The sequence below is a fragment of the Gossypium hirsutum genome, chromosome D08 (genome assembly GCF_007990345.1).
Source record: "Gossypium hirsutum isolate 1008001.06 chromosome D08, Gossypium_hirsutum_v2.1, whole genome shotgun sequence".
Lineage (NCBI taxonomy): Eukaryota > Viridiplantae > Streptophyta > Magnoliopsida > Malvales > Malvaceae > Gossypium > Gossypium hirsutum.
Window position 1 is genome coordinate 58975070 of NC_053444.1, and position 114931 is coordinate 59090000.

Here is a 114931-nt window from a genome sequence, read left to right on the forward strand (position 1 = left end):
ACCAAAGTTACAATATTTACTGACCATGCAGCCATTAAATACTTGCTCACGAAGAAAGATGCGAAACTGAGGCTAATTCGTTGGATACTTTTACTCTAAGAATTTGACCTTGACATCTAAGACAGAAAAGGTGTCGAAAATCAAGTAGCTGATCATCTGTCGAGGTTGGAGCAAGATGAGGTAACTTAGTTATGTGTACCTATCAACAGGAATTTCGCAAATGAACATTTATTTGAGGTAAGTTGAATTCATGAAATACCCTAGTTTGTTGATTTTGCCAATTATCTTGCATGTGGAATAATTCCTTGAGAAATGACATACCAACAAAGGAAATTTTTCCTTCATGATAGTCGGTATTATCTTTGGGAGGATCTATTTTTTTAAACAATCTGCAAATAATATAATCCGAAAGTGTGTAGCTGAAAGCAAGATTACTGAGACCTTGTATCATTGCCATTCATCTCCAAATGGGGGACACTTTGGTGGTTCATGTACTGCAGCAAAGATTTTGCAAGCAGGTTTCTTTTGGCCTACACTATTTAAAGATGCTTATGCTAAGAACTGTGATAAATTCCAAAGGACTAGAAATATATCAAGGAGGAATGAGCTGCCCTTAACAAACATTTTGGAGATTTAATTGTTCGACGTATAGGTCATTGACTTCTTAGGCCCGTTTCCTTCTTCGTATGGGAACAAATACATTTTAGTTGATGAAGACTATGTATCCAAGTGGGTTGAAACTGCAGCATACCCTACAAACGATGCTAAGGTAGTCATGTGATTCCTACATAAGCATGTGTTTACACGATTTGGGACACCAAGAGCTATTATTAGTGATGAAGGTTCTCACTTTGTGAACAAATGACCTAAGTGGTTGCTTGACAAATATGATGTGAAGCACAAGATTGCTACAGTTTATCACCCCCAGTCTAATGGACAAGTTGAAAGAGTGAACCGTGAAATCAAAGGTATCATTGAAAAGGTAGTACGCCCTAACAGAAAAGATTGGTCTCGAAGGCTCGATGATGCGTTATGGGCCTATCAAACAGCATTTAAGACATCGTTAAGAATGACTCCTTACCGATTAGTTTTTTGGAAGGCATGTCATTTGCCATTAGAATTGGAGAATAAAGCTCACTAGGCTTTGAAACAGTTGAACTTTGATCTTAAGCAAGCCGGTGAGAGAAGGATGTTACAACTAGATGAGTTGAAAGAGCTGAGGTTGTTTTCCTATGAGAATGCCAAAATGTGCAAAGAAATATCAAAGAGATGGCATGATACTCATGTACAACCTTGCGAGTTTAAAGAAGGCCAGAAGGTGTTGTTGTTTAATTCAAGGCTGAAGTTATTTCCTGGAAAGCTGAAATCTTGATGGAAAGGACCCTATACCATCTACCGAGTTTATCCTTATGGAGCTATTGAATTATACAACAATGACAGAGGTACGTTTAAAGTTAATGGTCAACGTCTCCAACATTATTGAGATGGTGAAGTTGAGCAAGTTGAATCATCGTTCAAATTAACAGACCCTTGATTTTTCATGAACTCTTCTTGTAAATAAATAAATAGTTAGAATTTATTTTTTTAATTAATTATGTCTAAGGAGATTAGAACTTAAACGGGACTACTGTGACCCCTCTAACCTTTCCTAGGAATTAATTTAATGTAATTTGTTAAGAAGAAATTTTCTAATTAGGTTTTAAAATGTTTTTTTTCTTTCTAGTTTAATTTATTTTGTTTAATTTTATATCTTTATATTAATAGAGGGGGTCAAATTTGGCCCAAGTACTAATCAGTTTTTTTTAGTAAGATATAGTCTGAGTTTGAGACCCAAGACAGCAAAAAGGAAGAAAAAATTCATGCCTTGCCGTCATACCCATTGCTTGCCACCCAAGTAAACCTTAATGTAGCTAAATTTTTGCTACATGTTGCCCTAATTTTTCCCTATATAAACCTCTCTCCATTATACTAATTTTCATATATCTCAAAGGAATTTGCTTAGCCCTAAAAATCCCAAACCTTCTTCTTGTGTTGCTAGCATAAAATCTTGAAAGAAACCCCTAGTCCTTTTCTTTTATTTTTCTGAGATCACCTAGTGCCGTCGCAAGAGAGTCGCCAGAGCATTGATGTCACCGTCGCACGTAGCCGTTATCGCTGCTGCACAACACCATTGTTGTTACACATTACAATCACTGCCGTAACTCCTTCGCCATTGCAAGGTTTACCGAAGCAAGTTCTACCCTCTTTTTTCGATTTCTCTTCTACCCCTGTAAGTAGAAACTTTGCTGAATTTTGGGGAAAATACCATGTCTCGCAAAAGAACTAGATTGTCAAAGGCTACCCCTGAAAACATGATTGTGATTGATGAAGAAGTGAAAGAGCGATTTGATTCAATTTTCAAGCATCAACCTATGATGTCGGAAAAAGGTTTTAACCTGAATAGCAATGATGTGATGGTTGTTCATGTGCTGCTTAGAAAGATAACCAATGCTCTCAAGTGGGAACAATTCTGTGATGCTCGTTCACTCTTCGATAATGAACTAGTTCGAGAATTCTATGCTAGTTTGACTACGCAAGATGCTACTGAAGTAATCGTTTGAAAGAAAAAGGTACCTCTTACTTCTAAGTCCATCAATGATTTCTTTAATTTACCTAATGTTGAAGAAGATGAGTTCTACCCTATGATGAACAATATCAATTGGGATTTTCTTTAACAAGTTCTTGATGTTGTGACAGATCCAATCTCCCAATGGATTATAAGAAATTATGGGAGCCATTCTTGTCGAAGAGAATACTTAAAACCAGTAGCAAAGGTATGGTTTTATTTTGTTCGCTACAGTTTTATGCCTATCTCACATAGTTCCACCATCTCGATGGAACGGATGTTCTTGTTATATGCAATCTTGACAGAAAAATCTATTAATGTTGGGAAAATTATTCTCAAGGAGATTTATGACTGTGCTAAAAAGAAGACAGGAAGTGCTTATTTCCCATCATTAATCACTTCACTTTTCTTAAGGGCCTGTGTTAAAACACAAGCACATTTGAAGGGGCAGTATGTCCAAGGGTGCATTACAAGTCATGATCTTAAAAGGTTAGTAGATAGAGTGCATGAGCTAAACCAAGGCGAGCAAGAGGAACCAACGGAGCCAAAATCTGAAGAGTCAATAGATGGAACTGAAACTGAAGCTAATTCAGTGACAGACACTGAAGAAAAAGAATCTAATAAGGAACCAAATAGTCCTCAACTAGCTGAAGGACTAAAGACCCTGAACCTAGGGTTGAGCTAGAAGAAGAACCAGTCAAGCTAAGTGTTGAACCTGAATATACAACTCCTATGCCGACTTCTGCAAGTACTTAAAGGAAATTAGAGTTGTCAATTTTGATGGATATGTGCAAGTTCATGCACAATCAACAACAAACTTATTGGAAATATGAAAAAAATTATAGATGATTCAATTCAAAATATTTTTAAGAATATCTCTAATACTTTTGTTCTTGAGTTCCCAGATGCTATCTTTGAGACATGGATAGAAAATAATGATGATGCAAGCAGAGATGGAGCTAAAGAAGATAAAAGGAATGAGTCAGAAAAATAAAAGGGGGGATTCTTGCCTTGTTATTTATTTAATTGTTTTTAGGTCTTTAGGAATTTATTTCTTTAGTAATTAGGATTTAATTTCTGCAAAATAAAACATAGCAAGCATGAATAAATACTTCTTTAGAAAGAAAAAGACTAAGTGATGTGTCAATGGGAATGAACATGTATAGGATTGGGCTATAAGGAAAGACTTGGTATTTAAGCAGTCTTATTGACTCACCTCTCTTTCTTTACAAACCTACCTGGTGTTCATTTTTCATTCATTACTTTTTTTCTTACAATGAGGACATTGCTTCTTTTTAAAAGAGGGGTAAGGCAAATAATTGCTTAAATTTTTAAAGTTTTCAAGTATGTTTCAAATCATTTCTTTCATAAGTATGTTCTAATAAATGAATGCTTAGAGAAATTCTTTTTAATAAGATAGCTTGGATGCAAGCATTAATGATGATTTTATCTTAGTGATTGTATGTTTTCATGAAAAATGGAATGTTTTTATGATCTTAGTCTTAGGTAATGTTTGCCATGAAAGCTTAGTTTTTCTTGAGATTAGACATGCATAAAGGTTTATATCTTTAGAATTAACTTAGTAACTTTCTTGAGGCGAAATCCTAGGAGACATAAAAATCTAAAATGATATAGGCACTATTTTTCTTTGGATCATTTGACCCTTTTCAAGCCCACCTTATGATATTAGACCCTTGAAACTATAATTTTGAGCTTAAAGGCTTGTTCATTGTAACAAATCTACATTGCAAGCCATATCTCTATTTTTTGAAGCTATCCTAATTTTGTGCACCGTCTTAACTAAAGATGTCTTGGTAATTAACATTTGAGGGAAATTTTCAGAAGATGTATGTTCTCATGCTTATAAAAAAAAGACAAAGAAAGAGTGAAGAAAAATTTGCTCAGTCTCCAAAAAGAAAATGTATGATTATGAGTTCAAAATAAGTTTGGGAGTTCTACAAGTTCACTTGAAGAAAAAGGTTGAATTTTGAGAAATCCAAGACAAGTTAAAGGTTCAGATTTTGAAACCGAAATGTCTCATCTCTTAAAATCCCCACCTTTAACCGAGCCCCATTACAACCTTATATAAGACCTATTGATTTGATGATTATGTCACCTACATTAGTGGAGAGGGAGTATTAAGTTCAACATATGAAGATCATAAATAAGCCTTATGATTGTTTTGCTTGATTGATGAGGAATTGTGTTGAATGAAGAATATTATCTATGGCTGTGACATACATACAAACTATGATTCATGTTGGCATATCTTGAAACTTATAATAAAATTTTCCAAATGTTTGTATATGAGTTACTTGTTAATAAAGAAGATCTATAAGCATGAATTTATTGATGCATGATTATGAGACGAAGAATTGATGCTACTTACACTCTTAGCAAAATTTGTCTTAGCAAGACTTTGTGTTGTGCATGAACATTACTCAGGACGAGCAATGATTTAAGTTTGGGGGTGTGTAAACTGAAAAATATATAGGATTTTTCTTATATAATTCATCATCTTTTTACTTAAATTTATTGTTAAAACCAAGTAATTGTTTAATAAATTAATGAAATATGTGAAAATATAAAATTAGGACATAGAAATTATTAAAATGTGATTTTATACTTTATTATATAGTTTTCATGCATAAAATGGCTTATTTTATATTAATTTGAGCATATTATATTTTTAAGATATAAAATGGGCCATTCATGATTAAATTAAATAATAAAATATAAAGTTATATTTAATAATTCATTTTAAATATTTCATTAATAAATTGGGTTTAAATTAATTAAGTAAATTGATTACTTAAAGTGGTTAAATTATATTATTTGGTCTTCTAAACTATCTACTATTTTTAGGCAAGTTTAAGAGTTTTCTTCTAATTACAAAATCGTCCAAATTGGGGACCAAGTCAACCCAATTTTCGGCTGCACATGGATGACCATAAATTAATTTTTGGTTTAATTACACAAGGTCCTTGAAGAGTTAAAGAAATCAGAGATTTTCCCCAAGATTTGCTGGTAACCGAGTCTTAGTCCTGAGTTATGGTGGCACTCAAATTGACCAAAAAATCAAGGAAAAATCAGCCACATTTCCTCAATTCATGGCCGGCCACCCTTGGAAGAAGTTTCAAAAGATGGACACTCCTATTTTTAGCAAACTAGCTCACTTGCCTCACCTATAAATAAGTGCTCATTCCTCACTTTTTCAATCATCCCTCATCTCTCAACTTTCTTGGCTATCTTTCCCCTTCACACCTATCATCATCATTGCATAAGGATTTTTAGCAAATTAGCCTCTTAAAGAACCCTTGGTCGGCCACCTTGGAGAGTCATCAGCAAAAGAGCAAAGCAAAGGAACGAAAGAGCCTCGTAAATCAGAGTCTTCGGTGACAGCCACTCTGAATTGGGTTTAATATTTCTTTTCTTTAATCTAATATAAAGATGTTTGCTATGTGTTCTTTGTTCTTTTTCACAGCAATGATAGCTTAATTTTATTTAAGCTAGGATGATTATTTTGATTAAATAATATTTATTTGATTCATCCTTATAATGTTTGTGCCTCAATCGATCATGTTTTCAATTAAAATCAAGTACGTATTTCGTTCATACATGATTGAAATGCACCTGAATTAGCTGAGTGATGCTAACCGGACGACGGCTAATGGACGCATAATTGAAATTTGCATGCTCAATTTAGATCCTAACCCGATTAAATTGTGGGTTGCATTACAACTCTAACCAAGCTCTGTTATCTGCATAGTTTTTATATTTGTGTGATTAAATTGTTTCAAACCTAACACGTCCCTGTTACCTCACACAAATGCTAAGAAACCCTTAGTAAATAAGGATCAATAAAATGCGTATTTACTAAGTAAAGGATTCTGAAAGGACCTAATGTGGTTTCCAAACTCATGAAAGATCGAGTTGCCATGGAATGTTTTTCCAAATGTTATTAAGCATGTTGATAATAAATTGAGTTTAATTAAAGTAATTGTCCTAGTTTATTTATGTTATAATTATTGCAAATTGTATTTAATTTTACTAAAATCTATTTCATTCATATATTTTGCATACTTAGGATAATTTGCATTAGGGATCATTGCATTTAGTTTAATATATTTTAATCACCACTTCTCAACTATATAGTGTTTTTATTTACCAAATTATTATTATAATTTTACAAGTTAAGTGACTTAGCATAAATACAATCCCTGTGGAGATGATAACTCGATACTTACTTATTACTTAATAACGACTGTGTACACTTGCAAAAATCAACGCGTTACAGGTACACACTTGGTTTTGTTTGCTGCTAATACCGTCCCCGAGAACTCTAAAGCCACCAACGATAACCCTCCGTTTAACTATTGTTAAGATGAGAACACTGAATTCACCAGTCTGAGCCTTCCCCGCATGCAAAAATGAAGGAAAATAAATGAATTAGGGAAAAATCAAGAAAAAGAAAAAGAAGAGAAAGACGGAAAAACACAGAAAATTTCGGCAAGAGGAGAGGGAGAATAATAGACAGCAAATTTTTTTTGGAAAAGAGAGTAAAAATTCGGTTATGGGAAGAAATAATATAAAATAAAACAAAATCCTGATAGCCCCCAAAATCCCTTAATTTTCTCCCCTAATTCCCACTACACATCCACTACTAAGAATCCCCCTATTACACAACTCTATCCCGAAATCAGAGCAAAAAAATAATACCCTTGCCTGCATAGGGATTCAAACACAAAACCTCCACCATAATAACAAACCATTTAACCACCAGACCAGCAGGCCCATTCTAATTTAATTTACCCAACAATCAAATAAAAGCCTATTGAACAACAGTAAGGCCTAATTCATTCAAAATACCAAAATTTTCCCAAGCGAAGGCTCGAACTTGGGACCTTTCAAACACTCCCAGAACACATAACCACTAAAGCTGATACATATTTGTGTCATATTTTCATAATAACAAAATTAGAAATTTTGGGGCGTTACATAATGAATAAGGTTAATTTGGCAAATGAATAAGACAACATAAATTAAAGTAAGGAAAAGAAAGATATCATCTTTCTTTCTTTCTTCATTGCTGAAATTCACCTAAAGAAGCCATTAACAAAGTTTCAACATTCAACCAACCTTTATTCACTTGCATGTAAGTAATTTTCATCCCGTTCTTAATGATTTCTATGTTTTTGAAGTCATTGTAGCTTAATCTAGCTAGCTTGGGGGATAATTTAAAAATTTGTTAAAAGTCTAGGGTTTTACCATGAACGTATATTAGTTTTTTTATGTTTGATGGATGAAAATAAATGTTTGATGATAGTTGAACAACTTTTGTAAAGAGAATTTTAATGAATTTGTCAATTAGGGATTAAATTGAAAAATAACTGCATGGTGAAATTGTGAAATAAATGAAATATAGCACTTGCTAGGGGCCTAAGTAAAATTCGGCTATAGTGGGTTGATAAAAAATTGCATGAATTTCATTTTATAAGTTTAGGGACTAAATTGTGATGAATTCAATATTTTAGGGGCAAAAATGTAATTTTTGCCAAAATATGATTTTGTGGATTGAATTGAATAGAATGATGTTTGAATGAATTAAATTCGATTATTTAGATTAAGAAAAGCACCGTACAATTTTAGATCGGGGAAAGGAAAAAGCGTTGGTTTAGCCTGTCGTATTTCTTCGTTTGTGATTGAGGTAAGTTCATACATTTTAATTAGCATTTTAATATGTTCGTTTTAAATTCTTTTATGTTGTATTATGATATTACATCCCTACGGAAATATCCAACAAAGTTTCGGTGACTTTCAGATCCCGTTTGAACCTTAGGAATATATAGGATACAAATGACGTGTCATTCGGGGTTACCATGTTTTGGGTGCTGGTCCTGAACGTCTTACTGGTGGTTGAGTTTTTGGCATGTGTTGAGGTTACTTGAGGGCTTGTGTGAGCAGCACTGTGTAGCTACATTCTGAGCAATAGCTTGTGTGAGCAGACCCACTTATGGCTCGATAAAGAGCATTCATATGAGAAAAGAGAAAGAAATGGTTTCGACCATATGTTAGCACACAGTGTGTGAGATTCTTGTGTATCCGATATTATTCTAGTAGTTCAACGGGTATACAAAAGGGAAGGAACGGTAGATGCTTCAATAATAATGCCATGAAAGAATGAAAAAGATATGAGATGTTGGTGATTAAAGATTACTAGTTATGTTCATAATAGTATGAATGCTTGTATGATAGGTACATGAAAGCTCTTTGTTATGTGATGAATTTGGCTAAGTTATGTGTTAATCACTAATGTGAATTGTTGTTGGTGCTTAGGCTTGTGCCAAGCTATGTTGGATATGTTCATTAAATTTTTTTAAGCTTATATATTGAAATGGTAAGCATCGTTTATGATTTACGAACTTACTAAGCATTATATGCTTATTTTGTGTTATTTCTCTCATATTTCTAGATAATCAAAAGCTCATTCGAGTTGGAAGCTTATCGGAGATCCATCACACTATCCATTGGCTATATTAGTAGGTTTTGATGATATTCACTCATGGTTATAATGGCATGTATAGGTATCTTTCTTTGATGAAATTAACCGTTAAATGTGGCTTATAAATATGCTATTTTGGTTAATGAAATAGTTGGTATGATATAATGTATATATGGTACTTTAAATGGTTGTTATTTTGGTGTTGTGGTGATTAAAATTATAGTAATGAAATGGCGATTATAATGGTATGCTGTGAAATGTTGGTTGGTATGGAATAAGGTAGTACTTGAAGTTGTTAATGGGTAGTTTTGGTAGCTTTGAATGTAGTTGGTTTTTGGTCAATTTGGTAAGGTACATGATCGTTGTGGAAATGGTCATAATGGTATTTTTTGTGCATGATAATGACATGTAAACATTATGGTAATTGTATCATTTCAGTTGTTCAAATGGTTGATCTAAATATGGATGAATTTAGAAAGTATTTAATCATGTTTGATTGATGAGATTGAGGTGTCATTTTGGCATATTGGTTGAATGGTTAGTTACTATTATGTTTAAACTTGTATATGCATATGACAGGTGTGTTTTCAATGCATGATTATAGGTACATTTGGGTTGTGTAAAGGGCCAGACTTTGGGTGAGAAAAATGGCCTGGAAATGGCCTATTTTTTGTCCACACGGCCAGAGACACGGGCGTGTGTCTCAGTTGTGTGAGATACACGGCCATGCAACACGGTTGTGTGTCCCCTATAACTTACAAAGGGGTTACAAGTCAGGCAGCACACGGCCTAACACATGGGCGTTGGAGGCCATTTTGAAGGGTACACGGCCTGAAACACGGGCGTGTGGCTTGGCCGTGTGACCCAAGTCAGTGAGTTACACAGGCACGGACACGGGAAAGAACATGACTGTATGTTCCTATTTCAAATGTCCACACGGCCTAAGACATAGGCGTGTCTCTCAGCTGTTTGAGTCGCACGGCCTAGCCACACGGCCGTGTGACCCCTACAGTTTGAAAACTTTCATTGTTTCCTTAAAAATTCTAAATGCTTTTGTAACACCCCTAACACATATCTATCGTTGGACTAGGGTTACGAAGTATTACCGGAGTTTTTAATTCAAATGAACAAAAAATTTCAATCAATTCAAATCATATCAATAATCATAGCACAAACAATTTAAATCATACACATTGTCTCTTATACGAGCCCCCAAAGCCCTAAAAACACGTTATAAAAAAGTCGAGACTAAACCGAAAACTCATAAATTATTTTAGAAAACATTGAAAAGTTTCAACACTACAGGGGTCATACGGCCATGTGGCCAGGCTATGTGGGCATTGAAAGTAGGGACACATGGTCGTGTCCTACCCTATGTTCGTGCTCATGTAACTCACTGACTTGGGTCTCACGGCCAAGCCACACGCCCGTGTGCCAAGCAATGTGGTAGGCCTTGAAACCTTCGAAGTATCCCCACACGCCCGTGTCCCAAGCCGTGTGATAGGCCATGTAACAGCCTGACTTGAATCCCTTTGAAAGCTACAAGGGACACATGGCCGTGTGTCGCACACAGCTGAGACACACGCCCATGTTTTTGACCATGTGGACGAAAATACACTAATTTAGAAGCCATTTTTCTCACCCAAACTAGCATTTACCTAGAAATACTTTTGCACATATTTACAATACATAACAAGACATCAAAATCATGCATATTCTAGCTACATACATATGATATATTAAAATACAACCAATATGCCCAAAGGCACCTCAAATGACAACATTAAAACATGTATAACCATGTATCCAATTTGGCCAAAATGATCATCTAACTTCTAACTAAGATTTTATCAATACATACCATTGAATTTTACTTACCAAAACATACCAAATGATACCAATCATACCATTCAATCACTAGTATCAATAGTCATATAAATCATTCAACAATTAACACAAGTTAGCCACTTATAGATCATACAATATCAAAGTATCAATTCACCACATTCTCAACAAAACACAACATATATATTATGCATATACAACTTTCATTCCATCTTCCATCATTCAACCATATCAAGCCTATCATCAACCATTTTAAGGATACTTGTATACATGTCAAATTATGCCATTATACCAACAGAATGCCAAAACACAAACCAACTCAATTGGTCATTTCAACAACCAAAACACATGGCCAACATTAGCCAAAATACCTATACATGCCATTATAACCAAAATTAAACACTCGAAAGTACCGATAGAGCCAATGGATAGTGTGATATAGCTCCGACAAGCTTCCAACCTGAACGAGCTTTTGATACATTAAAAGACACAAAAAATAACACAAAGTAAGCATTTAAGCTTAGTAAGTTTGTATAACATAAAACATAACTTACTATTTCATTACATAATAGGTAAGCTAACATAGCATATTCCAACCATAATTTGGTCAATGCATATGCATATACATCAAGCAAGTTAGCCATGTAAACATATACATAAGCCAAACAAACATGGATGAGCACAACATATAAATTATATTTCATATACATGTATCATCAAATTTAATTTTCCATATATCATGTAACAACATTTCTATGTAATTCATATGTGTCCCTGTAATAGTCTATATTGAACCTTTACCATATCGTTTCAGAATAATGCCCATTAAACCATTTAGAATACCGTTGGATACCCGGGATAGCTCACACATAGTGTGCTAAATCATAATTGTAATCCGTCAAATCCTGTACATGTATGCTCACACTAGCTATGAATCAGAATGCTCACATGAGCTATGAACATGGGCCTGCTCACACGAGCTGTGGGTTGAAACATAGCTACACGATGCTGCTCACATGAGCTGTGGAGCATCTGCAATACATGTCGGATCTCAGCCGTCAGTAGGATGTTCAGGACCAACACTCGAATCATGTAAACCCTAATGACATGTCATTTGTATCCTACGAATTCCTAAGGTTCAAACAGGGCTCGATAACCATTGTACATCGTTGGATATAAATTCGTATATAAATATGGCAATTCCCAATTCATGTATAATTCAATATAAAACATATATACACACACTTTAATTACGTGAACTTACCTCGACGACAATATATAGATACGGAGGCAATTAATTCGAGACTTTCTCTTTGCCCCGATCTAAAGCCGTATAAGGTATGTCTTGATCTATACAGATAAATTAAACTCAATTCAATATATAATTTATTCAATTTAAAATAAAACCATATTTTGGAAAAATTACCATTTTGTACCTATACTTTTAATTTCTTTACAATTTAGTCCCTAGGTCATAAAAATGGAAATTTGCCTAATTTCACCACAACCTACTATAGATGAATATCAATTAGGTCCCTAGCAAGCCCTATATTTCATTTATTTCACAATTTCACCACGTAAAATTTTTTATTTTTAATTTAATCCCTATTTAACATCTTCATAAAAAATCACTTAACAAAAGTTGTTTAACTAACAAAAACTATCCATTTTCTTCCATAACTCATTAAAAATCATGCATATTAATTAATGGAAAACCCTAATAGTTTAACAGTTTCACAAATTAGTCCCCGTGCTAGCTAGATTAAACTACAATGATCCCGAAAATAGAGAAATCATTAAAAATGGGACAAAAATCAATTACCAAGCAAGGAAAATAGCCTAGCCAAAACGTCAAGCTTCCATGGCTATTCTTTTCTTTTCATATTCAGCTGATGATGATGAATAAAGATGATAGTTTTATCTTTTGTTTTATTTAATTTTAATTTTATTTTCTAATTACCAAAATAACCTTTAAAACATTAAAATTTACACAAACGCGAAGCCATGTACATCCACATCATTATTTCTGGTCTAATTACCATTTAAGGACTCATACTTTAAGGTTCTACAGCTATTTAATACTTTTAACTACTAGAACTCAACTTTTGCACTTTATGCGATTTAATCCTTTTTATCAAATTGAGCATGTAAACGGTAAAATTTCTTAATGATATTTTTATACAATACTATTATCATGCTATAGGAAATAAAATAATAATAAAATAAAATTTTTACTTCAAATTTGTGATCTCAAAACCACTATCCTGATTTCACTAAAAACAGACTATTACAGCTTCTGATTTAGTCTTGACTCATTTCTAATGTTTTTTTAGTGCCTCGAGGGCTCGTAAAAGGTACTCTATGTATGACTTTGAATAACATTTCTATGTTTTATGTTATGTTTCATATTGGTTGAATAAATGTTCGTTGAATGTTGTCAACTTCCGGTAATGCTCCATAGTCTTAATTCAGCGATGGATACGGGCTAGGGGTGTTTCATTTATTGGTATCAAAGCCAGGTTTAGCTGATTCTCTAACTGAACGTAGTGTATGTGTGTCTAGAAATACATGTCATTATATTACTTGTGATAGTGTGATAACTCCTAACATGTTTTGAATTATATTTTCATATATTAATAAATTTCAACCGAGACGACTCTGATGAAGTAGAAACTAACGTACAGGCCTCCATTCACGAGGTACCGTCGTGTGGTTCTAGGCCCGTATCTGAGGGCCAAGGAGGAGAGGCTAAGGAAGCCTTCTTCCAGATGATGAGTGAGTGGTTCAATGAGTTTGTTTGAACGAATCCAGCTGCTTAACGACCTTCACCTCCACTGTTCCCCAACTGGTCCCCGTTATTCCTCAAGGTTTGGAACCTTTACGTGTGAATAAGCCACCTGTTGATAAAATTTACAAATATAAATTCAGGGCTACAGTTGAAGATGATCTTGAACGAGAAAAATTTTAGTTATAGAATACAATATGAGTTTTTGATGAGCTATCCTATTCACGTGTCGAATATGTCAAATGTGCAGTATCTTTATTGAAAGATTCAGCCTATTAATGGTGGAGTACGTTGGCTTCTGTTGTTCCTAGAGAACATGTAGATTGAGAATTCTTCCAAACTGAGTTTAGAAAGAAATATATAAGCCAGATGTTTCTTGATAAAAAAAGAAAAGAATCCCTTAAGCTTAAACAGGATCGTACGACAGTATCCGAATATGAAAGATATTTGTCAAGTTGAGCAAGTATACCCAAGAATGTATTCCAATCGTGGTTGTTATGTGTAAGAGGTTTGAAGATGGGTTAAATAAGGATATAAAGCTTCCAGTCGAGATTCTCGAGCTGAAAGAATTTTTTGTGTTAGTTGATAGAGAACATAAAGCCAATGAGCTAAGCAAATAGAAAATAAAAGTTGATTTTGAAGCTAGTGACTCAAGAAAAATATCACCTGGGAAGTCGTATCAACCATCATTGAAGAGATCTAAAGAACACCACAATCGTTTGACTGCTTCACTGGGATATCCTAGCAGAGATTGGGGTAAACAACATGTGAGTTCTAAAGCTCAAGCTACGTTAGTGGCAAGTGTTGGTAGTGTTAAAGCCAACAAGCCCGATTGTCATCGATGTCGACAACGACACTTTGGTTAGTGTCGGATGAAAGATGGAGCATGTTTCAGATATGGTTCGCATGAAAACTTTATTCGGGATTGTCCTAAGTTACCTGAAAAAGACAAGATTCAAACTTCTGACCAAGTAATACAGTTGCGAGAGGGAGACCGCCAAGGAACCCTAGAAATGTGGATAATAGCTGTAGTACGACTATGGACTTTATTGTGAGGTTCAGGGTATGAGCACCAGCTAGAGCCTATGCGATCCGTGTGCGAGAAAAAGTTTCTATTTCAGATTTTATTACTGGTACTTTTCCTATCTTTGACACTAAAGTTAACTTTAATTGATCTTGGATCAACTCATTCGTATGTATGCAAGAATCTAATGTCAAGTAAAAGTTTACCAATTGAGTCCACTGAATTTGTGGTTAAAGTATTGAACCCCCCAGGTCAATATGTGTTAATTGATAAAGTCTGCAAGAACTGCCTTTTGATGACTCGGGGTCATAACTTTTCGATCGATTTGATAATATTGCCATTTGATGAGTTTGATATAATTTTGGGTATGGATTGGTTGACTCTGCATAATGCTATTATGAATTGTAGATGAAAGCTTACTATATTAAAATATCAGAACGATGAAAAGCTTCAAATTTAATCGAATAGTTTGAGTGTGTTGCCTATGGTTATTTCAGCTGTGTCAGCATAGAGATAAGTGAGAAAAGGTTGCGATGCATACCTTGCATATGTATTGGATTCTAGAGTTTCTGAGTTGAAGCAAGAATCATTTCCAGTGGTTTTTGAATATCCATACGTGTTTCGAGAAGAGTTACCCGTATTACCACTAATTAGAGAGGTCGAATTTGCCATTGAGTTTGTACCAAGAACATCACTAATACTAGTAGCACCATATAGAATGGCTTCTACAGAGTTAAAAGAGTTGACAGTGCAGTGCAAGAGTTGACAGATAGGGGTTTTCCTCAACCTAGTTTTTCACCATGGGGTGCACTTATTCTGTTCGTTAGGAAAAAAGATGGATCAATGAGATTGTGTATTGACTACTGTCAGCTCAACAAAGTTATGATCAAGAATAAGTATCCATTTTTGCGAATTGATGATTTATTTGATCGTTTGAAAGATGCAACGGTATTCTCGAAGATTGATTTATGTTCTGGTTATTATCAGCATTCAGAACCAGGTACGGACACTATGAATTTCTTGTGATGCCATTTGGTTTAACTAATGCACCTGTAGTATTTATGGATTTGATTAACATAATTTTTAGACCGTATCTAGGTCGATTTGTTGTGGTATTCATAGATGATATTTTGATTTACTCTATAGATGAGTCTGAGCATTCCGAGCATCTAAGAATTGTGTTGCAGACCCTGCGTGAATAGCATTTGTTTGCCAAATTTAGTAAATGTGAATTTTGGCTTCAAGAAGTTGATTTTCTAGGACATATTGTGTCAGCTAAAGGCATCAGAGTTGATCCAAGTAAAATTTTAGCAGTTGTTTACTAGAAACCTCAGAGAAACGTATCTGAAGTTAGAAGTTTTCTAGGATTAGCCAGTTATTACTGAAGATTTGTCAACGAATTCTCTATGATTTCTACACCAATGAAGAGACTATTATAAAAAGATGTGAATTTTGAGTGGTCCGAGAAATGTCAGCAAAGTTTTAATTAGTTGGAAGCACTGTTGACTGAGGCACGAGTTCTAGTTTAGCCTGAAAGAGGTAAAGAATTTGTGAATTTCAGCGATGCATCTTTGAATGGTTTAGGCTATGTTTTGATGTAGGAAGGTAAAGCGATAGCTTATGCTTCCAGGCAATTAAATTCACACGAAAAGAATTACCCGACACATGATTTAAAGTTGGCAGCTATTGTGTTTACATTGAAGATTTGGTGACACCATTTGTATGGCCAAAAGTGTCATATATATACCAATCATAAGAGTTTGAAGTATCTAATGTTGTAGAAAGATTTGATTTTAAGACAGAACAGATGGCTCGAGCTATTGAAGTCTCTATTTGCTTTGCGAGTGTTGAATACGCGATTGTCAATGTCTGATGATGGCTCAATTTTAGCTGAATTAAAAGCTAGACTGATGTTTTTCCAATAGATTTGCGAGGGTCATAAATGCCATGATGCGTCAATAGCTAAACAAAAATTGTGTGAGTCGACTCCAGATTCAAATTTTCAGATTGGGTTCGATGATTGTTTACTTTTTAAACGTAAAGTTTATGTGTCGAGGAATCCTGAGTTAATTCAAAAAAATTTGCATGAAGCTCCTAGTGGTAGTTTGTCTATTCATCCTGGTAGCACTAAAATGTACAATGATGTAAAACAGAGGTATTGGTGGCCAGGTATGAAGCAAGAGATATCTGACTTCATATCGAGATGTTTAGTATATCAACAAGTTAAAGCTAAACACCAGATACAATCCTAATAGAGATTGTGGTAAGCAGCACGCAAGTTCTAAAGCTTAAGCAACATCGATCGCAAGTGTTGGTAGTGTTAAAGCCAACATGCCTGATTGCCAATGATGTGGGCGACGACACTTTGGTGAGTGTAGGATAAAAGACAAAGCCTGTTTCAGATGTGGTTCGTAGGAACATTTTATTCAGGATTGGCTTAAGTTACCTGATAAAGACAAGATTCAGACTATTCAGTTGAGTAATATAGTTGCGAGAGGGAGACCGTCGAGGAATCCTAGAAATATGGATAATAACCGAAGTGTGACTAGGGACTCAGTTGTAAGGTCCGAGGCAGGTGCACTAGCTAGAGCCTATGCGATCTGTACGAGAGAGGAAGCTTCTGTTGTAGATGTTATTACTGTTACTTTATCTATCTTTGACACTAAAGTTAGTGCTTTGATTGATCTTGGATCAACTCATTTGCATGTATGCACGAATCTAGAGTCAAGTAATTTTACCTGTTGAGTCCACTGAATTTGTGGTTAGTGTATCGAACCCCCTAGGTCAGTATGTGTTTGTGGATAAAGTCTACAAGGATTGTCCTTTGATGACTCGAGGTTATAGCTTTCTGGCCAGTTTGATGCTATTACCATTTGATGAGTTTGATGTGATTCTGGGTATAGATTGGCTAACTCTGCATGATGCTGTAGTGAATTGTAGATGAAAGCTTATTGTACTAAAATATCAGAATGGTAAGACACTTCGGATTGAATCAGATGAGACGAGTGAGTGGCCTATAGTTATTTCAGCTATGACAGTGCAGAAATATGTGGGAAAATGTTATAATACATACCTTGCTTATTTTTGGATTCTAAAGTGTCTGAGTTGAAGCTTGAATCAATGCTTGTGGTTTGTGAATATCCAGATGTGTTTCCAAAAGAGTTACCCGGGTTACCACTGATCAGGGAGGTCGAATTTGATATTGAGTTAGTACCAGGAACATCACTAACACTGATAGCTCCGTACAGAATGACTCCTACAGAGTTGAAAGAATTGAAAGCTCAGTTACAAGAGTTAACAGATAGAGATTTTGCATGACCTAGTTTCTTGCCTTGGGGTGCACCAGTTTTGTTCGTTAAGAAAAAGGATGTGTCAACGAGAATGTGTATCGATTATCCACAGCTCAATAAAGTTAAGATTAAGAATAAGTATCCATTACTGCAAATTGATGGTTTGTTTGAGCAGTTGAAAGGTGCAAAGGTATTCTCGAAGATTGATCTACATTCTAGTTATTATCAGTTGCAGTTTAAAGATTCTGATGTGCCGAAAACTGCATTTAGGACCAGGTACAGACATTATGAATTTCTTGTGATGTTGTTTGGTTTAACTAACGCACTTGAAGTATTTATGGATTTGATGAATACAATTTTTCGACCATAGTTAGACCGATTCATCGTGACTTTTATTGATGATATTTTGATCTATTCCTGAGACGAGATGGAGCATGCTGAACATTTGAGAGTTGTGTTGCAAACCCTGCGTGATAAACAACTTTTTGCCAAATTTAGAAAATGTGTGTTTTGGCTTCAAGAAGTCGATTTTCTGGGACATATAGTATCAGCTAAATGCATTAAGGTTGATCCGAGTAAAATTTTAGCAGTTGTTGAATGGAAACCTCTAGAAACATATAAAAAATTACAAGTTTTCTAGGTTTAGCTGGTTATTACAGAAGATTTGTTAAACGATTCTCGATGATAGCTACTTCGATGACGTGACTTTTACAGAAAGATGTGAAGTTCGAATGGTCAGAAAAATTTCAGCAAAGTTTGAATCAGTTGAAAGCACTTTTGACTACACACCAACTTTAGTTCAGCCTGAATCGGGTAAAGAATTTTTAATTTTTAGTGATGCATCTTTGAATGGTTTTGGTTGTGTTTTGATGCAGGAAAGTAAATTGATAGCTTAGTGATAGCTTATGCTTCCAGACAGTTAAAGGCGTATGAAAAGAATTACCCGACACATGATTTAGAGTTGGCAGCAATTGTGTTTATGTTAAATATTTAGTGACACCATTTATATGGTGAAAAATGTCACATTTATACTAATTACAAGAGTTTGAAGTATTTAATGTTGCAGAAAAAATTGAATCTGAGACAACGCAGATGACTCGAGTTGTTGAAAGACTATGATTTGATTATTAATTATCATCCAGGTAAAGCAAATGTAGTGGTTGATGCTCTGAGTAGAAAATCTTCGTTTGCCTTGCGAGCGTTGAATACACAGTTGTCATTGTCTGTTGATGGTTTGATTTTAGCTGAGTTAAAAGCTAAACCATTGTTCTTACAACATTTTTGTGAGGCTTAGAAAGTCAATGATGCATTGATAGCTAAACAAAAATTTTGTGAGTCGACTCCTGATTCATATTTTCAAATTAGGTCCGATGATTCTTACTTTTTAGAGGTAGAGTTTGTGTACCGAGGGATTCAAAGTTTAGTCGGAAGATTTTGTGTCAAGCTCATTGTGGTTGATTGTTTGTTCATCCTGGTAGCACTAAAATGTACAATGATTTGAAACAGATGTATTGGTGGCCGGGAATGAAACGAGAGATCTCTAATTTTGTATCGAGATGTTTGGTATGTCAGCAAGTAAAAGATAAACATCAAGTACCTTCTAGTTTATTACAACCAGTGATGACACCAGTGTTGAAATGGGAACGAGTTACTATAGACTTTGTATCGGGTTTACCCCTATCTCCGAGTAAGAAAGATTTCACTTAGGTTGTTGTTAATCGTTTGACGAAGTCAACACATTTTATTCCGATACGTATAGATTACTCACTTGAGAGACTAGCTGAGTTATACATCTTTGAGATTATCAAATTGCAAAGGGTGTGATGCGGTCATTGAAAGCACCAAAAATATCCTATCCCTAATAAATAATGAAAAAGAATAGTAAAAGGGAAGTAAGGTTAAATCCTCAGAGACTGGATTTGCACAATATCTTGTTCCGTCAAATCCCAAGTAGAATCTTGCCCAAGAAAACCTGCGTTCCTTGAAAAAAATAAGAAAATAACAGAATTAAAGGTTTGGATCTAGAAACGACAAATAAAATAAAAACAGAATTAAGAATATTGAATTGAAAATTCGAGAAATTAAAAATAGAGTTGAAAGAAAGGAAATTCTTATGGGAGGTTCCAGCCTTCAGTTGTCTCGTTCCGCTTTGGGTTCAATCCTCGGCTTTAGATGATCCTTCCCAAACTGAATAAGCCACTTATAGTGGAAGAGGACGCCTACGACCACCAGCTCCAAGGATTTAGACTTACGATTTAGTGGAACCTGACTCTAGCCAACAATCGCTTCTGTGGGATTGTCTTATGCTAGATCAACTCTTTTCAATGGTGAATCCCGCGCCATTTTGTCTCTTTGGCTCGCCAACCTCTGACGCAGTAAGCTAACGAACCGGCTGTGCAACCTTCCCAAAACATACAAAGCGGTTGCCTTTGCATACGTTGAAAAGCTTACTTCTTAAGGGACATAGACGGAAGCGTCAGCCCCGTAGTACGGAGAAATGATGAATACTCGGCGAGGAGGCTAAATACGGACTCTAAGCCTCAAGAACCCTTTTTGGGGAATATCGACAACCTTCGGCTAGATGGGTTTAGTGGCTCATGGTTGTGGTGGAAAAGAAAATAAATAAAATAAAAATGGAGATTTTATTGAAAGGAAATATGAGAAGAACAGAAGCCTAGACTTTTGGGGAGAGAGTGTTTACTGAAAAAGATGGATGCCTTTTGAGTCACTTCACCCCCTATTTATAGTGTTAGGGGTGATAGTCTAACCCTACTTAAACTCCCAAAAGATAAATACATTTAATTGAAGATAAATAAAGATAAATTAAATAAAATCCTAAAATTAAATAATCATTAATAATTATCTTAATATTAATTATCCTAATATAATTAAAATAGAGTCTGATAGAATAAAATCTCTTCTTTTTGCATTTCAACCCTTGTTTCCTCCATGCTTTCACTTTTGGCACCAAATTTTCCTTGTGTCGCATATTGGCCCATTTTATCTCTAAATTCATGCTTTTGGCCCTTAATTTTGCTTTTGCCTCAAATTTAGTCCCTATGAGATAAAAGATCATAAATAACTCAAATTAGCAGGATCATACTCAAAATAAATACATAATTAATACATAAAAATACGTTATTCTAGAGTGTTATCAATGTGCCAGTTTCTATTATTTCATATAGAGATCCTCGGTTTACGTCATGATTTTGGAGTAAGTTGCAACAAGCTCTAGGTACGTGGTTACATTTTAGTACTGCATCTCATCCCCAGATAGATGGTTAGTCTGAACAAGTAATTCAGATACTCGAAGATATGCTTCATTGTTGTGTATTAGAGTTTGAAGGCAACTAGGAGAAATATTTCCTGTTTGTTAACTTCATGTATAATAACAGTTACCAGTCAAGTATAAAGATGGTGTCGTACAAAGATTTGTATGGTTGAAAATGCTAAACTCCTTTGAATTGGACGAAGCTCAGTGAGAAAAATATTCATGAAGTTGATTTGATTCGAGAGACTGAAGAAAAAGTGAAAGTAATATGGGATAGTTTGAAAGTAGCTTCTGATCGACAAAAATCAAACGCAGATTTGAAACGTAAAGATATTGAATTTCATATTGGCGACAGAGTATTTCTAAAAGTATTGCCTTGGAAAAGAGTTCTTTGTTTCGGTCGCAAAAGAAAGCTTAGTGTGCGACATATCAGACCATATGAAATTATTGAAAGAATAGGGCCAGTGGCGTATCGCCTAGCTTTACCATCAGAATTAGAAAAGATTCATAATGTGTGTCATCTATTCACGTTACGACGGTATCGATCAAACCCTTCACATATCATTTCTCCTATAGATATTGAGATTAAACCTGAAATGTCGTATAACGAAAAATCGATCAGAATTTTAGCACAAGAGGTTCAAGAGTTAAGAAATAAAAGCATAGCTTTAGTAAAGGTTCTTTGGCAATGTCATGGGATAGAGGAAGCCACCTAGAAGCCTGAGGAAGCTATGATAAAGCAATACCCCAATCTATTTTTTGGTAAGATTTTTAGGGACGAAAAGTTCTTAGGGGGAGAGTTGTAACAGCTCATTTTCAGTGAAATCAAAATAGTGGTTTCAAGAACACAAATTTGACATCAAAAACTTTATTTTAATATTATTTTAATGTTTACAGCATGATAGTAGTTTCGTATAAAAAATTCGTGAAGAAATTTTATCGTTTGCATGCTTAATATGATAAAAAGGACTAAATTGCGTAAAGTTCAAAACTTGTGTTCTATTAGTAAAAGGTGTTAAATTGCTATGGAATCTAAATATGAGTGGTTGTTTAAGTGGTCAAATATGGGTATTTAATTAAGTGTTATGCATGTTAGTTATAAAGGTTAAAAATGTAAATTAATAAATTAAATTAAGAAATAGAAAGACATCATCTTTCTTCTTCATTATTCAACCAAAAATTAGAAAAATGAAGCCATTGAAGACCGTTTAAGGTTCAGCCAACATTCCATAGTGCATGTAAGTGTATTTTTGCTCGGTTTTTAATGATTTCTATGCTTTTAGACTCGTTGCAACTTAATTTAGCTAGCCCGATGACTATGTTGCAAAACTATTAAAAGTATAGGGTTTTCATGAATAAATGTTAGTTTTTTATGTTTGATGGATGAAAATGAATATTTGATGATAGTTGAGCAACTTTTGTAAAGGAATTTTTGATGAATTGGTCATAAAAGGATTAAATTGAAAAATAGAAAAATTTCCATGGTGAAAATCTGAACTAATAAAAATGTAGGGCTTGCTAAGGGCTTAGATGATATTTGGCTATAGTGGGTTAGGACTAAATTGCATGAATTTTCATTTTTATGAGCTAATGACTATATTGCAAAGAATTCAAATTTTTAGGGGAAAAAGCGTAATTTTACCAAAATATGATTTTTGGATTATTAATAGAATGAAATTTGAATGAGCTAAATTTGAAATAGATCCAGAAAAGCAACATATGGATTTAGATCGGGGAAAAGATAAAGTATTGGATTAATCGATCGTATTTCTCCGTTCGTGTTTTGTGGTAAGTTTGTTAATTTAAATAGCATTGAATTATGTTTGGTTTAAATGTTTCATGTTATATATATTGAAATTACGACTCTACGAAAATATCTAACGAAGTTTCAGTGAATTTCGAATCCTGTTTATATCTTAGGAATATATAGGATACAAATGACATGTCATTAGGGGTTACCGTGTTTTGGGTGCTGGTCCTGTACATCCTATCAGTGCCTGAGTTTTTAGCATGTGTTGCGATTACTTGACAGCTTGTGTGAACAACACCGAGTAGGTACGTCTTGACTAACAGCTTGTGTAAGTAGACCCATTTCTGGCACGAGAGGGAGCATTGATATGAGATAGTAGTGGTTTTGACCACATGTGGGCACTTAGTGTGCAAGATTTCTCGTGTATCTGATATTATTTTCGTGGTTCAATGGGTATGAAAAAGGGAAGGTTCGATAAATGCTTCAATAAGTGATGCTATAAAAGTATGAAAATATACGAATTGATGATGTTGAATTATGCTTAGCCATTTGTTTGGAAGTATGAATGCTTATAAGTAGTGTGTATTAAAGATATGTTGTTTTGAGTTGAACTGCTAAGCTATGTGATTAACTAACTTGAAAGGTTGTTGTTGCTTAGACTAATGCCAAGCCATGTTGGATTGTTTCAAATTGTTTTTATACTTATAAGAGAATGGTAAGCTTTGTTTGTGAATTACGACCTTACTAAGCATTGTATGCTTACTTCGTGTTATTTTTCCTTTTTGTTTCTAGATAATCGGAAGCTCACTCAAATTGGAAGTTTGTTGGAGATCCATCACACTATCAATCAGCTAAATTGGTAGACCTTAATGATTTTGAGTCATGGTTATAATGGCATGTATAGATGTTTTGTTTTAATGAATTTAGCCATCATGTGTGGCTTGTATATGTATTATTTTGATTGATGATCTAGTTGGTATAATATTGTATTAGATGGTATTTTGTTGTGGTTGCTCTTTTGATATTGTGATAGTTAAAATGATGGTATGGAATGATATGGTAATGGTATTTTATGAAGTGGTGAATGGTATGAAATGAGATTGTCCCTAATTTTTCTTATGGCTTAATTTTGTGGTTTAGAGATGATCATCTTTGGTCAAGATTGATGTGGTATATTTTTAGTTGTGAAATGGTGATTTGGTTTATGTTGTGTATGAGTTTTTGGTATATGATCTTTATGGCAATTGTGATATTGAAAATTTTCAATTAGTAATTTGAATGACGAATGAATTGGAAAGTTTTTTAGGTAAGTTTGAATGTTGGAGTTGAGGTGCCATTTTAGCATATTGGTTGAATGGATAGTTTACATGTTGTGTAAGCTTGGAATTGCTTATGTTAAGTGAGTTTTTAATCCTTGATTTTAGGCACAATTGGCTTCGGCATAAGGTGGAAGTTTGGGTGAGAAAAATGGGTTATTTTTCGTCCACACGGGCAGAGACACGAGCGTGTGACTCAGCCATTGTGACACACTGCTAGGCAACACAGCTGTGTGTCCCCTATAGCTTTCAAAGGGTTGCAAGTCAGCCTGTTACACGGCCTAGCACAAAGCCTTGGCACGTGGCTGTGTGGCTTGGCCGTGTGGCCCAAGTCAGTGAGTTACATAGGTGTGGACACAGGTTGGGACACAACCGTGTGTCCCTATTTTGAATGCCCACACGGCCTAAGACATAGGCCTGTCACTTGGCCGTGTAAGTCACACGGCCGTGTGACCCTACAATTTGAAAAATTTTGCTTTTCTTTGAAAATTTTCATATGTTTCCTATTTAGTCCTGAATCATTTTTAATCTCTTTTTAGGGCCTCGAAAGCTCGTATAAGGGACAGTGTGTATGTTTTTTATTGATATTTCTATGATTTACTTTAAGTTTTGTTTATGATAATAAAATTATTTGTTGTATGACGTTATTCTTTGGTAATGCTCTGTAGCCTAATTCGGCAAAGGATACGAGCTAAGGGTGTTACAAACTTGTTGTAAGACCACACTGAGCTTTATAACTCACACCCTTTATTTTTTTTATTTTACACAGAACCACAAGGTTAGGATGCGATGATGGGATTTGGAGGAGTTTCTCAAATTCTTTTTAAATTAAAGTAATTAAATTTTAGTTTCATATTTTGAGTTTGTAATAAGTTTGATTATGGACTGTGGCATGGGATTTTACATTTGGGATTTTTCATTCTGATTTGCATGAATTGCTTGCATGATATTAAGTTTTAAAAACTGCATAAATTAATATTTGATTAAGATTATGCATAAAACTTGGTTTTTATTAAAACTTGACAAAATCACTCTTTTTCGCTACGCCAATCAAAACGAGTTTTAGAAAAATATGACTTAGTTTTTTTTTTGAGGTTTTAAATTGTCTATTGATATTTTATCGAACTTATACGAAATATTGATTTTTAGCAAAATATGGGTTTAGCAAAATGGTTCGTTGCAATTTTTGTAAAAATATACCAATATTACATTTTTCCGCTGTAAATCTCAGAAATAAGTTCTTAATAAAATTAGACTTAGTTTTAAAATTTATAATGTTTACAAATGAGGTTTCTAAATACATTTGATTTTATGGATTTAACATGTTTTTTAATAGTGACGAATAGTCAAAGTTCTTTAGTTTGGAATAAATGATTATGAAATATGATTGAAATTACGAAAGTTTTTAACAACAATCAAACTTTTACAAAAAAAATGCCGAAGTCATCGATTTCTAAAATTTCTTGATTTTCTTAGTTTGAGATGATTTACACAAATGGTTTAAAAAGTACATTTAAAAACTATGAAAGATTTTTTGGGCCATTTCAGTGGCCAATGTAGCTTTTCGAATTTGGCCATAACGTCTAGGCCGGGTTTTTGGAGTTACATGAGATCCATGAGGAACTAATCCTCTTATGGGGGATTAGCAAGTTAAGGTGTGATTGACTCATTTCTATGCAAGGTTTTCTTAACGAATCAACTGTTTGGGTAGGGATGAACTTAAACCCTAGACATGACGACCCTAGAAAGTCATTTAGGTGGGAATTAACCCAAAATTGGTATGGCCTATCCGTGAACACCTTAGCCCCAAATCAGTCTGGACTCATTAGTTTAGTGGAAGATCGAGAGATCCTACTAGGTTAATGACTAGTTGATTGAATAAAAAGCCAAAATAGGAATTACTTATAACCACCAAAGCGAGGTAATCACCCATAGCTAAATTTGATAAAGTTTATCAATTAGTTTTCTTAAGTTCATTTTATTTACGTTATTTTTATTTATTTCTTTATAAAACACCAAAAAGTTTTATTTATATTTTATCGTAATATGATTTATTTAAAGTACTAATTAGATCTATTTGAATTTATGTTAGAATTAATTTAGTACTTGCCTCCCTTGGGTACGATTCTCAAAGTACTTACCTAATTCGTTTTAAATATATTACAACATGACCCGTATACTTGCGGACATGGATTCAAATCTCTATCTTTAGTTGCAATATTCACACTATGAACGTTGGTACGTCCGGAGGTAGAAACTTTCCAATCTTCTCTCTCCTCTAATCCAGGTATTTCTCCTCTCACACTAATGGCGGACTCCTCCCAAACTCTATCCATAGAATATAATCTTTGGAGTGGTTTCCTTCAAGAATTCGATGACCTCTATAAGGTAAAGATTGTTGTAACATGGCAAACCCGATCCTTTAGAAGGATCCAAGTATGTCATGTCACTACTTTGAAACCATTATCTTTAAAACTGTTTTGGCGTAAACGTAATAAAACTATAGTTTGAATTATTTTTGATACGATGAAAGAAATAAAGTTTAAGCCATTTGGTTTTCAAAACTTAATAAAAACATGTTTATTAAATAAAGCATAACACTTGAAAATCATTCCAACATTAATGAAACTTCAATAGAAACATAGTTTATCAAATGTAAGTTCTCTATAAAAATTCCATATAAAAGTAAACTTCTAAACATCACCCCCACATGTCATGTATAGTACGTAATAACAGAAGTCTTATAGCAAAAGATGTCCTCCAACGTAGTCTAACAAAAATTCATTTTCTTCAACAACAAACTTGAGAAGAAAAGGTAACTATGTAAGTTCAAAAGAACTTAGTGAGTTTCAGAAAAAAAACATTTCAATAATTACTAATACTTCAAGCAGATCCTTTCAAAGATTCAAACTCAAATCACATAATTTTCTAGATAGCAAGTACCATACATAGACAGAAAATACGCCGGTTTACTTTTCCTTTGGTGAATACAATACACCCATATGACCATAAAGGCAAACCTTCTTCATGTTAGCCATATACCAGATCCATAGTTAGATTCTTATCATTCATTTCTTTCATATTTGACCGCCTCTAAACGTACCAACGTCCAGAGTAGAAATCTTGCACAAAAGATGTGAAAAGCAATATCTGCAAGTATATGAGTTAGGTTGTAATATAGTTACAACAGAGTAGGTAAGTACTCTAAGGATCGTACCCAAAAGAGGCGAACACTAATTTAATTCTAATCTAAACATTAATAGATCTAATTAATATTTTAATGGAAGCATGGCTGAACCTTTGTTCTTCTTGCCATGGTGTTTCGGTGATGAACATAACAATTAAAAAATAAAACCTTTTGTTTTCTTATTTTATTAACCATTTTTTCTTTATTTATCTTTATGTTTTAATAATAATATTATAACATATAAAACACATAAAATATAACAACCCATTTTTTAGTGGTGTCGGAAGCAGTGGTTTCGGGGCCACCAAATCCAACAAGTAAGTTTCTAAATATTATTATTTAATATTTACAAGTCAAATACAGTTTTAAAAAGATTTTCAGTTTGATAATTTATATTATATAAGCGGTTTATTAAGTTCAAATGGTAAGACCTTAAGGTCAACTGGTTTTAGAAAATGAGGTATTGAGACCTCGTTTCTATAAATCGAGTCGTAAATATTTTTATAATTATTTACGAAACATCATTAAGGTGGTACTAAATTTTCATTTAAAAAATTTAACGTTTCAATAGTTAATTAAGCGAAAGGACTAAATCGTAAAAGTTGAAAAATTCAATCGCTATTAGTTTAAATGTGTTAATTGATTAAAGAATCATAATTGGATGGCTTTAATGGGTAAATTACCACTCTTAAGATGGTGGACGGTTTAAGTTTTAATTTATAAATTATTTTAAATATTAAAATAATATTATAATGTTAAAATAAGAAAACATAAGGTTTTCTTCTTCATTTTGGCTTTGTTCACCACTAAATCCACCATGAAAATGCTTCAAGGTTCGACTATGGGTATACCTTTGCATGATAAGCCATTTTTCACCCATTTCTTTTAATTTTTATATTTTTGAGATCGCTGTAATTAGGTTCAGCTAGCTTGTACCTTCGATTTTGAAACTGTTAAAGATTTTCAATGTTGTCATTGATGAATCTAGTGATTTTTTATGTTAAATGATGAATTTGAGATATTGGTTGTTATTTAAAAGTGTTTTGCTAACTGATTTTTGATGAATTTATCGATCAGGGGCTAAATTGTTGAAATAGTAAAAATGTAACACCTCGATTTTGGGGTTAGAATTTTTGATAATTGTAGGTAGGGTCAGTGTCTAGATTAGGCATTTGAGTTTGTTTCCGCGTTTTAGTGCCTGAATGGGCCCGGTTGTCTAGTGGTTGGTTGTGTGTTAGTTTAGCTGGGGTTTTTGGTTCGAGTCCTCAGGTGTGCTTTGAGGGAATTATTTCGATTTAGCATTATTTTGTTTTAAAAGGGTTAGATATTTACATTTATTTATTTTATTTTATTTATTTTTATTTTGGTTAAAAAAGGAAAAAAGTTTTTGACGTTCCTTCTCTTCATATCTTTTCTCTTCCTACTCTCTCAATTTTTTTTGCACAATTAATTTATTTGCTTAACCTCTTGGATTTTCCTGTGGCATTGGTTTGTTTATATTTTTCGTCAACTAGAGCTTCGAGTTCATATTCAGGTCATCGACGTGTGTCGATTGAGTTCTAGGTGTTTTGATCGCAAATCAGGTGTGGGTTCTGAACTCTTCCTTTTTGTTATTGAAATAATGGTGTGTTTCAGAAATTCTTGGAATGGGGGTCGATTTAGTAATCGAAAAGCTTATTTTTCAAGCTGATTTTGGGTGGCCACACGAGCGTGTGGCCGCACACGGGCGGTCCACACGGCTGTGTACGATCTAGAACTAGGGCTTTCGGCCAAATTTTGGTGTCACACAGTCGTGTGGCCAATTTGGGGATTTTAGTCAATTTCTACACGGTTGTGTCTTGTGGGCACATGGGCGTATGAGTTTGGGATTTAGGGTTTATGTAATGTGGTGCCATACGGTAGTGTGGCTAATTTGGGGATTTAGGGACACCATACGAGCATGTGTTTTGGGACACACGGTCGTGTGCGCCCTGAACCTTATTTTAGCACAAACGAACAGAAAGTTACACGGCCTGTTCACACGACCATGTCCTTAGGTCACACAGGCGTGCGCCTTAGTCACACGGCCCGTGTACGTTCTCTCACACGGGCATGTGCTTACTCACACGAGCGTGTGCCTCCTCCACATGGGCGTGTTTACCCCACACGACCTAGGCATTTCTACATGGCCGAAGCACACGACCGTGTGGCCCTATCTCGTCAAATTTTGTACTGTGTCGATTTAAGGCTCGATTATGTTTTTGTGTGTTCCAACCCTTAGCTAAGTCTTAGTAAGGGTGGTCGAGACTTTGTAGGCCTAAATTTGTATGTTGTTCGTAGCCACCACTTTAATTGATTGATTCCAATTCTGTCTAACTATATGTATGATGTACTCATTATTCTGTGAGACTGTTTGTGTACATGTGCATTTCTGATTCTGTTTAACTAGTGTATGACTGACTGGAAACTGTGTAAATCGATTTTGTATTTGAATGATTGATTACAAGCTTATGCTTCTGTGCGACTAATGGTGTTGGGTGTGCATTCTTGCATTTGCATTATGATTTTGGGTTCGAGATATGAAGAGAAGGAAATCTATTCTGATCTGGCAGTTTAAACTACAACATATCTGTACAGCGGTTTACCACATTACACTGTACTAAATATACGTCAGCTTTACTACGTATTTTTATCTGAGTGGCTTAGTCCACATATGTGGTGTGTAGGGTTGGATGGGCCTTTTCGAGGTCCTGTGTGGTGTGTTGGGTTGGATGAGCTTGCACAGCTTTTTTGTGGTGTGATCGGGGGACGGAGAGGTGTTTTGGCTGGATGGGTGGGTTTCCACTACTTGACTAGTTTCATAAGCATCTGATTAAGTGGCTGGGTGTAAGTTTGTTTGTCTATATTCTATATGTTTGACTTAACATTTGTGGTTGATTTTGCATGCAATGACTTTTTGGAACACTGTGCTTGTAATGATAATTACTTTCATTGATTACGTTCGTTTGGGATGTTGGCTTTGTTTGTACCTTCTAGTTCTGTATATCTTTGTAACTACATTTCACTATTGAACTATTATCTAGAATTCCAACCCATAATTCTGTTATTAGTCATGTCTCCAACTTACACTGAGCTCGTGTAGGTCACCCCCTTAGTGTTTCCCCTATCAGGTACACTTTCGTCTTTTGTAGCTAGACTAGGCTCGCTGGAGGCCTTGGGAGTGTCACGTTTTTAAAATCGGTTAATAAAGTGTTTTCTATAAATTTGAGTTTTATGTAAACGATTTTGGACTATAAGTTTTATTTTAAATACTGTGGTATGAAATTTTGTGTTAAATGCAAGTAGACGTTATTTGGATTGAACAAGTTTTTTGAAATATCGGGATTTGATATTTGAAAATTTTTACGTAACCTAAATAATGTTTTTTTTCTCACTTGCTAAACCAAAATTTTTCTACGATCACTTCTGTGATTAATGTAACCTCCGAGATTAGGTCTAAAATTCTAGGTCGGGTTTTGAGGCGTTACATCTATTGGTATCAAAGCCAGGTTTGCAAAAACTCGACCTCTATTTTTACATAATCGTGTGTAACACCTCAAAATTTGGGCCCAGAAGTATTGGGCCTTGATCAAGGGAATGTTTAGGAAACTGTGCATAAAAGTATGTCTGCTTTAGTGGTTAAGGGTCCTAAGAGGAGTCGGAAAAGTCCTGGGTTCAAACCTGGGCTTTAGCAAAAATTTTGGTTTAAGTGGATAAAACCCTAGATGCTTGGATGTTGGCCTTTTAAATTTTTGTGTTAAAAAAATGTCATAAGGAAGCATCTGGTCTAGTGGTTTTGGCGTCATTAAGGTTACAAGGGAGCTTGGGTTCAAGTCTTGGCTCTTGTAATTTATTTTGTTCTTTTAAAGGAACCTAGACTTTGGCCTTTAGACCTTTTTATTAATTCAAGATAAAATGTGACCCAAAAAAGCTTGTGGTAAGGAGGAAAGTGACGTGTTGAACTATTGAGGGGGGCTTGAGTTCGAATCCTATTGCAAACAAAAAGGATATTTATTTTGCTAGTATGAGGCGGTAGGAGTTTGAGGTGGAATTCAGCTAGGGGGAAATAGGGAGCATTTTCGGCACTAGGCATTTCTTTGTTCGATTTTGTGGGGCTTTAGAAGAGAGTGCTGAATTTTCTTTAGGTTTTTACCATTCAGGGATTTCTTTCGGGTTTTGGGTTTTAGTTATTAAGGTGACCAAATTTGCTGTTATTTCCTTCCTTTCTACATTTTTCGAATAGGTAACTTTCTTTTTGTGTTTTCTTTTTCTTTCTTTGCTTTGCCGAAATTTCTTTCCTCTCTCACTCTCACTCTTGGTTCGACAAAAGCTAAAAAACCGTGAACACGATGTTTGAGACCACACGGGCATGCGATCACTTGAGTGGTAAGCCTAACATGCGATTCGTGGGAAAATTACTGAAATACCCTCGAAGGGTACAATTATTGAAATACCCTCAAAGGGTAAAATTACCGAAATACCTTCGAAGGGTAAAATTATTGAAATACCCTCAAAGAGTAAAATTATCGAAATACCCCCGAAAGGTAAAATTATTGAAATACCCTCGAAGGGTAAAATGACCAAATTACCCTCGAAGGGTAAAATAACTGAATTACCCTCGAAGGGTAAAATGACAGAGATACCCCTTTAGGGTAAAATGACCAAAATACCCCTATAAGGTAAAATGACAATAATGCCCCTAGAGGGTAAATGACTATTTTGCCCCTCGACGTTAAATGATTGATTTGTCCGTGATGACAATGACTGATTTGTCTGTGATTTAAATGATTGTTTTGCCTATGAATTGTATGACTGATTTTGAGCATGGCATTCCGCATACACGACATATTGTATGGGGTTGGGATACTGTTATGGAGGAAGTATTATACTAGTGGCTTTGCCACAATCACTGTTATTGGTGGCTTGGCCATATATTTTTATTATTGGCAGCTTTGTTGTGATACTGTTGCTGGCAGTTTTGCTGCGATGCTGCTAATGGCTTTGTGTAGATCATATTACCGTTACTGATGGCTTTGTACAGGTCATACCACTGCTACTGATGGCTTTGTGTCGGTCATATTACTGTTACTGATGGTTGTGTGCCAATCATATCACTTCTACTGATGGCTTTATGTCGATCATATTACCGTTACTGATGGCTGTGTGTCGATCACATCACTGCTACTGATGGCTTTGTGCCAATCATATTACTGTATTTATGGCTTGTAACCATTCTGTTTATAGCTTATAGCTATCTTGTTTACGGCTTTTAGCCATTCTGATTACTGTCAGCTTTGCTGCGGTACTGATTAGTGCCGCAACTGGTGCTGATATTGGTGTGATGGCTAGGTGGGTCGATTTTATACCTACATGGCGTGTTGGTTGGTACGGGTGGTGCATTGGCTAGATTGGGATGGGTTGCATTATTACATTGTACCGATACTGTATTGCGCTAAGGCCCACTCTGTTGCTGCATGTTGTATGCTGACTATTTGATAGGGGATTACACACTGAGTTTTCGTAAACTCACCCTTCTGTCTAACTGTACAGGTAATCCCCAGCCTTAGGCGATTTGGAGCCGCGGGAGACACGAAGGTGGCCACACACCGCTGACGCTCTGCTATAGACTTTTCATTTGAATTTTATATTTTGGGTTTTAATTTTGTTGTAAGGCCTTTGAGGGATTAGTTTTTTTAAAAGGGCTTTAGATTTCCTTACTTAAAACTACTAAACACGAATTTTCAAAATTAACAACTATTTTCTAAAACACTTAAAAACAGACGTTTTTACATTTCAAACTTTAGTAGCTTCCGTGATTGGAATAACCTAAATTATCAATGCCAAACATTAAGTAAACGTTTTTGACGAGATGATTTGTTAAACTCGAGCAAAAGGATTTAAACATATAAATGAACCTTTAATGAAAAACTCAATTTTTGATCGACGCTTTAATGTGGCACTCCAGATTTGGCCATAACGTTTGGGTCGGGTTTGGGGTGTTACATCGTGTGTTCATTTTAAAAAAATTAGGAAATTATACCACAGTTTTTGAAATGACTTATGTTTAGAAAAAGTTATGAAAATGAGATGCCTGAGACTCTGGTGTCGGTCCGTGTGAAACTTAGGAAATTGTAATACTAGTTCTGTAATTTTAGAAATGTAGCAACTAAATACTTCGGTTTGTATTTGGTTTTGGGTTCGAAGACTCGTAAATGTAAGTAATGGATCTGGTCAGTGGGTGTGTGCGATAAGATAAATATGTATATGCTTCAGTGGTTGTGTTCTGATTGTGTGTTTAATGTCTTGGGATTAAGTCTTATTCTTGGAATGTGTGTGAGAGATTTTAAAGTTTAGTGCGATAGTGCTCCGAGATCAGAGTGCGCAACAGGAGCGTAGTGGTGTAGCTTGTGTTGTACCACTGTTCTGTTAGTTGGAAATTTCAAAGACGAAATTTCTTTAAGGAGAGGTGAGTTGTAACACCTCTATTTTTCAGGTTAGAAGTTTTGATATTTTCATGCAGGGTCAATGGCTAGATCAAGCATTTGAGTTTGTTTCAGCGTTTTAGTGTCAGAATGGGCCTGCTGGTTTGGTGGTTGGTTGTCTATTAGTTTAGCTTAGGGTCTTGGGTTTGAGTCCTCAAGTGTGCTTTGAAGGAATTATTTTGATTTAGCATTGTTTTGTTTTAAAAGGGTTAGTTCAACTTGAGCTTCGAGTTCGTATTGAGGTCGTCGACATGTGTCGATTGAGTTATAGGTATTTTGATATCAAATCAGGTGTGGGTTATGAACTCTTCTTTTCCATTATTGAAATACTGAATTGATTCTAGATAATTCAACATAATGAGCGTGTTCTAAACTATATAACTCGATACCGAATTGCTTTGAAATTTGGTAACCCTTTTTGTGTGATTTGGTAGCTGAGTAATTGAGGTTTGTATTGGCTTTAAATAGCATGAATTCAATTTATTATGGTGTGTTTCGAAAATACTTGGAATGGGGGTCGATTTAGCAATCGAAAAGATTATTTTTCAGGCTGATTTTGGGTGGTTTTGTGACCACACGGGTCGTCCACACGACCGTGTAAAATCGAGAACTAGGGCTTCCGGGCAAATTTTGGTGCCACACAGTTGTGTGGCCAATTTGGAAATTTTAGTCGATTTCTACACGGTCGTGTGCCTAATTTAGGAATTTAGGGTTCCCACACGAGCGTGTGTATTGGGAAACGTAGCCATGTCTGGCGGGCATACGGGCATGTGAGACTCTCACACGGCCGTGTCTGCCTTGAACCTTATTTTAGCACAAACGAAAAGAGAGTTAGGCGGCCTGTTCACACGGCCATGTCCTTAGGTCACACAGGCACGTGCCTTAGTCACACAACCGTATGCCTTCTCTCACACAGCTGTGTGCCTCATCTACATGGGTGTGTTTACCCCCACACGTCCCAAGCATTTCCACACGGATAGAGCACATGGCCGTGTGTCCCTATCTCGTCAAATTTCATACTGTGTCGATTATGTTTCTTGTCAAATTGGCTAGGCTTTGAATAATGATTAAATTGCATGAATTTTATTTTGAGCCTAGGGATGAAATTGTAATTAATCAAAAGTATAGGGGTAAAATGGTAATTTTGCCTAGAATGTGAATTGAATTGAATTGATTATGAATTGTATTAAATTGAGTTAAATTTACTCATATAGATCTGACTAAACCAAATACAGAGTTAGATTGTGGAAAAGAAAATGTATCGGATTAGTAGATTTTACGAACACGAACACTGGTCGAGGTAAGTTCGTGTAACTAAATTGTATATTTATATGTTTTAAATTGAATTTTGTGTATTTGAAATGTATATGTGCCATGTATATAAAAATGATCACATATCCGTCATTGTTTGATAAATATTAAGTCCTATTTGAAATAAATAAGATTCGATGGATACAGGGTTCCCGTATTGGTTATAGTCCTACATATGTTGCGGACACAACATAGCTAAAAGAGCATCCCATTATTAGCCCTCTCAAGCTTCCCATTATATGGTTCTTACGAGCTTCTCGTTTGTAGCTCTTCGGAGCATCCCGATCGGTTATGATCCTACATATGTTGCGAACACACCACAACTCTTATGAGCATCCTGATTAAAGGCCCTTTGTGAGCTTCCTAATTAATGGCTCTCCGGACCTTCCCAATATGGCTCACTTGAACTTCCTGATATATGGCTATCCGGACCTTCTCGATTAATGGATCTTCGGAGCTACCCGTTATTGGCTCGCATGAGCTTCCTAAATATGGCTTTTATGAGCTTCCCGTTATACAGCCCAGATAAGCTTCCCGTTATATGGCTCGAGAGAAGGTTTACTAATTATGTGCTCTAATAAGCACCCCCGAATATGAATTAACAAATTTTAGATTCATACACTTCGAGTGTTCTACCCGGGTATCCATCGATATTTTAAATGATTCAAAGGGTAAAGTTCTGATATGAGATAATATGAATTCATGATGAATTACTATGAGAAATACTTGAAATACAAAGATATAATATGTACATGCTCATGGATACTTGAAGTGATAAATACATGTATGTGGAAATTGAATATTGATGAGCTCATTCATGTTTCTTGGTATTTATGTGAATTACATGACTAACATGCTTGATGAGGATATGTGTTTAGGCAATTGGCCAATTTGTTTGGATGTATTTTGTATGTTTATCTTAAATGTAAATGAATGGTAAGTTAATTTCCTGTTATACGAACTTACTAAGCTTTAAAAGCTTACTTGGTTTACTTTCCCTGTTTTATAGTAACTTGGAGGCTCGTTAAGGTTGGAAGTTGGTCGGAGACACGTCACACTATCCATCGGCCCAATTCAGTATAAATACAAAACTAATTTTGGATATAATGGCATGTATAGGTTAATTAGCCAATGATGGCTTGTAAATATTTTGGTTGTAACTAGCCATTGATATGGCTTATGATTGGTATATTTGGATATGAAAGTATATGACCTTATTATGGTTGATGTATGTGTTTTGGTATTATTGAATGATGGTTAACTAATAAATATATTGAGGTATAGGTTAATTGGTATATTTGGTATACATATGTTTAAATATGTAAATGATCAATTTGGTAAGTTAGATACTTGGTCATATATGATGAAATGTCGTGCATACAACTTGGTTTTGGCTTGATTTAATTGTCTTCTATTGGTTTGTGAATATGTTCAAGTGTTAATATAGGTGAAAGGCAATTTTGGGTGAGAAATATGGCTAGAAAATGACTTTATTTCGTCCACATGGGTAGAGACACGGGCGCGTGTCTCAGCCGTGTGTGACACACAGCCTAGCACATAGACGTGTGGTTTGGCCATGTGTCCCCTGCATCTTTAAAATTAAAAACAGAATGCTCAGAATTTCTTACACAGCCTAGCATACAGGCGTGTGGCTTGGCCGTGTGACCTAAGTAAGAATGCTCCCAAATTTGGACACAGGCTGGGACACGGCCGTGTGCTCTACTTCGAATGCCCACACGGCCTAAGATACGAGCATGTGTCTCTGCTGTGTGTGACACAGCCTAGCACATAGGTGTGTGGTTTGGCCATGTGTCCCCTACATCTTTAAAATTCAAAACAGAATGCTCAGAATTTCTCACATAGCCTAGCACACGGGCATGTGGCTTGGCCGTGTGACCTAAGTAAGAATGCTCCCAAATTTGGACACAGGCTGGGACACGGCCATGTGCTCTACTTCGAATGCCCACGCGGCCTAAGACACGGGTATGTATCTTGGCCGTGTGAGCCACACGGTCTGACCACACAGGCGTATGTCCCTTGCAACTTGAAAAAATATTTTGAGATTTTGCGAAAAATTCTCTGAGTACCCGGTTTAGTCCCGACTTATTTCTAATGTATGTTTTGGGCTTCAATGGCTCATATAAAGGACTTTATGAATAATATCTGACATGAATGTTAAATTTTATCAAATATATGTATTTGATCTGTAAGTTCTGGTAATGCTTTGTAACCCTGTTCCGGCGACGGATACAGGTTAGTGGTGTTACAGGCTTACTAAGCATTCATTACTTACGTAGTTATTTTTCCTTTGTCTTATAAATTATCGAAAGCTTGATCGAGTTGGAAGTTAGTCGGAGATCCATCACATTATCCATCAATTTTATTGGTAGATTTCTATGTTTTGGTCACGGTTATAATGGCATTTAGAGGTGTTTTGTGCTTAATGATATGGCCACTAGTTTGGCTTGTAAATACAGTTTTTTGATTGATGAAATTTTGACATTTTTGGCCTTGACGGCTAATGTTGAAATGGTCTAGTGATAATATGTTTGGAATGACCAAATTGGTATGCTTGTTTGTGATATTGGCATGAAATGTTGCTTTGAATTTGTGAAACTTATGTTATTTTGATGCATTGATGGTTGGTGTGCTTTTGGCACTTTGATGCTTAATGGTTGGTGTTTATATGATCAAATTGATGCATGGTTTTATGGTCAAAGTGGTATGTGTTGGCATGTTAGCAAAGTGATCATTTTTGATATAAAAATTTAATCAAGTATGTTTAGTTGAATTATGACAATTTGGACCTAAGTTTGGTACCATTTGGTAATGGCTAATTTTGTGTCATTTATATGGTTTTGATACATGAAAGAAGTGGTCCAAATGATAAAATTAATTTTCTATGGTATGAACCTAATATAGTAAGTTGGTATGTGTCAATTATGGTATGTTTTGGTACAAAAACAAGTCAATTGATAAATGGTTAAATATGCACAAGTTTAGGTATGTTTAATGTATGTGTTTGAGGTGTCTTTATGGCATATTGGTTGAATAGATTTTGGTCATTTGAAATTGGTCATTTTATGCATGGTTGAACATGTTTTGATACATTGCTCATAGGTGCAAATGGCTCGTTTAGGTGTGCTTGAATTGGGTGAAAGAAATGGCTTGCATTTGTCCTATTTCTTGTCCACACGGCCATGCGACATGGTCGTATGTCCTCTGTAGGTTTTTAAAGGTTGCATTTTGAGAGTTACATGGCCTGGCACACGGGCGTGTGGCTTGGCCATGTGAACCAAGTTAGAGAGTTACACAGGCAAAAACACAAGCTAGGACACAGCCGTGTGTCCCTACTTCAAATGTCCGCATGACCTGAGACACGGACATGTGTTTCAACAATGTGAGTCAGACGACGTAGCCACACAGTCGTGTGACCCCTACAGTGTGAATTTTTCTATCTTTTTCCATGAAGTTTTAAATGTTTTCGATTTAGTCTCAAATTATTTCTAAAGTGTTTCTAAGGCCTCCAGGGCTCGAAAAAGGGACGTTATGCATGTGTTTGATCGGATTTTGCAATGATTATGATATGTTGGAAATGAATGATTTGAGCTACACTTTTACGGTAATGCTCTGAACCCTATTTTGACGATGGATACGGGTTAAGGGTGTTACATAAAATTAAAATAAATTAAAGCTTTAACTTTAACGCCCTAAAATTCTAGTATTTAATTTTTGTATGTTTTAGCACAATTAAATATTTGCTTTAGTGGCTAAGTGATTTGGGTGTGTAGAGGAGTGTTTGAGAAGCTTGGGTTCAAGTCTTGGCCTTGGCAAAATTTTTAGTTTTCCCTAAATTGAATATGGACTCGAGGTTATAGGCTTTATAAATATTAATACTTTTTTATGTCACAAGGAATCTATTGGTCCAGTGGTAGGTGGCATGTGTTGTTTCCTTGAGGTCTGAGGTTTAAGTCTTGTGGTGTGCAAGGAAGCAATTATTTTGCTGCTTGAGCTATGTAGGAGGTAGTGTTGGACTGGAACACTATGGTGGAGAGTTTGAACTGGTCTTAGAGAGGGAGTTAAGGAGAAAATGGTGGAGAAAATCGAGGAGGGATAAGGGGCGGATTTTTAGGAGGAAATCAAGGAGTTGGATGGGGAACGGGAAGTGTGTGACGTTTAGGGTAAGTGAAGGCTTTGGAATTCAGCTAGAGGGGTTAGTTTGGCATTTTCGGCTTTTGGAAGTTTTCTTTGGGGTAGCTCTACCTAATTTGGTTTTTAGATTCTCAAAATACTCGGTTTTGGGTCATTTTCTTTGGGGTTATCCTTTTGTCTTGTACCGAATTTTGTCTAGTTTTTGAAGAACATATCGGGACTGACCACTTTGCTGTTCCTTTCTGCTTTTCCTCTTTTTGTTTTTCCCATTGTCTAAACCTCCTTTTTCTTCTTTTCCTCCTCACTTTTTCTTTTCTTTTTCCTTCACTGGCTGAATACTCTCTTTGATCCCCTCGGTTTGTCCCTGTCAGGTTTCTCCTCTCTTGTCTTTTAGCCGAACATTGTCCAACCATTATATCATTCTCTACGTTGATCCTTGTTGTTGCTTCTTGTCGTATCTACGTTGTAGGTCTCTAACTTTTGGTAAGTGGCATTACTAATCACTTGGGTATATTTGTTCTTCTTCTTTTTTGTTCAAAGCCAAATATCTTTCTTCCTTGACCTTTGGTTGTTTCCTTTCTTGTATGGTGTGGATCGTTGCGATTTTAGGGTTACTTCAAGGAGTGGCGGTTTGCAAGGTTGTTGAAATAATCGATCTTGGTTTCAACATTCAATCGAGGTAAGGAGGGTGCTTGGGTTTGAGTGCTCTTAAGAGGGTGTTGTACTCTATCAGTTATGAACTAACTATGGGACATGTTTGTTTCTAGGTGGACGTTCGTGGAAACAATACTTTTTTTCGTAAACATGTGTGTATCTGTACACCGTAAATCATGACTGTTGTAAAGCCAAAAGAGTGTGTGTAATCACACTCTCTTTCAACTACAAAGCGGCAAAAGCCGAAAAGCCGTGAACACGGCGTTCGAGACCACACGGGCGTGCGAGCACACAAGTGGTAAGCCAACGTGCGATTCGTAGGTATAATTATCGAAATACCCTCGATGGATAAAATTATCGAAATACCCTCGATGGGTAAAATTATTGAAATACCCTCGATGGGTAATATTACCAAAATACCCCCAATGGGTAAAATTACCAAAATACCCTCGATGGGTAAAATTACCAAAATACCCCCAATGGGTAAAATTATCGAAATACCTTTAATGGGTAAAATTACCAAAATAACCTTGATGGGTAAAATTACTGAAATACCTCTAATAGGTAAAATTACCAAAATACCCCCGATGGGTAAAATTACTGTAATACCCCCATTAGGGTAAAATGACTGCTAGGGTTCTATGATATATATATGACTGTTACTGAGAAAGACATTCTGCATACACGAATAATTTATGACATGACATACTGCATGGGGTTGGGATTTTGTTATGGAGGAAGTACTATTTCTAATGGCCCTACCACAATTACTGTTATTAGTGGTTTTGCCACATATACTGTACTGGCAACTCTACTGCGTTATTATTACTGGCAGCTATGTTGCAATATTGGTGTGTGAGCTGGGTGGGTCGACTTAGTCTCCACATGGTGTGTTGGGTTGGTACGGGTGGTGTGCTGGCTGGATTGGGGTGGGTTTGCATACTTGCATCATACTGATACTGTATTGGGCTTAGGCCCACACTATTTTTATATTGGGCTAAGGCCCACAGTGTACTAATACTGAATAGGGCACGGGCCCAGACTATTACTGCGTGATAGGGGATTACACACTGAGTTCTCGTAACTCACCCTTTTCTTTTGACCATGCAGGTAATCCCCAACCTTAGATGATTTAGAGCTGCAAGGGACTCGGAGGTGGCCACACGTTTACCAATATTTTATTCTGGACCAGTTATTTAAATTTTTACTTTGGAGTGATTTTTATGTAATAAGGCCTCTGGTATTTTAATTTTTTTTAATTGGGTTATAATTGCTTATTTTGAACTGCTTAACAGATACAAATAAATTTTCACAACAAAAACAGTTTTTCAAGGCAAACACGTAATTTTCAACCTCAAGATATCTGTATAAGAAGTAGCTTTCGCGAATTTTAAACCTACAATAACAAACCGTTTTACAATGTGGTTTTTTTTAAAACTTACCAAATGGTGCTAAGAAGTAAGAAATTATTATTATTTTTTGTTGTTGAACGAATTTCTCCATTAGACTTTGGTTTCGTAAGACACTTCTACGTGACATGTCAGATTCGGTCGTAACGTCTAGGCCGGATTTGGGGTGTTACATTAACCATCCACCAACTTAAGAATGTGTAATTTACCCATTAAGGTCACCCAATTATAATTCTTTAATAAATTAACACCTTTAAACTAATAGTGATTGACTTTTTCAACTATTACGATTTAATCCTTTTTGCTTAATTAACTATTCACACATTAAAATTTCTTAACAAACTTTAATACAATCTTAATAACATTCTATAAATATTTATAAAGATATTTACGGCTTAGTTTATAGAAACGAGGTCCTGATACCTCATTTTCTAAAACCACACGACTTTAAGGTGTTACTATTTGAACTTAATTAATCATTCATATAACATAAATTACCATATAAAAAACCTTTTTAAAACCATATTTAACTCATTAATATTAAATAATAATATTTACGAACTTACTTGTCAAATTTGTGGCCCCAAAACCACAGTTTCCAACACCATTGAAAAACGGGTTGTTATAGTCGCGACACAACCAAGGGATGTCGCAACACACCTCTGAAACTACCCTGAGTGTGAGCATACTACCTTCGATATCGTGACACAAGCAATAGGGTGTCGAGGCACCGATTCTGTACGAGAAATACTTACGAGTCAGGGGCGTTTTAGCCAGCACTGTAACACCCCTAACCCGTATCCATCTCCAGAATAGGGTTATAGAGCATTACCGGAGTTTACAAATTAATTTACAAACATTTCATTTCATCAAGCATTCATATTTATAACCAGTCAAAATCAAAACATTAATGAGCTAACGTTGGCCAATTTAACTTATACATGCCATTATAACCAGAATCAAAACATCCAAAATTACCGATGGAATTAATGGATAGTGTGATAAACATTCATACATCCATTCAATGCATTATTCCCCTTTTTATCAAATATATCAATGTTTCATCAATTTTCATACAATAAACATTCAAATCATATTCACATCAATAACATGCATTTCAAGCATTTAAGAATATAATTCAAGTTACAAGAACTTACCAGACTAAATTGCAGAAATACCAAAATTCAGGGACATTTTGGTAATTTTCTATTTTTCTCGAATTTCCACCCAATCTTGATCTAAACTAATATTTCATTAAATTTATTAATTTAAATAATAAAACAATTCATTTCATGCAATTTGGTCACTTTTTGAATTTTTTACCAATTTACCCTTAAAAATATTACTTTTATTCAATTTAGTCCCTGAACCTAAAACATGCAAATTGGTCATTTTTAATGAAAACTCATGCTAGTTGAATAATCATATATTTTCCTCCTCCTCTCCATTCCACATCCTTAATGTATAATATGCTTATATGTAACATTATCTATAATTCCACCATTTATTTATATATTCATTCAAAGTTGTCCACTTGAGTTATAGTCACTAAATTATTTATATCTTCGTCTACGAAACTCCGAATTTAGATATGCTAAATTCCTATGAAACTATACTCACATATATTCTTACCATAAAATTTTCAGAATTTATGGTTTAGCCAATAATTACAGTTTATTCTTTAAAATAATCTTTATTCTTATGTCTGACAATTTCGACACTTCTTCACTAAAAATTAATTATCTCCTCGTACACAATTAGGATGATGTTCTCGTTTGTTTCTCTTGAAAATATACTCATTCAAGATTTTATACATATAAATTTAAGCCCCTAATCATTTTTATCCAATTTTTTTATGATTTTCCAAATTTAGAACAGGGGAACCCGAAATCATTCTGCCTTATCTCACAAAATTTATTATAACTCATGATCTATAATTACATTGCTTACACCGTTTCATTTATAAGAAACTAGACTTAATAAGATTTAGTTACATATTTTTTTCATCCTCTAATTAAATTTCTATGATTTTTGGTAAATTTTCAAATTCAGACTACTGCTGCTGTCTCAAAACTTTTTTAGTGTAAAATGTTGATAACTAAATTTATAACACCTTCCTTTCCTTTCTCTTCAATATTTTCCATCACTTTCTCTTTTTCCCTTTACATAATAACAAGAATATAGAACTTTATATAATGAAACTCTACATTAACATCAATTTCCTACTTTTTCAATAATATCAAACTCAAAAGTATATTAAAATCTTGATGTTCTTACCTTGTGCTATTGATTTCAATCTTTAACTTGATTTTCTCTCTCCTTCAGCTTCTATTTCTTGAATCTAACTTGATATTCTAGCTCCCCATTGTCTCCTTATTATTTTTCTCTCTTGGAAGTTATGAAAATTCTTTTGATTTCTAGGTGAAAATAGTGAATTTTTGGTAAAATGACCAAATTGTAAAGAAAGGAAAATTTCTTTCTTTTCCCCTCTTCTCACGTTGGTTGCATGGGAAAGATGATGATTTCTCATCATCTTTCCTCCCTTTTATATTAATCATTTAATAATAAAATAATACTAAAAATCTTAATAAAATATTAATTAATTAATATTTATCTAATTAATTAATTAAAAATAGCACAAACATCATCATTACCTTCTAGAATTCTCTCTCTCTCTAATTGACCATTTTTCCCGTTGTAATATTTTGAAATTTCATCCTTGAGTCATCACTTAATTTGGTAAAATTATAATTTAGTCCCTCAAAATTCTTCACCTTTTCAATTTGGTCCTAATTCATCCATTTTCCTTAGTTTCTAGATTATTCCACCTTTAAATTATTTACACTATTGTTCCTTCAAATTTTTCGTATTTACACTTTAACCCCTCAAAATTTGAATATTTACTCTTGGGCAACAAAACTTTTCTCACTTTTGTAATTTAATCCTTTCTTGAATTAATATGTCATAATATACTTCCTAATGTTGACATAACTCAAAATTTCCCTTTTTACCACTTTATTTCCTTATTTTACTATATCAGGGATATTATCTTACTTTCTTACTGTAGAAATTTTCGGGGTATTACAAGCACAATCAAATATTAAACACGAGAGCGTCAGCTAACCTATGGTTGAGGACGACGACAACCCTAACTCTATAAATAGGCTCATTTAACACTTGTTATGGACAACTTTTTATATTGTATAATTTTCTTCATAGTTTCAGTTTTTAGTTTTTCTCTTTTCTTTGACTTTAGGTTATTTTCAATTTTCCATTTTTCGGGAGATCTAATTTGTGGAACTTGATCAACTCTTTGTGGATTCTGTACTTCAATTCAATACAATCTAGGCTTCTCTTAAACCTTAATCTCTTGATTTGTTATTAATGTTCATCTTTTACATCAAGTTTATCATGTTTTTGAGATCTATGAGAAACTAATCCTCTTGTGGGGGATTAGCGAGTAGAGGTATGATTAATTGCTTGTTGTGAAAGGCTTTCTTAAACAGATCAGCTATTTAGGAAAGGAATAATTTAAACCTTAGGCTTGACGACCCTAGGAAGTCATCTAGGAGGGAATTAACCCAAAATTGGTATGACCTATCCATGAACACCTTAACCCCAAACCAGTCTGGACTATGAGGTTGAGAGGTAAGTAGTTCTTGTTAACTCATTATTCTAGTGGAAGATCTAGAGATCCTACTAGGGTAACAACTAGTTGATTCAACAGATAGCTCAAAGCAACAGTTAGTTATGATTATCGAAGCGAGCTAGTCACCCATGCTTCGATATGATTAAGTTTCCATAGCAAATTTTCCAAGTTTTTATATTTATATTATTTTATTTCTTTAGTTATTAATAACTCTTTCTTTATGTTTATTCGTAATATAATTTATTTAACGTACTAATTAGCTCTATTTTTGCTTAGGTTAGAATTAATTTAGTGTTCGCCTCCCTTGGGTACGATATTCGGAGTACTCACCTACTTTGTTGTAACTATATTATAACTTGACCCATATACTTACGAATACCGTCTATCTAGCATATTTTGTGCAAGATTTTTACTCTGGACATTGGCACGTCTGAAGGCGGTCAGGCTCCTTCTAGATAAATTGTTTGAGAACTGGTTGAACTAGGCTCTAATTCTAACCTGTAACACCCTCAACTTGATCCAATTTACCGAATCTGGATCTGGGGTATTACCGAATGGAAAACTAACAAAATTTAAACTATTAACAAAACTTTGTAGAGTTTACAACCTTACTTAATTTCATTCGTATGAAGAAAATAGTAAACTAAATGATAACACTTAAATAATTTTATTTAAGTATTTCTAAACACATAACTTATTACAATTATTTAAAGAAACAGACTTTTGAAGACTATATCCTACAACTCTATTGATTAGTCAACAAAATAGCGATGTATGCATAATAATCTGACACGCCTCTTTCCTTGGATTGGTCTTAACCTCATCCCTCTCGGTGCAGTTGTACTTCTACAACCTCGTAAAAAAACATAAAATACAGATAAGTTCTCAAGAACTTAGTGAGAAAATACATAATTTACCTTAACTTGAAAATGTCAGTTGATAATTCATCATGATGATCTTCCCATTCCTAACATTTAACTTTTCTTCTAGCGAATACTTTCCCAAATTTAGTTCTTTTTATACACACTAGTTATCATACCTTACTCTGAATCCATTTCTATTTCTCATTGATGACTTCAATTCTTCACTTATGCCCTTCAATCTAAACATTCATATATCTATACCAATTTCCTTTCGAAGACCAATGCAACCATAATATCATTTCATGCACATACTTAACCCAGAACCAATGTACAATCACAATTCATAAATGACACAAACACAATTGGCGGATACCTTAATCAAACATTCAAATTCAAACCTTTATTTAAAACAAATTTCAATGCCAACCCATTACTTCTCTATATCTTTTCAATTCATTATCTTCAGTCTATTTTTAGCCTTATAAAGTACTTACCATGTAACTGATAGATACATTATATCATGTTGATTTTACTGAGTATTTAAAGAATTATATTGAACATGCCACTGAGCTTCATACGGAACACACCACAAGGGCATCCGCATCAAACTATGCCACAAATGTTATTCATTCAAAGTTAGCCACAAAGGCAGTTCTTTTAGAGTTCTCCAAAACTGCTAATAGGATGCCACCTAGACATCCCAACACTATCGTGTTTGCGATATGGATTACTCATATCGCGTGAGGTTTGCCCATTACCACTCTGGGACACGCAGAGAACCCTTAACAATATACGTCATCCTTAGTTCCTTTTTTAGAGTATGCTTTGGCCATGGACTTTTCTTTTAGATTTTCATATCGGAGTTCGTGATTTCTATCATGACAGGCTTCATCAGATACCACCGTGGTGACTAGACATAGACTTACATTACAAACTCTTCATACACTGACACAATCTATACCAGAAATTTCAAATCACTAATTATACACCCAAAGAAACTCACATCCAAGCATGCTAACTCATTTCTTTAACCAAATTATACCTCAATACATGCTTCAAACATATCAACAAGATCACATCTCACAGCATACATTCCAAGTAAACACATTCATAGTCATGATTCAACGTCATAACACTCATGCACAATTCACCACATACTTAGAGTCATCAAGTCCCCTATCAAATGTTCATACTATCTTTAGCAATCATTTGTGCACTCATTTACTATTTCTAGGACTTAGATTATGTAGGATTGACCACCTCCAGACATACTAACATCCAGAGTGTGAATACTATAATAAAATATAGAAAGACAAGACGGTTTCCACAAGTATACGAGTTGAGTTGTAATATAGGTTTACAATGAAGTAGGTGAGAACTCCAAGGATCATACCTAAGGGAGGTGAGTGCCAGATCAAGTCTAACCTAAACATCAAAAGATCTAATTAGTACTTTTAAATTATTTATAGTATGAAAATATAAAATAAAGGATTTTTAGGGTTTTTATAATAATAAAGACAAAATAACATAAACAAAATAGACTTCAAGAGATATAAAGGGAGAATAAATCAATTTTTTATTGTGGGTGATTAGTTTGCTTCAGTAATCTCTATCAACTGTCGTTTCAAGTTCCTCATCAATCAAGTAGTCGTTACCATAGCAGTATCTTTCAATCTTCCACTAACATAACGAGTCAGCAAGAACTACTTATCTTCCAACCTTATAGTCCAAATTGGTTTGGGGTGAAGGTGTTCACGGATGGGTCATACCAATTTTGGGTTAATTCCCACCTTGATGACTTCCCGTGGTTGTCAGGCCTAGGGTTTGTTCCACATTCTTCCTTTCCCAAATAGTTAATCCATTGAGTAACCCTACAAAATAGTTAACAGATCACACTTCCACCCGCTAATCCCCCATAGAGATATTGGTTCCTCATGGCTTTCATAAACAATATAGAATCGATGTAAAGAGAAGGCATGTTAATTAAATCGACAAGATAGAGTAAATGAAAGAGTCTGATTGTATTGAGATTAATCGCGAATCCAAAAAGTTTTAATGCTTCCACAATTCAGATCTATTGAAATCAACAAGAACAACTGAAATAAATCTAAAACCTAAGAATGAAAGAAAATATTAAACTAAATTTTACACAGGATAATCTAGGCTAAAGGAATGGTGTCCATAAAAAGTGACAAATGAGGCTATTTATAGCCTTTAGGTGGTTATCGTCCTTAACCCTAGTTTAGCTGTTGCTCCCAAGCTTTAAGTTTGATTGTGCAAACCAAAATGCCCCTGCTTCATTTTTAATTTCCGTCACAAAGTCGATGTTGTGACACACCAGGACCTGTGTCGCGACATAGTAATCAATATACTCCTCTTCAGCTATCTTCAGAGGTATGTCGCGATATCCTCTATTTAATTTCGTTACTACATAACTTTTATACATACATATTCGATTAAGACAACGCAGATTAATTCAGTTTAATGATTTTATTAAAGTGCTATTCAAATCTCGGAATCTATACAACACTTATGTTAGAGTGCGATTAGGTGACAGATTATGCAAGTACTTTACTGAATCGTATAATTGAAGGATTATTTATTTAGTAACCTGTTCTAATACGTGTGAATGGTTTTAACAATAGAGGCTCGAGAATTGAAATTTTTTGTTAGAAGTTGGAATCGAGATCCTTGTAGTCGGATTTGCAAAGGTGTGGGGAACTATTTGATTTAAATAAATAATATTATAATTAACCAATATAAAATGTTTAAATTTGAGAAATGTTTAATTGATGTTTAAATAAGTTTTTGAAATGTGATATTGGACAAATACTTTAAGTATTCATAAGGATTGATCAAATCTGATAAAAGAGGATCCCAAGTAAGTGTTCCCGAAAATTCAAATCTATGTTGTTGATATATGATTTAGTGATTTTTCTGTTAAATGTGATAATGCGTGATTCCTAATATTTATGGTATGTGATATATGGTGATTTGAATATGTATGAACGATAAATGTGATATTGAGTTATTGATGTTTTGATTTACATGTTAAACATGTTGATGTTCTGATTCACATGTTAAGTATGTCATATTTCTGATTATGATTCGCATGTTAAATATGTCATATTTTTTATTCTAATTCGCATGTTAAGCATGCCTACTATAAAATATATTATGTATGCCATATCACATGCATGGGGTTGGAAAAATGTGTATGGAGGAAGCATCTGGAAATATATCTCCAAATTTCTTGTGGCTTGTCCATAATATTTTGTATCTAGCAGTAAATCTGCATTATCTGGTGGCTCGACCACAACATTCTGTTTCTGGCAACATGACTACACTATCTAGTGGCTTGTCCACAATTTTGGTGTGTTAATGGATAAACGAGTTCTGGAGAACTCATTATGGTGTGTAGCGAAGATGGGTAGGATCTGTTTTCTGAAATTTTGCATTACTTTCTAAAAAAGTGTTGCATTGACATCATCATTATACATTCTGATAAATGTGATTCTGTGACTGAAAATTTAGTATGTCTATTTTTTGGTTAAACTGATGGTATTATTTGTTAAATTCTGTTATTGTGATTTGTAACCCACATTGGGCTTTTTAAGCTCACCCCTTTAAATTCTAATTTTTCATATAATAATCGAGGCTAGGATGGGCTTAGCTTATGGAGGTGCTCTCGATCGTTTTCAGAAAATCTTATTTATTTGGTATTTGATATACTTTAGGTGTGTTTATCATTTCTGTGGACTTTAGTTTGGGACTTTCTTTTGGACTTTGGATTTATCTTGGTTTTTGGATGGTTTTGCATGATGTACATTTTAAACTAGTAATTAAGAGGTTTTATCAAATAATAATTAAATTATGGATTTTTTTTCACAATAAGGTTAATCCAACTCAACGATAGTGTTTCCAAACTCGATACTCTGTTTTCAAAACTCAACATTACTTGCTCACAAAACTGATGGTTTACAAGTTATATTAAATCTACATTTTCAAAATGACGAACAGGTTTTAAATATATAAATTGTCCGTTGTGAACTAAAAATGATATTTTCTGAAAACTATCAATACTTGAATTTTTCTAAAAGAAAGATGATTTTGACGGATTCTTTCAAAAGGAAATTTAAAGACAATATTTAGCCTTTCTTAAAACAACTCAAGATGACGTTTTTAAATTAATGACGATTCTTGAGAGAAAATAGTAAATGGTTTTCTACGCCATCAACATGGCCAATGTGATATTCAAAATTCGACCATTACGTCTAGGTCAGGTTTATGGGGTTACAAACATAACATCATCACTATCACTTAGCATGTTTAGCATGCTCACAACTAATATATTTCACAAGAATTAACATATCATATGTCACATATCGCATTACATATCATATTACTCAATCCACATCACATAGTCACAATTTTTGCAAAATGAACGAAAGGAATAAGAAAGTTTACACTCAGAACTTAGAGTAGGGGTTTAGGCTACTCCTAAGCTCCCATTTAACACTATGAATCGTGACTACAAGCAGTGATTCTAAACACTCAGTTTACACTCAGAACTTAGAGTAGGGGTTTAGGCTACTCCTAAGCTTCCATTTAACACTATGAATCATGACTACAAGCAGTGATTCTAAACACTTACCGTTCACGCTTTCGCCTATTTGACAAAAGCTTAAACTAGCTTTTCTTTGCCTTTCGCCTTGCTCGAGGAAGATCCTAATGATTCTGAAGCTTCACCAAAGTAAATCACACAATAAACACAATTAATTTACAACTACAACCATATCTCAACAAGTAAAAATGCAAGTCTAAGGTCAGTTCTTCTTGGAACTAAAATTTTCGACTAGCAAACTCAAGACCCAAATATTTTAATCTTTACTCATTCTCATTGCCTAAAATCATTTCCAATCATATAATTACTCATCTAAGAATAATTCTCAACCTTCAAACCACACAAAATAGCTTAGATTCATGTTCCGAAAATCCAACATACATGTCCCTTTTTAACGAAAACTCAACAAAACCTTCGAATTCTTTAACGAAACTTTTAAGGGAGTTTAAGAACTTTCTAATCACATTAAAACAAGTTGAAAAATAATTTGAAATAGTAATTTCATTCAAAATCTCGAATTTCACCACTAACATCCCAAATTTTGACTTCTACTCAAACCCTTCGATTCAATGGCTTAAAACTCAATTTAAATGGCTAGATTACATCAAAAACTATTAGGAAATCGAAACATCACCTTGATTAAGGGAAAAATAAAATGATTGGTGTAAATCCAAGAAAACCCACAAGTTAAGCCATAGCAAAATTAATGGTTCCTTCATGCTCTTTTTGAAATTATAGGGAAGTTTAATGTTTGGAAGATGATGGAAACCAAAAGGATGGAAGTAATGGAGATCAAAATTGAAGAATGAAGTTTTGGGGTTGTTTTCTCTAATAGACTGCACAAAGAAAAAGGTGAAGGGGTGTTTCTCATCTTCTTTTTTTCATGTCAAAAATAGGGTGAGAGGGGAAAATATGAGTTGATTTTAAAACTTGGTATAATTTCTTTAAAGCTACTCCTAAATTAAGCTATTTTACAAAATAGTTCTCTTTTTAAAATTTAAAGCCTATTTCACACTATTTTTACAAATTAGTTTAAATTTTCTAAAGCCATAGACGAAGATATTTTCGGGTTACCACATTCTGAATTTCCGAACTCATTTCATGCTTTAATTCTAAAATTACCCTTGAAACTTCTATACCCAATTTCGAGATGTGACAACTGCCTCATACAGAGTTTTCCTCAACTTTCCCTTCTTTGGAGTAACTAGGGAGGATGATACAAAAGAGAAGAAAATAAAACAGAGATGAAAAGAATTCAGCCTGCAGAATAATCCTCATCATACATATATATATATATATCCTTCCCACACAGTCACCAAAACCCCTAATAACCATCCATTGATAATCATTATGTCTCTCACTAAGAAATTAGTTTATTTCAATTTAACTAAACTAGAATTAAGGTCCAACTAATTATCATTTAGTCACTAAAGTTTTCAGATTTTCCAACAGAGTCCGCCAAACTTACTATCTCTTTCAGTTAACTCTCAAATCTTCCTTAATTTTCGGACATTAATGAAAATCGGGTGTGACATCAAAATATTTATAATTTCAATAGTATTAATATACTTCCTCTATAACCTAATTTGTACAACTTTCTTGATGGACTTTAAAACCTCAAATTTTTGTAATTCGACTCCTTTTAAAATGCCTTCATTCCCTCTTTCTCCATATGAGATAAATGAATGCATTTCATGCTAATTTTAAAATAAAAGTAAGCAAAAATTTCCTCTTGAGACGAAAAACTACCTACTAAACCTCTTGACTCCAAATCATATTTTCTCTATGAATATGACCTAGATTAATAGTAGGTTTGGATGGACGGTAAGTTTACCTGCGGTTAGTGTAAAAATAACGATGAGTGTGAGATTAAATACTATAACAATACTATAGCGTGAGACAAAAAGTAAACTAAACACATCACACCGACCCCATTACACATCCAAACCTACCCTAAGAACACTTTTTCATACATTCTTCATATATATTCACATCCAAAGAACAAATAATCTCTACTTTCAACTTCCCTTCTAAAAAACTACAAAAACTATCAATGTGAACTCCTCTAATACCAATTCTCTGCTTACTTGGTAATTTTATCAAAGAGTGATCCAAGCCATCAATGAAAGCTTAATAGTGAAAATACTTTCTATATCAAGAGAAAAAGGTGCGGGTGAATTCTGGGACAGTAAGGACTTGTTTTCTCTTAATTCACCCATATGTTTTCTCCTTATTACAGCAAAGGGGTCACAGACTGTCTACGCGAAAAAAGTAATTATTGACCTTTTTCGTTGATTTGGGCGCCCCTGAATTTACCTCTCCACGTTGCAGCATGAGTAAAAAGTCCATCATAGAGTTGTGCCACACTGCCACTGCCAGGCACTAGTAGCAGGCGATTTCATTTCTTTTCATCAGTATTTACTATTGGTAAAAAAAATGGTTAACTGAGTAAACTTTTACAATGGGAGAGTGTTCCGAAAGCTCGAGAAAATGGAGGAGTTTGTAAATCATCACTTACCCTTGTTTTTGAGCATGGAAGTAGTAATGTTTTATTTTTTTACTTAAGGGTAATATAGGCCTTCTTTTGAGCATGGAAGTAGTAATGTTTTTATTTTTTTTACTTAAGGGTAATATAGGCCTTCTAATATAAGGCAAAGACAATACTGTAGGGTCGGGGTCGCATTAAACCAGGAATATATAAAGAAGAGAGGGGAAGGTTTGTTCATGGATGCATAGAGTAGAAAGGCTACAAATTTTAGAGAATATGGAAAAATATATTCAGAGAGATGCATAGAGTAAAAATGAGAAATCTTTTAGAGAATTTGAAAAAGAATATATTGAGAGAGAGAGAGTAATGGTGGAAAGCAAGACACAAGGGTAGAACTTAGAAGAGAATAATACAAAAGGAAAAAGAAATTTGAGACTACATAGCTACAAATAGTAAACAAGCCCAGAGAGAGGAGCTTTTTAGAACTAAAAACTGAACAAATGTATTTAGAGAGGAGAGAGATGGAACTAAAAACTAAAAACTCAAAAAAATGGAACGGTTGCAAGGTTGAGTATGGGGGATAAGGAGGAGGATGTAGCTAAAACAAAAGAGAAAGAATAGGGTGAAACCCATATGTTTTGGTGAAATGGGCGTTGGGAGATAAATTTCATGGCATGCCAAGAAAGATGGGGAGGGGGCGGGGGTTTGATAAATCTTGAAGGAAGCCGTACATTTAATTTATTTCTCTTGCTTTTGTAGGAAAAAGAAATCGTTTTTCTTCAATCTCTGATCCTCCAAACTAGCTTATTTTGTCTTTTCGTTTCTATAAAATACATATGCAGTTTCAATTACAGGTTAATGGGGCGGTAGAACTCCCGGGTTTTGGTTCGATTTGTCAACAAGACAAGTGGATAAAGCAACAAGAAGGTGTTGCAAACGGCTTCTACTACAACAACGAACAAGAACCAACTTCTGTTCTTCATATGAGAAGAAGCCAAAGCCCACCCACATCAGCATCCACTCTCACATCGTCTTTCAACGGTGGAGCCGGTGGAGGTAATTCCACTGAAAACACCACCAACACGGCGGCCACCATAGCACCGCCTAACGACAAAGAAGAATGGGCCACGGAGCTTCGGCAGATCCCGAGTGAAATAGACCTTGTTCCAGAGCATGAAGGTACTCAAAGATGCAACATCGGATTGGGAGATTGGGAGACTCTGCTGTCTGAATCAGCCGTTTCACCTAGTCAAGACCACTCGCTTCTGCGCTGGATTGCTGGTGACGCAGATGACCATTCCTTTGGCATCAAACAGCTGCTCCAGAGTGGGAGTACTGGTCCTAATCAGGGTCATGATTTTGAAGGCAATGCAGGGTCGTGGGTTGTTGACCCAAGTCCAGGGTTTGACCCAATTGGTAGCCTTGCTACTTCCGGTAATGTGTTATCAAGCGCTGCTCCTATTTTGGGTGGTTTTCCTGATTCTGGGTTTGTGCCAAATCCCAACAATAATGAGAATGGGAAGGTTGGTGTAGCGACGCCAAGTTGTTCTTCAGTTGAGGGGGTTAATAATCACGAAGTTCTTGGTGCTACTGTTGGGTTGGATATTAATATTCAAGATATAATGTCTACTTCTCCAGCTAACAATATTGGTCTTCCTGTTAATTTGCCTACGCTTTATCAACTGCAGCAGCAGGACCTTGAGAAGCCTCAGATTTTGATGGGCCAGCAACGGCATCAACAGCGTCCTCAAAATCCAAACTTTTCCTTTCCATTACCTCGAGAACAGGACCTCCTTGAGCCCTTGCCAAAGCGTCTCAATGCGGGTAACTTGGAATTTTCTTCTCAGATCCCAAAACTCGCCGGGCATGAGTTGTTTACCAGAAAGCAGCTGCAACAGCATATGGTGGCAGAAGAGGAAGTGTTGGAACTGCTTCACAAGGCTGCAGAGTTGGTAGGGACTGGGAATTTTGCACACGCGCGTGGGATATTGGCGCGGCTCAATCACCAACTATCTCCAGTTGGTAAGCCCTTTCAAAGGGCTGCTTTCTACATCAGGAAGGCTTTACAATTACTTATCACGAATAACTCAGTCTCTCCCCCACCTCCGAAAAGCCCCACCCGTTTTGACGTTATCTTCAAACTGGTAGCTTACAAGGTCTTCTCTGAAGTCTCTCCGTTTATCCAATTTGTAAATTTTACCTCCAACCAGGCTCTGCTTGAAGCCCTTGATGATGCTGAACGAATTCACATTATGGACTTCGATATTGGATGTGGTGCTCAGTGGGCATCCTTTATGCAGGAGCTTCCCATGAGGATTAGAGGAGTTCGTTCATTGAGAATTACTGCCTTTGTCTCACCCTTGACCCACCATCCTATTGAGCTTGGGCTTATGCGTGAAAGTCTTATGCTATTTGCTAATGAGATTGGTTTGAGTTTTGAGCTTGTGGTGCTTAACTTTGATTCTTTAGATCAAGCCCCTTACTCTTTGCCCTTGTTTCGAACAAACCAAAATGAGGCAGTGGCTGTGAATTTCCCAGTTTGGTCTTCTTCGAATCAGCCATCTGCTTTGCCCAATCTTCTGCGCTTTGTGAAGCAGCTTTCCCCAAAAATTGTGGTGTCTTTAGACGGAGGGTGGGATAGAAATGATCTGCCATTCCCAGAGCTTGTAACCTGTGCTTTTCAGTCATATAAAAACATATTTGAATCACTTGATGCTGGTAATGTGACTTCTGATGTTGTAAACAAGATTGAAAGGTTCCTTATTGTGCCAAGAATTGAAAGCACTGTGTTGGGGCGACTGCGAGCACCTGAGAATATGCCTCTTTGGAAGACACTTCTATGCTCGTCTGGGTTCACCCCTGTAACATTCAGCAACTTCACCATAACTCAGGCAGATTGTGTTGTAAACAGAGCTCAAGTAAGAGGGTTTCATGTGGAGAAGCGTCAGCCTTCACTTGTGCTTTGCTGGCAGCAGAGGGAACTTATCTCAGCTTCAGCTTGGAGGTGCTGAAGAGCAGAGCATTGAACAGGCAGCGGAGGTTTGTTGTTGTAGCAACTCACTCTCTATCAACTCTATCCTCAAGTACCAAGCTTTTATGACTGATTGCTTGTGAATATCCTCTGCTTGTTGACAGTCTAGTATGTTTTAGACACACTGATCTTGTTGCTATGCATTCTCGTGTTCTTTTAGTGAGAATCTGTATTTTGTTCTGGTTAAGGTGGTGATGTTATGTTGTATTTTTTACAACAAATGAGAGCTAAAATTTCAAATTCTGACTTTCCAGAATTTTTTTGTTTCTGTGGTATAAAATTGTATCTTAATTTGAATTTGAAACCTAGTACTACTTATCTAGTATGTTGCATAAAATCCATACTTTAACAGTAGAATTGCATGACTTTTGCTCTGGTTGGATATATTGCCTAGTTTTCAACTGGTTCGTCTGATAACAAATGATTGAAAATAATGTTTTCTTGTGCGTAATTAGACAAGTGATTTGTCTTAATGATGTTGAGATTTAGTGGAAAAGGTGCCAAAGGAATCAGGAAAATATGTCCATGGTGGTGTCCCTGGCCACACTGCTATAAGAATATAGCAAAGGTCTTCCACGCTGCTACTTGGTGGTTATGTAAATCACGAATTTTTGCATTTGGTATTGTCGACAAGTATGAGGTGTTTTGTCATTAAGAACATAACCACCATGGACGTTAAGAAATACCAAGGTAGATATCATTTAGCTGGAACCTTCACTCAGTGCCTTCCTTGGGAGACCCTGAGAGCATTTGGAAGATAAAAACACCTAAGATTAGCTATATCTGCTCAAAGTCTCTTAAACAGTCATTGCTGGCTGCCTTGGCTTATCAACTACTTGATTGCTGAATGATTTTGATTTATATATTTGCTTGCATGTATTACACCAAACACGTAACGCGTAATTCTCCGTTTTTTAATTTCTTTAATAAATTCTCAGTACCCTGCTATATATGTTTAGAGTCTTTTGGATACAAATTCTTGTCTTTTAGCACTTTGAACTTGCTGTACCATTTCTTTTTTTCTCCTGATTGGTTATTGGGACATCTAATCAAAGTCACATGGGTCATGATTAATCTGTATAAATACTAAACATTTAATTTAAAGCAATGAATTGATAATAATTCAATATTTAACTGTCAAGTAATATATCATTTTAAATTATCTACAGGATTACAATTATACCGACTTTGAGTTTGGGTTGGATGGTTTTTAGTTGAACAAAACATAGGTGCAGTCTCATCTCATGAGACATGAGCCAGCTTGTGCCTCTCCTTTTGCTTCTTTATATATATTAACCAAACTAGAACCAACTCGGAGTGGAAAGCACAAGGGAAAGTGATGAAATTGTGAAATGATCATTCATGTGGGCCACAGGAACAAATACCCCTCGAGGGGAAATATGCAAAAAAGTAAATGGTAACGGAGAACATTAAAATTGAAACATTTATAACTAATACTTGATATGTGTAAAGTAGATGACACTAGAAATAGGTGAAAGAAAGGAAGAGGAAAAAAAAAAAGGCAGTCGTCAAGATGGGCATCACTCAATATGCATTGGTGTTGAAATTCAATCATTGATTCTTCAATACAGAGAACATGAAATTCTAGTCGCCAAAATGACGTCTCCTGAAATCATAAACAGAATACATATTGGTTAGAATTAAGCATTGATTGATTTGGCAACAAGTAATTAAGGAGTTGAATAGTAGTCACCAGGATTCAATTCGCCATTCTTGTCCAAATTTGATTCGAGCACGAGAACCTTTACGAAAATCAAGGATGGTTGCTATAATAGAATTAGCTTCTTCCTAGATTGTATCAGAAAGTTGTTGAGGGTAGCCAAATTTAGTAATATCTTGTAACACATTGTCATGCATCACACTCAGATCACCCAGCCGCCAAAACAGCCATAGTTTTCGAAGATTCACAGCCTTCTCCAACAGCAACCTCACCAACAACATTTCACCATTAAATCCTGAAAAGCATCTCACCTCAGCTATTTCCAGCGTTTCCAGATTTCCACCTTCGTACGGATTACGTTGTGAACTCTCGCCCTCCTCATATTCATCTGCCACGTGACCTTCGCTTATACATTGGCAAAACACAGCCCCACTTTCCTCCCGAAACTGTTCATTCATTTCACCAACCCGTAATTATAAGAAAAGCATCATTAATTTCAATTGAGTTTTAAAAGTATTGGTCCAAAACTTACATCTACTGCAATTTCTATGAGAGAGGGACAATCCCCTAAGGCAACCAGGTTGTAAACCGCATTTGGAGATTTTAGTGGACCATACCAAAAAACATGCGTGAGATTTTGGAATGTTTGGAATGGGATGCCTCTTGTGTAGTACTCTTTTGCGACGAACTTATTTATACCAAAGCAATAGATATATATCAGAAACAACTATATATCCAAGAAGATGCAAGATTCAAACAATGTACGAAAAATAAGACGAAACAAAAGGTACCTCCACAACCGCAAAATTTAGAATCATAGTGTTCACATGTCTGATTTGATCGATCAATTCTCTAACGTGGACAGTATATGCCTCATTCATTGGTTCCTCCCTCCCTTGCAAGAGTAAAATTTGTAATACCGGACAGTTGTTCAAATAAAATTTGGTCAAGTCACCTGAGTAAACCAGGTTTCCAACAAGTGGAGCATCAACACGTATTGACCTAAACTCCCCATCATCACTATCTTCAAGACACCTAAAACTAATCAGCCTAAGATTTGGACCACTGATATTAACATTCTTAAGCCCCTCACACATATTAATGACCAATTCCTCAAGAACGCATTTACGAAGGCACAAATCCACAGTCGCATCTGCAAGTTTGCAGTGGGTGAGAACAAGAAGCTTAAGAGAAGAAAAGACTGACGCAGCAATAGGTTGACCAGGACGAGGTGGTGTAAATTTAACAAAGCTTAAAACAAAGTGCTCAAGTGTTTTACTTCGATTGGAGAAAAGAGAATCTGGCAACTGAAAGAATCTCCTTGCTAAAGAAACTGACATGAGGCCTATCGTCAGTTGACGGACGTTTTTGGAGAGTGCAAAATTGACCCATCTTAGTACATCAGGGTTAGAACGCTCGCTAACGTGGCCAACAGCGGTGAATTTTATGATCTGAGGAGATAGAAGGAGGTCTAAGCAGCGAGTAATTGGAGAATAGTCGGCTTGGTTATCGGAGAAGGGTAAATTGTGGAAATCTACGCCTTGGGTGTGCTTCTAGAGATTACTCCACCTTTTACTTAAGATGCTGGTTCGGACAACCGAGTCCATGGGCATCTTGGATAGAATGCGAGAAAGCACTGTATTAGGTAATGCACTGAGTCGGTCTCGTCTACGAGTTGTTCCGGCGTTCCAATCTGAAACCTGATCCTTGTTCATTTCCAACCATTCCAGCCTTCTGTTCACAAGACGACGAAGACTAGAATCCATGACAACTTCCATCTTTGATCAACAAAATCCAACGACTATAAACTGGAAACTGAGAAAGCAAGAAGATTGTTGAATCAAGTATAAAATGGGAATCCACTCTTTCTAAAAGAAAACAAGAACAAGAATGAAAGAACATGGAAAGACTCTTCGATTTTTTCTGTTTTTGGTCGATCATTTTTTCCCCTTTAATTAACTGATTAATAGCAATTTCAGGTGACTGGATTCAGTTTCCACCCAAATGGATTTAATATAAGTGAGAAACAGGGCCTAACACAATAGGCATACTGATTGTGCGGTCAAAGATTTTATCAGGGAGATAGACATAGACCACTCTAATATAACCAAAATACATTGGCATGGAACTGTTGGGGAAAATAATTAGAAAGGAATATCTGAGACAAAGCAAAACACCTGATATGTAGTAGCAAACCAGAATTCTTAAACTGGGTTGAGATCAATAGGGGCGAGAAAGAGATTATTGATGAGCTAGTTACCATGGAACTAAATAGAATTAGAAGCAATTGTTAAAGGCGGGGTGAGGGTTGATGAGACTCCTTTCATGTAATGTTTTTGGTGTTGGATCAAGACCAAAACAAATGGCTATTAGAAAATCGATATAGGATATTAAAGCGGATATGAAGTTGATCCAGAAGTCAAAAGTTGATGACATTAAATTTGGTGTTTGATTTTTTTTATTTTTGTAGGAACTTAGAAAACAGATCAAGAAATCACAGTAAAGTCTTGAGCTAGAAGCTACTGTAACTTGCTGAACAAACAAGGAAATCGGCTTGAATTGTAACAAGAATAGATTGCTCAATAAGAACCAAAACAAGAAGAGAATTTTGGTGAATGATTCATCATCTCATTTCTGAAACAATGCATTACATATATCAAGTAATCAACTTGTCAAAAAGATAAAAATTTACCTAAACACACCTATCTCCACTAACAAAGTCTTGAAACTTATAAAACTTTGCTTGCACACTTGGTTAAGATGATTTATCAAATCTATCAGCACCAAATTGCATCAAATACCTTACATACTTAGTTCTAGTGTAACTAAGTAGCAAAAACATCAACTAAAAAGTAACAAAATAGCAGCATATTCTTCAACTGCTACTTGCATGGCTTGAACTACTATGGCATACATGAAAGCCATCTTTTAACATTCCTCCTTGGCCTCCATGCTGCAAACTCCTAATCTAGCTCTCAAATTCTCGAACCTTGATACACCAAGAGGCTTTGTCAAGATATCAGCTAACTGATCTTCAAAATTGCAATGAACCAGTTTGATTTCTTGAGCTTGTTCCACTTCTCTAACAAAATGAAACTTGATCTTAAAATATTTTGTTTTGCCATGAAATACTGGATTCTTTGCAATTGCAACAGCAGATTGATTATCACTTCTAATCTCTGTTGCTTCTCTTTGATGTAAGTTCATATCTGCCATTAGCTTTCTTAACCAAATTGTTTGATTAATAGTTGTTGCAACTACAACATATTCAGCTTCAGCTATTGATTGAGCAACAATGGATTGTTTCTTTGAACTCCAACAAAAAAGTTGATCCAAAGGTAAACAGATACCTTGAAGTGCTTTTCATATCATCAATTGATCCTGCCCAATCACTATCAGTAAAACCAACAAGCTTCATGCTGTCAACCTTGGTGAACATAATTCCAAAGCTCAGAGTTCATTTGATATACCTGAGAACTCTCTTTGCAGCTTGAAAATGGTTCACATTACAACAGTGCATGAACCTAGATAGAAGACTGACTGCAAACATTATGTCTGGTCGTGTGGCTGTTAAGTAAAACAAACATCCCACTAGGCTCCTATAGGTAGATTCATTAACCTTCTCAAAACCACCTTGGCTAGATAGCTATTCTTCAACAGCAACTGAAGTACTGGTTGCTTTGTAATTTTGCATGGAAAATCTGTTTAGAATTTTCGAGGCAAATGCCTTTTGGCTTATGAAGATCCCTTGCTGAGTCTGAGATACCTCCATGCCAAGTAAATAGGACATTTCACCCAAATTAGACATTTCAAACATACTCCGTATTTTGTCTTTGAAATTTGTCAGCATAACATCAATCCCACCAGTCACTAACAAGTCATCCACATACAATGAGATTATACGCAGTGTTTCATCACCTTCCTTCTTCACATACAATGTTGGTTCACTGAAACTTCTCTTGAACCCCAAGCTTGCTAGGTAGTTGTCAATTTTGTCATACCAGGCCTTTGGTGCCTGCGTTAAGCCATACAAGGCTTTTCTTAGCTTGTACACTTTATCCTCTTCACCAACAACTTTAAAATCATCTCGCTGTTCAACATGTATCTCTTCATCAAAATAACTATTGAGAAAGGCAGAGTTTACATCAAGTTGATGTATTTTCCACTGCCTTTGAGTAGCTAATGCTACCAAGAGTCTAATAGTATCAAGTCTTGCCACTGGTGCAAATGTTTCAAAGTAGTCAATCCCATACTCCTGACTGAATCCCTTCACAACTAACCTTGCCTTCAGCTTGTTCAAAGTTCCATCAGCATTTTGTTTAGCTCGAAACACCTATTTTACTCCTATGACCTTTCTTTAAACTAGTTTTGTAACTAGATCCCAAGTCTGATTTTTATGAATCATGCTCATTTCATCAAGCATAGCTTGTCTCTAACCCTCTTGTGCTTGAGCTTCTTCAAAACTAATTGGTCCAATAGTAGTTATATCAGCCCTCTCATATACTTCACTAAGGAGTCTGGTTCCCTTAACTGGCACATGATCAATGTCCAGCTCTTGATCATTCTAATCAACATCAGTTTGCACTGTCACTAAGTCTTCAGCAGCACACTCTGGTTCACCTTTGCTCCAATTCCAGGATGACATCTCATCAAATACCACATCTCTATTTACAAAGACCTTGTAGGTTGTAGTATTCAGAACTCTATAGCCCTTTTTGACACTGCTACAGCACACAAGGATGCCAGGCTAAGCCTTCTTTGCCAATTTGTCCCTTTTAACTACAGGAACATGTGCATAACATATGCAACCAAAAACTTTTAAGTGAGCAACTAATGGTTTGAACCAAAATTAGGCCTCAAATAGAGTGTTTTCAAGCAAGGCTTTAGTTGGTAGCCTATTATGAAGATACACTGCAGTATTCACTACCTCAACCCAAAAACTTTTAGGTAAATTCCTTTCAAACATTAAGCATCTGGCCATATCCATCAGGGTTTAATTCTTTCTCTCACTGACACTATTTTGCTGATGTGTATAGGTGTTGGTGAGCTGGTGAGCTAGTGTTCAATCCCTGATTTTTCACAAAAATTTTGAAACATATCCAAGGTGTACTCACGTCCTGTTATCTGACCTTAGTGTCCTAAGTTTGCAACTTGATTGAGTTTCTATTGCAACCTTGAACTTCCAAAACACTGAGGCTACTTCTGACTTGAGCTTTAGAAAGTAAACCCAACAGAATCTTGAGTAGTCATCAATGAAGAGAATAAAATACCTACTGCCATTCAAAAAATCAGTCCTCATAGGGCCATACGCATCAATATGGACTAATTGTAGTTTTTCAGAGGCCCTCCAAACCTTGTTTGCTGGAAATGGTAATCTAGCTTGTTTTCCTAGCTGACATACTTCACAACATCCTATTTTCCAACACCTTTTATGAAATTTTCAACCAAATCTTCTTTGGACAACTGAACCAGTAACCTGTAGTTAACATGGCCCAACCTTCTATGCCACAATTTGGACTTATCTAAGACAGTTGTGTAGGTACTAACAGACCCCATATACAATCAACAACAAAGCTTCTATCAGTCATGGCTACTAACATGAGCTTGGATCCACTTGGATCACTGATCATGCACTCTTTGCCTTTGAACATAATAGAATATCCTTTTTCAAGTAGCTGAGCAATACTTAGCAGATTTTTATCAATTTCAGGTACTAACAAAATATTGGAAACAAGTTTGGTACCTGAAGGAGTGTCAATCAGTACATCTCTCTTCCCTTCTACTTTGATGTATTGGCATTTTCCCACTTTTACTCTTGAATTGAAGCTTCTGTCTATGCTCTTGAAGATAGTAACACCAGGTGTCATGTGGTTGGTGCAGCCACTATCAATCAGCTGCCCTTTTGTGGTTTTTTATTTACAAAACAAGAGACAACAAATACTTACTTTTCTTGAGCATAACTCTCCTCTGCCACTTGAGCTTCTATTTTAAGCTGCTGAGGTTGTAGTTGCTTTTCTTAGCTTTTATTTTTACAGACCTTCTCAATATAGCCCATTTGCTTACAAACATTACATTGCACATCAGGTCTGTATCAGTAATTTACTTCTTGATGGCTAATCATTTTACAATGTGAGTAGGGTGGATATCTTCTTCTTGCTCCATCTCTTTTAGGCTTGTCTAACTAAGTTTTCTTCTATTTGTAACCAGGGGAGCTCGAGGTTGGTCTGCTCTTGGCTTAGAATGCACCTTCATGATGCTCCTCCTATCTGTTAGCTCTCATTTATTCCTAAGCATAAAGAGCATTAATCAGCTCAGTCAAAAAGATGCTTGATAAGTCTCTCAAATCTTTTAGGTAAGGTTGAAATAACCTTCTCCACTATTTTGGCTTCATTAAATTGGTCCTCAAGCAATCTGATACTGTTTACAACAGCCATGATCCTGTCTGAATATTGTTTGACTATCTCTGACTCCTTTATCTTTAGGTTTTCAAAGTCCTTCCTTAAGTTTAAGAGTTGTTGTCTTTCTTTTTTTCAGTTCCTTGAAACTCTTCTTTAAGCTTGTCGCAAGCTTGTTTTAGAGTCTCACAGGCCATGATCCTTGTGAAAATCAAGTTTGACACACTATTTTGGATAAATGACATTGCCTTGTACCTCTTGGCTCTATCATCAGAGTGTTGCCTGATCTGAGTTACCATGGGGTTAATTCTCAAGGGTGGTGGTTCAAGATCAGTATTGACAATCTCCCATAAGAATGCTTACAGATAGGTATTCATTTTCACTATCCAAATGTTGTAGCCTTCACCATTGAATATTGATGGTGGTGCTAGAGAGAAACTTGATGAAGATATTGTGTTTTGAGAGTAGAAAAGAGAAAGGTCCTCTAAGAAGTTGGCTCTCAATACCAATTGTAGGAACTTAAAAAACAGATCAAGAAATCACAGTAAAGTCTTGAGCTAAAAGCTATTGTAACTTGCTGAACAAACAAGAAAATCAGCTTGAATTGTGACAAGAACAGATTGTTCAATAAAAACCAAAACAAGAAGAGAATTTTGGTGAATGATTCATCATCTCATTTCTAAAACAAAGCATTAAGTATATCAAGTAATCAACTTGTCAAAAAGATGAAAATATTACTTAAACACACTTAAATCCACTAACAAAGTCTTGAAACTTATAAAACTTTGCTTGCACACTTGGTTAAGCTAATTTTGTAATACCTCTAACTCGAATTCGTCACCGAAATAGGGTTACAGAGCATTACCGGATATTTCAAAAAAGATCGAATAGAAATTTTAAACAATTCATTACATGTCATTATTTATATCAAAATCAATTCAAAACATATATATTGTCCCTTATACGAGCCCTCGAAGCTCTAAATATGCGTCAGAAACAAATCGGAACTAAATCTGAAACTCAGAGAACTTTTCAAAAACATTTAAAATTTTCAACACTACAATGGGTCACACGGCCAAGAGACGCCCATATGGGCATCCGAAATAGGGACACACAGTCGTGTCCCAGCCCGTGCCCATGCTCGTGTGAGTATACTGACATGGGTCACACGGCTAAGCCACACGCCCGTGTGCTAAGCTGTGTGAGCATACTGACTTGCAACCCTTAAGAAGCTACAGAGGACATATGGTCGTGTCCCTTCCCATGTGGACGAAAATAGGCCATTTTATAAGCCACATTTCTCACCCAATTGGACACCAACCTACGCCCAAAAATGCACACATACACAAGTTATAATCAAGCATCCAAAACAAGCATATACCATATACAACCAATATGCCCTTTGACACATCGAATGACAAGTATGAAATATATGCAACCATGTGATCCATGTAACCAAGTAATCAACTAACTTATATATATTATTGCATCAATACACAACATGTAAATGATTTACCAAAACTTACCATTTGATATGAATTGTACCACATAATCAATAGCATCAAATACATATATGCTTTCCCTAGCATAGCACCAAACCACACCAAGTTATAAAACATACATCACATACATATTCAACTATTATTTTAATTTTCATCTTTTAACTACAAATCAATCCACACATCAACCTTATAAGCAGATTATGCATATACCAAAATACCAATAACAAGTCAAATAAATGGCTAATCTCAAACAAAACACATATAGGCTAATATTAGTCAATACATGCCATTATAACCAAAATTTAACCAAGTACCAAAAGATCCGATGGATAGTGTGATATAGCTCCGACAAGCTTCTAACCAGAGCGAGCTTCTGAATTACTATAGAACACGAAAAATAACACAGAGTAAGCATTTAAGCTTAGTAAGTTCGTATAACATAAAATTTAACTTACCATTTAACCATAATTTAGATAAGTAAATATAGCATATCCCAACTCAATTTGACCAAATGCCTATGTACAGATTCACCAACATGTTAGCCATGTAAAACATATATAATAGCCAATACACATGGATGAACTCAACAATTACTCAAGTACCATATACATGTATCTATATCAATATATCATGTAACATCATTTCTATGTATTTCATGTAAATACTTGTAATAGTTCGTATTGAACTCATATAATATCGTAACAGAACTGTGTCCATTGAACCATTTAGAATATCGTTGGATACTCGAGTAGCACACATGAGGTGTACTGAACTATAATCCATCAATTCATGTACATGTATGCTCATACGAGTTCTGTATCGGTATGCTCTTACGAGCTATAATCAGTAAGCTCTTGCGAGCTGAGTAATGATCAGCTCATGCTAGCTAAATATCAATAAGCTCATACGAGCTAAGAATCGATAAGCTCTCACGAGCTAAAATCGGTAACCCTAATGACATGTCATTTGTATCCTACGAATTCCTAAGGTTCAAAAGGGGCTCGGTAGTCGTTGTACGTCGATAGATATGCTATCAGTATTCATACATGGCAATTTCACAATTTACATACATATAATTCAATTAAAACATATAAACGCACAATTTAATTACACGAACTTACCTCGATGAGTATACGTAGATACGGAGGCGATTAATCCGAGACTTTCTCTTTTCCCCGATCTAACTCTGTACGAGATCTAACTGGATCTATACAAATAAATTTAACCTAATTAAATTTATTTCTCATTGAATTTAGTCCAACATATAATTTTAAAAAAATTATCATTTTTCTCCTATACTTTTAATTTCTTTGCAATTTAGTCCCTAGGCTCATAAAATGAAATTAATACAATTTTTCCCTTACCCAAGCTTAGCCGATTTTTATACATACTAATAGAAGCCCATATATTTCACAAATTCATAATTTTTACCATGAATTTATCACATTTTTCAATTTAGCCTCTAATTGATAATTTCATAAAAAATTCCTTTACAAAAGTTTTTTATCTAACAACCATTCATTTTTTATCATCAAACTTCAAAACTCACATATATTCATCAATGTTAAAACCCTAATAGTTTAACAGTTTCACAAATTAGTCCCCGGACTAGCTAGATTAAGCTACAACGATCCTGAAAACGTATAAATCATTAAAAACATGATAAAAATCATACCTAATTGGGCAATATAAGCTTGGTCAAATGTTGTTCAAAAAAAATGGCTTCCTTTATTCTTCAAAATCGGTTGAATAAAGAAGAAAAGATGATACTTGGCTTTTATTTTACTTAATTTTAACTTTAAATACTTTCTTATTGAACGTGTAAACGGTAAAATTTCTTAATGAAGTTTTTATACGGTAATTCTATCATGTTGTAGACCATAAAATAATAGTAAAATAAATTTTTGACTTCAGATTTGTCGTCTCAAAATCACTATTCTGATTTCACTAAAAATAATTGTTACAGATTTATCAAATCTATCAGCACCAAATTGCATCAAATGCCTTATATACTTAGTACTAGTGTAACTAAGTAGCAAAAACATCAACCAAAAAGTAACAAAATAGCAGCATATTCTTTAGTTGCAACTTACATGGCTCGAACTGCTATGGTCTGCATAAAAGCCATCTTTTAACAATTTTGCATATTGTGTTTCAGTTGGGAGTTCGAGGGTGTACTATGAGTTGGGATTAAACATGTTTTAAGCTAAAAATCATGGTTAAGAAAGCATTTGTTAAAGGTACGTGGGTGAAGATTAAATTCTAATGGGAAATTGATTCATTGATGTCATGGTGGATCCCGCCCTTGACCATAATTGTTGGGATAATTTCTTTTCTAGAAAACTATGTAAGTTAATTGTTGAATGAGTTGAAGATTTTAGCCTTTTAGATTATGGTTGTGAATTCAAAATCGGATGTTCTTTTTCATAGCATGATTCCAATCTTTTTCGGTCCAAAAAATTATCTTAGCTATAATCAAATATTACAGCAATGAAGAAATAGAACTAACTGAAATCCATTTAAAAGTTAAAAATCCTTCCTAACCTATTCAATCAGATTTCAATGACAATAGAGGGAATTATGTCTCACGAACCCACCAAAAACTCATCTAAACCTTGTTTTCAACGACAAAATTCAAAATCCAATGAGTTTTTTTTTTCTTTTTAAGTCCAGACTTCGATTCCTTTCTTATCCCATTCAAAACTTATGTATTATTTTTCTTAAAATAACATATACTTTGCATAAAATAATTAATGTTAGATGAACCTCCATGATAAAAAAAATAAAGCATGAAATTCAAAAACTAAAAGAATTTTAGTGGATTATGATGTACTTTTGTCATTTTTATTTTAAATAAGTTGCAAAGGTTAAGATTTGAACCAATACTATTTGCATCTATAAATTATTTTTATATATTTCAATATCATTACACTAAAATAAACTTACATATTTTAAATAAGATATATAATTACAAATAGTGTTGAGATTTGAACCTATGCTCTCAATATTTATAAAATATTTTCTTTACCACTTTAACCCAAACTTTATTTTGACTTTTTTTTATACATTTCAATGTTATTATACAAATTGTTTCACCCAATTTGTTTGTATATTTATATTATCATTTAAGTGTGTAATTGAATAAATGTATTGGGAACAGAGAGCCAGAGCTAATTGATTGCGCCAAAGGGATAAAAATATGGTTTTCTTTCATAGCCAAGCATCTCAAAGACATAGAAGGAATAAAATTCGGGGGATAGAAAATATTGACGGTATTCTTAAAATAGAAGATGAAGACATGAAAAACATTATAAGAGATTATTTTATGGGAATTTTCTCATCAAATGGTGTCGACGACACGAACCATCTTCTTTCAGGTGTTAAGAGATGCATTAATGAAAACATGAATCAGATACTAACGACATATAAAGAGGATGAAATTGTTGCAGCGCTCAATAGTATAGGGCCGACCAAAGCTGCAGGCCCGATGGGTTCCCAGCCATGTTTTTCTAGAAATTTTGGCACATTGTAGGTAGGGAGGTAAGTAATTTTTGTTCGGAGGTCCTTAATGAGGGCAAATCTTTAAAACCTTTGAATCACACGAATATTATTTTAATTCCGAAGAATGCTCATCTAAAAAATCCTACGATTTTTAGACCAATTAGTCTTTGCACAGTGTTCTATAAAATCATTTCAAAAGCTGTAGCGAATAGATTTCAAAAGGTACTTGATCTCTGTATTGATTCAGCTCAAAGTGCTTTTATCCTGGGAAGATTAATTACTGGTAACGTGTTTCTTGCCTATGAAATTCTTCCTACCTTGCGAAATAAAAGGGTGGGAAAAAAGGTCTTATGGCACTCAAGATCTACATGAGCAAGGCGTATGACCGGGTGGAATGGGATTTCTTGAAACAAATGATGACCAAAATGGGTTTCACTGATTCACGGATTGATCTCTTCATGTATTGTATTAGTACTGTTTCGTATTCAGTTGTTTTAAACGGTGTAGCAGGGAAGGATTTTACTTTAGAGAGGACCTTGCGTCAAGGTGATCCTTTAAGCCCTTACTTGTTTCTCATTTGCAATGAGGGGCTTTCAACTCTGTTGAGGCTTGCAAGCGAGGAAGGGAATTTGAGAGGGGTTAAGGTGAGCAGAAGAGGGCCTCAGATTTCCCACCTTCTTTTTGTTGATGAATGTATTTTGTTTGGGGAAGCGACTGATAAAGGTATCATGACTTTCGAAAATGTTCTAAAAGAGGATAAAGTTTTTTCAGGCCAATGTGTTAATTATGGAAAGTCGACAGTGTTTTTCAGTTCAAATGTCATAGACACGGTCCGAGTTACCATTTCTGATAGGTTGGGGGTCAAAAGGTCTAACAATTCCGAGAAATATTTGGGTCTGCCAAATATGGTGGGTAGAAAGAGATGTTTGCCATTCCAACACTTAAAAGATCATATAAAAATGAAGAGTGACAGTTGGAATACCCGTTTATTATCGTAATGAAGAAAATAGGTTTTCATAAAAGCCGTGTTACAGGCAATTCTGACTTATACAATGGCTTGCTTTTTATTACCAAAATCAATATGCGAAGAGATGAAGCAAATAATGGCAAATTTCTAGTGGCAAAAGGGTCATGAAAGACGTGGTATTCACTAGTGTGAATGGAGAAGATTATGTGAGTTAAATAAGTGCGGTGGTCTCGGTTATCGCTGTTTAGCTAAATTTAATTTGGCCTTTCTTGCAAAGCAAGGTTGAAGATTAATTTACAATCCTGAGTCTTTCCTAGCCCGAACTTTGAAAACTAAATACCATCCAAATTCTAATTTCTTAAACTTAGAGTTAGGAAATTTACCTTCATATACTTGGAAAGGTCTCCTGCTGTCTGGACTCTGTTGGAGGATGGGAACTGGTCGTAACATTAAAATCGAGGAAGATGTTTGGGTCTCGAATGCTGAAGGTTTGTTGATTAAACAATTGATTAGTAGGTAGAATATTATGAGGGTTGCGGATCTTATTGACAGTGATACTAGATCATGGAGAACTGAGTTGATTTTTAATACCTTTTCTGAAGGCGATGCTCAAAAAGTTCTACAAATTCCACTGGCTAACCTTCATCATGATGATTTTCTGGTTTGAAAGGGCGAATCAACGGGTGAGTTCACTGTATGTAGCAGTTATAAGTTGCTTTTAGAAGGTAATCTTCACAAAATAAATAATTACAACCCGAATGAAAACACAAAATGTTACAAAAAGCTTTCAAACATTGATCTCCCTTCTAAAATAATTGTTACAACTTGGAAAACTACTCCCAACTATCTTCCTACGCTAGTGAATCTAAGGATAAAAAGATTAACTAATGAAGTTGTTTGTCCAAGATGCATGCAAGGGTTGGAAAATAGGGAACACATTTTTCGTGATTGTTCTGTTACAAAGGAGACATGGGAAAAATTAGACTATGCCTGGTCTCGTGATTTATCTCGAATGGAGTTTATGGATTGGTTTACCTGGGTCTTGCTAATTAGTAGGGAAGATGTATGTTGAATTTTTGTTTGTGCCATTTGGATTATTTGGACTACTAGAAATCAATAGATTCATGAGGGGCGAAAGAAATCTGGAGCAGAGACAGCGAAGTTCATTATACAGTACATACAAGACTTAAAAGATATTGATAGAAAGAATCTTGCCTTGAGACCAATATCTGATAGATAGAGACCTCCGAAGAAAGGTTTCTTTAAAATAAATTTCGATGCTGCTTTTGATAACAAGAAAAATAGATCATGTTCGGGAATCATTGTCAAGAATTCTAAGGAGATATTTTGGCCTAAAACAAATGGTCCACAACAACATACCTTCAGGTTTTGCAGCTGAGGCCATCGCATGTCTACAAACAGTTACTGTGGGTAAAGATCTAGGGATGAAGTATGTTGAGATTGAGGGCGATTCCTTGACGGTAATCAAGAAAGTTCAGAATACGAATAGGGACAAATCGACAGTAGAACCATATATTCATGATATTAAAAATCTGTATTAGGCTTTTTATGACTGCAAGTTCTAACATGCAAGACGAGTAGCAAATGAATCTGCACACTGTTTAGCATCTGAAGGTTTAAAAGTGGGTAGAAATGAGTACCTTGTTTATGAAACTGCTGGTTAAGATATCACTGAACGGGAAGTAGATCCGGGATGGAGATGAAGTCTACACCGAAACAACGTTCTCAAATGGTTATGTGGATTACGAGAAGATATTGAATCGATTTATTTCTACTTGTTTGTCTTCTCCAAGAGCTGTTTATTGGGGCGCAGATATTTTCTTAAAGAAGTCTCTAGAAGATGACAATTCATAAGGCTGGGTTGCTGTTTCTGTTTTGTTTTGTCGATTTGACTATTGTTTCTTTTACTTTTTTTTTGATAGGTTTTTAGTCTTAACTTTTTGAGGTTGGGCTTTGATTAGTTTTTGGGCTTTATTTATTTGGACATTTTATTTATTTATAAAACCTAATGTTTTAATTAAAAAAAGTGTGTAATTGAATTGGTGAAAATTACTAAAATAACCTTACATACTTTAAATAGATTATATTATTACGAGGATACTTTTCTCTTAGATTGAGTTCTAAATACATAATATCTACACTCCCGCTCCATTGGATTTTAGTAAGATGGAGCACAATCTTCAATTCAGAATTTTTAAACAGCAAGTCATTCGCTCCACCACAATTCTGCATCTAATGGATACGATGGAATGGAACGATTAAAACTCTAAAAATAAGAGGTGACGTGATTTAAGAGGAAAAGGGGGGAAGAGTAAAAAAAATTAACTTAGAGGTTAATGAACAATTCTTTAACACCAAGGGGAAATTTGAAGCTCGCAAAAAAAAAGAAGAAGAAGAAGAAAAAGAGATCTAGAGTACTCGACATTAGTTTGATAATTATTTTTCTCTCTAGATTATTTCTTTTTACTTTGTCTCAATGCAAGTTTGTTTTGAATTTCTTCTTGTGATATTTTCTCAAATCAACATGAACTATATTTTCTTGGAACGATGATGAATCATATTTCTTAGTTAATTAATTAATTTCTCTTCAATTGTTTCGGTCAATGTTAATTATTTATTCAGTCCTATGCTTATTTAATATACTTACTTGGCCATCAAGTTGTATTAATTTGATAATAATGATTTGTCTTGGAAGAGAAAATTAAAGTTTAGATCTAGACTAAATAGATTAGGATTAATGTTAGTAGCACTGGCGATCGAGTTAATTTGTGACTAGGATAGCAATATACCTATTGTCCTAATCAACCAAAAAGGTTTGGTCGTAATGACTTCGCCCAACTTGCTTAGCATGGGAATATAGCTAGTGGGGAAGGGGATTAACTTAGTTAGATACTGGAAGAGTCTAATTAATGTCATTGAATCCTGAGTTAGTAATTACATAGATTGAACAATTGGATGAGAGATAATTGATTAACTAGATTATGTGAAGTTAGAGTTCCAATATCTTTAAAATTGATTAAGAAACTTAGTAATTTTCATTTTTTTTAGTTTAACTGAATTTTCATAGTTAGCTTAGATTAATTTTAATAGTAATTAGAACTTATTTTATTGATTCGGATTAGATAAAAATTGAATAGTTGACACTTAACTTAGGATTTGGTTCTCGTGAGAACAATATCTTTCTTATCACTTTATTATTTGATTCAACAGTTGCACTTATGTAACGAATTTTTACACATCATATATTAACTTGTCAATGAAAAAATAGTTTTTTTCTTTTTTGTGTTATAAAGGTGTTTTTAAGAAAGTTTTGTATTATCATTGTAACAAAAATAAATAATGATGTTAATTATTTGGACCAACTAATGTCATTGTAAAAAGATCACAACTACAATTTAACCATTATCTTATAACGGCGTGTCAATTGTAGGAATGTGGGTGTTCATTTAATATATAGGTAATGGATTATAGGTTACATTCTCTTCATTATTTTGAGATAAATCTCAAAATTACATATGAATTATAGTTTAATATGTAATTTTATAAATGAAGTTCGATCTTGTGGCTTGGATTCGAGTCCGACCATCTACAATTGTAATACATTTAGTTTGACTTTTGTCGAGTTCTCTGTATTATACATTGGAAGACCTGATAAATTAAAGAAATTAAGATAATTAAATTATCTAGGTAATATTATTATTAAATAATTTCAAATTAAAATGTTTTTTAAATAATTATAAAATTAAGGGAGAGGAAGGAGATGGTATTATTATTAAATTACTTGAAGTTAAAATATTTTGATATTTAAAGACACTTATTTAAAATATTGAATAGAATAAAAATTCTTTAATGATAAGAATCTAGCATTAATTAGTGTTCTTGTATGGATCTTAAATATTATTGAAATTATATTAAAAATTAATTGATAAAAGAATAAGGTTACAGCAACCCCAAATTATCACTTTTCGGAAGTCAGTATTTTATATTTTTGTTCCACTCAAAATAATCTACAAATTCAAAGCCAAACGTACAAATTAAAAAGAAATACTTTATTTATCATAAGTAGAAGTATTGTTCAAATATGATTCAGTAAATTTTCAATCTTTCTTCTTTTTACCATACATGGCAGTTAATGTACAAAGTACACGGCAGTTACGCTTGCCTGGTTTCCGATTAATCAGATGAAATTATTGGGCAAGTTTTCTATCTTTCTTCTTTACCATTCATGGTCCCATTCGATCAGGTAAACCACCCGCCTTATTTGCCCACCGAAGCACTTCCCATATATAGCAACAGGGAACACTTTTAACATACCACTCACTCCCTTCCCTCCCGTTTTCTTTATCCAAAATTTACCAACAATGGTGGATACTAAACCATTGCTTCCAGCATCCAACTCCGATGGGTCTTATCTAACAGGCTCTCGTGTAAATATCCTGAAACCCATCAAAGTTTATCTTACAATCTTTTGTGGGTTGTTGGCGATCGGCTTGTTCGCGGCATTGTTGATAGGAAACTATTGGTCTGATAATGCTCGTATACATGGCTCATTGGCTACGTCAACCTCTAAGAGAACTCATCCTTTACGTCCTGTATCACGTGGCCCGGCTCAAGGAGTTTCGGAGAAAACGAGCGGGATTTGGGCCGGCGTATCACGTGGCCCGACTCAAGGAGTATCAGAGAAAACGAACAGGGTTAGGGCTGGCGTCCCCTGGAATATCTTGCCGGAACCATGGAACAGTACCATGTTGGAATGGCAAAGAACTGCTTTTCATTTTCAACCTGAAAAGAATTGGATGAATGGTATTATTTGATTCACTGTTCTGAAAAATACTATATTGCACTTAATCTTTCATTTGCAATGATTAAAGCTGGGTTATTAGTTTATTTTTAAGTTTTCTACCTGTGATGATATCTAATATCTTGAATTTTTGGTATGGCTTGTGCTTTTTACATGTTTTGCTCGGACATCGGAATCTGGTTTTCAGATCCAAACGGTAAGGCCTCATTTTCTTAATTTAATATGATTTTGTTGTATTAAAACAAAACCATCATAACTCAGGTTTTAGGTTTAACTTAGTTCAGTTTATAAATCAAACATTTCTTTGTTCAAATAGATTGTGTTATTTGAGGTTAGAAGGAATGGCTCTTTTTTATCTGATTAGTCAAAATCAGATTTAAAAATATTCTCAAAAAAGATGAATCCCACTTTTTCTATTAAAATATCTAATATTCTCATATGCTGCATATTTATAACCTAATGTATGATTTAATGTAATATCGTGCCAATCAGTTCCATTTCCATATAAAAAGTCAGAACAATTGTAAAATGAGGGGACCAAAATTTTATTTTTGCTAAGATTTCAATACTGGCAAAACATATGTAACAGGTCCACTGTTCTATAATGGATGGTATCATTTCTTCTACCAGTACAATCCCAATGGTGCTGTTTGGGGTGACATTGTTTGGGGCCATGCGGTGTCGAAAGACTTAATTAATTGGTTCCACCTCCCATTGGCAATGGTTGCTGACCAATGGTACGACAAAAATGGCGTCTGGACCGGTTCTGCCACCATCCTTCCTGATGGAAAAATTGTGATGCTATACACAGGATCCACCACGGAGGCTGTTCAGGTTCAAAACCTTGCTTTTCCTGCTAATCACTCCGACCCTTTTCTCATCGATTGGGTCAAGTACCATGGGAACCCGGTTCTAGTTCCACCCCCAGGCATCTATAAAAAGGATTTCCGTGATCCAACCACTGCCTGGTTGACCTCTGAAGGGAAATGGCGCATTACCATAGGGTCCAAGAGAGATAAAACCGGCATATCTTTGGTATATGATACCAAGGACTTCATAAACTATGAGATGTTAGAGGGGGAACTTCATGCGGTGTCCGGCACTGGCATGTGGGAGTGTGTGGATTTCTTCCCTGTTTCTAAAACAGAAGAGAAGGGCTTGGACACATCTATCAATGGACCCGAAGTTAAGCATGTGGTGAAGGTAAGCCTGGATGATGACAGGCATGATTACTATGCTCTTGGGACGTATCATGAGAAGAATGGTTCATGGATTCCTGATCTACCTGAAATCGATGTTGGCATCGGAATAAGGTATGATTATGGAATATTTTATGCTTCCAAGACTTTCTATGATCAGAACAAAAACAGAAGAGTTTTGTGGGGTTGGATAGGGGAAGGTGATAGTGAAGCCGCGGATATGGAGAAAGGATGGGCATCGCTTCAGGTAACTCTTTTCTGTTTCAAAATGGGCCATAAAAACGTTTATTAAAATCCAGGTTTTTTCATGTTTGTAATGTGCTACTTTCACTTACAGAGCATACCAAGGACGATATTGTTTGACAATAATACTGGTACTAATTTGCTTCAATGGCCAGTGGAAGAAATAGAGAGTTTAAGGTTGAACAGCACCGAATTTGAAAAGGTTGAAGTCAAGGCAGGATCAGTTGTTCCTCTTGATGTTGGTCCAGGCTCACAGGTTTGTCATATTCCTTCATTAACAATGATTGATTTGTATACCAAGATCTTGTTAGTTGATAAGGAGATCCCATTCCTTGGTAATGTAACAGTTGGATATCATAGCCGAGTTTGAGATGGATAAAGAAGCTTTGAAGAAAGCAACCGGGTCCAATATAACATTCAGCTGCCAAACCGGCGGTGGAGCTGCCAAAAGTGGTGCACTGGGACCATTTGGTATTTTGGTGCTTGCAGATGAGAGCCTCAGTGAGCAAACTCCGGTGTACTTCTACATCGCCAAAGATTCAGATGGCGATCTCAAGACCTTCTTCTGCACCGATCTGTCTCGGTACGTGTAAAGCTCAGCTGCTCTTTCTTATCGGATATATAAGCTGACACTCACCATATTTTATTGTTTCAGATCATCTAAAGCACCCGATGTTGATAAACAAATTTTTGGGAGCTACGTTCCAGTACTCAAAGACGAAAACTTATCCCTCAGAGTATTGGTAAAGTTTTAACTTCATGTCTTTTAACATAAGAATCAATAAACATGAAAATGTATTAACATTTTCTTTTCTCAGGTGGATCATTCGATTGTGGAAAGCTTTGCACAAGGTGGAAGAACAGTGATCACATCTCGGATTTATCCAACAGAAGCAATCGATGGAGCAAGTAGAGTGTTTTTATTCAACAATGCTACTGAGACCTGTGTTATTGCTTCCGTTAAGATCTGGCAAATGGACTCTGCTTTCATTCGGCCTTATTCAGATGATGATGATAAAGATGATGACGACCGGAAATCCTCTGCGCCCTGTCTCCTTTTGTGCCCTATCAATTATATAGTGTCATGTGTCACTTGTCTTTACTTCATATATCTCGTTTCAAAACTTAGTTAGTGGGAGTCAGGGTTAGATTTTCATAGATATGGGTTCCTAGATGACAACAAGTTCTAAAGGACCAAAAAAGGAAATGCCTTGATCCGTACCCAAATTAATTAATTTTTTTGCACTTCTTCTACCAAATAATATGTCATCCCATCACCTTAATGCATTAGATGTAGTTAGGGAAGAATGTGCAGACATTCATGGGGAAGATCATCTGCATCTGCAGGTGCCACCTTGGTTAGATTGTGAATATATTTATTCGATTTTCAATAAATAATAAACAAATAAAATAATTTTAAGAAGCACTTTTTCCCCCTTAAACATTGATATTGTTTCTTTTCGAAACTAGGAAAAACCTAAATATGAAAGATAATTGGGTTTTTTTTGGCAATCCGATAAACCATCTTAATTTCCTATTTATTTCTTAATAAATCATTTATTTATTTAATATTTTATTAATTTTATAAATTTAAACCATACTTTATTAAATGTTATCACAAAAATCAATCCAAAAATTTAGAATTTATTAAATTATTTGTTTTATTTTTAGGGTAAACTACAAAAATAGTCACTTTTGTTTCCCTCAGGTTACATTTTAGTCACTTATGTTTGAAATGTTACGTTTTAGTCACTTATGTTATTATTTTGTTACGAAGTGATCACTCTTCCGTTAAGTTCCGTTATCTCCTTACGATAATTCTACGTGGCAGTCCAATTAGATTTTAAGTGCCAACTTGAATTTCCTAATGGGATGAGAATAGATTTTTAATTAAATAAAGTTAATTAATTAAAATTTTTAAACCCTAAATCTTAGTTAAAAAATCATTCATCTTTCCCCCTTTTTTTAGTTTTCTTTTTCAGTTGACTAAGAAAGCTATTATCATCAGAATTTTTTATTCACCTACAAAAACAAAAGAGGATTCAATAGAGGGTCCATGTATGTCTTCTTCACCGAAAAATTTATGTTCTAAGACTTAAAATCAAGTGGTTGTCGACAAATTTATGTAATAAGATGAACTGCAATGACTGCAGCATGTGAAAAATGATGTTCCAGTTAACATCCTAGAATGAAAAGCCAAAACAGTTTGTTTCAATGGTTGAACCAACTTTTGTTCAACTTGGGGATTTTTCCATTTTTATTTGACATGGGATTGTTTATTCAGAGAAAACTCAGAATTCCTATGTTTTGTTAATTTCCTACTTGATCTGGTTTCAAGTAAAAAAAGACAGAAATCGAAAACCAGCTTGGAGTTCTTAATGCGTTGCATGTAGCAAAGACACAATGGTACCATTTCACTGCAATTGTGATTGCTGGAATGGGTTTCTTCACTGACGCTTATGACCTTTTTAGCATCTCTCTTATCACAAAATTGCTCGGTCGTATTTACTACTTCGATGCACTTTCTGAAAAGCCTGGAACTTTGCCTCCTCATATTGCAGCTGTTGTTAATGGTGTGGCCTTTTGCAGAACTTTAGCTGGACAGCTTTTCTTTAGTTGGCTCGGTGATAAATTAGGCCGAAAACGAGTTTATAGACTCACCTTGATGCTCATGGTGATCTGTTCCATTGCCTCTGGACTTTCCTTCGGAAAGTCTCCAGATGGTGTAATGGCAACCCTTTGCTTCTTCAAGTTTTGGCTTGGTTTTCACATGCTGAAGTCATTGCAGTTCATCTTATTACATAAATTTGTCGACAACCACTTGATTTTAAGTTTTAGAACATAAATTTTTCGGTGAAGAAGACATACTTGGACCCTCCATTGAATCCTCTTTTGTTTTTGTAGGTGAATAAAAAATTCTGATTTCTTAGTCACCTGAAAAAGAAAACTAAAAAAAGGGAGGAGATGAAGGTTTTTTAATTAAGATTTAGAGTTTAAAATTTTTAATTAATTAAATTTATTTAATTAAAAATCTATTCTCTTCCCATTAGGAAATTCAAGTTGGCACTTAAAATCTAGTTGGACTGCCATGTAGGATTACCGTTAATGAGATAACGGAACTTAACGAAAAAGTGATCACTTCGTAACAAAATAATAACATAAGTGACTAAAACGTAACATTTCAAACATAAGTGACTAAAATGTAACCTGAGGCAAACAAAAGTGACTATTTTTGTAGTTTACCCTTATTTTTAACATACTTAAATACAGAAGATTTATCAATTTGAAATAATTAAAATTTCATATTTTTTCTTTAAAGTAGTTCTATTTTTAAATATTAATTAATGTTTAAATAAATAATAAAATTACATATATAGATAGCATAACTTTGTTAAATTTAAAAATTTAAGGGGTATTTATGTTGTTCCCTTCTAATGGTTAGTTTGAAATTTACACTTATAGATAGATTGATATAATTTTTTACTTTCATTTTCACTTTTTTAAGTTTTAATTTTTAAAGGAAAATACTATCATTAATATTAACTCTAAACAATAAAAATACAAAAATATATCCGGCTTAGCCTTTTACAAGGCCCATTTGACAAGCCCCAAAGATCATAAAGATTGAAGCCCAACCTTGGATGTGATAAATGTGTGGATGGAGTAAATTTTATTAACTTAAATTCATCAAAGTTATTTTTTTTAAGCTCAAAAGACCAATCGATTTGCAACAAATTTTTGGTTCGGATCTAAGCATTTTTAGGTTGAGATGTTTGCATATCGATCAAAGAGCTACCTCTTAGCTTCGAAATGAACTTTGAATCACCCAATTTCAAGTCCGAGAGCTCAAGTTAAGATCATTTTAGTAAAGATTGCTCGAGTAGAATTTCTGGATGAGATTATTACGGGAAATTACGAATTTAGGGCTTTAATTTGAGTTTAAATCATATTGAGATCGATTTTTAGGCTTAATTTTGATTATATATGAGCCTAGTATTGTATTTATTAGGTTTTATATTTTATTTATTTATTTATTTCGAATTTTAGGATATTTCAAAATATTTAAGTTGTTTTGAAGTTTATATTTCTTAGTCAACATGAAAATTTAGTTCGGTCAAAACTATTTCTTGTTTAGATTAATTAAAGTTCTATTATACTTGAAGTTTTATTTTGATGTAATTAGTTAACTTATATAAAGACATGTTCATTAGTCATTAGGTACAACCTTCATTATTTGATTCAATACAACTCTTTTGAGTTTTTTTTTTTTGCAAGATATCTCTCTTATTTATTTTAGAATTTGTTTTCTTCTTGGTTTTTTTCTCCACCCTCTAATTTATTAGGAGTTGGTTAGAACCATTTGTGAAGCTTATTGGTTGATTAGAACCATTTGTAAAGGTTGTTGGAGATTCTTCTTCAAAGGGTTTTATAGGATATTGCGTTTTCATCAGCTTCCATCCAATCTTTTTCTATTTTCTCTATATCTTTATTAATCTTGATTATGTTTATTATAATCTCTTTTTTTCTAATGCTTTATCTTCTCACTTGATTTTAGGTTTCAAGATCCTAAGTTATTCCTTTAAGATTGTGTCTCACACTCAAGACAAGACCCTCTTTCACTTCAAATCACTTGAATCTTTCTTTATTGTTCTTGGATTCTTTTTTTTTCCTTAGTTTTTTCTTGCCATCAAATTACCCTATTTCTCACTAGGTTTGTTCTCATGTTTCAAGTTGCTTATTCTCGAAATAAGGTTTTCTCTATTCAATTTGATTTTCTCTTCCCTCAAACAACTTGAATTCGATCCTATTCGTTGCCTCTGCCATATGGAATCAACCATGATAGTGTGGATTGAAACAAGAACTACTAAAGTTTTCAGAGAAAATTGAGTTGGCTGGAATTAAAAACAGAAGGAAAATCGAAGAATATTGTTGAAGAGGCCATGACCAGCAACTAGCCCGAAGGTTAGCCTTGTCGTCGACAAGGCTAAAATCTGGTTTTAGAGAGTTCAACTACTAAGGTTCTTTTCCTTTAACCTAAACATTCCAATTAATTTTTAATTTTTTAAGTTGCAACTAATTTTCAATAATAATTATTTATTATGAAAAGTAAATTAAATAATTAACACAAATTAATTAATTAGAATAAATATGGAGAAGATGCCACAAATAAATAATACACTAAATTCAATGATGCCTATTAAACTAACTAAAAATCGACTAAGGCAAGTGTACCTATCAATTAATAGTATAGCTATGGTGAGCACAAATATTGTTCCCTTAAAGACTACAATTACTAGTAATTATCGCTTTTCTATTATTTAACTTAATAATTTAAAGGATCTGATTAAAACTAAAATTAACTAACGAATGCGTCAAAGAAATAAAACACAAAAAACAATCAAATATCAACCAAGTGACACAACAATACCTAGGTAGGAATCTGCCTAAACTTCATCTATAATTCTCAATCTAATTTATGCAAAATTTTTTCTTAGTTTCTTTGATCCATAGAAATCTCTAATTTATGCTAATATCTCTTTTCGAGTATAAAAGTAACTAACTCTAAGTTGATTAATTGAAATTTCTTTCTAATTAAAACCCCTATTAACACATTAATTCGCTCTATAGGCCCCCTATTAGATTTGACTCTAAATAGATTTATGTTGTCTTATTTCTAGAATTGCATACAACTCCATTCAAGTATTCAATATCTAATCACAAGAAGTGTTTATTCAACCTCAAACTTATGCACATCAAAACATGGATTAATACTCTAGAATTATCAACCCATGTACAATTAAGCATTCATAATTGAAAACAAAGACTAAGGTTTCATTGCAAAAAACTAGAAATCAAACAATAGGCTCCTCCCAGGGTTCATCTCTTCTAGGTATTTAGAAAATTAGTTCATACTTGCAAGAAGAAACACAAAAAATACAATATAACAAAAAAATAAAAGAAAGTCATGATAACTCCATTAGAAATCAACTTGGACTCTTGAATCTTGATGGAGAATTGCTTGGAAATTGACTTCAATGGTGCTATTCGAGTAATTTTCGTGCTAAACTCAGACTACTGTTGTCTCCCTCTAGCATTTCCTTATTTATACCTTCTTAAAGTGCTAAAAAAACCTAAAAATAGCAACTGTCAACTGTTAGTGCACATGGTTCCCGAAATCCACACGCCCATGTGGCTCACATGGCCGTGTGAAACTCTATTGCCCATGTGTAGCTTCCAAACTGCTCCAATGTTTTGATTCTCACTCGTTTTTTGCTCCTATTGCTCCCAGGTGCTCTATTAACCTTTAAATTATGAATTTAAGGGATTAAGAGTATATAATTCACAATTAACACCACGTAATCTACTAAAAATGTATTAAGAATGAGGCTAAAATATGTTACTTTTAACACTTATCATTCCAATTCTATATAAACAATTACGAGCATCTATTTATACTTAAAAATTAGCTAAATTTAGTGCTTTTGACTTAGGTGTTGTTTGATAAATTGAAAATTTAAGTGCTGAAAAAATAAATGTTGAAAAATTAAGTATTGAATTTAAATTATAAAATTCTTTGATCTATTACTTAAAATTAATTATGAAATATAATTATATAGTTTGATAAAAATAGATTTTAAATTATAAAAAATTAAAATTCTACATTTTTTCCTTAAATTTTAAAACATGTCATTCTCTTCTATGCAAAAATCAAATTTTAGATGTAAATTTTTTATAGGATAATATAATATTAAAATAAATAAATTAAATTAAATTAAATTGAAAATATTCTTCATTAAGTGATAAGTAGCTCTTATCTATTTATTATTTTTCATATTTTTTATAGAAAAATTCTATCAGATTTTTTTTATTTTGAATTATCAAACATGCATATAAAAATTAATTTTTTTCAAAACAAATTATTTTTCAATTAATTTAATTTTTTTAGTGACACAAATGAAAAAGAATAGCCACAATTTCATTTCAATAAACTTATCAAATAAAGATACATCATTTTTTATAAAAAAAAGTCCACTAAATTATTCTTTTATTTTTATTTATACTAATAAATAATTGACACTAAAAATAATTATTTACTTAAAATTATTTTTAAATGTGACAACTGGACATAGATCCAAAAGACAGGCCTAAGACGGGTTTCTGCATCCCAAATAAACATTTTCAATGGACAGTAATGCCTTTTGGGATTAAAACTGTTCCATCACTATTTCAGAAGTTCATGATAAAGATCTTTCAGCCTATTATGGATCAAACCATGATTTATATAGATGATATCCTTCTTTATAGCCCAGAACAACTTTATAAAAGACATCGCCTATGGAAGTAGAAGACAATCTTGACAACTCATATGATAGTCTTGAACAAAAGATTGAACAGATGGAGATAAAGTGCTACAGAGCTAAAGAAGAAAAAGCAAAGATGATAGAAGAATTGAACCACACTTCTGATGTTAGTACAGACTATTACAGACTATGAAAGTAATTAGATGTGATTAGATGTATCACTATTTTGTATGAGTCATAAAAGTAAGTTTGTTTGTTATGTAAATCTGAGTCATAAAAGTAAGTTTGTTTGTTATGTGAAAGTATGAGTCAAAAAAGTAAGTTTGTTTGTTATATGAGTCATAAAAGTAAGTTTGTTTATTATGTAAATGAGATTCCTCATTATCATAGTCTTAGGATAAGTCCTGAAAACTCCTCCAGAGGAGGGAGAAAGATTTTCCCTATATAAGGGAAAACAATTTTCAGTTGTAATCATCGAATAGCTTTAAAATAAAAATACCAGTGCGTTTTAAAAACATATCTTTCTAAATATTTCATGTTCTATTTCTGATCAACATAGGCCAATCTTTAAAAGGAAATCTCCCGTGAGTTTAAAACTATGCTCTATGCTTGCCATGCAATGGATCCTGCACAACAGAAATTAAACTTACCCCAGGGGTACTAATTGATATTGGATTTAAGGAAGTATTCAGAATTAATGGTTTGACAGACCAAATCTAACAATGATAAAACAAATTTATTAGAATAGAGACTAGAGAGGCAGGCTTGTTGCTACACATCTACTGTGTAACAACCCGATTTTGACCCTAATCAGAATAGTGGTTTTGGGACCACAAATCTGAGTCAAAAAAATATTTTAATATCATTTTCTATGTTAATTATGTGTGAATTTGCATGTGTGAAATTTTCTTGAATTAATTTTATTGTTTGTGTGCTTAATTTGAGAAAATGGCTTAATCGTGTAAAATAAAAATTTGAGGGTTAAATATGAAAGTGCTCAACTGTTATTGTCTTTATAAATTGGAGGTTTTATGTGGTAATTAAGCCATTTTCCAAGTTAGTGGACGGCATTAGGTATAATATATAGTTTTCTTATATTATTAATATAATATATAAATGTTATAATAAGTATAATATATTAATATGTTATAATAAACATTAAAAGAAAGCCATTACCATTATTTTTTTTACTTCATATTCTTCACGAAACAAAACAAAAGAAAATAAAGAAACAAAGCTAGGGTTCGACCATTGTTAAGCTTGATTCAAGGTGAGTTCTAGCTCGGTTTTTGATAATCTTTATGTTTTTGAGATCGTTGCTTTTGAATACTTCAAAACCCATGTCTTAATTTCGTGAATTGTTGATGATTTTGAAATGTGCCATTAATTAATGTTTGAGTTTCATGATGTTAGTTGATGAAATATGAAATATATGTGTTAGATTAACATGCTTCGTCTTTGAATTTTTGGTGAATTTGAGTAATTAGGGCTAAATTGAGAAAATAAATTTTTGAGGGACTAAAATGCGAAATAAATGAAATGCATACACTTGTATGAATACAAGGAAGATTCGGCCTAGCTATATTGTTGTGAGATTTTGTGTATTTTGTGTTTTATGCAATATGGACTAAATTGTAAAAAGTGTAAAATATTAGGGGTAAAAAGGTAATTTTCCCATTTATGTGTTTTTGGATTAAATTGAATGAATTAGTGAATAAAAAGGTTAAATTTGAATATGTTTAGATTGAGAACCGAAGAAAACAGAATTAGATCGAGGGAAGTCGTAAGTAGTCGATTAGTCAATTTTATCCGTCGAAAACTAAGGTAAGTCGATAAGCATTTAAATGTTGTTAAATTCAAGAATATATAAATGCTATGTTATAAATTGAATTATTTGATTTGTTTTATGCTTTGGCCGAATGTGATTATTGAGATAGAGATTTTGTTTTGAGTTCGATTCGATCAATAATCAATGTCTAAAAGTCCCATACGAACCCTAGGAATAGATAGGATACTTATGTCATCACATAGGATTTCTGATATGTGTTTTCATGCAAGACCAAGTCTGAGACATTGGCATCGATTTGTTTTTACGTGTAAGACCCTGTCTGGGACAACAACATCAATCTGATATTAAGACCACGTCTGGGACATTGGCATTGTACGAGCTTTCTGACTATCCGAGTATCCTTTTTAATTCCGAACGATTCAACTAGCAATGTTAGGTGTGAGACCGAATGTGAAAACGAAATACAAGTTTCAGGTATGTATTTATACCATGCTATGAAATTTAGGTAAGTATGTTTGTATTACCAAGTGACTTGGCTTATTGAAGTAATTATGATATAAGAAGATTTGGCTTATTATTATAGTTGTAACTTATGAAATGATGAATAAACATGTATATGAGTATTTAGGCATCTAATTTATTAAAGTTAAATGCTCAGTTATAGTTGATTTAGTTGGCTTGGCAAATTGGTTTGAAATTAATGTTAATATGAATAATGTTTGCTTATGACTTACTAAGCTGCGAAAGCTTACTGTGTGTATATTTATTCTTCGTTTTATAGATTTTGGAAGTGGTTACGAGCTCGGGGATCATCAGCAAGACTTATCACACTATCGACAGTTTCTTTCGGTACTTTACTAAGTTGATTTTGAATATATGGCATGTATAGCATAGTTGGAATGTTGATTTTGGATCAAGTGCTTGCAATGTAATTAAAAGCCATGCAAAAATGGCTTATGTTCTTTTGATCAAGTTTAGTGTTTATGCACATAGTTGTAATGGTCATTAAAATGAAGTTATATGTATGCATATTTAATTTTGGTATAGGTCTATGATAGGTAAGTAAGTGTGATGATTATAACTTAAATATATATTATATTCAGTTAACTGTTTAGTATATGTATAATGGTATGCATAGAGTGATGGATTAACTTAGTTATGGGATGGACTAAGGGTCGAATGTGTGTCTTGATATAATGGTTGATGCTAAGCATAATGTATGTGAGAATAGGTAATAATAAGTATGACATACTTGTATGGTGTGAATTGGTTTTGGTTTTAAATAGGTTTGGTTGGGACAAATAGGTAATAAATTATATTTAGTCCTTAAGCCTTGATTAAAATAATTTGAATTGATATTGTAAGCTATGTATATTCGGTTGTGGTAGGAGCTTGTGATAGGTAATTAAAGGTGATGCAAATGGATTTGGACTTGTGTTTTGATTATGAAAGTTGTACATATTCGAATGTACATGGATTATGGATCAAATGTTATTAAATTGTATGTGTGTGAGCTTATTAATAATTTAGATTAGTTTTGAATTATGTGTATATAGGTAGCCAAGTGGAAATGGCCTATTTTTCTTTATGCTTGCATTCGGTTTGTTTAATCATGACTTATTCATTTTTTTTAGCTATGTCTGGTCTTGAAGCTTTTGTTAAATTTGATTAAAATAACATTTTAGTTTATGCATATTCGGTCATGGGTTAAATTCATGTTAGGCATTATGTTTTATAGTTTAAGAACATAGTTTGTTATTCAAGTTGTATATATGTTTGATTAATTTATGTATATGTTGATTAAGATTTTGAGATATGATAAATAGGTATAAGGAAATATTGTATTTACAAATAGATTATATTTGAAACAGGTTTAATTCGGAAGTGTTGGTGACTATGAAATTTGATTTGGTGTTATATTATCTTAATGAATATATAATGTTTCTTGGTAGTGGTAAGGTTATATTCGAATATAGCATGAAAAATATTTAACAACATTGATATATGTAAATGTCTTGGTGAATATCATTATATATTCGAATAAGCATAGTGTATTTTAATTTATTTAAATTGGTAAAATGTACACTTTTAATTTATTTGAATGGTTAGTCTATGTACTTAAGTTAAATATTAAGCATGCAAATTTGGTTATTTGAATTGTTATATTTTAATTATGTTGTACTAATAAATATATATAAGCATAGTGCATGATTCATTTTTGGTTTTATCATTTGTTAACTAAAATTAGAAATAAGTTTTTGTTCGGTAATGCCTCGTAACCCCATCTGGCGACGGACACGGGTTAGGGGTATTACATTTGATTGGTATCAGAGCCACGATTTAGTCGATTTTAGGATTAAGTAGCGCGTGTGAGTCTAGCTATACATGCCATATTTTATACTGCAATAGTGTGATGACTTCTGACATCTAAAAATGTGTTTTTGTATAGTAATTGATCCCGATCGAGCCGTAGCCGTTGATGTTGAGAGTATAGCGCCTGCTCCTTCGCAAGGGACAAAGCCGGTAGATTCTAGACTGACCTCGAGTAACCAGGAGGGAGAGGCTAAACAAGCCTTTTACCAAATGATGAACGACTGGTTTACTTAATATATCTGGACTAATCCGGCTGCACAACAACCTCCACCCCCACCTAATCCATCTTCGATACTTATTATACCTCAAGTGAGTGATTCGTTGAGATTGCTTAAGCCTCTTGTTGATAAAATTAGAAAACACAGGACTAAAGAGTTCAGAGCTACTGATAATGATGTTGCTGAGTGAGCTAAATTCTGGCTCGATAGTACTATTCGAGTGTTTGATGAGTTATCTTGCACCCCTGATGAGTGCTTAAAATGTGACATATCTTTGCTACGGAACACTGCATATCACTGGTGGAATACACTAGTATCGGTGGTTCCGAAAGAGCGAGTGACCTGGAAATTCTTTCAGACTGAGTTCCGTAAGAAATACATCAGCTAGAGATTCATTGATCAGAAACACAATAAATTTCTTGAATTAAAACAGGGTCGGATGACAATGATAGAATATGAGTGGAAATTTGTGAGACTCAATCGGTATGCCAAAGAGTGTGTTTCGACCGAAGCTATTATGTGTAAAAGATTTGAAGAAGGGCTGAACAAAGATATTAAACTGTTAGTTGTCATACTTAAGATAAAAGAGTTTGTGGTACGTATTGAACGAGCTTGCAAAGCCGAAGAGCTCGGGAAAGAGAAAAGAAAAGCTGACTCTGAAGTTAGAGATTCACGTAAAAGACCATTCAGTAAGTCATTCCAGTCGACATCAAAGAAGTTCCGAGATGATCTTAGCCGTTCAAAGGCTACTGCGGGGTATTCACGATGGGATCGGGATAGACTACCTGTGAGCTCGAGAGCTACCTCAATAGCTAGTGTGGGTAATGTCAGATCAAATCAACCTAAGTGTGAATATTGTGGTAAACGACATTCCGGTAGTTGCAGATTACATGATCGAGCCTGTTTTAAACGTGGATCGAGGGATCATTTCATTCGTGAGTGCCCAAAGTTAGCAGATCAAAATCCGGTACAGAATATGAGATCGAGTAACACTGCAGCTAGAGGTAGACCACCTTGAAACATGGGTAATATGAGTGGCAGTCAGAGGGGTACCAAAGATACAGCTGTTAGATCTGAGGCTCGCTCACCTGCCAAGCCTATGCTATTCGCGCACGCGAGGAGACCTTATCCCCAGATGTTATTACTGGTACTTTCACTCTCTATGATACTAATGTTATTGCATTAATTGATCCTGGTTAGACTCATTCATATGTGTGTGAGACTTTAGTATCCAGTAAGACTTTGCCTACTGAGTCTACTAAGTTTGTGATTAGAGTATCAAACCTCCTGGGCCGGTGTGTTTTGGTTGACAAAGTGTGTAAGAATTGTCCGTTGATGATTCGAGATTCGTATTTTCTGACTGATTTGATGTTGTTGCCATTTAACGAGTTTGACATAATTCTGGTTATGAACTGGTTGACTTTATATGATGCTGTGGTTAACTGTAAAAGAAATACTATTGATTTGCGATGTTAGAATGATGAGATTATTCGGATTGAATCTAATGATCTAAATGGGTTACCGGCAGTGATATCCTTGATGTTAGCTCAGAAATATTTGAGAAAGGGTTGTGAAGCTTACCTTGCTTATGTGCTCGACTCTAAAGTAATTGAAAGAAAGATTAAATCAGTACCAGTTGTGTGTGAATATCCGAATGTGTTTCCTGAAGAATTGTCGAGTTTGCCGCCGATACGAGAGGAAGAGTTTGGGATTGAGTTAGTGCCAGGGACGACTCCGATTTCGATAGCTCCGTACAGAATGGAACCAACAGAATTAAAATAATTGAAAGCTCAATTGCAAGAGTTAACAGATAGAGGTTTCGCACGACCGAGTTTCTCTCCCTTGGGCGCACCAGTTTTGTTTATGAAAAAGAAATATGGAACTATGAGAATGTGTGTCGACTACAGACAGCTCAATAAGGTGACTATAAAGAATAAATATCCATTGCCACGTATTGACGACTTTTTCGATCAGCTAAAAGGGGCTTCAGTGTTTTCGAAGACAGATTTGAGATCGGGTTACTATCAGTTGCGGGTTAAAGACTCTGATATGCCAACGACTGCTTTCCGAACGAGGTACAAACATGAGTTTTTGGTTATGCCTTTTGGACTTACTAATGCACCTGCTGTTTTCATGGATTTGATGAATCGAATCTTCAGACAGTATCTGGATCGATTTGTGCTAGTATTCATAGATGACATTTTGATCTACTCTCGTGATGAAATCAAGCATACCGAACATTTGAGACTTGTGTTGCAGACTTTACGAGATAAACAGTTATATGTAAAGTTTAGTAAATGTGAGTTCTGGTTACGTGAAGTCAGCTTTTTGGGCCATGTTGTATCAGCATCAGGTATTCGAGTTGATCCGAGCAAAATTTCAACTATATTGGATTGGAAACCTCCAAGGAATGTCTCTGAAGTTCGAAGCATTTTGGGGCTCGCTGGTTAATATAGACAGATTGTGAAAGGATTCTCTATGATTGCAACCTCGATGACGAAGCTATTATAGAAAGATGTTAAGTTCGAGTGGTCAAAAAAGTGCTGGAAAAGTTTTGATCAGTTGAAAGCTCTTTTGACTGAACCTCTAGTGTTAGTTCAGCCAGAATCAAGTAAAGAATTTGTCATTTATAGTGATACATCTTTGAGTGATTTGGGTTGTGTTTTGATGCAGGAAGGCAAAGTCATATCTTACGCCTCGAGACAGATAAAGCCGCACGAAAAGAACTATCCGACACATGATCTGGAATTGGCAGCTATTGTGTTTGCATTGAAGATATGGTGCCACTATCTATTCGGAGAGAGATGCCATGTTTATTCTGATCACAAAAGCCTGAAATATTTGATGACTCAAAAAGATCTGAACTTGAGACAATGTCGATGGTTAGAGTTGTTAAAAGACTATGAGCTTGTAATTGACTATCATCCGGGAAAGGCTAATGTTGTTGTTGATGCTTTAAGTCAAAAATCATTGTTTGCTTTGCGAGCAATGAAGGCGCATATGACTATGTCTAATGATGGTTCAATAATAGCTGAATTAAAAGTAAGACCGTTATTTGTTTAACAGATTTGTGAAGCTCAGAAAGCCGATGATGATTTAATTGCAAAACGGGATCAGTGTGACTTGAATGTTGATTTAGAGTTTCTAGTTGATGCTGAGGATTGTTTGAGATTCAGAAACCGATTATGTGTTCCAAAAAATTCAGAGTTAATTCAGATGATATTGAATGAAGCTCATAATAGTCGATTATCTACTCATCCGGGTAGTACAAAAATGTATAATGATCCGAAACAACTTTACTGGTGGCATGGTATGAAACGAGACATTTCTGACTTTGTTTCGAAATGTTTAGTCTGTCAGCAAGTAAAATCTGAGCATCAAGTACCTTCTAGATTACTTCAGCCGATCATGATACCTGAATGGAAATGTGACCGAGTCACAATGAATTTTGTATCCGGTTTACCGTTGACACCGAACAAGAGAGATGCAATCTGGGTTATTGTTGATAGATTGACAAAATCGGCTCGTTTTATTCCGGTCCGTACTGATTATTCACTTGATAAACTTGCTGAATTATATATTTCTCATATTGTGAGATTGCACGGGGTACCTATTTCTATCATTTCGAATAGAGATCCGAGGTTTATATCGTGGTTTTGGAAGAAATTGCAAGATGCTTTAGGTATGAAACTACACTTTGGCACAGCTTTCCATCCGCAAACAGATGGTCAATCTGAACGAATCATTCAGGTACTTGAGGATATGTTGAGATGTTGCATTCTCGAGTTTGAAGGTACGAGGGAACGATACTTGCCTTTGATTGAATTTGCATATAATAATAGCTTTCAGTCTAGCATCAAAATGGCACCTTACGAGGCTTTGTACGATCGTAAATGTCATACACCATTGTATTGGACGGAGCTCAGTGAAAATTAGATACACGGGGTCGATTTGATTAGAGAAACTGAATAGAAAGTGAAAGTGATTCAGGATAGTCTGAAAACAACATCAGATCATCAGAAATCATACGCAGACTTGAAAAGAAAAGATATAGAATTTCAGATTGGAGATAAATTCTTTCTGAAAGTATGACCATGGAAGAAAATACTCAAATTCGGTCTTAAAGGCAAATTGAGTCCGAGATTCATCGGACCTTATGAGATTATAGAGCGTATCGGGACAGTTGCTTATAGATTACTGTAGCCACCTGAACTAGAAAAGATTCACAATGGATTCCATGTTTCGATGCTCCATAGATACCGATCTGATCCTTCACATGTGATTAGTCCGGCAGAGATTGAGATTAAATCTAACATGTCTTATGAAGAAGAACCGATTTGCATTCTGGCTCATGAGGTTAAAGAATTACGAAATAAGAAAATTATGTTAGTTAAAGTACTGTGGCATAAACACGGAGTTGAGGAAGCAACATGGGAGCCAGAGGACGCAATGAAAGAGCATTACCCAAACCTATTCACCGGTAAGATTTTCGGGGACAAAAATCCCTAAAGGGAGGAGAGTTGTAACATCCCGATTTTGACCCTAATCGGAATAGTCATTTCGAGGCCACAAATTTGAGTCAAAAAATATTTTAATATCATTTTCTATGTTAATTATGTGTGAATTTGCATGTGTGAAATTTTCGTGAATTAATTTTATTGTTTGTGTGCTTAATTTGAGAAAATGGCTTAATCGCGTAAAATGAAAATTTGGGGGTTAAATATGAAAGTGCTCAATTGTTATTGTCTTTATAAATTGGAGGTTTTAAGTGGAAATTAAGCCATTTTACAAGTTAGTGGACGACATTAGGTATAATATATAATTTCCTTATATTATTAATATAATATATAAATGTTATAATAAGTATAATATATTAATATGTTATAATAAACATTAAAAGAAAGCCATTACCATTTTTTTTTACTTCATATTCTTCACGAAACAAAAGAAAAGAAAATAAAGAAACAAAGCTAGGGTTCAACCATTGTTAAGCTTGATTCAAGGTGAGTTCTAGCTAGGTTTTTTATAATCTTTATGTTTTTGAGATCGCTGCTTTTGAATACTTCAAAAGCCATGTCTTAATTTTGTGAATTGTTGATGATTTTGAAATGTTCCATTGATGAATGTTTGAGTTTCATGATGTTAGTTGATGAAATATGAAATATATGTGTTAGATTAACATGTTTTGTCTTTGAATTTTTGGTGAATTTGAGTAATTAGGGCTAAATTGAAAAAATAAATTTTTAGGGACTAAAATGCAAAATAAATGAAATGCATAGACTTTTATGAATACAAGGAAGATTCGGCCTAACTATGTTGTTGTGATATTTTGTGTATTTTGTGTTTTATGCAATAGGGACTAAATTATAAAAAGTGTAAAATATTAGGGGCAATATGGTAATTTTCCTATTTATGTGTTTTTGGATTAAATTGAATGACTTAGTGAATAAAAGGGTTAAATTTGAATATGTTTAGATCGAGAACTGAAGAAAACGGAATTAGATCGAATGAAGTCGAAAGTAGTCGATTAGTCAATTTCGTCTGTCGAAACAGACGAAATTCGAGGTAAGTCGATAAGTATTTAAATGTTGTTAAATTCAAGAATATATAAATGATATGTGATAAATTGAATTATTTGATTTGTTTTATACTTTGGTCAAATGTGATTATTGAGATAGGGATTTTGTTTCGAGTTTGATTCGATCGATAATCAATGTCTGAAAGTCCTATACGAACCCTAAGAATAGATAGGATACTTATGTCATCACATAGGATTTCTGATATGTGTTTTCGTGTAAGACCAAGTCTGGGACATTGGCATCAATTTGTTTTTACTTGTAAGACCCTGTCTGGGACAGCGACATCAATCTGAGATTACATGTAAGACCACGCCTAGGACGTTGGCATTGTACGAGCTTTCAGACTATCCGCGTATCCTTTTTAATTCCGAACAGTTCAACGGGCAATGTTAGGTGTGAGACCGAATGTGAAAACTAAATAAAAGTTTCAGGTATGTATTTATACCATGCTATGAAATTTAGGTAAGTATGTTTGTATTACCAAGTGACTTGGCTTATTGAAGTAATTGCGATATAAGAAGATTTGGCTTATTATTATAGTTGTAACTTATGAAATGATGAATAAACATGTATATGAGTATTTAGGCATCTAATTTATTAAAGTTAAATGCTCAGTTATAGTTGATTTAGTTGGCTTGGCAAATTGGTTTGAAATTAATGTTAATATGAATAATGTTTGCTTATGACTTACTAAGCTGCGAAAGCTTACTGTGTGTATATTTATTCTTCGTTTTATAGATTTTGGAAGTGGTTACGAGCTCGGAGATCATCAGCAAGACTTATCACACTATCGACAGTTTCTTTCGGTACTTTACTAAGTTGATTTTGAATATATGGCATGTATAGCATAGTTGGAATGTTGATTTTGGATCAAGTGCTTGCAATGTAATTAAAAGCCATGCAAAAATGGCTTATGTTCTTTTGATCAAGTTTAGTGTTTATGCACATAGTTGTAATGGTCATTAAAATGAAGTTATATGTATGCATATTTAATTTTGGTATAGGTCTATGATAGATAAGTAAGTGTGATGGTTATAACTTAAATATATATTTTATTCGGTTAATTGTTTAGTATATGTATAATGGTATGCATAGAGTGATGGATTAACTTAGTTATGGGATGGACTACGGGTCGAATGTGTGTCTTGATATAATGGTTGATGCTAAGCATAATGTATGCGAGAATAGGTAGTAATAAGTATGACATACTTGTATGGTGTGAATTGGTTTTGGTTTTAAATAGGTTTGGTTAGGACAAATAGGTAATAAATTATATTTAGTCCTTAAGCCTTGATTAAAATAATTTAAATTGATATTGTAAGCTATGTATATTCGGTTGTGGTAGGAGCTTGTGATAGGTAATTAAAGGTGATGCAAATGGATTTGGACTTGTGTTTTGATTATAAGAGCTGTACGTATTCGAATGTACATGGATTATGGATCAAATGTTATTAAATTGTATGTGTATGAGTTTATTAATAATTTAGGTTAGTTTTGAATCATGTGTATATAGGTAGCCAAGTGGAAATGGCCTATTTTTCTCTATGCTTGCATTCGGTTTGTTTAATCATGACTTATTCATTTTTTTTAGCTATGTCTGGTCTTGAAGCTTTCGTTAAATTTAATTAAAATGACGTTTTAGTTTATGCATATTCAGTCATGGGTTAAATTCATGTTTAACAAATAGATTATATTTGATACAGGTTTAATTCGAAAGTGTTGGTGACTATGAAATTTGATTTGGTGTTGTATAATCTTAATGAATATATAATGTTTCTTGGTAGTGGTAAGGTTATATTCGAATATAGCATGAAATTTTTTTTAACAACGTTGATATATGTAAATGTCTTGGTGAATATCATTATATGTTCGAATAAGCATAGTGTATTTTAATTTATTTAAATTGGTAAAATGTACACTTTTAATTTATTTGAATGGTTAGTCTATGTAATTAAATTAAATATTAAGCATGCAAATTTGGTTATTTGAATTGTTATATTTTAATTATGTTGTATTCATAAATATATATATAAAAGCATAGTGTATGATTCGTTTTTGGTTTTATCATTTGTTAACTAAAATTAGAAATAAGCTTTTGTTCGGTAATGCCTCGTAACCCCAATCCGGCGACAGACATGGGTTAGGGGTGTTACATTTTGTCCGTTAAATTATATAGACATAATTTATGGTTTAATCCTTAAAGTATATTTAATTTTTCACTTTGGTACTGAAACCTTTCTTTTTCTAGTTTGGTATCTAAAGTATCAATTCCCTCTATTTTTGGTCGATTTTGCAACGGCGTTTAACAAAAATCTATTAAGCCACTTTGGCCAATGGAAAAGTACCATGTGACTTATTTTGACAAATGAAAAAATACCACATGGAAATTAAATTTTTTTTAAAAATATATTAAATTTTATTGATAAAAATATAAAAATATACACCATGTGTCCTTTTTTAATATTATATATATTATACTGATAAAAATTGTAAAAATTCATATTAATATATAAAAATTTTAAAAAATATTTTTTTATAAAATTCTAAATTATATAATTTTAAATTTTAAAAATTCAAAATAATATATAAAAATTGAAATTTTTTATAAAAATTAAAAATATATTTAAATTTCAAGTATTTGCAAAAAAAAACTTGAAATTTAAATACCTTTTTAGAATTTTATAAAAAAATTTATTTTTAAACTTTTCTAAATAACTTTTACATTTTGTTTATATTTTTTGTAATAATATTATTAATTTCAACTAATTTCTTTTCAATTATCGTATTTTTTTGCAAATTTTATTTTTATAATTTTTTATAATTTATATTTTTTCTAGATTATATATATTTTCCGAATTTTTTTATATTTATTTTTGTTTCATATTTTTTAATTAGTATATATGTTTAATGAAAGAAACTATTTATTATTTTAGATAAAATCGCCGCATTGCGCTTTGTGATTGGTCATTAGATTTTTTTTAACGGCTGTCAAAAAATAGATTAAAAAATATAACGAGAGCATATTTTAAGTTCAAATTGGGAAGTCATTGATACTTTCAATACCAAAGTGGAATAAAAAAAAATTAGATATCAAAATAGAAAATAAAGTACAATTCAAAGTCCAAAATGTAAAAACCTGAACCTGAAGACCCACGCTGATCCACCATATGATAACAGGATTTTCCATCAATTTGCTAGTTATAGAATTTTTTTGGGGTTAAAATATAGCATAAGTACCTGAACTCTTTATAAATTTTAGAATTCAGTCTTTTAATTTTTCAGATTTCAATTAACATAGTTAAAATTATTTTGTCAAATTTTGGTTTATTACAAAGTCATCTTTTTAGTTATATGACTATTAAGTAAGGTTTTTTAATTTTAAAATGTAACATCAATAAATTTTTTTAAAAAAAATTGTATTAATAATTGAACTTAAATTTTATTAATTTAAAAGAAAAATAAAGAGATTAAATTTTTAAAAGTAAATATATAAGGATTAAATTGTAAATTTGTGTAACCAGTTCCCCACCTTCGTTGAATATGATAATCTAGTAAAAATTCAAATTCATGATGTTTTTTTCAGGAAGAAAATATTAAACTTTAAAATTCCCCCAGAATAAACAGATGGAAAGGCAACATCCAATGAAAAACAAGCAAGAGACGTGTGTTAATCCCAACCAGTCCCGTTACTGCAAAAACAAGTGGATAAAATTGGAGCAAACATTTTAATATCAAAACTGCCACTATGCCCATCTGAACCAGCTTCCTCTTCTTCGTAACGAGAAACCAAACCACTACGTGTAAATGGCAGTGCCTTCACTCTCCTCTTTATCCATCAATCCTCTAATTAGTATTTCTTCTTCTTCTTCTTCAAAAGCTTCATCCCGCTATCTTCCCTCATTCTCAAAACGTTTTGGCGTCTATTGCGAGGTTAATAACTCAGAAATCAAAGCTCGAATTAGCGGTGAGTAAATGATATCTTGATTCTGCTTGTTCGTTTCATCAATTATTATTATTATTATTATTATTATTATTATTATTAGGTACTCAATTTTAACATAGTTTTCCTTTGAAAAAGGAAGATTGTTCCAACAATACGTATGAAGTCAGGGATGCTAAGTTTAAGATCTGGAAACCCTTGCTTTCAACAGCATTGGCAGCAGCCATAGTTGTTTTTGGCTCTGATATCTCTGCTATGGCTGAACTTAATAAGTTTGAGGCAGAAACTCGTGGTGAATTTGGTATCGGATCTGCTGCCCAGTTTGGTTCTGCAGATTTGAAGTGCGTTTTATTACAACATCTAAATTATATGCTCAACATCTCTGTTTTTCGTTTAGGAAGGGTTTGATTTTCTGTCTTATGTCGTGCAGAAAAGCTGTTCACGTGAACGAAAATTTCAGGTAACTTTTCAAAGTAAAGAATTTCAATTACTACTTGGCAATCAAACTGAGGATTCACAATTGTTCATAATCAATCTGAAATCTAAATGGTTGAAACAGAAGGGCAAACTTCACATCTGCTGATATGAGGGAATCTGATTTCAGTGGTTCAACCTTCAATGGTGCATACCTTGAGAAAGCAGTTGCATACAGAGCAAATTTCACAGGTAAATTTTCTGCCAAACGAAATTAGTCTACTTCATCCATGATAATTTGTAACACATACAGGTACACATAATGACAATTTTTTTGCATCAAATCAAACAAAACTAAATCAAAATTATATTCTATTTGTAACTCATGAAATTATCTAGAAGCTCGAACTTGCCCAACTTTGGAGAACAGTCTTCTCTCTTTTCCTTTTGTTTGTATCCGTGGTTGTGCTAGACCTGGAGGCGCTTCTCTTTTTACTCCTTGGGCTATTTAGTACCCTCTTTTCTGTAGTATTTGGACATTGGCTTGATAAGCTTTCAGAGTTCTGGCGAGAATTTTTGGAGAATCTTTCTGAATCACTTTGTGCTTCAAGTAAGGGATCTTCTGCATCAGACAGCTTATGACTAAATCCTTTTAGCTTAAAACTAGTTGATTCCAAGATACCCTCCTCCCTAATTGGGGAACCTCTTCCTCTATAGCCATTGGGAGAACCAGTAGTTGAATCTATTGTGTCGAGTGGAGACGTGAAGTTGGATGCTACTTCCTCTGTTAAATCCATAGCTTCATGCTCAGAAGTTTCTGATAGATCATTCAACTCCACTGAGCCTCTAACCTTTGGCATATCCCTTCCTTCTTCTGATGAAATAAGGCTAATGTTGTACAGAGGAATAATGGCGTCCCTAGATATCAAACCGTAGCCGCACTCCAATTCATCTTTATACTCTGAAGGTTCCGCTTCCATTGATTTTATCGATTCAAGTTTTTTCTCATCATAACTGGGGCTGGAGTATTGACCTTCAGAGCATGGAGTTTGAAACTTTGTTGGTGGAGTAGGAAAATCCCGGACAGCCACGACCCTTTTGTGGGGTTTATAGCCTTTAGGCAAAACTTTCTCAGGTGATTCCGAAGCTTCATCATCTGAAATTGTGAACACGTCAATGGGATTCGGATTTGGGGTACCTTCAGAAATTGTGACCGCGTCAATGGGATTCGGATTTAGGGTACCCAAAGCTTCGTCATCTTTTCTTTCGACTCCCTTCGGGAAAATAGATTGAAGCGCATTATAAAGTGGCGAAACCACCAAAGCCTCAGGTTCTGATGAACAATAAGACGAGGTAGGACTAGACGTCTCCGAGTCATCTAAATGGTGTGCGCATTCGTATGCAAATCTCTGCCATAGAGCAAAATCCTTAGGAAAATCAAATCCACCTTTTCTTTCTATTTGTTCTCCCAAAGTTTCTTCGGGAAGAGCACGATTGTTTTGCGAGACCATTGTCGGTTTTGGGTGATTACAGTATTGAGGGTAAATTGAAAAAGGAAAATCAATATGAATATATAAGAGAAGACAGCTACAAAACCGGAAACAAAAGGCAAAAACCTTGATTAATCTTTAAAGTTGAAAGAAAAGCAAAAAAACATACCTCAGGATTTAGGGTTAACAAGATATCGGTGAAGGCAATGAAATGTTATATAGACCTTACGTTCCTTGTGTTGCAAGTAGGTTTTAGAGTGTTGGGTTAATGTTAGAATCATAGTCGATATTGAAATCGAGTTACCCAAAAATAATTCAAATTAAATCGGTATCTATCATAATTATGTTCATTATAGTAATGCAAAAACTTTAACATGGAAAAGCTTTAAATTAATTTATTATTTACGTTAATTATTTTAAATTAAATTATAGATTTAAATTTTAAAAGTGTACCCTTTATATATTTTTAATTTATTCTTTATATTTTTTATTTTTAAAATTTTAGTTTTTCTATTTTAGACTTCAAGAATTTATGTTAAATTTTTTATTAAATTTATTGATGTGACATTTTAAATTAAAATTCACGTAAGTATTTTAATTAGAATAAAATATTTAGATTAAATAATAGCATTATAAATTTAATATTTAGTAAATATTAATCTTAATTTTGAACCGAATTGAAATCAAAATTAGATCATTTTTATAAATAAAGAGCCCAGACTTTAAATTTAACAATTATGTTAGTAATGTAAATGCATATAAAAATAATAGTTGAATTTTAAATTAGTATTTCCTTTTAAGTAAAGTGATATTTCATAATTCTACAGGTGCTGATCTTAGTGACACGTTAATGGATCGCATGGTAAAGTTTTCCAAACTTTGGTCTCTCATCATTTCAGCAGATGTTTGGGTAATAAACAAAGAAGTTGAAAAAATTGATTTGGTTCAGGTTCTCAATGAGGCTAACCTTACAAATGCTGTGCTAGTAAGATCAGTCCTCACCCGAAGTGATCTGGGTGGTGCCGTGATTGAAGGCGCAGATTTCAGTGATGCTGTTATTGATCTTCCTCAAAAGCAGGTACTTAATTCTTTACACTTTTTTTTTTAAATTTCTTTATGTATATCTTCCATTTCTATGCTTGAAATACTATAAAATGTGATTAGCTATATATTTTATTTATTAATGATTAAACAATAATATCTGAATAGTGAATATTAACTGCTTATTAATATATTCTTAAAAAATTTATTTAAATAATTATCATAAAATAAATTTATATTTATTAATAAATTTTAATTAAATATTATATAAGTTGATTTTTTGAACTCGGTACACAATTTGAATTTAAGGTAAAAATACCTTTCCAGTCTCTAAAAATTTCAAATTTGAGCAAATTGATCCCTCTAAAAAAAATTGGAGCAATTTAAGCCCTATTAATTTTAGAAGCAAGTAAATAGGGACAATTAATCACGATGTTAATATTTTCTGTCAATTGTATCTAATTTTAATTGGTATAATAACAAATTTAGTCTTCGATGTTTCAATGTCTTGTGTAAATGTTGTTAAATTAAGACCACATTGATAAAATGTGTAAACTTTTAATGCTAAATTGGTTATTATATCAATAAAAAATATGTACAATTGACGAAAAACGGTTGTGATTAATTGTATTTAATTGCTCACTTTCGAAATTGATAGGGATCAAATTGCCCTAATTTTTTTAAAGGGACCAATTTGCTTAATATTGATTGAGAGGGACTAAAGAGGTATTTTTACCAAAATTTAATCATGAAATTGGATTTACACTGCTATTGATGTGAACTAGGTTGACACCGCCATTGAGTTCTTTATCAGTGGGGACGTTGCCGTTACCGCAAAATAGCAAACGCAACACCGTCATTACTAGATAAATATTTAAACTTTTGTTCTGCCCTAAAAGCAGAGCCAGTAAGAGATAACCATCAGTTTAAATTAGGGGAAAAGCAGGGTCGGTGATGATTTCATGGATTCATTTTTGTGTCACTCAAGATAGTTAATGTGCTCTAGTTCAAGAACAACAAAGAATAGCATTAAAAGCTGAAAAATGAATCTGAATCTTAATTTTTTTTTTTTCAGATTTCAGATACTTGATAGGCTTGTCTACATCTGGGTCTAACGAATCCATATCTATAGGTCTAAAAATCTGCAACTGAAAGATAACCAGGATGCCCAAAGTCAAGGATATTATTAGATTGAGTAGAGGTTATTTTTAGAATTGGGAATGTATACATATTTTCGAGCTTTTTAAAGCATCATTTATATTTTCGATGATTATTTATACTCCAATTTCTATTACTCTGTGAGCTCCTTTTTGTTTATTTTTCCCAAATAATTTATGGGTTTGCTTACGTAGGCTCTCTGCAAGTATGCAAATGGCAAAAATCCAATAACTGGGGTAAGCACCAGAGCAAGTTTAGGATGTGGAAACAGTCGACGAAACGCTTATGGTTCCCCTTCCTCTCCTCTGTTGAGTGCTCCACCTCAAAAATTGCTAGACCGGGATGGTTTTTGTAACAAAGATACTGGCCTTTGCGAAGCCAAATAGTCTTACCTGTTAACCATACGCAAGGATATCTCATAGGCACATTCACTCTTGGTGGTGCGGGGAACAAAACATATGCTTTTGTGTTGTCATATGATGTTTCTTGGATAAAAGTTAAAAGACTTGTCATCAACAATACCATGAGTTTAAAATTGGAATTTGGGTCAGTTTTTAACTAGAATTATGTTGTTAAAACCCTTAAATTTATAGTTATGCAGCACAACCGGTATTGTCATTTTGGTGTAAAAACTTCATCTGTCTGATAAAGTGAAATGTCGAGAAGATTTCTGCCATTCTGAAAGCTTATGGCTTCCTTAAGATCTAAGAGACATTGATATGGATCATCTTCTGTCTCAACTGTTACTTCAAAATCTACTGTCCTAAAGAAAATAGCCTAATCCCCATTAAATACCACAAATAGGTTGGAAAGGTCAGACATACTTGACATGTTCATGCTATCATTTTGCCTGTGCACTCTTTCCTCAATCGTCAAATTGTGGCTTCACACCACTTTCTATGATCGTGGGATGGCCATCTGAGTGGAGCACTAGAGAGAATCTACCTTACGACAACCATCTCGATGCATTTTAGGCAAGACTAGCTTCAAAAGGTGCTTGCAGAATATATATATTTGGGTTAATGTCACTGATAGCCGGGAAGTTTAGTAAATTTGTCAAAGTGATACTTTACTCCTTTGTCCTGACTTGGCCGGTTTATCCAATGACTATTTTGTTGGTCAAGGTCCTTCCTAATAGGATTTTTGATCCTTGGAAGCTACATTCCTGGTTAGGCGACTTGTTCCTAAACTGTTAGTTGACAATGTAGGAAGTTCGGGTCTTGCAGGTCTTGTGTTTTCTTTAAGCTATAGTCTAAGTTCTATATGACTGGCCTGTTTTATCTGCTGGTATATCAAATACCATAAAACCTAGAAAGATCATCCATGTACATACACATCTGCATGTAATTGTAAACCAATCATTAGGGTCGCACTATTTTCCCATATAAATGCTAAAGCCCAAATTGTTCCATCTTATCCTCATCCGTAGTGGTTGGATGACCATGACCTTAAGTGGAGCACTAGAGAGATTCTACCTCGTGGCTGCCCATCTGAGTGACATTTAATCAGGCGAGGCCATGCTTTCTCTCGCAGTTTAAGTGACAGTAACGGATTTAACAAATGTTGAGGGTGTCTAATGAAATTTCAAGACAACATAGAGGAACCTATCTCTGCTCTCAAGTCAAGAACGGACCACTTCTTAAAGAAATCAATCAAGTTGCTTCAACTTTACTGTTTTGTCTTTGTTCTAGTGGGCCCGCAGACACAACACCCAAAACAAAGAAGAGCTAAACATTCATAATTGAACAAAAGGTTGTTTGTTCCTTTTATGGCTAACTCTCAAGTGTTCCAAATCAGGGCATGCCCCCACTTTCACCTCTTTTTTACTGTTCTCCTACTCATTTCAATTTAGGGAAAACAGTATGAATCTAAACTAGCATGTGTAAGAATTATGATTATCATACAACATAAGTAACCGTATTGGATGAAAATTATAGCTGCCACAGTTTGTTCCAATACGTATACGATCTGCATATTCCTATAGATTAATGTCAATCATTGACTAAAAGTAAACTATTTTGAGGATTTTTCTGTAGGTTTATACATATTTTTTTAGGATTCTCCAAATGGCCCTATTTATGAGGACAGGGAATACTTCCTATGTGTTCATAATTCTACTCATCAGCTATATGTAATACTGTCTGTACTGTGAATAAATACTACTTGCACTCCAATCTTTGTTTATTGCAACCTGAACTTGGCATAAATGCAGTTAATCATTTTGATAAGCCATAAAAGTAACATATTTTTAATCTCATTCTTGATGCGTTTTTGGATAATTTATTATGTAAATTAGTGAATTTGATGCTCCTAATCCTTTAAATTCATGTTTCTATACTTAGGTGAGCATAGGGGAATGAAAAGAGTGAAAAACAAGCCAAAATCAAAAAAAAAAAGTTGTTTTCAGGATCCACACGGGCTGGCGGCTGGCTACAAGCCCATGTGCCAGCCCATGTCGATTTCGCACTCTGCTTCCCTTTTACGCGGAAAATACCCAATTTTTAGGGTTTCTGAGCATTTTAAAGTCTATAAATACATATTAGAAGAAGACTTGAGGGGGTACTCAGAGAAGATCGAAGAGAAGACTTTAAGAACGCCATCGGAATCAACTCGGAAGCGGATCTTCCTTAAGATCGAAGATCTCCATTTAATTTCTTTCAGAGTTTTATTGAGTTTTTTTTATGTCTTGTGGTTATTCTGACTTTGAAATATTTTCATTCAGGATTATGAACTAAATTCCCTAGATACCTAGAAAGGATGAAACTTATGATGAATCTTATTATTTAATTTCTGTTTTTACGTGATAAATACTTGATTCTTATTCTCAATTATGTATGCTTATTTCGTGTTTTAATATTTTTGGGATATTAATTCATGTTTAATATACTTATTTCAGTGGAGCAAAAGTCTCTGTTTAAGAGTAGATATAGCATAATTGAGTAGAGGTGCATGCAATCCTAGAAATAGGACGACATAAATCAACTGGATTAGAGCCAAATCTAATAGGGGAATCCATAAATCGAGTTAATGCGACAATAGGGGTTTTAATTAGAAATAGCTTTCAATTAATCAACCTAGAGTCATTTGTTCTTACTCTCGAAAGAGATATTAACATAATTTAGGGATTTCTACGGATCAAGACACAAGTGAATAAATCGTTTAATTCAGATTTAGAATAATAGGTGAAGTCTAGGTGGATTCTTTCATGGGTATTGTCTTTCCCATTGGTTATCTTCGATTATTTCCTATTTCATTCTCTGTTGCGTTCTTAGTTAAATTAGATTAGTAAATTTAGATTAAAAATAATCACTCCAATTTATGGCCTAAATAATAGAAAAACGGTAATTACTAGTACTTTTAGTCACCGTGGATACGATATTCCCTACTCATCATAGTTATACTATTATTCGATAGGCGCGCTTGCCTTTGTCGTAATTATAGTTAATTTAGTGACCATCAAGTTTTTGGTGCCATTGTCGGGGAACTAAAATATTAGGAACACTCGATTTTTATTAATTTAGTCATTTTTATTTTTATTTTTATTTTTAGTTTAATTTTTGCATTCTAATTTTTCTTATCTTTTATTTGCTTCTGGCAGGTTCCTTTAGTTTATGACTAGAAGAAACCCGCCGGGACCATTATTATTTGACAATGAGATTGAAAGTACAGCTTGAAGAAATCGTAAAGAAATGAGACAGAGTTGATAGAGTATAGTAGACGAGTAAGAGGATGTTATTATTACTGAGGAGATGGGTGATAATCAGAATAATTAGCTACCTCCTGCAATTGCTGCAAATCTAGATCATGTTCCTCGTACTATGTACGATTATGCCAAGCCCACTCTAACTAGGGCTGAATCGAGTATTGTGAGATCCACTATTGCTGCGAATAATTTCGAACTAAAGCCGAACACTATTCATATGGTACAACAATTCGTGCAGTTCGATGGTTTGCAAGATGAAAATCCAAATACTCATTTGGCTAATTTTCTAGAAGTCTGTGATACTTTCAAGATAAATGGCGTTTCTGACGATGCCATTCGCATACGGTTGTTCCCCTTCTCGTTGAGAACAAAGTTAAACAGTGGTTGAATTCTTTACTACAAGGTTTCATTCCCACATGGGATCAAATGACTGAAAAATTCCTACTGAAGTACTTCCCACCAGCTAAGATAGCCAAGTTGAGGAATGATATCTCTTCCTTCGTTCAGATTGACCTAGAAACCTTATATGATGCATGGGAAAGGTATAAGGACTTATTGAGACGGTGCCCCCACCATGGGTTACCTCTATGGCTACAGGTTCAAACCTTCTACAACGGTTTGAATCCCTCTACTAGACAATTAATTGATTCAGCAGTCGATGGTACTCTGAACAATAAAACACCTGAAGCGACTTTTGAGTTTATAGAGGAGATGACATTGAATAATTATCTGTTGCAAGTCATGAGGACAAAGCCGATGAAAGCAACAGGTGTTTTTAACTTAGATGCGGTTACCATGTTATCGAATAAAGTAGAACTTTTAAATAAAAAAATTGATGGTACATCCGGTGATGCAATACGATACGAATAGAGGAGGAATGAACAATCCAGAGTGTTTACCCTACGGTCCTACCACAGAGAACGAACAAAAAAATTATATGGGTAATAATTCTAGGCCTCAAAATAACCCTTATAGTAATACCTATAATGCAGGTTGGAGGAACCAACCCAATTTCTCTTGGGGTGGTCAAGGAAATCAGATGGCACAACCCCCTCCACGCTTCCAATAACAACCTTACTTGCAAGAGAAAAAATCGAATCTCGATGAGATGTTGACGAAGTTTATCTCAGTGTCAGAAGCCCGCTTTCAAAACACTGAAGCAACACTTAAAAATCAGCAAGCACCAATTCAAGGACTCGAGAATCAGATCGGTCAACTTGCTAAACTGATTTCGGAAAGACCACAAGGTAGTTTGCCTAGCAATACCGAAACTAACCCTAGAGAGCAACTTCATGCATTTACTGTTCGAGATGAAAAAAGGTTAGTTGAATCTGAACCAGAACCGAGGCAAGAAATTATGGTAAGTAATGGTAAGGTTGAGGTAAACTAAAATGAGCAAAAACCGATTGGTAAAGAATATAAACCTCGAGTGTCATATCTAACGCGACGAAGAGAGACCACACAAACGAACAATTTGGTAAACTTCTTAAACTTCTGAAAAAATTACATATTAACTTACCATTTATTGAAGCTTTTTTGTAGATGCCCAATTTTGTTAAATTTTTAAAGGAGCTTTTGTCGAACAAAAGAAAGTTAGATGATTCATCGCATGTGGAGCTAAATGCAGTTTTCTCAGCCATATTGCAAAAAAACTACCCAACAAATTGAAAGATCTAGGAAGTTTTATTATTCCTTGTTTAACTGGTAGTTTGAATATTAACAATGCTTTGGCTGATTTAGAGGCTAGTATTAATGTCATGCCTTATAAAATGTTTAAGCAATGAGGTCTTGGAAAACCCAAACAAACTAGGATGAGTATTCGATTAGAAAATAAAACCATTAGATTTCTTAGGGGTATTATTGAAGATGTTCTTGCAAAAATTGATAAATTCATATTCCCAGTTGATTTTGTTGTTTTAGACATGGATAAGGATAGTGATATACCTTTGATTCTAGGTCGGTCCTTTTTAGCAACTTCTAGAACTATAATTGATCTTGGCACGGGTGAATTAGTACTTCATGTAGGTGACGAAACGATTACTCTCTAAGCTCGTAATTCTGTTAAGACATCTAATAATTGAGATGATTTTACAAGTTCTGTTAATATGAGTAACCATGTGGCTTAACCTTCTTTGCAGGAAATCCCTCAAAAAACTCAATGAAGCCACGTTCCAATCAATACGATAGAACGACTCATGAAGAATGAATGTTATGAATCGATGAACTAGATGAATGGTGAACGCATGTCAAGGAGAAACCAAAAAAGTATAATAAAGAGCCAAAGTGACGCCATGATAGGCATGTGGATGGAACGAACCAATTTAAGGTTGGAGATAAGGTATTTTTAGATAAAACGGATCCTCGAATTGCCACTTCGGAGCTTGATGCAAACGGATCAAATCCCTTTATGGTACAGTCGAGGTAACTCACTCTGAATTTGGTACATTTAAGGTAAATAATATTTGATTTAAACTTAATTTTGATAATAGAATTGATAGCGAAAAAGAGGAGTTTCGACTCCGTGAACCACCGTGACCGTGTGAGTACGAGGTAAGTCGAGCTTAAACTTTAAATAGGCGCTTCTCGGGAGGCAACCCGAGTGTTAACACTACTAATTTTTTTAATTTTATTTCATGTTTTTAAAATTAATTAATTTGAAAATTAAAAAAATGTTTTTGACCCACACGGCCTGGACACACGGGCTTATCCCAGGCCGTGTGCATTAAAAGGGGTTCGACAGTGAGTTGTACGGCCTAGCGACATGGCCTTGTGACCTACACGGCCTGGACACACGAATGTGTCCTTAGCTGTGTGGATCCTAGGACTTAATTTTTCTAAAAATCGATAGAGACACGACCTATCCATACGACCGTGCGACACGGCTATGTAGCTTACACGGCCTGGACACACGAACGTGTCCTAGGTCGTGTGAAACTTGGAGTTAATTTTTTTATTTTTAATCAAGTCAAAGAGTTACACGAGCTAGGCACATGCTGTGTGTGAGACACGGCAGAGCCACACGGGTGTGGGAGAAGCGAAGGACATTATACACTGCCGTGTGAAGACTGGGTTGGTGCCTTTATCGTACATAGGCTAAAAAAATCCACACGGGCGTGTGACACGGTCCTGTGGCCAAACACGGGCCCTTACAGGATCGTGTCCCTTTTTTTAACCCCCAAACCCTAACTTCTTTTTACCTTCATCTTTTCCAAAATTTCACCCACAAACCCTAGCTGTCGCTCCCTACAACCGCCCCTTTTTGGCCATTGCTCACCACCCTCGCATCCCTCGCTTCCTTCCATTCTCTCATTGAAACCCCCATCACACTACCTCTCTCTTTTTTCCCTCTTTACCCGAGTTCTTCTACCGTCAGTCGTCCCAACAGCCCCTCCTCTTCACCCTTCACCAAGCTCCCTCGCACCCACACTCGAGCACCCTAACCCGCACCCTCCCCTCACCTCGCCCTTCCCTTTCACTTTCTCTTCGAACCCCAACAGCGCCCTTCACCTCTTCCTTTCCCCTTCTCCATGTTCGACCAACACTCAAGCCCCATGCCATAGCCCACCTTTTGTGCACCACCGCCGCCTTCCCCATTCCCCGTACCTCCCCGCGTGAAATACCGGTCGCCACCCCCATTCCATCATCAATTAACCACCGTTTTCCCTTCTTTGTCCTTATTTTATTTTTATTTCTTTGTTTATTATTCTTAATTGTTTATCATTTGTTTTTATTTTATTCCATCCATTCTCTTATTATTATCTATTTGTTTTATTATGCTTTAATTTTAGTTTTCTTTTCAGTTATAATTATTATTTTGTTATATTTTATTCTATTTAATATTGTGTTACTCCTACTTTTCTTATTCCATTTGGTTTTGTTATGTCTATGAATATTAATTTTAGTCTAGCAAAGTGTGTTTCAGTAGTTATTTATGATTCTTATTTTTGCACTGTTGTTTATTGCTTTGAAAGTCTTTAATTTCGTTTGATTCTTAAAATCATCTTCTTATTTTTAGTACCATTATTCTTGATTGGTTAATATTAAGCCATATGTCTTTTGATATTTGTATTTCAAATTCTTGTTTATAATTTGTTCACTATTAATCTTTTTAATTCGCTTAGTTATTGATGTTACATTCGATTATGGCATCAATTATTGGCTTGCTTCTATTATGTTCGGTTAGTCTGTCTACTTCGTTCTATTTTAATACTTGATTATTTAATTGGTTTATTGCAGATTCATTTTGACGAACACACGAAGCAAGTCCAAGGTTACTATCTCCGCTTCGAAAAAGCAGAAGACACCTGGCACGACCTCTTCCTCAAACGCCTCCACTGAGGCCTGCCACCTCTATATTCGATTTTTAATGGGTCCCCAAGAGGACTTATTTCAGGTACTTCGACTGCGACCACTCGACTTAGGCCGATGTATTGATTGGGCTGTTTTGGAGTAGATCTAGTCAGCTGATCATGTTCGAGCCTTTATTACCATAGCCTCATGAGATCGATTTTTCTCCATCATCGAGCCCACATACATGGAGCTGACTTTAGAGTTTTGCTCGACATTTACTCTCCAGTATGTGATGACGACTCATAATGAGTCGGGCACCATCACTTTCAGACTCGGTGGCTTGGTGTGCCATATGAGTGTCCCTAAGTTTGGCGTTGCTTTGGGACTATATACTAAGGAGTTTATGAGTGTCGAGAAATTTCTCTGCCTACATCGGCAAATCCATTACTCGCCATCTAGTTGTTGGGTAAATCTTACGGCCAGTACGACACATTATGACGCGAGTTGATTGAAGCCGACTGCTCTTCCTCCGGTTTTATGGTACATTCATGCCTTTTTAACCCATACTTTGATCGGTAGGAGAGAGAGCACCAAAGTCATCAGTACTACTGATGTATATTTTTTATGGAGCATGACCACTGGGCATGTTTTTTATTTAGCTTACTTTATCGCCCTCGCTTTCTGCCATCAGACAGATCGCAACAAGAAGGGTCCTATTTGTTTAGGCCCTTATGTGACTCGACTAGCTCGAAACTTTGGTTTCCTCGACACACCAGAACAGTCTTCTACGCTTACACTCGCCAGCCAGATGTCTCTACAAGGAATATCGAGCATGACCAATATAAGGATGGTTGAGCGGCTTTGTGGAGTAGATCCTCCTCAGTACCGATTATTTCATTCTGACTCTTAGAATGCACCTGAAGACTTCACTGATGATGTCCCTTTCCATCACGATGACTCACTTCAACCTCCACCTTTGAGTCATTGTCCTATTTCTTCTGCTGCTACATTAGAGGACCTCTTTGAGCTGTTCCTTCGCTTCGAGCAAGACTTTGAGCAGATCTGTCAGCACCTCCACATCTCTTCTTCAGCACTGGTAACTCACCCTATTGATGCCTCCGACGATGAGGATCATTTATTTTATTTGTTTTCTTTTTAGTTTTCTTTTCTTTTCTTTTCTTTTGTTTTATGTTTATTTCTCTTCTTAGTTGTTTTGTTTTATTTTTATTTTCTTGTACTTCTTTTAATTATTATTTTTATGGTTGTTTCTACTCGAGTTATAACCCCTTAATCTTCTTCACTATTTGTGTTTATTTTCTTATTAGTTTACTCGAAATCATGCACTACATCTAGACTTGTCTACAATTACGCTTTTCACCATTCTGGCAATTTCATCCAATATTTAGGGTAGTTTCAGTTTTCTCCCTCTCTTATGATATTCTGTTTATACTGTGATTATATATGTTTGTACATTGAGGACAATGTACATCGTAATTGTGGGGAGATTATTTATGTATTTATTAGAAAATCCCTGAACTATGTCTTGTGTTTAAGTAATTTTCTCATACTTCTATTAGAATGAATTTTTTATCGATTTGTGATTTTTACTGATGTGTTTTGGATTAAATTCATAGATATTTGTGCATTGGTTGTTTTAAACTTTAAGACATGAGAGAATCATGCATGATAAGTTTATTTTCAGAATTAAAAAATTTTAGTTTGTTTCCCTTAATTGAGGTGTTACCTTGAAGTTTTAAATTTACAAGTTTGACATCAAAAACTATAATTTTTTGTGAGATTTTGAGCCTTTAGAGCATACATTTTTCTTACTCATTTTATTATTAGTTATGAGTGTGTCAATTTGATTTGTTATTCTAAAACTTGCTTCGATTATGCATGTTGAGACAACACCTTTGATTTGATATACTGAAATGATAAAGGCACTTAGGTTTTAACCCACTTATTCCATAAAAAGCCTACCTACATAATTGACCCTTAATGAACCCCGTTGAGCCTAACACACTGTTTCTTGATTTACCCATTAATGTTAACCCATAATTCTTTTTTTTTCTTTCGTTGAAACTTTTTCCCATTTTATTGACTCCCTTTTTGTCGAGATTTGATTTGGTTAGTTGCCTAATTAAGCTCTTTTGTTTGATTTGCTGAATTTTTTTCTTATTGTTAAAAAAATAGAAAAAGATATAATAAATAAATATTGATTATTATTTAGTTCTATGTTAATTGAGCTTGAATAGTTAAATTCATATTTTGAGAAAAAGCTCGTTTTTATTCTTGAATAGTTTTCGATTGATGTAATTGTTTTTAGTTCAGCATTTGTTTATTTTTCTAGTTTGGTAATTTATCAATTCGATCTCGAATTTAACCAACTTTTTCAGCCTTTCTCCACACCCTTAACCTAAGACCCATTACAACCGTTTAAATACCTTTTGATTTGTGTATCATATCATTTTATAGTAGTAGAGATTTGATTTTCATGCAAGCCTATGCTAATGACTTTTCATGTTTGACTATTGAGTGTTTATTTTTGAACCTTAAACACTTTGAATGATTTGAGCAAATCTTTAGTAAGGATGTCGATTCTTGTCAATTTTGAATTAAAGGTAATTACTTAGATAAGGGGAAATACCTATGTTTTCATGCTTTAAAAATGTTCGACTTGGATTGTTTGAATATTTAGTGCTCTTTTAGTTGAATTATCAATGTATGATTATTTGTGAATTATTTCGAAACATTATTGATGAGAATTATAAGTTGAGAAAAGATTAATTTTAATTGTGAGTTGAGGATTTTGCTTGAGGACAAGCAAACGCTTAAGTGTGGGGATATTTAATAAGCCATAAAAGTAACATATTTCTAATCCCATTCTTGATGCATTTTTGGATGGCTTATTATGTAAATTAGTGAATTTGATGCTCCTAATCCTTTAAATTCATGTTTCTATACTTATGTGAGCATAGGGGAGTGAAAGGAGAGAAAAACAAGCCAAAATCGGATAAAAATAGCTATTTTCAGGGTCCACATGGCCTGGGCACACGCTCGTGTGAGCCACACGGGCTGGCCACATGCCCATGTGCCAGCCCATGTCGATTTCGCACCCTGCTACCCTTTTACACTAAAAAACCCAATTTTTAGGGTTTTTGAGCATTTTAAAGTTTATAAATACCTATTAGAAGAAGACCTGAGGGGGCACTTAGAGAAGATCGAATAGAAGACTCAAAGAACGCCATCGGAATCAACTCGGAAGCAGATCTTCCTCAAGATCGAAGATCTCCATTTAATTTCTTTCGAAGTTTTATTGAGTTTCTTTATGTCTTGTGGTTATTTTGACTTTGAGATGTTTTCATTCAGGATTATGAACTAAATTCCCTAGATACCTAGGGAGGATAAAACCTATGATGAATCTTATTATTTAATTTCTATTTTTACACGATAAATACTTGATTCATGTTCTCAATTATGTATGCTTACTTCGTGTTTTAATATTTTTGAGATATTAATTCATGTTTAATGTGCTTATTTCAGTGGAGCAAAAGTCCCTGTTTAAGTGTAGTTGCATGCAATATTAGAAATAGGACAACATAAATCAACCGGATTAGAGTCAAATCTAATAGAGGAATCCATAGATCGAATTAATGCGACAATAGGGGTTTTAATTAGAAAGAGCTTTCAATAAATCAACCTAGAGTCAGTTGTTCTTACTTTCGAAAGAGATATTAACATAATTTAGGGATTTCTACGGATCAAGATACAAGTGAATAAATCGTTTAATTCAGATTCAGAATAATAGGTGAAGTCTAGGTGAATTCTTTCTTGGGTATTGTCTTTCTCATTGGTTATCTTCGATTATTTCCTATTTTATTCTCTGTTGCATTCTTAGTTAAATTAGATTAGTAAATTTAGATTAAAAACAACCACTCCAATTTATCGGCTAAATAATAGAAAAACGGTAATTACTAGTATTTTTAGTCCTCGTGGATACGATATTCCCTACTCACCATAGTTATACTATTGTTCGATATGTGCAATTGCCTTTGTCGTAATTATAATTAGTTTAGTGACCATCACATTTCATGTTATTCATGCAAGTTGTTTTAGCTATCAACTTTTTACCTTATTATGATACTGTATTATGGATTATATTTACTGCATGTTACTACTAAGTTGCTAGCTAGTTGAATTGTGTGTTACAAATAAAAATATAACTAAAAGTAAAACAATGAACACAAATTGATTACGTTGTTCAAAACCTTTTCCTACATTCGTGGGGCTTGGTCTAAAGAGTAATCCATTATAATTCAACAGTATAAAGTGTTATTTAACTCAACTTATTCATTATGTTGCAACATTATACTACTATGCAATTATCTTGATTCACTCACCGTTAAATTTTTTCCGTTTAATCACTAATTGATCAAAACAGCATATTTGCAAATCTAAAATGAACCCAAAACAAATTCCTCTATTAAACAAATTAGTGCACTTTTTAAATTGTAAATAAAACAGTAAAAAAAAATCTTCAATATATTGAGAGTTGTAGACTTGAAAAACCAAACTAGTATAATTGAAATATACCACCAAAGTTTCACCCAATTAAACATTTGAGATGGCGTTATATAAAAGGAGACATTCACAAATTAAACTTTTATGAATCTAAATCTCTGTAAATAAGATAAGTAAATTATACTAGAACTTCTCGGAAACAATCTTGCTTGACAGAATATATTCATCAATCATAATTTTAAAAATTGTTACTCAATATTTTTGAAAAGATGGTTAAAAATAATCAAAATAATTGAGTCAAAATATGTTAAATGGTAAATTGCATTTGGTCCAGGTTGTAACTAGCAACATTGACACATGCATGACTAATGAATCAAAATGCTGAAGATGCACCATTCGTAAACAAATTTTTAAAAAAAAATTTAAAACTAAATTCAGTTGACTTCAACTTAATCCTCTAGTTTATTATGATCTAAACAAGTACAATTGCGCCCAGAAGTTCAATTATTCCGGTAAATAATTAGTCAAAGTAAAATAAAATGATTTAG

The 114931-nt window shown here is 34.3% G+C and overlaps 5 protein-coding genes and 1 non-coding gene across 6 annotated transcripts; 4 read left to right on the forward strand and 2 right to left on the reverse strand.

Annotated features, from left to right (window-relative positions):
• The first annotated feature begins 53380 nt into the window (after positions 1-53380).
• Positions 53381-56591, forward strand: LOC107931299 (GRAS family protein RAM1). Its single transcript, XM_016863156.2, has one exon. The coding sequence runs from the start codon at positions 54062-54064 to the stop codon at positions 56234-56236; it is 2175 nt and encodes a 724-aa protein (XP_016718645.1). The 5' UTR covers positions 53381-54061; the 3' UTR covers positions 56237-56591.
• Positions 56592-57593: 1002 nt separating this feature from the next.
• LOC107931292 (uncharacterized) lies at positions 57594-61387 on the reverse strand. Its single transcript, XM_016863147.2, has 4 exons — positions 58729-61387; positions 58470-58625; positions 57971-58383; positions 57594-57883 (listed from the first exon to the last, which is right to left on the reverse strand). Exons 1-3 carry the CDS (start codon positions 59275-59277, stop codon positions 58066-58068), a joined length of 1023 nt encoding a protein of 340 aa, XP_016718636.1. The 5' UTR covers positions 59278-61387; the 3' UTR covers positions 57594-57883; positions 57971-58065.
• Positions 61388-74562: 13175 nt separating this feature from the next.
• On the forward strand, positions 74563-77989 carry LOC107931280 (acid beta-fructofuranosidase 2, vacuolar). Its single transcript, XM_016863128.2, has 7 exons — positions 74563-75126; positions 75312-75320; positions 75714-76570; positions 76661-76822; positions 76914-77149; positions 77222-77309; positions 77385-77989. Exons 1-7 carry the CDS (start codon positions 74685-74687, stop codon positions 77697-77699), a joined length of 2109 nt encoding a protein of 702 aa, XP_016718617.1. The 5' UTR covers positions 74563-74684; the 3' UTR covers positions 77700-77989.
• A 1014-nt stretch (positions 77990-79003) lies between these two features.
• LOC107931282 (probable inorganic phosphate transporter 1-5) lies at positions 79004-79474 on the forward strand. The gene is made up of 2 exons (XM_016863131.1): positions 79004-79353; positions 79471-79474. Exons 1-2 carry the CDS (start codon positions 79004-79006, stop codon positions 79472-79474), a joined length of 354 nt encoding a protein of 117 aa, XP_016718620.1.
• Positions 79475-97453: 17979 nt separating this feature from the next.
• On the forward strand, positions 97454-102545 carry LOC107931266 (thylakoid lumenal protein TL20.3, chloroplastic). Its single transcript, XM_016863112.2, has 7 exons — positions 97454-97790; positions 97909-98107; positions 98197-98226; positions 98326-98432; positions 100498-100532; positions 100620-100748; positions 102064-102545. Exons 1-7 carry the CDS (start codon positions 97631-97633, stop codon positions 102253-102255), a joined length of 852 nt encoding a protein of 283 aa, XP_016718601.2. The 5' UTR covers positions 97454-97630; the 3' UTR covers positions 102256-102545.
• Positions 102546-106046: 3501 nt separating this feature from the next.
• LOC121220421 (small nucleolar RNA R71) lies at positions 106047-106153 on the reverse strand. Its single transcript, XR_005917623.1, has one exon. It is a non-coding gene; the product is annotated as a small nucleolar RNA R71 (small nucleolar RNA).
• Between the last annotated feature and the right edge of the window lie 8778 nt (positions 106154-114931).

What these genes read in the sequence shown, in the direction of transcription:
- LOC107931299 (XM_016863156.2), top strand. Translation starts at nt 54,062, where the DNA reads ATGCAGTTTCAATTACAGGTTAATGGGGCGGTAGAACTCCCGGGTTTT.
- LOC107931282 (XM_016863131.1), top strand. Translation starts at nt 79,004, where the DNA reads ATGGGTTTCTTCACTGACGCTTATGACCTTTTTAGCATCTCTCTTATC.
- LOC107931266 (XM_016863112.2), top strand. Translation starts at nt 97,631, where the DNA reads ATGGCAGTGCCTTCACTCTCCTCTTTATCCATCAATCCTCTAATTAGT. An exon ending in CACGTGAACGAAAATTTCAG is followed by an intron (nt 98,227 to 98,325) that starts GTAACTTTTCAA and finishes TGGTTGAAACAG; the next exon opens with AAGGGCAAACTTCACATCTG. An exon ending in ATACAGAGCAAATTTCACAG is followed by an intron (nt 98,433 to 100,497) that starts GTAAATTTTCTG and finishes ATAATTCTACAG; the next exon opens with GTGCTGATCTTAGTGACACG.
- LOC107931292 (XM_016863147.2), bottom strand. Translation starts at nt 59,277, where the DNA reads ATGTCAGTTTCTTTAGCAAGGAGATTCTTTCAGTTGCCAGATTCTCTT. An exon ending in TAAATTTTGCGGTTGTGGAG is followed by an intron (nt 58,626 to 58,728) that starts GTACCTTTTGTT and finishes GGTATAAATAAG; the next exon opens with TTCGTCGCAAAAGAGTACTA. An exon ending in TCATAGAAATTGCAGTAGAT is followed by an intron (nt 58,384 to 58,469) that starts GTAAGTTTTGGA and finishes ATGAATGAACAG; the next exon opens with TTTCGGGAGGAAAGTGGGGC.
- LOC107931280 (XM_016863128.2), top strand. Translation starts at nt 74,685, where the DNA reads ATGGTGGATACTAAACCATTGCTTCCAGCATCCAACTCCGATGGGTCT. An exon ending in TTCTGCACCGATCTGTCTCG is followed by an intron (nt 77,150 to 77,221) that starts GTACGTGTAAAG and finishes TTATTGTTTCAG; the next exon opens with ATCATCTAAAGCACCCGATG. An exon ending in ACTTATCCCTCAGAGTATTG is followed by an intron (nt 77,310 to 77,384) that starts GTAAAGTTTTAA and finishes TTCTTTTCTCAG; the next exon opens with GTGGATCATTCGATTGTGGA.